At 45.9% G+C, this 144,179-nt stretch overlaps 3 protein-coding genes and 1 long non-coding RNA gene across 5 annotated transcripts; 2 read left to right on the top strand and 2 right to left on the bottom strand.

The window, feature by feature from the left end:
* Nucleotides 1-25,353: 25,353 nt before the first annotated feature.
* On the bottom strand, nucleotides 25,354-32,079 carry LOC148144702 (uncharacterized). Its single transcript, XR_015751586.1, has 2 exons — nucleotides 31,250-32,079; nucleotides 25,354-28,203 (listed from the first exon to the last, which is right to left on the bottom strand). It is a non-coding gene; the product is annotated as an uncharacterized LOC148144702 (long non-coding RNA).
* Nucleotides 32,080-35,505: 3,426 nt separating this feature from the next.
* LOC148144699 (uncharacterized) lies at nucleotides 35,506-143,326 on the top strand. Its single transcript, XM_087975435.1, has 6 exons — nucleotides 35,506-36,766; nucleotides 107,607-107,958; nucleotides 116,909-116,917; nucleotides 118,465-119,135; nucleotides 124,320-124,422; nucleotides 141,775-143,326. Exons 1-6 carry the CDS (start codon nucleotides 35,751-35,753, stop codon nucleotides 142,615-142,617), a joined length of 2,994 nt encoding a protein of 997 aa, XP_087831561.1. The 5' UTR covers nucleotides 35,506-35,750; the 3' UTR covers nucleotides 142,618-143,326.
* Nucleotides 76,991-80,747, bottom strand: LOC148144701 (uncharacterized). Its single transcript, XM_087975044.1, has 2 exons — nucleotides 79,927-80,747; nucleotides 76,991-79,842 (listed from the first exon to the last, which is right to left on the bottom strand). The coding sequence occupies exons 1-2, from the start codon at nucleotides 80,521-80,523 to the stop codon at nucleotides 79,609-79,611; spliced, it is 831 nt and encodes a 276-aa protein (XP_087831170.1). The 5' UTR covers nucleotides 80,524-80,747; the 3' UTR covers nucleotides 76,991-79,608.
* LOC148144700 (uncharacterized) lies at nucleotides 119,134-131,073 on the top strand. 2 transcript variants are annotated; one of them, XM_087975045.1, is made up of 4 exons: nucleotides 119,134-120,050; nucleotides 122,484-122,555; nucleotides 124,466-124,638; nucleotides 129,315-131,073. In XM_087975045.1, exon 4 carries the CDS (start codon nucleotides 129,720-129,722, stop codon nucleotides 130,461-130,463), a length of 744 nt encoding a protein of 247 aa, XP_087831171.1. In that variant the 5' UTR covers nucleotides 119,134-120,050; nucleotides 122,484-122,555; nucleotides 124,466-124,638; nucleotides 129,315-129,719; the 3' UTR covers nucleotides 130,464-131,073. The 2 variants fall into 2 exon arrangements, with proteins under 2 accessions (XP_087831171.1, XP_087831172.1); XM_087975046.1 differs by lacking the exons at nucleotides 119,134-120,050; nucleotides 122,484-122,555 and having other exon boundaries at nucleotides 123,780-124,638.
* Nucleotides 143,327-144,179: the final 853 nt, after the last annotated feature.

Here is a 144,179-nt window from a genome sequence, read left to right as displayed (position 1 = left end):
GCATCTACTGTCCTCACTTTCGCCTTCGCCAACCTTTGGGAAACCCTGGAGGACTGGAAAGAGTCTGGTCCTCCTGCCACTCAGAGTCTGGTCCTCCTGCCACTCAGAGTCTGGTCCTCCTGCGAGGATAAAGAACTGGTTGAGCAACAAGAGACAGACAGTCGTAGTTGAAGGGAGTTTCTTGAAATGGAGAAAGGTGACCAGTTCCACAGGGATCAGGGCTCTGGAAGAGAGCACTGCTGGTATGATTAGCACATTTGCAGATGACACAACGATTGGTGGAGTAGCGGAAAGCATAAGGGATTGTCAAAGAATACAGAAGAATATAGATAGACTAGAGAGTTAGGCAGAGAAGTGGCAGATGGAGTTCAATCCAGGCAAATATGAGGTGATGCATTTTGGCTAGTCTAATTCTAGAGCAAATTATACAGTGAACAGAAGAGCCTAGGGAAAAGTTGATGAGCAGAGAGATCTGGGAGTGCAGGTCCATTGTCCCCTGAAGGTTGCTGCACAGGTGGATAGAGTGGTCAAGAAGGCATATGATATGCTTTCCTTCATCAGACAGGGTGTTGAATATAAGAGCTGGCAGGTCATGTTAAAAGTTTAAACGATGTTGGTTCGACTGCTTTGAGAATATTGTGTACAGTTCTGGTCGCCACATTATCAAAATGATGTGGACAATTTGGAGAGGGTGCAGAGAAGGTTTATGAGGATGTTGCCTTGTATGGAAGGTGCTAGCTATGAAGAAAGGTTGAGTAGGTTAGGTTTGTTTTCATCAGAAAAAAGGAGATTGAGGAGGGACCTGATTGAGGTTTACAAAATGATGAACGATATAGACAGGGTAGATAGAGATGAGCTATCTTTCCCAGGATGAAAGATTCAATAACGAGAGGTGAAAAGTTTTTAAGGGTGGTGGGTGTCTGGAATGCATTGCCAGCAGAGGCAGGCACGGTAAATTCATTTAAAATGCACCTGGACAGATGCATGAGTAGGTGGGGAACAGAGTGATACAGATGCTTAGGAATTGGGCAACAGGTTTAGACAGACAGAAGATTTGGATTTGCTCAGGCTTGGACAGCTGAAGGGCATATTCCTGGACTATAAAATTTCTTTGTTCTATCTGTGAGCACAACACCCTCTTTTCTCACCCTCCCCTCCTTTTCTATTTGTCATCCTCGGGTTCAACTGTTGGTTTGTTGCAGCTGGAGGGAAAGCAAGTCAATCCAGAGGAGGGGACAGTCTCTGGAAAATGTTGGTCTCGATCTGTGTCTATTAAAGACATTGACAGGCTTTGTTTCCTCAACTTGACACATTTATTTGTCTCGTAAAAAGGATGGCCTCTTGATCTGCAGTCAGAAAAGATACAAGAATGTAGGTAAAAACTATGACTGCAGATGCTGGAAACCAGAGTCCAGATTAGAGTGGTGCTGGAAAAGCACAGCAGGTCAGGCAGCATCCGAGGAGCAGGAAAATCAACGTTATTCCTGATCAAGGGCTTTTGCCCAGAACGTCGATTTACCTGCTCCTCGGATGCTGCCTGACCTGCTTTGCTTTTCCAGCACCACTCTAACATAGATACAAGAATATTGGATCTACATGAGAAACGGCACTGGTCAGGGGTGAGATTCCCTCTGAGAGTTCTTTGTGAGAGCTTTTTGACTTGATTTATTGCCATATGTCCCACATTGAGTTGGTGGAGTTGTGGGTAGTGTGGAGGGCTGATCTAGTTTGCAATTAGACATTGACAAGATGCAGAACTGGGCTGATAAATGGCAGATGGAGTTCAACGTGGGAAAATGTGAAGTTATTCACTTTGGAACGTCGTATTTGAATGCAGAATACAGGGTTAAAGGCAAGATTCTTGGCAGTGTAGAGGAACAGAGAGATCTTGGGGTCCATGTCCACTGATCCCTCAAAGTTGCCATGCAGATTGATAGGGCTGTTATGAAGGCGTATGGTATGTTGGCTTTCATTAGCAGGAGGACTTCGTGTAAATGCTATGAGGCTATTCTGCAGCTCCGTAGAATCCTGTATAGACCACACTTGCAATATTGTGTTCAGTTCTGGTTGGCTCATTGTCGGAAAGATGTGGATGTTTAGAGAGGATGCAGAGGAGATTTACCAGGATGCTGACTGCACTGGAGGGCATGTCTTATGAAAAAAGGTTGAGGGAGCTAAAGCTTTTCTCATTGGAGCGAAAAAGGATGGAGGTGACTTGATAGAGGTGTACAAGATGTTGAGAGGCATAGATAGAGTGGATAGCCTTGGCAGAAATGCCCTTACAAGAGGGAATAAGTTTCAGGTTATTGGAGGAAGGTTCAGGGGAGATGTTAGAGAAAGTTCTTTACTCAGTGAATGGTGGGTGCATGGAATACACTGCCAGCGGTTATAGTACAATCAGATACATTAGGGACATTTAACCAACTCTTGTATAGGCACGTGGAAGTTAGTACAATGAAGGATATGTAGGTTAGTAGGATAAAGGGTCGGCACTACGTCGAGGGCCAAAGGGCCTATACTGTGTTGTATTGTTCTATGTACCTAAGTACAGTCAAAAGTTTTGATTTGTGAGCAGTACAGTTAGATCCTAGCAAACAAGGACATGCAGGTCATACTGTGCTTAGACAGAGCGAGGCATGTAGGATTATGGCTGCACAGAAGGTGCACAAAAGCAAGGTCAACATCAGATTTCAAATTCATGAGTTACATTCAACAGTCTAATAATGGCAGGGAAGAAGCTATTCTCAAACTTTTGGTTCGTATGTTCAAGCTTCTGTATCTTCTGCCTGACAGAAGAGGGTGTAGGAGATCATTCCTGGGTGCCAGGGCGGGGGTGGCTGCGGGAATAATGTTGGCAGCCTTTCCATGACAATGAGAAGTGAAGATGAATTCCATGGATGGAAGGTTAGCTTCCAGGATGGACTGTACTGTGCACACAACCTTCTGTAGTTTCTTCTGGTCCTGGGCAGAGCAGTTGCCGTTGCAGGCCGTGATGCACCCAGACACAATGCTTTCTATGGTGCATCTGTAAATGTTGGTGAGGATCCTTATGGACATGCTGAATTTTTAAGCCTCGTGTGGAAGAAAATGCATTGTTGTGCCTTCTTGACTGTTACATGGGTAGGTTTGGATATTCAGCCGCTCCTTTTTCATTCTTATTAACTCCTTCACTTGAAGTAGTCACACAGTCAGTTTCATACCTGGTGCTAATATGTTTTGAAGGATTTCTTCAGGAGGATGAAATATTACAAGCGGCAAAGATAGTGTACATAATATGAAGTCTTTAAACTTATAGAGTCATAGAGATGTATAGCATGGAAACAGACCCTTCGGTCCAACCCATCTATGCCGACCAAATATCCCAACCCAATCTAGCACCACCTGCTAGCACCAGGCCCATATCCCTCCAAACCCTTTCTATTCATATCGCCATCCAAAAGGCGCTTAAATGTTGCAATTGTACCTGCTTCCACCACTTCCTCTGGCAGCTCATTCCATACACGTACCACCCTCTGTGTGAAAAAGTTGCCCCTTAGGTCTCTTTTATATCTTTCCCCTCTCACCCTAAGCCTATGCCCTCTAGTTTTGGACTCCCCGACGGAGGATTGTTCCATTCCTGGTCGGGGTGGTGGTGCGGGGCGGCGAATGGGGATGAAAAGGATGCTGTCACTCATGGGGGTGGGGGTGGAGGTGAGGAAGAATCATCCCATGGACATGGGAAAAGGAGAATTGTACAGTCCAGACAGGGAGGGTTGTTTCATTCATGGCGGATGTGGGTAGGGGAGAACTTTACCATTGACAGTTGGAAGGATTGTGCCATTCGGAGACGGGAGAATTGCACCCTACATGGGTGAGGGAGGAAAGGATTGTACCATTGAGAGGGAAGGATTGCATCATTCATGGGGAGGGGTAGAAAGAATAGGATGATTGTACCATTTGGGATTGGGGGGGGGGGGTGAGGTGCAGAGGGGAAGGAGAGGATTGTACCATTCACGTCGGGGGATGTGGATTGTACCGTTCACAGAGAATTATTTATTTTTATTTTCCAGAATTTCCAGGATACAGGACATGTGCCAATTTCACTCACCACAAATCTCCTGAAACTGAGTGCTCTAAAAAAAATCCAACAGGAAGATTATCAGCAAAAAGGCCTGCTTTCAGTCATAGAGTGAGAAACATAGAGTCACACTGCACAGAAACAGACCTTTTGGATCAACTCATTCATGCTGACCAGATGTCCCAAACTGACCCAGTCCCAAGTTCCAGCATTTGGCCCAAATCCATCTACACCCAAACTAGTCATCCATTCACCTTTTAAATATTGTAATTGGACCAACCACCATTACTTCGTCTGGCAGCTCATCCCATACAAGCACCACCCTCTGTGTCCAAACATTGCCCTTTCGGTCCTTTTTTAATCTTTCGCCCTCTCACCTTCAACCTATGCCTTCTAGTTTTTGACTCCCTCATCCTGGGAAATAAGACCTTGGCTATTCGTCCTATCTGTGACGCTCATGATTTTAGAAACCTCTAATAACGTTACTACTCAGACTATGACGCTCCAGGTTTTAAAAAGCCCCAGCCTCTCCCTCCAACTCAAAACCACTAGTCCCAGCAACATCCCTGTAAATCTTACTGCTTCACCATTCAATCATGGCCGGTACGCTCCTCACCCCCATTTTCCTGCCTTCTCCCCATAACTCTTCAACCCATCACCAATTAAAAACCTATTTCACACCTCTTCAAATTTATTCACTGTCCCAGCTTCCAACACTTTGGGGGAGCGAATTCCACAGATTCACAACCCTTTGGGAGAAGTAGTTTCACGCAACACTGTTTTAAATTTGCTCTCCCTTGTCCTAGTCTGTGACCTCTCCTAGAATGCCCCACAAGAGGGTGTGTCCATTCCATGTCTACTTTATCCATACCTTTTATCATCTTGAATACTTCAATTTGATCTGCTCTCATTCTTCTAAATTCTCAAAAGTATCAGTCTAAACTGTTCAATTTCTCTTCATTCGACAACCTTTATGGGCGGCACGGTGCGCCAGAGACCCGGGTTCAATTCCCGCCTCAGGCGACTGACTGTGTGGAGTTTGCACGTTCTCCCTGTGTCTGCGTGGGTTTCCTCCCACAGTACAAAGATGTGCAGGGTCAGGTGAATTGGCCATAATAAATTGCCCGTAGTGTTAGGTTAGGGGTATGGGTGGGTTGCGCTTCGGCGGGTCGGTGTGGACTTGTTGGGCCGAAGGGCCTGTTTCCACACTGTAATGTAATCTAATCTATAAAAAAAGACCTCCTCATCTGTGGGATCAATCTAGTGGACCTCCTGTCAACTACATCTTTTCTGAAGTAAGGGTTTCAGAACTTGGCAAATCCTTCAGGTGTGGTTTCAGCAATACCATGTACAGTTGCAGCAACACTTCCTTAACCTTATATCCTATTCCTTTACCTGTAAAACCCAACATTCCATTCACTATCTTTATTATCTACTGTACCTGCATGCTAGTTTTCTGTGACTCATGAACGAGGATACCCAGATCCCTGTGCATCAGATCACGCCAAAGCCTCTCACCACTTAGATAATAGGTCTCCTTCCTGTTTTTGTGACCAAAATGCATGACCTCACACTTATCTACCAAACTCCATCTGCCAAATTTTGGCTCACTCTCCTAAACTATCTATATCTAGTAGATTAGATTAGATTACTTACAGTGTGGAAACAGGCCCTTCGGCCCAACAAGTCCACACCGACCCGCTGAAGCGTAACCCACCCATACCCCTACACCCACCCCTTACCTAACACTACGGGCAATTTAGCATAGCCAATTCACCTAACCTGCACATCTTTGGACTGTAGGAGGAAACCGGAGCACCCGGAGGAAACCCACGCAGACACTGGGAGAACGTGCAAACTCCACACAGTCAGTCGCCTGAGGCGGGAATTGAACCCGGGTCTTTGGCGCTGTGAGGCAGCAGTGCTAACCACCGTGCCGCCCACGGAAATAAGGTTCTTATTTCCTCAATGCAATTTACCATCCTGCCTATTTTGTGTCATCTGCAAATTAGGCTATAGTGCCTTTTATCCCTGTATGTAGATTGTAAATAGTTGGGCTCCAAGGACCCAACCCTGTGGCACATCAATAGTTACATCTTGCCATCCAGAATAAAAAAGCCATCGATTCAGACTGTCTGTCTCCTCCCCATCAGCTTGTCACCTATTCAAGCAGATAAATCAACCCTAATCCCATATGATCCCACCTGTGAATTGACCTTTTGAGTGGCACTTTCACAAATGCCTTCTGGAAGGCCAGATATATTACATCTACAGGATCCCCATTATCCAATTCACTTGTTATATCTTCGAAGAACTTAGTCAAACCTGATTTGCCCTTCATAAAACCATGCTGACTCTGATGGGTGGAGTTTTGAATTTCCAAACGTCCTGATATTGCTTCCTTTATAATTGATACGAATACCTTCCCAACATCAGATACTATACTAACTGGTCTGCAATTTCCTATATATTGCCTCCCTCCCTTTTTAAATACAGATGTTACATTAGCATTTTTCCAATCAACTGGAAACATAAGATCATAAGATATAGGAGCAGAAATCAGGCCATTCAGCCTATCAAGTCTGCTCCACCATTCAGCCATGGCCGGTAAGTTTCTCAACTCCATTCTCCCGCTTTCTCTCCGTAACCTTTGTTCACATTGTCAACCAAGAATCGACCTATCTCAGTCTTAAATACACTCAATTAGTCTTTCTCATGTCCAGGGAATTTTGGAATGTTGTAACTAATGTTTCTACTATTTCCGCCATTATTTCCTTTAGTACCCTAAAATGTAGGCCACCAGGCCCAGTGAACTTGTCTAGCCTTAATCCTCCTAGTGCACCTATCAACGTTGATTGTTTAAGTGCTACACTTTCTATGGCTTCTGCCTTGGCTGTTCCAATAGGACTGGTACTGCTGTCCTCCAAGGTGAAAACTGAGGAAAAGTATTAATTTAGAAGCTTGCCATTTCAGTATTCCCCCGATTAACTCACCGGTTTCATCTTCCAAGGGACCAACATTTACTCTGTTCCCTTTAGTATACGACTAGAAGCGTTTGCTTTTCTTTTTGATATTTTGTGCTAGGTTTCTTTGGTAATTTACTTTACCTACTATTATTAATTTTATTAGTATCCCATTGTTTATGTCTGAAAGTTTCCCAATGTTTCAGCTTTCCAGACGTCTGGAATACCATTTCTGTACAGGCTGAAAATTGAAAACATACTTTTGTTCAAACTGAACATAAACCCATCTATCAGGTGGCTGGGGGCGGGCAAACCTATCGCCCCGCTCCCATTGTTTTCAAATTCTTGGAAGACTCGTCCAATCACGTCCCTTCAGCTGGTGATGACATCACCCTTATTCTCACCACCCCCCAAAACGCGTCTCGGGTCCGGTGATCCTTCTTCAGAACAGGACCAGGTTTCAGGAACATCCCGGGGAGGTCGCCAGGCCCGAGCGCCAAGACCTGGCTCCTGCCCCCGGGGAGAGGAGACAGTGAGACAGGGTAGGATTGGGAACCGCGGGAGGAGGGAGACTGGGGAGTTTATAAACTCCTACGGGGAGGCCTCAGGCCGCGAATAAAAGCCCCACAAGTCAAGTATTTATTGGAGAAGGAGATCTCGGGTTGCCCGGGTAACCGGCCGCCATCTTTGTGAGGGTAAGGCGCATGTTGTCTTGGGGTGGGCGGCCATCTTGGTGAAGGCACCATTCGCGGTCATTTCCGGGAGAGAACTCCAACCTCGTGACAGCCTTTGTGTCAACTAGAATTTCCTCATTTCACTTTGAGAGACCTGGCGCTGAGGGTATATCTGCCCTTAACACAGGAAAAGGGAGTGAGAGAGAGAGATCCTGAATTTGAGTTGAATGTGATAACTTGTGGCGCTGGACAAGAAAGTGGTGATCGCAGTGACCTGGAGAGTATTGACGTGTTGATATTGTTGTCAGTTTGTAGACTGGAGAAAAGAGAAAACACCAGGAGTGGAAGAAAGACATGAGGAAGTGGATGTGAATTTCAATGCAGAAGGAGAGACAATGTGTAGGATTGAAATTTTTAATACTTCCAGCTAGTAGAGAAGAAAAGTGTTCTGTGGAAAGTAGAACTGTCCCCTGAGCTTTTAATCTTGTACTCAGTGACATCTTTTGTAGATTTAGTTTAGTGGATGTCGCAAGTTTCAGATGGGAAACTCAAGACAAACATCATAGTCATAGAGATGTACAGCACAGAAACAGACCATTCAATCCAACCCGTCCATGCCAACCAGATATTCCAACCTAATCTTGTCTCACTTGCCAGCACCCAGCCCATATATCTCCAAACCCTTCGTATTCATATACTTATCCAGATGCCTTTTAAGTGTTGCAATTTCACCAGCCACCACTACTTCCTCTGGAAGCTCATTCCATACATGCAACACCCTCTGTTCGAAACTGTTACCCCTTGGGACTCTTTTATATCTTTTCCCGCTCACTCTAAACGTATGCCTTCACCTCCGGGAAAAGACTTTATCTATTTATCCTATCCATGACCCTCATGATTTTATAAACTTCTATAAGGTCACTGCTCAGACTCCGATCTCCAAGAAAACAGCACCAGTCTGTTTGACTTCTCCCTGTGGCTTAAATCCTCCAACCCTAGCAACATCCTTCTGATAGTAAAGAGACTAGAATTGCATGCAATATTCCAAAAGTGGCCTAACCAATGTCCTGAACAGCTGCAAAATGACTTCCCAACTCCTGTACTCAATGCTCTGACCAATAAAGGAAAGAATACCAAATGCCACCTTCACTATCCTAAATACCTGTGACTTTACTTCCAAGGAGCTATGAACCTGCACTCCATGGTCTGGTTGTTCAGTAACACTCCCCAGGACCTTCCTGTTAAGTGTGTAAGCCCTGCTAAGATCAGCCCAAGGTTTGACAATTGGATGACTTATCTCAGTCCATACCCTGGAGTTCGGATTATCAGGTGCTGGGGCTTTGTAAACTTTTAATCCCATCAATTTCCCCAACAACTACTCAGTTCTGCTCTCGATGGACCATGTGTTCCCCAAAATTTTGGGGATGTTACTTGTGTCCTGCTTTGATGATACAAGCAACATGTGTGGTTAATTGGTCTGCCATCTCTTTGATCCACATGAGAACTTTGCCTGTTCTCATTTGTAATTATTTTCACTAATCCTTTTTTTTTTTGTCTTTACATACCCCATTTTCCCCTTTTTAATCAATCTTTTTGCTGAAACCAGAAGTGCTCCCAGTCTTCAGATCTGCTTTTCCTTGGCCAATTTGTACGCCATTTCTTTGGATCCAGTACGATCCATGATGTCCCTTGTTAGCCGTGGCTGGACCACCTTTTGTATTTTATTTTGCCAGACAGGAAGGGACAACTATTGCAGTTCCTCCAGGTGCTATTTAAATGTTTGTCTTTTTTTTTAATAATGTTCCCTCATTTGTTGTGGCCTGTTTGTGCCTTTGCCGTTGTAATTTTCTCGCTTTAGATTTAAGTCCCCAATCACAGAATCAACTCTGTTCCTCTCCACCTTAATGGAAAGTTCTCTCTCTGTTTTTCACTCTTCCGTAAGGGGCCTCTCTCAGCTACGTTGCAAATTATTTCCTTCTCGGTGAAGGAATTAGCATTTTGGAACTAAATTACCATTGCCCAATAGCCACTTTTGGAATGTTGCATGCAATTCTGGTCTCCCTCCTATTGGAAAGATGTTGTGAAACTTGAAAGGGTTCAGAAAAGATTTACAAGAATATTGCCAGGGTTGAGAGATTTGAGCTATAGGGAGAGGTTGAATAGGTTAGGGCTGTTTTCCTTGGAGTGTGAGAGGCTGAGGGGTGGCCTTATAGATGTTTATAAAATCATGAGGGGCATGGATAAGGTAAATAGACCATCTCTTTTCCTGGGGATAGGGGAGTCCGAAGTGAGAGGGTCATTGGTTCACCATTGGGGGATGTGGGGGGGGATGGTGGGTGGGGGTGTAGCGGGATTAAAAGGGAGCAGAAGGGCAACTTTTTCATTCAGAGGGTGGTGCATGAAAGGAATGAGCTGTCAGAGGAAGTGATGCAGGCTGGTACAATTACAATATTGAAAAGGCATCTGAATGAGGAAAACGAATAAGAAGGGCTTAAAGGGTTATCGGCTAAGGTGCTGGCAAATGGGACTAATTGATTTAGGATATATTTTCTGTACGGATGAGTTGGTCTGAAGGGTCTGTTTCTGTGCTGTATATCTCCATGACCCTGGCTTTCCAACAATGCTCGCCATGTCTATATGTTTAGTTTCTCTCGAGTGTTGGTGTTATTGCCTTGATGTCTCACCTCCTCCACACCCACCCTTTTTATTTTACTAGGGATGTTAACAATTTAATGTCTGGTTCTTCATCAAGAAGCTGCATTGCTGGTTCACCCTGAATTGACACACCCTTTTGTGTTTGCTTCCCAAAATCAGACCTGATCATTCTCAGCAGTACCATGGTGTTGTGAAATATATTAACTGTTGGATGGGGTTATCCAAATTCAGAGATGCCAGTTTTGACGTTTTTTGCTTTTTCTGTCTGAGATCCTGAATCAGCATCTTCAGGAGAATTAGTTCAAGCAGAGTGAGAACACAGGGAGTGGGAGAGTGGGATAGTGCTTTCAATTTTGTGGAATAACAAAAGCAAAAAATGTTCCTCAAAGTAGAATTGCATATTCTGAATTTCTACCCTGGACTGACAATGCTCTGACCTTGTGCTGTATAAAAAGCAGCTACTTTTTCTATGCCTTTTTGCTGGGAGGATCTGAAGCTGTAGTAAAGTTGGGTTGCAATAAAGATTACCTGAACTTCCCACCAGTCTCAGACTCATGGAAGCTTTGAGCTGCAACAGGTTTTTGTTTTAAAACTGCTCATTTCTTTCAGCCTCCTGCACTAAGTTTCCAATGTTGTGTATCAGTTGCAGCAGTGAATGAGTAGCCAGTATGGTTAGAAATTTTCCAGGAGTGCAGGTACTGCGTTATGTCGTCAGCATTGTAAGGTTTATAGACCGCACCAGGTGTGGGCTGTGTTCACTGGAAACAATGTGGAGGAGTCGATGTTGGACTGGGGTGGATACAGTTAAAAATCACACAAAACCAGGTTATAGTCTAACAGGTTTATTGGGAAGCACTAGCTTTTGGAGTGCTGCTCCTTCAGGTAGCTGTGGAGCAGGATCATAAGACACAGATTTTATAGAAAAGATCAGTGTCGTACAACCGGGCTATATTGAACAACCTTAGATTGCGGTTTAGTCTTTAATCTTTTAGAATGGGTTTTGGTTCATTAATATGTAAAGCCCAGAAGTACTTTGAAGTCAGGTTCTCGAGATGACTTAAGGTTTTATAAAAATCGGTGACATCCCAGCTCAGTACATGAACGGTGTGAGGTTAGAGTCTGAAGATTGTCTGTATCCCAATCAGACTGGTTCCATTTCCAAAGTAGGAAGTTTTAAAATATTACAATTTTAAAAATTATTAAAATATTGACTACCTACAGATTGTGCTTTTTGATCAAAATTGAATGTATCAGCAAATGCAAATTTATCCCATAGACGAGTGTGTGTGTGTGTGTCTGAGAGTTTGCAAAAGAGCGTTTGCCTGTGTGCATGTTTGGTAATGCAAGAGTGTGATGGAGTATAAGCTTGTGAAGGTGTGAATATTGGGTGGTGGGAGTGTGTCTCTGAGTGAGATCATGCGTATGAGAGAGGTAGAGATAAAAGCGAGGAGTGCATTTTGCTACAAAAACAAAGGGCAGGACTTGTACAGTTACTGGTAGGGCCCTGGATCATGTTGTAGAACAGAGACATGGGGCGTGGTTTAAGTACATAGTTCTTTGAAAGTTGCATCACTGGTAGACAGGGTGGTTAAGGCATTTAGCACACTTGCCTTCACTGTTCACACCATTGAATATTGGAGTTGGGATATCACGTTGAGGTTGTATAGGATATTGGTGAGGCAACTTTTAGAATGCTGAGTCCAGTTCTGTTCGCCCTGTTATAGGAAGAACACTGTTAGATAGGGTTTGGAAAAGATGTACCAGGACGTTGTCAGGACTGGATGGTTTGAGTTAGGAGAGCCAGGGACGTTTTTCACTGGAGCATAGGAGGTTGAGGGGTGACCTTATTGAAACTTGTAAAATCATGAGGGGTATAGGTACGGTAACTAGCAAAAATAGTGAGGAGCCACGGAGGAAAATAAATTGTGGGTCTACCCTTTTTTTTTATCTATTGGCATTTGGACCCTTAAAATTTGTCAGTAATAGCAGCATTTCCACAGAGCATACTGCACAGGCTCCTCGGTGTCAGCAAGAACGGCGCTTGTTATTTTTGTCAGCTTAAAAAATGCTCATGCTCCTAGTTTCCGCTGAAATGGGGCGCGACCTTTAGCCATTGGGGCATTCCTGGAGCACCAGAAGTTTGGTAGTCATCCTGCCAATCAGAACATCCCCTATTGTCTGAATGTGGAAGTTGTCCTGCACCTCTCTCTCTGAATGAAGATTAAGTTTCACCCCAGACTGCAACTTCCTTCCTCTGTCCACTTTTCTCATGCCCTTTTCTTCATTGTGGGCTTAAATTGCTGACTTGTAGCAAATGAAAGGAAACGGATTGAATCCAGGAAGGAGCAGACTCAGGAAATGTTGGTCCAGGACTGTCTGAATTGGCAAACACATGGCAAATCCAATACTTCAATGTGAAGTTATATCCTTTGCTGTGGGGGAAGAAAAAAAACAAAGAAGGGGCATTGTTTAAATGGTGATATTGGGATGTGGATGAAGGTGAGGACTGCAGGTGTTGAAGATCAGAGTCAAAAAGTGTGACACTGGAAAAGCACAGCAGGCCAGGCAGCTTCCAAGGAGCAGGAGAGTCGATTTTATGGGTACGAGACTTTCGTCAGGAATGATGTGTGGATGTACAAAGGGGCATCAGCATCCTTCTATGCCAGTCAATGCCAGTTGTCAGACAGGTGTAGTAAGCAATCAGCAAGGCAAGTGGTATATCAGCAAGAGGAATTGAGTTCAGAAGTGGGGATGTCTTTGTGCAGATAGGAGGTCATTAAATATATTCAAAGCTGAGTTTATCTGACTTTTGAACAACAAAGAAGTGGATGGTTGTGGGGAAAGGAAATAAAATGGTTTAAGACCAGTACAGAACAGTTAGAGTCAAACAGCACAGAAACAGACCCTTGAGTCCAATGAGTCCATGCTGACTATATTCACAAACTAAACTAGTCCCACCTGGTTTCATCCATATTCCTCCAAACTTTTCCTATTCATGTACTTATCAAAATGTCTTTTAAATGTTGTTACTCTACCTGCATCCACCATTTCTTCATTCCACACACAAACCACTCTCTTAAAAGAAAAAGGTTTTCCTCATGTCTTTTTAAAATCTTTCTCCACTCACCTTAATTTGCTCCTCATTTTGAAACGACACTTGCCATTCAACTCATGATTGCTATACCCCTCATGATTTTATAATCCTTTAAAAAGGTCACCTCTCAACCTCCTGTGCTCCAGTGAAAAATTCCCAACTTATCCACCGAGATGTAGGTAGATCCATATCCAGTTATGATCTGTTCGATGCTGGTGCAGGTTTGAAAGACCAAATGGCATACTCCTGCCCCCAATTCTGTGTCCAGGACAGTAAGAAACCGGAAGACAGGAGCAGAAATTAGGTCAGTCAGCCCATCAGGTCTGCTGTTACCATTCAAATGTGTCTGATAAGTTTGTTAACCCTATTCTCCCACTTTCTCCCAGGACCCCTCGATACTCCAGAATCTATTTGTCTCAGTCTTAAATATCCTCATTGACTTGGCCTCCACAGCCTTGTGTGTCAAGGAATTCCATAGATTCACTGCTCTCTGGCTGAAGATGTTTCTCCTTGAATCCGTTCTAAAAGGTCTTCTCTTTTCTTTAAGACTGTGCCCTCTGGACCCAGTCTCTCCTGCCATTGGAAACAGCTTCCCAACATCCACTCTGTCGAGGCCGTTCAGTATTCTGTATGTTTCAATTGGATCCCCTCTGAGTGTGGGCCTGTTAATCAGCATGAATCAGACCCTTTAGGATGAGATATAGCAGGGATTAGATTCAGCAAAGTGGGAATGGAGGGAGAGTGTGTGGATTGGAGATTTTCAGCTTGTCTGGAATAAGAGGAAATAAATATAAACTAGAATTGATCAGATGTGCTGAGGAATGGCAGATGGTGTTTAATTTCGAGAAATGTGTGGCTTGCATTTTGGTCAAGCAATCGATGCAGGACTGGCACAGTTAAGGGGAGTGTTGCAGAACAAAGAGACCATGGTATGCTTTCCTTTATTGATCAGATCATTGAGTATAGCAGTTGGGAGGTCCTTTTGCAGCTGTGCAGTTCATTTGGTTTGGCCACTTTTGGAATACTGCATTCAGTTCTGGTTTCCCTGCTGTAGGAAAGATGTTGTGAAACTTTGAAAGGGGTGGAAAAGATTTATAAGGCTGATGTCAGAGTTGGAGGGTTTGAGCTACAGGGAGAGGCTGAATACCTCCGGTATATTTTCCCTGGAGTATCAGAGGCTGAAGGCTGACTTCATAGAAGTTTATAAGGATAGGGTGAATACCCAAGGTCTTTTCCCCATGGTGGGGGGGGGGGGGGGGGTCTAGAACTAGAGGCGCTTAGGTTTAAGGTGAATGGAGAAAGGGACGTGAGGTGAAACTTTTTCACGAAGAGGTTGGCGGATGTTTGGAACCTGCTGCCAGAGGAAAAATGACACAATTTAAAAGACATCTGGGTACATGAATAGCATGGGTTTAGAGGGATATGGGCCAAATGCTGGCAAGTGGAACTACATTAATTTAGGATCTCTGGCCGGCATCTGTCTAGGTTAGGGTGGATTAGCCATATTAAATTGTTCCGTCAGGTTCAGGGATGTGCAGGTTAGGGTGGATTAGCCATGGTGTTAAGTGCATTAATAAGGGTTAAATGTAAAGCAATAGGGTTTGGGAAATGGGTGTGGGTGGGTTACCATTCGCAGGGTCGGTGTGGACTCCTTGGGCCGAATGACCTGCTTCCACACTCTGGGTATTCTCTGAAAGGAAGGAATTTTGCAAACTGCGTAGGGCAGTGCGGTCCAGGCGGCCGCCATCCGGAGCAAGCGCAGTGCGGCACTGGTGACGTCACAACACGGAAGTGGCCATGTCCGTTTCAGAGTGAAACTCACTTCCTCCCTCTAAGCAACTCTTCATCCTGGGGGGATCTGTTCACTTGTAGCAACTGGAGTGAACCCAGGGAGGGAGCAGATACTGCAAATTCAAGGTGAGGAGAGCCGGATGGAGGGTGGGAGGTGCTGTTTTCCCCAGCGTGCCAGAGACTGGGGGGCGGGTCAACCAGAAAGATTACTTATAAAATCGAGGGGCGGGGATAGAGTAAATAGACAAGGTGGTTTCCTTGGGATGGGGGAGTCCAGAACTGGAGGTTAATAAGTTTAGGCTGAGGACGGGGATGGGAGTGGTGAAGATTTAAGAGACCTAAGGGGTATTGTTTTCACGCAGAGGGTGGTGCGTGTATGGAATGAGGTGCCAGAGGAAGTGACGCAGACTGGTACAATTGTAACATTGAAAAGGCATTTGGATGGTATATGAATAGGAAGGGTTCAGATGGATATGGGCCAAGTGCTGGCAAATGTGACTACCTTAATTTAGAATGTCTGATCAGCACGGAAGAGTTTGCTCTAAGTATCTGTTTCTGTGCTATATATCTCTGTGAATCTGACTTTCCACAAACATTTGCCACGTCTTTGTTTGGTTTCTCTCTGGTGTTGGTCTTAATACCTTGATGCCTCACTTTCTCCCCCGTTCCTGGGTACGTTAACCATTTTGTGTCTGGCTGTTCCTCAAGAAGCTGCTTTGCAGGTTCACCCTGAATTGAGGCACTTTTTAAAAAAAATTCTTCCCAAAATCAGACCTGCTCACTCTCTCGGCACTATCCCAATATTGTGATAGATATTAACTCAGGTGGAGGTATCCAAAATTCAGAGGGATGTCAGTCCTGACGTTTTTGCTTTTCTGCCCTGTGAGATCCTGAATCAGCACCTTCAGGAGAATTAGAGTGGAGTGAGAACAGAGGGGGAGAGAGAGTGGGATAGTGCTTTCAATTTTGTGGAATAACAACAGAAAAGAATATTCCACAGAGTAGAAATTCAGAACACTCAATTCTACCCTGGACTGACATTGATGTTTGTGATCTCTTTTTAGAATATTGGAGATCTGAAGACGGAAGTTTCAAAATCAACAGATGAAGGGCTCGTGCCTGAAATATTGACTCTCCTGCTCCTCAGATGCTGCCTGACCTGTGCTTTTCCAGCGCTGCACTTTTCGACTCTGACTCTCCAGTGTCTGCAGTCCTCACTTTGACGTCAATGTCTGACAGTCACTCAGTCCATCTGGACCACAATGATTTTCAACTATGATTCTGTGAAAAGGAGCAAAGTATTTTCATTGTTGTTTCAGTACGTTTTCAGCAGCAGTGGGACTGGATGAGCCACTGTACTGTTGCAGTGGACTGTGGAGCCTGAAACAATAATACGGCTTGGAAAGAGGATATCACGGCGGGTAGAAGCTCTACACACATTTGTGTGCGGCTGAAGCTTCGGCCATGGAGAAACCCGGGGAATCCTGCCCTGTGGAGAAACTGTGGAGGTGTGGCGACTGCGGGAAAGGTTTCTGTGTCCCCTCTGCCTTGGAGACCCATCGGTGCATCCACACAGGCCTCCACCCTTCAGATCCACCAACAAGTCCACACGGGGGAGAGGCCCTTTAGCTGTCCTGAGTGCGGGAAGGGCTTCAGCCATTCCTCCAATCTGACACACTGGTGGGTCCACATGGGGAGAGGCCCTTCCCCTGCCCCGAGTGCAGGAAGGCCTTCAGCAATTCTTCCCATCTGCTGAGGCACTGGCGGATCCACAATGTTGAGAGGCCATTTGCCAGCCCCTAGTGTGGGTGGAGGTTTTTGTTGACCTGCAACTTGTGGGGGCACCAGTGCTCCCAACAATCGGATTACACCGGTGAAGCTGTTGTGGGTCACCCCCAGGACTGAAACTCCCGCCTGTTCTGGCAGTGGAGAGTCAGTGAGCTATTTTTGTTTCCTGCTGGACTTCCCTCCGTCCAACTTTGCTTCCAGTGGGAGCTGCAGCATGTTGAGCCCAGAAGCTACTCTTTTTTTTTTCTGTCCAGTTAAAGAATTGTTGGCTTTTTCTGGGAATGAGTCGCAGTCTGTAAGAAGTAGTTGAATGCATCGGGACAACCATTCACATTCAGCAGTGACTTTGAAATTAGATATACGGTTATGTGTGTGTGAACTACTCATCATCCAAAAATTGCACAAAAGCTTGGAAATCAATTGTTGGAAACTGGTTGAATTGGTAATTTCTTTATTTTCTTTTTTAATTTACCCCTTAAGTCTCTGTCTGAGATGGTGGGGGCATGATCATTGCTATTAATTAAATTATCTTGTTTAACTTTGCCTGAGTAAAGTTGCAGTATTTATAATTGTTAATTTTTATTTAAATTATAGTTTTGGTGTGCAAAATCTGTTCTTCAAGTCTGACTAGGAAGAGCTGAGAAATTCTGAGGGACATTGTGTGTTTTAATTTAATTGTGCTGTGAATCTGGTGATAATGACAATCGTTTGTATTGGCTTGCTTACCCTTGCCTTCACCCTAACTACTCACTGTAGTAGTGAGTTCCACAGTCTCACCACAATCTTGAAGTTTCTCATGAAATCCTCAGTACAGACTTGGAAAGGAAAATGTAGACGAGCAGAATATAAGGTGCTATCTGCAAAAAGCCAGGAAGAATTCGGCAAAGTAAAACTTTGACAATGAAGAAACAAATAAGGAACTTTGACAACAATGCAGAGATCATAAGTCAGTGTTCAAGGTAACAGTCATGACAAAAAAATGTACTCTATAGACATTGGATATTGTAATTAGGCAAATGTCGAGATGCTGTCGTTGGTTAAATCCAATAAGGTAAGACAAATAAAATAACCAGAACTACTAATCGTAATTGGATGTGGATTTCCCTACGGAGAAAGTGAGGACTGCAGATGCTGGAGTACCAGAGTTGAAAAATGTCATGCTGGAAAAACACAGCAGACCAGGCAGCATCCGAGGAGCAGGAGAAGGGCTTAAGCCCTTCCTGAAGAAGGGCTTATGCCTGAAACGTCGATTCTCCTGCTCCTTGGATGCTGCCTGGCCTGCTGTGTTTTTCCAGCACGACATTTATCGACTGTGGATTTCCCTAAGACAAGTGTATACTGTTGATTTGGTATAGGTAAGCTGCTCTTAAAAATAATTGAACAGTATATCAAACAGATGTACTTGATCATCTGGGGGGTTTGTTGCCAACTTATGGAAGTGGCTCTGCAGGCTTGAATAAAAGCAGTGTACAAAAAGTGTCCACGTATCATCTGGTAAGTTACAGGCTCCAGGCAGTTCTAGAATCCCGACCAGCGTGCAATAGGTCATTCAGCCCATCAAGTTGACACTGACCATCCATTCCAACTACCCTATTCTGGTAACCCTTCATTTCCCATGGCCAATCCACCCTAATCCGGATATCATTTGGACTGTGGGAGGAAGCCCACACAGACACAGGGAGAATGTGCAAACACCACACAAACAGTTGGCTGAGGGTGGAATCAAACCTGGGGCCCTGATGCTGTGAGGCAGCAGTGCTAACCATTGAGCCACCACCCTGTGCAGCTCTGAGGGAGTGAATTTCAAAGACTCGTAACCTTTGAGAGAAAAGCAAAACTTTTCCATCTTAAATGAGAGGCCACTTATTTGTTAACTGTGTCCACTCATTTCTAGTCTCTGCCACAAAGGGATTCATACATTCACATTAAGTCCTCTCAGGATGTTATACATCTCCATCAGATCATCTAATTCTTCGAAGCTCAAACTGATACAAGCCGAGCCCAATATCCCCTTGACCCCGATAAGCTAAGTAATGCAGCGACCCTTGACCTCACTGACATGACACAGGATGCCTTCAATCTAAGTTGACCTTTACCCTCTAACATCTTGACCCCAGGCCAGCATGTGGTCAGCTACAACTCAGTTCTGACGGGAACAGATGAACTGATCAGACAGCGGTAAGGTGGACACTACATCCCCAGAGAAACCTATTCGAGTGTGAAAGTTGTTCAGCTCCCATTCGGATTGTTGCAGGGACAATATCTCCTGTCATTTAAAAGTCTTTGATCCCAATAAAGTTCTGGTTCTGTTGCACGTTGTGTGTTTTATCGATCTGTGTTTCACTCGATTTTCTGTTCCTGCCATTCCCATTAGGAACTGTGAATTCAGTACCAGGTAATAGTCTCACTTCTGAATTATCATTGAGAATTGGTGTACAACATACCAAGTGTCAGTCAGAATGGAAGGAGCTGTACTCTTTATTTAACCCTCTGCTGTCTCTGTCCTGGGATTGTTTGAATGGGAACGTTAGAGGGAGTTTTACTCTGTATCTAACCCAATGATGTGTCTTTCTTGGCACTGTTTGTTTGGGACAGTGTCATGGTAGCTTCACTTTCAACTGAAAAGAGTAGAGGAGGCTGTATTCTGATTGTATTCCCATGCTGTCCCTGTCCTGGGAGTTTTAGATGGGACAGAGTGCTGATGGAGAGAGCTGTCCTATCTGTCATGAAGACCTCTGTAATTGCAGCGAATGCAGACTTGGCTGTGGGAGTGGAGGGTACTTTTACTTGAACACACCCGTCTTGGGCTTTGCTCTGCTGATCAAGACCATCTCAGACACCTTCATTCTCTTTTCCAACCAACCACAGGATGGTTAAGGATGGGTAAAAATGCTGGCATTGCCAGCGGTGCCTACACCCCAAGAACGAATAAATACTTTTTGTTTAAAAGTTACACTTATATTCCAAACCCTCTGATTACTTACATCTGAAAATTCATATTTGATTGCAATATCATTTTAAAACATAGGAATGTGGCAACCGTAGAAATATAACGAGCAACAAATTGAGCAGGTCACAGGTAATGAGCAGGATGGTAATTTGGACCAGAATGCTGAGTCAGCCTGACCCATGGCTGAGAGAGTTCACCCAGATGTTGCAGTTACAACTTCCCCAAAAATATGTCCCTGATGTAAGATCATTCAATGACTTGAAGAGCTAACTGTTTCTATCTCCATAGCTGCTGCCAGACTTGCTGAGTAATTCCAGCCCTTCTGCTTTACCCTTTTATGGGATTTGAGCTTCCCTAAGTCAGTGTAATGAAGAACTGCAGATACTGGAGATCTGAAATACACAAAGGCAGAAATTGCTGGAGAAACTCAGCAGGATTAGTAGCACGTATTGAGAAAGAATCAGAGTTAGCATTTTGAGTGCATTTTGACCCTTCTTCACAGCTGTTCTGGACTTAGGACAGGATATTGACTCAGTTTCTTTCTCACTCTCCACCAGTGTTGCCTGACTGGCTGGCTGAGTTTCTCCAGCAATTTCTGTTTTTGACTCTTTCACAACGTTGATGTTTGTTGCCCATCCTTAATTGCAAGGTGTCTTGCTTGTGCCATTTCAGAGAGCAGTTTAAGAGTCATCCACATTGCTGTGGGTCTGCAATCACATGTAAGCCAGACCAGGTAAAGATGGCAGTTTCCTTCCTGAAAGGACATGGTTTTTTATGACGATTGACATCAGTGCCATCGACACCATGCTGAGACTAACTTTGTGTTCCACATTTATTAGTTGGTTTATTCAAATTTCACCACTTGCTGTGATGGGATTTGATCCGATGTCCCTGGATTACTCACCCAGTGACATTACGACTACGCTGTTGTTTCCTGTACTTTACTATTTTGCGTTTACTGTTTCTGTCTTTGGCCTCTGATATTTGGGAAATGAACCTGTTTAAAGAGCTGCCCTGAACCTGCCCCTTTGACCAAGTCTTTCGTCACCTGTCGTTATCTGTGCTCCGGTATTGTAATTTTAGAAAATAATTCTTCTTATTTTCACATGAAGCACTTTGAGGCAGTTGACTATACCACAGATGTTATTTGAATGCAGCTTGTATCCCTATCTTAACATCTGGAACTAGGGAGTCATATGTTAAAAGTGTGAGGTTGCACATTTAAGACAGAAATGAGATTTCTTTTCTCTCTGAGGGTTGTGTGTCTTCCACAAAAGGCAGTGGATTCAGTATCTTTAAGGCAGAGATAGATAGGTTCTTGCTAACCAAGTGGGTGACAGATTGTCGGGGATGTGGAGGAATGTAGAGCTGAGGTTGTATTCAGATCAGCCATGATCATATTGAATGTTGCAGCAGGCTCGAAGGGCCGAGTGGCCTACTCCTGTCCCTTTGTCTGTGTCTCCCCTCTTATATCCTTGAACTGGGTCCTTCCTTTCCAATATTGCCTCTTGTAGACAGTTAATTGCTGTGTTTCTTATATCAATTTTGTTCCTTCTCGCTCAGTGTTGCTGAAAATCTTCTAACTAAAATAAAAGTTCCTGTTACTATCGCATCAAGGGAAGTGTTGGTTTGGATGTAACGTTGAAATAGCCATTCCCATCTTTTCCAGACTTCCACATTTAAAGCCCTCGAGTCTGGTTTCTGCCCCTGAAACAGTTCTTGTCAAGGTCATGTTTGACATTCTTTGCAATGGTGACAGAGGTAAACATTCCCTGGGTTCAAAACCTACTAAGACAGATGGTGGAATGTAAATTCAATATAAATCTGGAATGAAGAGTCTAATTACAAAACTGTTGTGTATTGTTGTAAAAATGGGCGGCACGGTGGCTCAGTGTTTAACCTTGGGCGACTGTGTGGAGTTTGCACATTCTCCCTGTGTCTGCGTGGGTTACCTCCAGGTGCTTCGGTTTCCTCCCACAGTCCAAAGATGTGCAGGTTAGGTGAATTAGCCATGGTAAATTGCCCATAATGTTAGGTGCATTAGTCAGAGGGAATTGGAGGAGAAAGTGAGGTCTGCAGATGCTGAAGATCAAAGTTGAAACTTTATTGCTGGAACAGCACAGCAGGTCAGGCAACATCCAGGGAACAGGAGATTCGACGTTTCGGGCACAGGCCCTTCTTCAGGAATGAGCAGAGAGTGTTCAGCAGGAGAAGATAAAAGGTAGGGAGGAGGGACTTGGAGGAGGGGCGTTGGAAATGTGATAGGTGGAAAGAGGTCAAGGTGAGGGTGATAGGTCGGAGTAGGATGGAGGCGGAGAGGTCAAGAAGAAGACTGCAGGTCAGGAAGGCGGTGCCGGGCTGGAGGGATTCGGCTGAGACAGGGAGGGGGGATGAAGAAACTGGTGAAGTCCAAGTTCATTTTCAGCAGGAGAAGATAAAAGGTAGGGATTTCAGCAGGAGAAGACCTCAAATTCACCTGGACAGTCTCGGACTCCTCCCTCCCCTTCCCAGACCTTTCTGTTTCTATCTCAGGCGACTGAATCAACACGGACATCTACTACAAACCAACCGACTCCCACAGCTACCTGGACTACACCTCCTCCCATCCTGCCCCCTGTAAAAACGCCATCCCATTCTCCCAATTCCTTCGTCTCCGCCGCATCTGCTCCCAGGAGGACCAGTTCAAAATACGTACAACACAGATGGCCTCCTTCTTCAAGGACCGCAATTTGCCCCCCGACGTGGTCGACGGTGCCCTCCACCGCATCTCCTCCACTTCCCGCTCCTCCGCCCTTGAGCCCCGCCCCTCCAACCGCCACCAGGACAGAACCCCACTGGTCCTCACCTACCACCCCACCAATCTCCATGTACAGCGCATCATCCGCCGTCACTTCCGCCACCTCCAAACAGACCCCAGCACCAAGGATATATTTCCCTCCCCTCCCCTATCAGCTTTCCGTAGAGACCACTCCCTCCGCGACTCCCTTGTCAGATCCACACCCCCCACCGACCCAACCTCCACTCCCGGCACCTTCCCTTGCAACCGCAGGAGGTGCAACACTTGCGCCCACACCTCCCCCCTCACTTCTCTCCAAGGCCCCAAAGGAAACTTCCATATCCGCCACAGATTCACTTGCACCTCCACCCACATCATCTACTGCATCCGCTGCAGCCGGTGTGGCCTCCTCTATATTGGGGAGACAGGCCGCCTACTTGCGGAGCGATTCAGAGAGCACCTCTGGGCCACCCGGACGAACCAACCCAACCACCCTGTAGCACAGCATTTCAACTCCCCCTCCCACTCCACCGAGGATATGCAGGTCATTGGACTCATCCACCGCCAAACCACAACAACGCGACAGTCGGAGGAGGAGCGTCTTATCTTCCGACTCGGAACTCTCCAACCACAGGGGATGAACTTAGACTTCACTAGTTTCTTCATCCCCCCTCCCCCCACCTTGTCTCAGCCGAATCCCTCCAGCCCGGCACCGCCTTCCTGACCTGCAGTCGTCTTCTTGACCTCTCCGCCTCCATCCTACACCGACCTATCACCCTCACCTTGACCTCTTTCCACCTATCACATTTCCAACGCCCCTCCTCCAAGTCCCTCCTCCCTACCTTTTATCTTCTCCTGCTGAACACTCTCTGCTCATTCCTGAAGAAGGGCCTATGCCCGAAACGTCGAATCTCCTGTTCCCTGGATGCTGCCTGACCTGCTGTGCTGTTCCAGCAATAAAGTTTCAACTCAGAGGGAATTGGGTTTGGTGGGTTACTTTTCGGAGGGTTGGTGTGGACTGGTTGGGCCGAAGGCCCGGTTTCCACACTGTAGAGAATCTGTAAGGAATCTAATCTAATCTTTTTTAAAAAAACTCATCTGGTTTTCCGCTGTCTGAACCTGGTCTGGCCTACATGTGATTCCAAACCCACTGTAAGCTGGTTGAGTCTTCATTGCCCTTATGGTCAATTGTTAAAACTCACCCTTTTTGACCAGGATGTTGCTGGAATGATTTATAGACTGGATAGGCTGGGATGTCTTTTCACTGGAGTGTAGGAGATAGAGGGGCCACCTTATGGAGGTTTATAAAGTCATGAGGGGCAAAGATAAGGTGAATAGCAAATGTCTTTTCTCTAAGGGTAGGGGAGTTCAAAACTAGGGCATATATTTTTAAAGTGAGAGGAAAAAGACTGAAAAAGGACTAGAGGGGCAACTGTTTTTACACAGGGAGGTTTGTGTGTGAAGTGAACTGTTAGAGGAAGTGCTGAATGTTTAAAAGTCATAGAGCCAAAGCGCTGAACAGCACAGAAACAGACCCAACTCTCCATGCTGACCAGATATCCCAACCCAATCTAGTTCCACCTGCCAGCACCCAGCTCATATCCCTCCAAACTCTTCCTATTCATGTACCCACCCAGATGGCTTTTAATGGTTGCAATTGTACTATCCTCCACCACTCCCTCTGGCAACTCAACACGTACCACCCTCTATGTGAAAAAGTTGCCCCTTCGGTCTCCTCTAAATATCACCCCCCACCCCCCCTTAACCCTAAACATATGCCCTATAGTTCTGGACTCCCCCAACCCATGGTGCGATCTGGGTACGACATCTGTTACCCCATTGATTTTCAGGGTTGATTTGGCTGATCTGGCTGGGTAGGTGGTTGTCCCTCTTCTCTCTCAGTTCCATGTGCGTCCCTCCTGAAGCTCAACGCTCGGTCGTGGAGGATGCCCCCCTAGAAGTGAATTGCTCCGCCGGACTAGGGTATATGATGTAGCTACACTCCCCTGCTTGGCCAAATCTCCATTTGGATAGGTACATGAATAGGAAAGGTTTGAAGGGATATGAGCCAAACACAGGCAGGGGGACTAGTTTAGTTTGGGAACAGGGTCAGCATGGACTAGTTGGACCGAAGGGTCTGTTTCCATGCTGTATGATTCTATGACCAAGATAGTGATCTTATGTTTTATGGTGCTCCTTAGGATTGTTTGTTCTAGGAAAGGTGATATTGTGTATAGATAGAAATGCTCCAAGCAGGCACCACCCCCTCACCTCAATCCAGAGTCCCAAGTAGTCCTTCCAGCTGAGACAGAGGTTAACCTGCACATTTTCCAACCTAATTTACAATATCAGATGCGCCGATGTGGTCCTTTTTACATCGGGGAGACAAAACATAAACTGAGGGAAAGTTCACCAACCATCTCAGCCGGGCCGACAGGACCTCCTAGATCCGCCAATTTTAATTCCCTTTCCAACATGACCATCCTCGGCCTCCTCTATTGCCATGACAAACCACACCTCAACTTCCGCTTGGGCAGCCTTCAGCCTGGAGGACTGTGAGAAACAAAAGCTCACTCACTTTAATAATTTCAGTCCGAGACAAATATCTGAATAACAGCTTCTTTTTTATTTATACACCTATAGGTGGATGCCTTGTCTAATCACCAGGTATGGTAATTACAGAATGCACACTATATCCAACAAACTCTCGAAATTTATACAGTTTGAATCCCCATATTTTTCCTTATTCCATTGTTTGTTCCCTGCTTCGCTTACGTCACTCATTTCCTTAAGACTGATCCCACAACTTCTGTTTATCCTGTTTTGTCCGTGACAAACTCTTATCTCTGACTCCCATAAGGGTGTTTGACGTCAGTCTATTATAGATTATTGATTAGGCATATCTTTTCTTCTATCAGCATCTATTTCCATCCAGAGGCCACTTTGACCTCTTTAATTAGGGTTTGTTCCTGTGTCTCTGTACAAGCGAGGAGAACAGATGTTTTCCTGTTTGCCCATATATCCACCATTGTTCTGTATTCATGTCTCATGCTCACATATCCTTTCTTTTTGCTGAATATGTATTTTCTCATTCCTATTCTGTATCAGAATTTATACTTGCAGAAATAACATTAATTCATTTATATCCCACAATTTCCCCTTTTTCTTTTCATTACTATCTGTTATCTTCTGCATTTTTGTCTCTTTTTTTTTTTTAAACATTGTTCCCAAAATTCGCAAGCATCATTTCAGAGATTTCATCCATCTTAGTCTCACTCATTTCCTTATTATTTAGTTGATAAAGTTCCTCTGTCTGATTCCCCTCAGGGGCATTCGTTTCATCAAGGCTGTTTCAATCAGCCTCTGGGTGAGCCCTCGTATACAGGGTACGATACAACAGCCAATGGCCACCAATACCCCGACTACTACTATCAGGGAAGTAAGGATAGAAACCACCACCCCCTTCCATTTTCCAAACCAGGATTCAAGCCACCCTGTGAGAGATGTGTCTACTCCTGAATTCTCAGCCAGTTCCTCTGCTAAGGTAGTCAATCCCCGTAAGGCCCGAGTAATTGAACCATCAGGCGCAGTGTTATTAGGAATAAAGGTACAACAGCTTCCTCCTAACATCACACATACACCCCCTTTCTCTGCTAAAATCATATCAAGGGCTATTCTATTTTCCCATGCCATCCTACTCGTCGCATCAAGCTGTTCTGATATTCCTTTAACCGCCTCTCTTGTATAATTTATAAATCGCTGTTGATTATAGAAAATGTAATTTATCCAATCTACATTTTTATTAATTGTTACCCACCAAAAGAGAGCTGACTCAAAGCCTGCTGCAATCTCGTTACGAGCCTTGAATTCAGGTACTCCCCTAGGGACTCCTACCGAATCAAGATAAATCCTGTCATCAAAAGAATTATCTAACAGTAATCTCTTACCCCTTCCCTTTTTCCCTACTATCTTTTCCTTCTCAAATGCCAGGGTAAATGGAATTGCCAATTGTACAATTGCGCATATCCCTTTCCAATCCGGAGGTAGGGTGGGTCTCAATATTTTTCCTCCACAGTACCACCACAGATCCGCTCGGGGAACCTTTAATGCCGAGTAGTTTCCTCCCTTCTCCGTTTCGGTAACATTCTTAATCTCTGTACACAATTTCAGCTCCCCCAAATCTCTCGACCGGCTTGTACCTCGCCTGTGCACACATGACGTGTGATTTCCAACTGCGGCGGAAAATGTGGGGGGAACTTTTGCATCTTTCTCCTCCAAGGGAGGGAACATCAGAGATAGGGAGGTACAATTCCTATCATTCCATGCAGTCTCATCCTGATACAGGGCTATCATACATTTCATGCCCTTCCTGTCTCGCTTCCACCCAAGCGGAAAGGGAACCACCTGGGCCACTGACCTACCGGAGGCACATGCATAGCAATTGCTTTTGTTCAGACTTTTTACAGTATACTTTACCCATTCAACCCAGGCATTTGCATCCCCGTACCCAGTCTCTATCTCGATGGTCTGTTTCAAATCCTTTACCTCTATAATTTTTACTACTGTAGGATCATTGGGAGGGGTGAAAGGTTGTATCTCATTACCCAGTAATTCTACCCATTTTTCCCTGTCCTATGCTAATTCGAAAACAACAGCCCACAAACTCCTTCCTATTTGCTTTCATTTCAATCCCAAATGTTTCATTTAATTGTACCTCATAAGTGCCACCTCCCAAAACCGCTCCGTGCCATGTGGTTTTTCTTATCGTTAAATATATGGGGTTACACTTTTTATCGGGACAATCGGTGCTGGTCGAAAGGGGGCCCGGTGTATTGTGACAAGACCATTATACCAGGTACCATCCCCAAGGCCATCCCCATAGGACTTAAGATGTATCTCTGAGTTGCGGTATTGTCTCTGATTAGCTACATTCCCACAATTTACTAAGCTACATATATCAGTGTCTATTACTTGTGGATTATCAGACTCAGGAACCATTAATAATACATATGAAAATGATATGTGACAAAATCCTAATACCAAGAGGGCTAGCATCATAACTCTAAGCATTCCCAGTATTCTGATCATTATGCTAGAACACAAAAAGGCTTAATATACAATCTTACAGAAATAATCCCGCGCTCGCGTCGCCACTGTATAGTCAATTACTCAAAGTCTCTTTAGTCTGAGTTTCAGCGGGTCTTGCGTTGATTCGGCTGTCCAGACTTCTTCCTCAACTGGAGGGTCCACTGGCCCTTTGATCCGAGTATAATGAGTCCAGCCTTTTTCCGCCGTCCTTATTGCCGTTTCGGTAGTCAAAAGAGCCTGGTACGGCCCTTCCCAGTCTGGCTGCAGCTTAGTCTCTGTCCATGATTTTATTAAGACCCAATCTCCTGGCCGGATGGGATGAACAGCAAATTCAAGGGGCGGAGTCTGTGCCAATAGACCCTGTTTTCTGAGGAAAGATAAAGAGGAGGACAAGCCCAGTATATACTTCTTTAAAAACAAATCTTTAGTTTCGGGAATTGGCAATTCTCCCTGTGTTCCCAGATAAGGTAATTCAAATAAGATTTCATAGGGGGATAGTCCCAAATCTGTCCTCCGCCAAGGGACAAGCCCAAAAGGCATCCTTTAAATCTATCACACTAAACCATTTGTGATCATGAGGGATCTTACTTAATAACATATAGGGGTTTGGCACTACTGGGTGCCTGACCTGCACTATCCGATTTAATGTTCTCAAATCTTGCACCAATCGATAAGTTCCATCAGATTTCCGTACTGGTAGAATTGGGGTATTATAAGGAGACATACATGGTTCCAACAGTCCATCTCTAATCAGTCCCTCAATTACTGGCTGCAGTCCCCGTTTACCTTCTATGGAAATAGGATATTGTCGTTCACAGACAACGTCCCCTTTCCGTTTTAAATTTATTAAAAGGGGAGGGATCTGTAGTTTTCCACGATTCCCTACTCTAGCCCATACTATAGGGTCTACCTCTCTCTCTGCATCCTCTGTCAATATAGCCAGTTGTACAACTAATTCTTTTTCCTGAATTCCAATCTCCAGTCCTAAAAGGATAATTAGGTCTCTCCCCAGTAAGTTACTTCCTATATCAGGGATATACAGCAGTTCCCCTGTGATCCTATCCTTAGAACCTTCTATCATCATAGGTTCAAATACTGGAACAGTAAATCCTTCCCCTTTCACCCCCGAAACAATAATTGACCGTGTAAACATTTCTACTTTCTTTGGTTTAAAATTCAACGATGACCGTGCTGCCCCGTATCTACTAGGGAGATTACCTCCTCCCTACACGGTCCCACCTTCAAGTTTATCAAGGGTTCCTGGTGGGCCCCCGAGGGCAGGAACCCCTGACACCCCTATTCTTCATCATAATTCATAAGCGGAATTGCCTTTTCTTCCCTTTGTAGATCAGGACACTCCCGCTTAAAATGCCCTATCTTTCCACAATAATAGCATCCTGCCTGTAGCGACTTCCATCTCTGCCCCTGTCGCTCAAACCCTCTATCAAATGTTCCCCCTTGTCCTCTCCCTCTCCCTCTCCCTCTCTGTCCTACATGCTGCCTCCTGCCACTCCGGTTGCTCACTATTGGTTCCATTCTCCTCTTAATTACCTCATCAACCGTAGCTACCATCATTTTCGCCTTCTGTTTTTGTCTCTCATCCTCCCTCTTTACAAACACTTTCTGTGCCTCTCTCAACAATTCATCTAATAATTTTTCGCTCCATCCTTCTATCTTCTGTATCTTTCTCTGTATGTCTGGCCATGCTTTTGTCACAAAATGTACTTTCAAAAGACCCTGTGCCACTGGGTCCTCAGGGTTCATTCCAGAGTATTTCCGCATTGAGTCCCTTAATCTTTGCAAGAAAGCTGAGGGAGTCTCATCTTTCTCCTGTCTAATTTCAAAGGCTTTAATCAAATTCTGTGACTTCGGAACAGGTCTTTCAATTCCCTCATTTCTTCTCTATGCTCTGGGTTTTGGTTTTCCCACTGGGGGTTTCTGAGGGGAAACTTCATCTCTCCCTGTCCAGCATCCCCATCTCCAATCGGGTGTTCCCTGTCCCATATTTTAATGGCAGTTCCTCGTACAAGTCCCCTTTCCTCCCCAGTAAATAATATATTCAAAATAGACATTAATTCAGCCCATGTATACAGACTGGGCCCCAAAAATTGAACAATTTGTTCAGACAACCCCACCGGATCCTCAACCAGGACCTCCATTTCCTTTTTAAATGTTCTGACCTCCCCACTGGTGAGGGGGGCACTTACAAACCCAATCTCTTTGTCCCCTATGGGCACCTCCCAAAGGGGATAAGTCATTACGTTTTTCCCCTTTTTCTTTTTTTTAAAGAAATATTGCAATATTTCTAGCTCCCCATAACTTCAAACACCAATTCATCAATTACTGCTTGACTAACCTTCAAAGCCTGTTCCTAACTTATAAATATATTTATATATATTTACGTTCATTTCTTCAGTATTTAATAGTTAAAATGCAAAATGCATACAGTTCCCAATTTTGCAATTCACTGTAATTACCCAGTTTTAGTCCTTTAATTTAGATCCAGAATTAGTTTTCTTAAATAGTCCTGACCAATCATTGCTCAATTACAATACTATAGGTCGTAAAATAATCAGAACTTGCCTTAAAAGAATTTGTCTACTCAAGTTTTTTTTTAAAAAAAAAACTTCTAATGCATGAACAATGGCTGAATCCAAGGTCACAGATATTAACCATAGAATTTTGCTTTTACTACAATCTAATGTTGAACTGAAACTTCAACTGTCCTCCATAAATCGCTTTTATGTAAAGATAAGAGATTAGTTAGAAACTGATAGTAAGGCAGTCATGATCTGTAAAAAGAACAGGAGTTATCATTCCTTTTTTTTTCATAATCACAATAGAATCCTTAACCTTAAAAGAAATCATGTTAAGTTTCCATAACAAAATCAGATTCAAAACAGTCCTGGAACTCAAGCTCCAGGGAATAAAACACAAACATTCAATCACCAACAAACAAATGTTCACTCAAACCAAATCACAAAGGGTTAAACTTCCTACCAGCTGTACAGCTCTTTACATTCTCTCTCTCTCTCTCTCTCTCTTTCGCACATTGACATATAAACTCAGATATTCACAAACCCAGTCTTCGTCCGATCTGTACTTTGGCCAGAAGACAGCGGGACGAAGAATGGAGTCCTTAGTCCATACAAAGCAACAATATTTAATCATCTTTCTCCCTTGCACAAGTATTATTTTGCCAATTTCCACAACATCCTGCCCAAAGGACTTTCCGGAGGAATGTTGTAAGGGACCCCGCCTCCATTTCCATTGCCTTTTCCTTACTTTGTTTCCCCGGAGGCTTTTTCCTAACCCAAAGCGCAAGCCATATTGAGTTCCTTCGTTAGTCCCTTATTAACTACTAAAACTCAATCCCGGCCACCAAGGCAATACTTAAAAGTCAATTTTCTTACCTTGGTCTGTGCACAGAGTTGCCTGGCCCCTTTTGTCACCGTATTTTCTATCGAGCTCCTATCACTGTCTGATTCAGATGTCTCTCTTATAGGATTCACATCAGTCACCCAAGGGAGCAGACCAAACCGGGACACGGGACCGCTCCTCAATGGGGAACGGGACGCGTCTTCCCAGTGTCCAAGGCCAGCCACTCCCCCCGGTGATGGAAGAAAATCCCGGACACGAGCCCCCAATTGTGAGAAACAAAAGCTCACTCACTTTAATAATTTCAGTCCGAGACAAATATCTGAATAACAGCTTCTTTTTTATTTATACACCTATAGGTGGATGCCTTGTCTAATCACCAGGTATGGTAATTACAGAATGCACACTATATCCAACAAACTCTCGAAATTTATACAGTTTGAATCCCCATATTTTTCCTTATTCCATTGTTTGTTCCCTGCTTCGCTTACGTCACTCATTTCCTTAAGACTGATCCCACAACTTCTGTTTATCCTGTTTTGTCCGTGACAAACTCTTATCTCTGACTCCCATAAGGGTGTTTGACGTCAGTCTATTATAGATTATTGATTAGGCATATCTTTTCTTCTATCAGCATCTATTTCCATCCAGAGGCCACTTTGACCTCTTTAATTAGGGTTTGTTCCTGTGTCTCTGTACAAGCGAGGAGAACAGATGTTTTCCTGTTTGCCCATATATCCACCATTGTTCTGTATTCATGTCTCATGCTCACATATCCTTTCTTTTTGCTGAATATGTATTTTCTCATTCCTATTCTGTATCAGAATTTATACTTGCAGAAATAACATTAATTCATTTATATCCCACAAGGACTCACCATTGAGTTCTCCAATTTCAAATACCGTCCCTCTCCTCCCCTCCCTCCGACCCCCAACCGGATTCGTCTCTCCAACTGGCCAACCACGTCAAACCCTCACCTGTCTACACCAATCCCCACTCCGCCACCCTGCCCCCACAACCCCCTTTATCTGTAGCTCCCCCGACACCCACCCCCAAACCTGAGGAAGAGTTACACCAGAAACGTCGACTTCTTCCCCTCCTGCTGCTGCCTGGCTCGCTGTGTTCTTTCAGCCTCCTGCCTGTCTACTTTGAGTCAGAAGCTGGAATGAAGTCGAGGTCGGTCCGAGTTTTGTTATCGGCAGATTCCGGGGCAGCGTTGTCGGAGACCGAGGTTGCGGGTGAGTACTGGGGCGGTCGCGATGGCCTGGATACCGACCCGGAACTCACATTGGACTGGAGAGGCCCGGTGCTGGATAGAGTCTCCACGGGGAGAAAGTGAGGGCTGCAGATGCTGGAGATCAGAGCTGAAAATGTGTTGCTGGAAAAGCGCAGCAGGTCGGGCAGCATCCAGGGAACAGGAGAATCGACGTTTCGGGGATGAGCCCTGAAGAAGCCACATTTTCAGCTCAAGTCTCCACGTGGGCGACACGGCAGTGTGGGGGGGGCCTGGGAGACGGTGGTAGCGTGGGGGCGGCGCCGTGGGGGCGGCGCCTGATATAGAAGGCAGCGTGGGGGCGGGGCCTGGAGGAGGAGGCGGCAACATGAAGGTGGCTGAAAATGTGTTCCTGGAAAAGCGCAGCAGGTCAGGCAGCATCCAAGGAGCAGGAGAACCAACCCTTTGGGCATGCGCCCTTTTTCAGCAATGAGGAAAGTGTGTCCAGCAGGCTAAGATAAAACGTAGGGACTTGGGGGAGGGGGGGTTGGAAATGCGATAGGTGGAAGGCGGTCAAGGTGAGGGTGATAGGCCGGAGTGGGGGTGGGGGCGGAGAGGTCAGGAAGAAGATTGCAGGTTAGGAAGGCGGTGCTGAGTTCGATGGATTTGACTGAGTCAAGGTGGGTGGACGGGAAATGAGGAAACTGGAGAAATCTGAGTTCATCCCTTGTGGTTGGAGGGTTCCTAGGCGGAAGATGAGGCGCTCTTCCTCCAACCGTCATGTTGCTATGGTCTGGCGATGGAGGAGTCCAAGGATCTGCATGTCCTTGGTGGAGTGGGAGGGGGAGTTGAAGTGTTGAGCCACGGGGTGGTTGGTCCGGGTGTCCCAGAGGTGTTCTCTGAAACGCTCCGCAAGTAGGCGGCCTGTCTCCCCAATATAGAGGAGGCCACATTGGGTGCAGCGGATGCAATAAATGATGTGTGTGGAAGTGCAGGTGAATTTGTGGCGGATATGGAAGGATGCCTTGGAGGGAAGTAAGGGGGGAGGTGTGGGCGCAAGTTTTGCATTTCTTGCGGTTGCAGGGGAAGGTGTCGGGAGTGGAGGTTGGGTTGGTGGGGTGTGTGGACCTGACGAGTGAGTCACGGAGGGAGTAGTCTTTTCGGAATGCTGAAAGGGGAGGGAAATATATCCCTGATGGTCTTTGAAGAAGACATGGAGGTGGCACCTGGTATGGAATACAGCGTGGGGGCGGGGCCTGGAGGAGGTGGCGACGGCACCTGGTATGGAATACAGCGTGGGGACGGGGTCTGGAGGAGGAGGCAACATTGAGGTGGCGCCTGGTATGGAATACAGCGTGGGGGTGAGGGTGTATGTGCAGGTTAGGTGCATTGGTCAGGGGGTAAATGTTGGGTAATATGTCTAGGTGAGTTACTCTTCCGGACTTGGTGTGGACTTGTTGGGCTGCAGGGCCTGTTTCCATACGGTACTGACTTTATGAGCTTCTTTTCTGCTAATCCTAGGGAAAAGACACCTTATCTATACTCTTACGATTTTCTAAACCTCTACAACGTCACCTCTCAACTTTCTAGGCTCCAGCGGAAAAACATCCTAGCCTATCCCGCCTCTCCTTATAATTCAAACCCTCCATTCCTGGTAATGTTCTGGTAAAGTAAGGAATAGGGAATTGTATCGAATCATGTAAATGTACTGTCTGAAAAAAATTGGTTGTGTTCTTGCCTGAGATGATGACAATATCTGATATAAGTAATTACAAATCCAATTATTTTGGTCACAAAATTGAACAATCATTGTGTAACAAAAGGATCTTTGCCCTGAGGCATTGGTGCTTCCAAGCTGACCATCAAAAGTTCAGTTTGTCCCTGCATTCTTTCCTGGTCGTGTTTTTGTGCATTTTGAAAATATTCCCAATCCTCTGAGCAAAGGAGTTGGGCAGTTATGTTGTGGATGTATAGGACATTGGTTAGGCCACTTTTGGAATATTGTGTGCAATTCTGGTCTCCCTCCTATCGGAAGGATGTTGTGAAACCTGAAAGGGTTCAGAAAATATTTACAAGAATGTTGCCAGGGTTTGAGCTGAATCGGCTGGGGTTGTTTACCCAAGGGTAAGGTTTACCCAAGGGAGGCTGAGGTGTGACCTTATACACATTTATAAAATCATGAGGGGCATAGATAGGGTATGATAGATGACAAGGTAGGGAATTGGGGGAGTCCAGAATTAGAGGATAATAGGGTTAGAGTGAGGAGGGGGGAGATTTAAAGGGGACCCATCGTGCAACTTTTTCATGCAGAAGGTGGTGCGTGCAAGGAATGAGCTGCCAGAGGAAGTGGTGGAGGCTGGTATGATTACAACATTTTAAAAGGCATCTGGATGGTTATATGAATAGGACGGGTTTAGAGGGATATGAGTCAAGTGCTATCAAATGGGACTAGATTAATTTAGGATATCTGGTCAGCATGGACGAGTTGGACCAAAGGACCTGTTTCTGTGCTGTATATCTCTATGACTCTGGCTTGCCACTAATATTTACTACGTCTGTATGTTCAGTTTTTCTCTGGTGTTGGTGCCAATGCCTTGATGTCTCATTTCTTCCTCACCACCTCCCCGGACATTAACCATTTTGTGTCTGGTTATTTCTCCAGAAGCTGTAGGTTCATCCTGAATTGACACTTTTTTGCTTCCCAAATCAGACCTGCTCACTCTCAGCAGTATCCCAACATCGTGAAAGATAATAACTTTCAGATGGAGGTATCCAAAACTCAAGAAAAAAAGAGAGAGAGAGAGATGGTGCTTTCAATTTTGTGGAAAAAGAAAAGAATGTTCTGCAGAGAGTAGAGTTGCTTGTTCTGAATTTCTACCCTGGACTGACAGTGATGATTTTTGTAATTTTTTTTAAGAGTATTTGAAGATCTGAAGACAGAAGTTTCAAAATCAACAGTTCGGGCTTATGCCCGAAACATCAACTCTACTGCTCCTCGGATGCTGCCTGACCTGCTGTGCTTTTTCAGCATCGCACTTTTCAACTCTGACTCTTCAGCATTTGCAGTCCTCACTTTCATGTCAATGACTGACAGTCACTCAATTCATCAGGACTGCAACAATTTTCGACTATGATTCTGTGAGAAGGAACCAAGCTTTTTCGTTCCTGTTTCAATACGTTTTCAGCATCAGTGGGACTAGATGAGAGACCCTATTATTGCATCGCTCTGAGTGTGGAGCCTGAAAAAGTTATACGGCCTTGGAAGAGGAATTCACGCCGAGGAAGAGCTGTACGTGCTTTTGTGTGCGGATGAAGCTTCGGTCATGGAGAAACCCAAGGAATCCCACCCTGTGGAGAAACGGTGCAAGTGTGACAACTGTGGGAAAGGCTTCCATTTCCCGTCTGACCTAGACACTCATCGGCGCAGTCACACCGGGGAGAGGCCGTTCTCCTGTCATGAGTGTGGAAAAGGCTTTAGCAATTCCTCCCACCTGCTGAGGCACCGGCAGGTCCACACAGGGGAGAGACCCTACAGCTGCCCCGACTGTGGGAAGACCTTTAGCAGTTCCTCCCACCTGCAAAGGCACCAGCTGGTCCACACAGCTGATAAGCCATTCACTTGCCCTGAGTGCAGGAAGGCCTTCAGCTATTCCTCTGCCCTCCTGACCCACCACCGGGTCCACACGGGGGAGAAACCCTTCAGCTGCCCTGAATGTGGGAAGACATTCAGCAATTCCTCCAACCAGCTGAGGCACCTGCGGGTCCACACGGGGGAGAAACCCTTCAGCTGCCCTGAATGCGGGAAGACATTCAGCAATTCCTCCGCCCGGCTGAGGCACCACCGGGTCCACACAGGGGAGAGGCCCTTCAGCTGCCCCGAGTGCGGGAAGGGCTTCAGCAATTCCTCTGCCCGGCTGATGCACCAGCGGATCCACACCGGGGAGAGGCCTTTCAGCTGCCCCGAGTGCGGGAATACCTTCAGTAATAGCTCCCACCTGCAGAGGCACCAGCGAGTCCACACTGGAGATAAGCCGTTTGCCTGCCCAGAGTGCGGGAAGACTTTCAGCAGTTCCTCCCACCTGAAGAGGCACCAGGGGGTCCACACAGGGGAGAAGCCCTTCACTTGCCCCAAGTGCAGGAAGACCTTCAAGGATACCTCTGCCTGGCTGAGGCACCAGCAGGTCCACACCGGGGAGAGGGCATTTTCCTGCGCCGAGTGTGGGAAGGGCTTTACCCAGACATCCCACCTACTGGCCCATCAGCGGGTCCACACGGGGGAGAGGCCCTTCCCCTGCCCCAAGTGCGGGAAAGCCTTCAGCAATTCCTCCAACCTGCTGAGGCACCAGCGGATCCACACTGGGGACAGGCTGTTGTCCTGTCCCTAGTGTGGGCAGAGGTTCTCATCATCCTGCAACTTGCGGAAGCACCAGTGCTCTCAACAATCTGATTCTGCCGGTGACACTGCTGTGGGTCACTCCCAGGACTGAACCCTTCCCATTCTGACAGTGAGTGCAGTGGGAGAGTCAGCATGCCCCCCCCCCCCACCCCCAACTTTGCTTCCAGTGGGCATTGCTGCTCATTGTGCCCGGGAGTGTTCTTTCTAGTTTTTTCTGCCCACATAAAGATTTGTTGGCTCTTTCTGGGAACGAGTCTACAATAAATAGCTAAATACTTTGGGGTGTCCATTCGTATTCAGCAGTGACTTTGAATTTAGATTTACAGTTACGTGCCTGTGAACAATCCATTGTCTAAGGATTGCACAAATGCTTGGCAATCCATTTTTGAATTGGTAATTTTAAAATTTTCTTTCTTCAGTCTCTGTTTCTGAGATGGTGGGGAAATGATCATTGCTATTAATTAGATTATCGTGTTTAACTTTGCCCTAGCAAAGTTTCAGTATTTATAATTGTTGGTTTGTGTTTAAATTATAATTTTGGTGTGCAAGATCTGTTCATCAAGTCTGGTTAGGAACAGTTGAGAAATTTTGAGGGACTTTGCATGTCTTAATTTCATTGTGTTGTGAATCTGGTGACAGTGACACTCATTTGTATTGGCTGGCTTACCCTTGGTTGTAATGCTTTTCATGCCAACCTGTTGCGATGGTAGTGAGTTCCACAGTCTCACCACATTCTGAGGTTTCTCATGAAATCCTCAGTATAGACCTGGAAAGGGAAAACGTTGACCAGAGCAGAAGATCGGGTGCTAACTGCAAAAAGCCAGGAACACATTCGACTAAAGTAAAACCTTGACAATGTATGGACAAATGAGGAACTTTGAGAGCAATAAGGAGGTCACAAGTCAAAAGACAAAAAGAAAAATACTGTGCGAACATTGGATTTTGTAATTCGGCAAGTGCCAAGATGCTGTAGTTGGTTGAATACAATAAGGTAAGGCAGATGAAATAACCAGAACCACTAATTGTAACTGGATAACGATAACCATAAAACAACTGTATACTATTGATTTGGTATATGTAAACTACTCTTAAAATAACACAACAGTATATAAAATGGATGTATTTTAATATTTGGGGAGTTTGTTGCCATCTTGTGGAAATGGCTCTGCAGGCTTGAATAAAAGCAGTGTAAGAAAAGTGTCCACGTGTCATCTGGTCAGTTACAGGCTCCAGGCGGTTCTAGAATCCTTAGTGTGCAAGCAGGCCATTCATCCCATCGAATCAGCAATGACTATCCCACCCAGACCCACTCTGCTATCCTATCCCCGGAACTGTGCATTTCCCATGGCCAATCCACCCTCACTTTCACATCTTGTGGGAGGAGGCCAGAGCACCAGAGGAAACCCAGGCAGACACAGGGGCAGAATGTGCAAACTCCACGCAGACAGTTGGTCCGAGGGTAGAACCACACTAGGGTCACTGATGCCGTGAGGCAGCAGTGCTAACCACTGTACCACCACTCCATGTTTCCCTAAAAAAGTGAATTTCAAAGATTCGGGAATCTTTGAGAGAAAAACAAAACTCTCTTATCTTAAATGAGAGGCTAGTGTCTGGCTAGAAATGAGTGGACATAACAATGTGAATGTAAAGTCCTCTTCAGATGTCATACACCTCCATCAGATCATCTGGTTCTTCTAAGCTTGAACTGATACAAGCCCAGTCTGACATTCCCTTGTCCCTGATTATTATAAGTTGAGTAAATCAGCAACACGCAACCTCACTAGCATGACACAAGATCCCCTCTATCCAAGTTGACCTTTACCCTCTAACCTCTTGACCCCAGGCCACCATGTGGTCAGCCACAACTCACTCTGAATGAGAACAGATGAACTGACCAGACAGCAGTGAGGTGGACTCTGCATCCCCAGAGAAACTGATGAGAGTGAGAAAATTGTCCAGCTCACATTTGGATTGTTGCAAGGACCGTGTCTCCTCTCATTTCAAAGTCTTTGATCCCAATAAAATTCTGGTTCTGTTGTGCATTGTGTGTGCTTTATCTATGTTTCACTAGGTGATTTTCTGGACCTGGTCATTTCCCATTAGGAAGTGTGAATTCAGTGCCAGATAATAGTCTCACTTCTGAATTATCCTTGAGGATTGGTGTAGAACATACCAAGTGTCAGTCAGAATGGAAGACGTTCTACTGTTTATTTAATCCTCTGCTGTCATTGTCCTGGGAGTGTTTAAATAGGAAAGCGTAGAGGGAGTTTTACTCTGTATCCAAGCCAATGCTGTGCCTGTCATGGCAGTATTTGTTTGGGACAGTGTCGCGGTAGCTTCACTTTCAATTTAAGAGTAGAGGAAGCTTTATTCCGATTGTAATCCCATGCTGTTCTCCCTCCTGGAAGAAGGAAGCTGAAGCACCCAGAGGAGATCCAAACAGACACCGGGGGAGAATGTGCAAACTCAGCCCAGACAGTCGTCCAAGGGTGGAATCAAACTCAGTTCCCTGATGCTGTGAGGTAGCGGTGCTAACCTCTGTTCTATCTCATTCTGCTCTCTAAAGAAGTGAATTTTAAAGACTCAGGAAGCCTTCAGAGAAAAACATAACTCTCCTCTCTTAAATGAGTGGCCACCTATTTGTTAACTGGTCCACTCATTTCTAGTCTCTGGCACAATGGCATTCATCCATTCACATTGTTAAGTCCTCACAGGATGTTATACATCTCCATCAGATCATCTGATTTTTATAAGCTCTAACTGATAACATCGCAACCCGACAACCCCTTGACTCTGATTATAAGTTGAGTAAATTCAGTTATGAACTGCTTTGAATGTATTTACTAAGTAAAGAAACCAAATATGGTGGTCTTCCCAATACCCACCGACAAATGGAGCAAAACACCCTGACTTTATATTCTACCCCCTTACCAGAAATGAGAACATTTCATTTAAGTTGGACAGGTTTTCCTGCATTAAACGCCAATCTTGCCTGGTCCCAACCTGTCAACCACACTTTACAGTTGTCTTATTCCCTGTTTGTACATGAGTTTGCTACCTAGGTTTGGTCCATCACCAAACTGAACACCTTTGCAGATACTTCCATCATCAAAGCTGTGAAAAGACATTGTGAAAAAAATGGAAGCCCTTGCACTGTGTTCCACTCATCACCCCTTGACAACCCGAAACATTTTGATGACTGTTGCCTGTTCACTCACCAATGCTCTATCCACGCTGTTAAATGACCTTATTTTGAATAATGACTTTCGATGTGGCATCATACCAAAAGACTTCTGGAATATCAGTACATCCATGGGTTCCTCTACTTCATAAGAACTAGGAGCAGGAGTCGGCCAACTGGCCCTTTGAGTCCACTTCAACATTCAGTAACATCATGGCTGATCTTTTCGTGGCCTCAGCTCCAAGTACCCACCCTCTCACCGTATCCCTTAATTCCTTCACTGCTCAAAACATTATTTATCTTAGCTTTAAAAACATTTACTGAAGTAGCCTCAACTACTTCACTGGGCAGGGAATTCCACAAGTTCACAGCCACTTCTGTGTGAAGAAAGTGCTGCTCAACTCAGTCCTAAATCGGCTCCCCCCTAATTCTGCGGCTCTGCCTTCTTATCCTGGTTTCACCTGCCAGTGGAAACATCCTCTCTAAGTCTGTCTTATCTATTCCTTTCATAATTTTACGTGTTTCTATAAAATTCCACCTTATTTGTCTAAATTCCAATAACATAATCCCAGCTTACTCAGTTTTTCCTCATAAGCCAATATCCTTACCTCTGGAATTAACCTAGTGAATCTCCTGTGCACACACTCCAGTGCCAGTACATCCTTTCTTAAATGAGGAGCATATTACTGCACACAGTACTCCAGGTGTAGCCTCACCAGCACCCGAAACAGCTGCAACATAACCTTCCTGCTTTTAAATTCAATCCCTTTAGTGATGAAAGACAAAATTCCATTTGCCTTCTTAAATACCTACTGTACCTGCAGACCAACCTTCTGTAATTCATGCACAAGGACGTCCAGGTCCCTCTGCCCAGCAGCATATTGCAATTATTTTAAGCATTCAAGTAATAATCCTTTTTACTGTTATGCCAACCAAAATGGATGACTTCACATTTATTAACATTTTACTCCAATTGCCAAACTTTTGTGCACTCACTTAACATATATCAGTACATCCATGGGTTCCTCTACTTCATAAGAACTAGGAGGGCATTGGATAGGTATATGGAGGATAGTGGGTTAGTATAGGTTAGGTGGGCTTGGATCGGCGCAACATCGAGGGCCAAAGGGCCTGTACTGCGCTGTATTCTTCTATATCAGGAAGCTAAGGCAATTCAGCATATCTGTAAAGACTCTTAGCGATGTTTATGGCTGCACCATTGAAAGCATTCTTTCTGGATGCATTGCGGCTTGGTACGGCAACTGCTGTGCCTACGACCGAAAGAAACTACATACAGTTGCAAACATAGCCCAGTCCATCACACAAGACAACCTTCCAACCATTGACTCCATGTGTACTTCCTGCTGCCTCAGGAACTCAGCCAACATCAAAGACCCCTCCGACCCTGGATTAGACCTTTGACTGGACACTTCAAATTTCAAATTTAATGTTGATGTCACTCTTTGTGCACCTTCTCTGCAGCCGTTGCATTGCATTCCTTGCTTTGTTCTATTACTCTGATGCACCTTGTGTGGTATAATCTGCACACAAAACAAAACCTTTCACTGTACTTAGGTACATGCGACAATAATAAAGCAATGCAAATCAAATTGAATGATCCACATTGCTTGTTACTTTCTTAAAATAGATTACCCAATGAGTGAGTCCCTTTCACAATCCTTTGTTAACTCTGCCTGATTGCAACAAGATTATAAATGTCACAATTTATTTTCCTTATTAACTGATTGCAGCATTTCTCCCTGTGACTAATGTTAAACCAAGCAGCCTCTACATTCATAGAGTCACAGAGATGTACAGCATGGAAACAGACCCTTCGGTCCAACCCGCCCATGCCGACCAGATATCCCAACCCAATCTAGTCCCACCTGCCAACACCCGGCCCATATCCCTCCAAACTCTACCTATTCATATACCCATCCAAATGCCTCTTAAATATTGCAATTGTACCAGCCTCCACCACTTCCTCTGGCAACTCATTCCATACCCGTACCACCCTCTGTGTGAAAAAGTTGCCCGTTCGGTCTCTTTTATATCTTTCTCCTCTCACTCTAAACCTATGCCCTCTAGTTCTGGACTCCCAACCCCAGGGAAAAGACTTTGCCTAATTACCCTAACCATGCCCCTCATAATTTTGTAAACCTCTATAAGGTCACCTCTCAGCCTCCAACATTCCAGGGAAAACAGTCCCAGCCTGCTCAGCCTTACCCTATATCTCAAATCCTCCAACCCTTACAACATCCTTGTAAATCTTTTCTGAACCCTTTCAAGTTTCACAACATCATTCCGATAGGAAGGAGACCAGAATTGCACGCAATATTCCAACAGTGGTCTAACCAATGTCCTGTACAGTCGCAATAAAGGAAAGCATACCAAACGCCTTTTTCACTATCCTATCTACCTGCGACTCAACTTTCAAGGAGCTATGAACCTGCACTCCAAGGTCTCTTTGTTCAGCAGCACTCTCTAGGACCTTACCATTAAGTGTATAAGTCATGCTAAGATTTGTTTTCCCAAAATGCAGCACCTCACACTAAATTAAACTCCATCTGCCACTTCTCAGCCCATTGGCCCATCTAGTCAAGATCCTATTGTTTAGGTCCCTAGTAGTTTTCTGACTCTGCTAAAATCAAACCCTCTTTGCTGTCCACTACACCTCCAATTTTGGTGTCATCTGCAAACTTACTAACTGTACCTCTTATGTTCACATCCATTTCATTTATGTAAAAGACAAAAAGTAGAGGACCCAGCACCAATCCTTGTGGCACTCCACTGGTCATAGGCCTCCAGTCTGAAAAACAACCCTCCACCACCACCCTCTGTCTTCTACCTTTGAGCCAGTTCTATATCCAAATGGCTAGTTCTCGCTGTATTCCTTGAGACCTAACCTTGCTAATCAGTCTCCCATGGGGAACCTTGTCGAATACCTTACTGAAGTCCATGTAGATCGCATCTACCGCTCCGCCCTCATCAATCCTTTGTTACTTCTGTAAAAAACTCAAGTTTGTGAGACATGATTTCCCAAGCACAAAGCCACGTTGACTATCCCTAATCAGTCCTTATCTTTCCAAATACACATATATCCTGTCTTTCAGGATTCCCTCCGACAACTTACCCACCACCGAGGTCAGGCTCACTGGTCTATGGCTCCCTGGCTTGTCCTTGCCACCCTTCCTAAACAGTGGCACCACGTTTGCCAACCTCCAGTATCCAGCACCTCACCTGTGACTCTCAATGATACAAATATCACAGCAAGAGACCCAGCAATCACTTCTTTAGCTTCCCACAGAGTTCTCGGGTACACCTGATTAGGTCCTGGGGATTTTTTATCCCTGCTTCCACGAAGAGAGAAATATCCTGCAGTCTGCAGTGGCCATTTTAGAACCTAGGATTAAAACTGAAGTTCCGGCATCTTCCTTTTTGAAGATGAGAGGATGACGTCTCATGTAGCTTTGCATGGATTGCAGAAAGACCATGTACATTACACGCAGTTAGATCACCTCACAATGTGGCATTCCACAACAAAGTCTGTTCCCTCACCTCAGTAGTCACAATGCAATATGTGGTCACTCAGTCGCCACAAGTCGTGTTCTAGTCATGTGGTGCATCAATGAGCCCAGGACCCAGTCTGTGTCTCAGCTTGAGATCTTGTAATGGTGCAAATAATGAGTGTTTTTAATAAACTTCAAGACATCTGCCTCCACAAGAACCCATATTACATGGTGATGGGACGATTCTGCCCCTTAAACAAGGTTATACTGTCCTTGGTTTTGTTCAAGAAGGGTTGTAAAAGCAGTGGTGTGGAAAAGGCTAACAGACACTGCCTGAATCAACAACCAGAGGAAGCCTTTAGAGATTTTTTAAACACAGTTGCACAATGAAAGGGGAGTGGCCAGTTCTCCCAGCTCAGTTTTTTTTTTCCCAGTTTGGTTTGGTTTTAGCAGAGTCAGAAAATTACTGGGGACCTAGACAAGCAGCTACAATGAAACTTGCTTTAATAGACATTATTTTGCCTGACTCCACTCTCTGAAATCTCTCTTACCTGTAAGAACCTGTGTTCAAATTTACCTTTTGCCAAGAGGTGTGTTCACAGGATGTTGCGAAATTGGAACAGCTTTGTTAAGTTGCAATAGTCAGTTGAGTTTTCATATAAGTTATTCTCAATTCTATTTTCTTTTGTTTGTGTTTCATCTGTAGTGTGCAAATAAATTGTTTTGTCTGAAACAGAGGTTTGACCAGCTGCATCAGTCCTGGAATATCCACTTCACTAAATAAATTTTGTGAAATTGCCTAAAAAAATAAATTAACAAGTTAGGGTGTGGCCTACATTCTTCACATTTTTTTGAGGGGTTCTTGTCTGATCCGTAAAGGTCTGTGTTGCAGGGAAGTATTCAGACCATATCCTACTCTGTGGTGTTTGAGCCAAGAAACCACATCAATGTGGCCATAATTGGCAGCTATTGGGTACTATAAGCTGATGGCAATGCTGGTGGGTAACAAGTTAGTGACAGCTGTTATGGACCAGACCAGACCCATGCCCAGCCCCTTCTAAAGATTTTGAGAAAGGACCCTAAACCCTCTCTTTCTTAATTTAATAGCAGATTTGAAATGTCATCTTCCAGAAGTGATGTGTTGTGAAGTTGGATAGAGTACAGAGGAAACTTAATTATCTGAATATTGGATTATCCGAAGAAGATCTCAAGGTCCCGATAGAAACATTACATCAAAGAGGTGTTTCAACATTGATTGCGCCTTTTGTTTATAATGATTAAAAATGCACTCAGCTTACTGAAATGCTGTCAACAATCCTGGATATCTATGGGAGCCCAGGCACCATCTCCCAATGACTGACTGCTTGGCTTCTCTCTCTCCCACACTTCCCTGAAGTTCTATACAGGCGAGTACCCTCAACTTCCCTTTCCCAGATAATCTCTCCAATATTATTGTTAGCGCGAATGAAATGATATTAGTCCGAGCCCAGAGTGCAGTTCAACAATCGGTAACGTTTATTGCTACAGTAACGCCGGCGGAGACCAACCGAGGTCCGAATCTCAGCCGCTCTCCTGTTCCTGCACGCTGCTACATATTATATACTTTTAGTTGTCAGGATGTGTGGAATTTGAGGATGAATAGGATGATAGTTCCCCATCATCACTGGAGTAGGTGTAAATAGAATGTTTCCTGCCATCCCAGGAGAGTTGCAGGGCACGCACAATATGGTGCTAATTGGTTTATGTAAAACGGGTCTGGGTATTATCTGCTTGTCTCTCTCTGTGAGGGCAGGGGCTAGCAGCCCCCTTTGTTCCCTTGGGGTGTTGGTGTGTATTGGTCTGTCCGTTCCTGTGTGGTGGATGCCTGTCCTTTGTGTCAGGGTGGGTCCGTATCAATGGGTATGGGTGTGTTTCAGTCAGTCTCTTGATGTGATTAGGAGATGGGTTTCCATATTAATTAATTCCGGAGTTTTGGTCTATGAGTCATGGGTAGTGTTAGTATAGTGTGGATTTTATCTGTCATCTGTCTCCCAACTCCCGGTCACGTGGGTGGACCGGCAGCTGCTGAGTTCTGTGGGTTTAAAGCTGCGACTGCTGTTTAAAACACAAAATGAATTCTTATAGTTTCCTGATGTAGGCATAGTCCCGTGGCAAAAGCAGGGCGGCTCTGATGCCCGCTTGCATTATCCTGTACAGGGCAAAGGTGGAACCTGTTGCGAATAAAAGTAGTGTGTGCACTATTTGAGACTTAACCCCCCCCAACCCCACCACCAACGGCAGCAGCATTCTTACTGTTGGTGTCCAGTCCGGCTGCTCCAGAGAGGGGATAGGGGGCCGGCGGGATACTCATGGGAGCTGATGGGGGCGGGAGAATGGGGGGGCGCCTGGGGCTTCAGAAATGCTGCAAGTCCCTTACACATAAAAGCGTGTGTCTGCTCAGAAACAAACCCTGAGACAGACAGAGGGAGCAAGGCAGGCAGAGCGAGGAAGAAGGAAACTTCAGAAAACTGAGCCCCACAGGACAGGCATTGAATCAATTAACTAAACAATCAGTTATCTGAATGAAATAGTGCCCGCCCATCTCGTTTGGATAATCGCGGTTCCTCTGTAATTGTAGGTTGGGTGGCAAGAATTTCGAATTTGGTGGTATGTGTAAAATTGCAAAATGGGGAAAGCATTGCGTGATCCCTTTAAAAGACCATGTGTTTTTTTCTGCAGATGTAGTTTACTTAAGTGTTGCATTTTGGGAAAGCCAAATCAGGGCAGGACTTATACACTTAATGGTAAGATCCTGGGGAGTATTGCTGAACAAAGATCTTGGGGCGCAGGTTCATAGTTCTTTGAAAATGGAGTTGTAGGTAGAATAGTGAAGGTGGTGTTTGGCACGCTCTCCTTTATTGGTCAGAGCATCGAGTATTGGACTTAGGAGGTCATGTTGCAACTGTACAGGACATTATACACACAGTATTCCAAAAGTGGTCTAACCAATCTCCTTGCTCTAGAAGGGATGTTGTAGATCTTTTCTGAACTGTTTCAAGATTCACAAGGAGGTTGCCAGGGTTTGAGCTACAGGGAGGGTCTGAATAGGCTGGGGCTGTTTTTCCTGGAACATTGGAGACTGAGGGGTGACCTTATAGAGGTTTATCAAATCATGTGGGACGTTGAAAGGATAAAGAGACAAGGTCTTTTCCCTGGGTTGGGAGAGTCCAGAACTAGAGGGCAAAGGCTTAGGGGGAGGTGGGGGAGGAAGCAGTTAGACTCCTAATTGCTTTTGGAAATAAAGGATTAAGAGGAGTGAATTCCTTTGGTATTTGTAATGATTTGGATTATTCACCTCACCCTAAGCTATTACCCTTTAGTTCTGGACTCCCGCTAACCCAGGGAAAAGACCTTGTCTATTTAACCAATCCATGCCTTACATGATTTTATAAATGTGTACAAATGCCTTCGGCACACTCGTGAAAACAGCACCAACCAATTAAGCTCAAACGCTCCAATTCTGGCAGCATCCTTTCATCTTTTTTCACAACATCCTTCCGATAGGAGGGTGACCAGAACTGCACACAATATTCCAAAAGCGGCCTAACCAGTCTCAATGTAACCTCCCATCTCCAATGCTCAGAAGATTGGGAAAGTTGTCTTTTGTGGGTTTTGAAAATTGAGAAAGAATGGAGGGACAACCCGAACTTATGAGTGTCAGCTTGGAAGCACCAATGTCTCGGGTCCAGGGTGGGAATGGGGGAAGGAAGCCGAAATGCAGGAGCCAAGACAGAGGAAGAACAGAGGATGTAAAACTATTGCAGCTGGCTTGAAGCTGCAATGTGGATTATTGCATGCGCTGTACTTGTACCCGATGCATTTATTTGCGGGAATCGCTATCATCCGTCCCTCCTCGCCCGGGTATTTAAGCCAGATACCCGAGTTTGCAGAGGCTGCTCCCTCCCTAGATTCACTCCAGTTGATTCCCCCTTCCCTCTCTCCCTCCCAGGATGAGGAGTTGCCCAGAGGAGGGTGTTTCACATTGAAACTGATAGGGCCACTTCCGTGTTGTGATGTCATAATGGGCGGAGCTAGTCCGACAGCGGAACCCGACAACAGATGGAAAGAACTGAAAAAGTGTTGCTGGAAAAGCGCAGCAGGTCAGGCAGCATCCGAGGAGCAGGAGAATCGACGTTTCGGGCAGGAGCCCTTCATCAGGGTAGGTTAGTATGGCCGATAAACACTAACCAGAACATCCTTGGGCATTAGCAGTAATTTAGCACGGCCGATCCACCCTAACCTGCACATCGCTGGACAGTGTGGGGAATTAAGCTCAGCCAAGGCCGGGGCTGCCACAACGGTGGAAGTCTTTCCCAGAAATAACAGATGATGGTGCCCTCACCAAGATGGCCGCCCGCGCTCCCCGCCCCAAAACATGTCTGACCCTCACAAAGATGGCGGCCGTTGCCCCGGCAACCCGCGAGGTCCTTCCCTAGTGAAGTAAACACTGGGCCTGTGAGGATTTTATTCGAGGCCTCAGGCCTCCCCCTAGGAGTTTATAAACGCCCCAGTCTCCCTCCTCCCGCGGTTCCCAATCCTACCCTGTCTCACTGTCTCCTCTACCCGGGGGCAGGAGCCAGGTCATGGCGCTCGGGCCTGGCGACCTCCCCGGGATGTTCCTGAAACCCGGTCCTGTTCTGAAGGAGGATCACCGGACCCGAAACGGCTCCTCGGATTTCTCCCCACACATGCAGCCAGGGATGCTCAGCTTTTCCAGCGGCTCCTGTTCTTGTTCCTTCAGCCGCCAGCGCCATTCCTCTCCCACAAACAGTAACACTGCCTTTGTCCCGCTGTAGGACCTACACTGCACATGCGCCAGCTCTCAAGGGGCGGGGTTCCGGTGCATGACGTCTTCACCGGAGGGGGCGTGGTTGGAGGAGACGATGGGGGCGGGGCGATCGTTTTGCCGGCCCCCAGCCACATGAAGGGGTTTGAAAAACGTTTTGACATTTTAAAAATCGTTTCAGCCTGCTCAGAAGTAGTATTCCAGACCTCTGGATGGGTGAAACATTGAACTTTCAAACATAAACAAAGGGATACTAAAAAGAATTAATTAAAATAGATGAGATAAATTACAAAAGAAACCTTGCACTAAAAATCAAAGAGAACAGCAAAAGCTTCTGTTGGTACGGTAAAGGGAACAGAGTCGCTAAGGTAAGTATTGATACCTTGGAAAATGAAAACGGTGAGTTAATGGGTGGAACACTGAAATGGCAGAGATGCTAAATTAATACTTGTCCTCAGTTTTCATGTTGGAGGACAACAGAACAATTCCTATTGAAATGGACAAGTCAGAGGCTATAGAAAGGGGAGAACTTAAACAACCAACATAGATAGGGAAAAGGTACACAGCAAACTATTAGGATTGAGGACAGACAGGTCCCCTGGGCCTGATGGCCTACATCCTCGGGTCCTGAAGGAAGTGGCAGCAGAGATAGTGAATTCATTAGTTACAATATTCTGAAGATCTCTGAACATGGAAAAGATTCACTGAGTTTATTTAAGACTGTTACTACTATTATAGGACAAGCCAAAACAGAGAACAGCCAGGGAATTCCTAAAGGCATGGCACTCATCCACAGATTCAATCAATAAACACATCAACCTGGACCCAATATACTGACCACTGCAACGGACAGCTGGAACTGACAACCGGAAGCGGCAGATTCAAACCACTACAAATGCTGGAGGAAAGATCACAGAAGCGCTTCACAGGAGGCTCCCAAGCACTGAGGATGTCACCTAGACAGGGGACGAAACATCTGCAACACAAATTCCCAGCTCGGCGAACAGAATCACAACAACGAGCACCTGAGCTACAAATCTTCTCACAGACTTTGAACACCTTTTGTGTTTATCCTATCCATGCCCCTCATTTTTTTATAAACCTTCATACAGTCACCCCTTACCCTCTGAAGTTCCAGGGAAAACAGTCCTGGACCATTAAGCCTCTCCCAAATTCTCCAACCCTGGAAACATCCATGTAAATCTTTTCTGAACCCTTTCAAGGGTTTGCGGAAAAAGCAGGAAAAGGGGGTGATGAGCAGTCTTGATTGAATGGCGGAGCAGACTTGATGGGCTAAATGACCTAATTCTGCTCTTATATTTGTGAACTTTTGAACTCTGGAGCAGCCAGGACTTGAACCCGATCTAGAGTTAGGGTCACTACCTCTGCGCTACAAGACATCCATAAAAATATCAAATCCTCCAGTCTCCTGAGTCACAGGTGGGGATACTAACCACTATACTACCGAGGATGCTGGACAGTTGCAAGATGGTGGAGATAGAGATGGAGAGTGGGTGGGTGTTTCAGGAACTATTATTGACATCATAGTCTGAATGGCCTCCTTATGTATTGTAACATTCTAAAACATTCTAAGCCAGCCAATGATCTGACCTGTGCCACACAAGCACAGTCCCCTGGGAAGTTACCAGAGGTATCTACGGGCTGTAGGAAGAGATCCAATTCCCTGCTTAATCTGGAATGTAATGCTCTCATGCATACCAGGGAGCGGTGATCCACTTGCTCCACATGTCATTCAAACCCAAATACATCATTGACTTCCTACTGGACAGAAAGGATTAAACTTCTCAGCAACAACTGCCTTAAAAAAAAATTCAATCTTTGCAGATGTAGCGAAAATCAGTTTTCCAAACTGTGGGCCAATATTACCGACCAGGTAACAATGGTTGCTGTGGGGCTCACAGTGATGACTGAGGAGCCGTCCTTTTAGATGCTCGGTTGTTTCTGTATTGTTTTATTAGATTAGATTCCCTACAGTGTAGAAACAGGCCCTTCAGCCCAACAAGTCCACACTGACTCTCTGAAGAGTAACCCATCCAGACCCATTGCCCTCTGACTAAGCCACCTAGCACAATGGGCATTTTAACATGGCCAATTCACCTGACCTGCACATCTTTGGACTGTGGGAGGAAACCGGAGCACCTGGAGGAAACCCTCGCAGACACGGGGAGAATGTGCAAACTCCACACAGACAGTCGCCCGAGGCTGGAATTGTTGATGGGCTTGGCCTCATGGACTGTTCTATGAAGCCAGATTTAAAAGAAGTTTTGAAAATCATGACGAAAATCATACCCAGAAAAGATAGTGAAAAACTGTTCACCATGGTAAAAGCATTGAGAATAAGAACGCAAATTTGAAGTTGATGACAAGAAAGAAAATGTGATGTGAGAAAGAAATTTCACACAGTAAGTAAATAGATCTGGAAGACATTGCATGGAGAAGTGGTTGAAGCAGGTTCAATTAAGGGCATTGGACAATTATTTGATGACAAGCAATGTACCAGTTTCCAAGGAAATGTCAGGAAAATGGCACAAGGTCAGAAAGCTCATTTAGAGAATTGCATGGACACAATGGGCTGAATGGCCTGCTTCTGTGATTTAGTATTTCAGTGGATCATAATTGCTTATCAGGTCTCCGTCAGTTATGAACATTAGGCTAACATCTGCTATTTTGTACGGTCAGTCAGGGAGGATCCGTCAGATTGATGTTGTATAATGATTCATGATTGGGGAACTGCAGGGATTGGGACTAGGACCCCAGGTATTCACAGTATATGTCAGTGATTTAGATGAGAAAACTAATTGGAATGTATCACAAATTGCAGATGACACAAAGCTGGGTGGAAGGGTGAGCTGTGAGGAGGATGCAGCGTTATTTGCACAGGCTGAGTGAGTGGGTAAATGTATGGCAGGTGCAGTTTAGTGTGGATAAATGTGAGGTTATCCACTTTGGTAGCAAAAATAGAAAAGCAGATTATTTCAATAACTGTAACCTGGGAGATGGGAATGTTCACCAAGTACTAATCCAAGATGGAGGACCGGAAAATTTGTGGCTGTAAGAGCTGCTCTTTTTTAAAGATATTTTCAGTGTTGGACGCGATTTCCTTGAATTCCAGGAGCAGCACTTACTGTTTTATATACTGTTGCATTGTTTTGGAACTTTGGAGTAAAAAAATCAAGTCAACAGCACTTTTAAAAGAGAGAAAGACAGCTAAAGGCAGCGAGCACATGGTCTGAAAGAGAGAGAGATAGAGAAAATCCTACACTGCTAGCTGACACAGCAGTGAATCTATGTAGTTACTGCCTTTGTTGTTTGAAATCATGTATCTCTGAACATTGGAGTGCGTCTAGGAAAAATTAACAAACACAAAATTCACAACTGGCCTTGGTGGAATCTGTGTGGGAGAGCTCACAGCACAGGAACAGATAAGTGCATAGTTTTTAATGTGTAGCCTTGCTGTAAGTCTGCGGTAGTGAATAGAGTGGGTTCTTTCTTGATTATTTGTTTTGAGATTTTAGAAGCTCACCAGCGGGTCCACAACAGGGAGCGGCCAATCACCTGCTCCGAATGCAGGAAGAAATTCATTGATTCTTCCAGCCTGCAGACGCACCAGCGGGTCCACACTGGAGACAGCCTGCTCACCTGCTGTCAGTGTGGGAAGGGCTTTACCCCCTCCTCCCACCTGTGCAGGCCATTGCAGGGTGATTGAAGGAATGACAGCCGAGTGCCATTATCGACTGAACTATCAACCCAGCTTTGGGGACTCCTGGGTTCGAATCACACTGTGGCAGATGGCAGAATTCGAATTCAGTCAGAAATCTGGAGTTCAGAATCTAATGATGAAACCATTTTCTGGGGAAAAAATATCCCATGAGATTCACTGATGTCAGAGTCTATCTGTATCCCAATTTTGAGTCAGACTGGTTCTATTTCCATCGTAGAATTTATAACATATTACATGGATAGACTGTCTGAAGATTGTGCGTTTTTTGAGCAAAATAGAATGTACTTGCAATTAAAATCCTGCAATTGCAAATTCACACCATAGACTGATGTGTGTGTCTGCATGAGAGAGTGTGTGTCTGTGTATGTGCGTGCTTGGTAAAGTGTGTGAGTAATGGAGTATAAGCCTGTGAGAGGGTGTGTGCATGTGTGTGTGTCTGAGTGCGAGCATGAGTGTGAGAGTGAGAGAGAGAGAGTGTATAGTGTAGTGGGGTCACCTGTAGTGTGACATGAACCCAAAATCCCAGTTGAGACCACCCTCATGGGGTTCCAAATTTGGCTATCAGCCTCTGCTCGGCCACCAGAAACGATTAAGCAGTTACACAACACACATTGGAGAGGGCAGGGTGGGCCTTGTCTTTCGATTTGCGGAAGTTGAGACGCTCTGGATACTGTGATCCAGGGCAAACACAGGCTGGTGGACCTTCGGCTCAGAAAGATGCATCTGGAAGCCGGGCTGCAGACACGTTGGGGGAAAAAGGGAAAGTTCTGGGAGATGGTCTTTCCTCTACGGACAAAGCCTTCTGACTGGGTCAGTGGACAGGGTCAGACAGAACGGGCAGCACGTGGCACAAGTCAGACAGAACGGGCAGCACGTGGCACAGTGGTTAGCACTGCTGCCTCACAGCACCAGAGACCCGGGTTCAATTCCCACCTCAGGCGACTGACTGTATGGAGTTTGCACATTCTCCCCGTGTCTGTGTGGGTTTCCTCCGGGTGCTCTGGTTTCCTCCCACAGTCTAAAGATGTGCAGGTCAGGTGTATTAGCCATGCTAAATTGCCCGTGGTGTTAGGTAAGGGGTAGATGTATGGGTGGGTTGCGCTTCGGCGGGGCAGTGTGGACTTGTTGGGCCGAAGGGCCTGTTTACACACTGTAAGTAATCTAATCTCATAAAGGGGATCTGAGAGAGGTCTGCACGAACGAGGAGCTAACTGGCTGTGTGGTTGGAGTACGAACAATGTTGAGGAGGGGGCAGTGGTGGTCAGGGAGAGAATAGTGGCAGGGATTGTCACCATTCTCTGCAGTTGGCAGCAGAAGACCAGATTGCATCAGTGTCTGCCTGGCGCCAGGATTTGGGAACCGGTGTGCTCAGGGCTGGAGAAATGGAAAAGGGAAGTTGCAGCGGGCGTGGTCTAACAATGTCAGGAGGAGAGAGCCGCTGCTGAAGGCTCATGAGAAGTCAGAAGCTACAAAGACAAAGCAGAACTTCAAAGCTCTGGGTGGCACGGTGGCTCAGTGGTTAGCACCACTGCCTCACAGTACCACGGACTTGGGTTCAATTCCACTCTCATGTAGCTCTCTGTGTGGACTTTGGCATGTTCTCACCTTTGTGTCTGCGTGGGTGAACTCTGGGTGCTCCAGTTTCCTCCGACAGTCTAACCATCTGAAGTTTAGGGTGGATTAGCTATGCTGAAGTGTCCAGGGATCTGCAACCTAGGGTGGGTTAACTATGGGGAACTGCAGGGAAAATGGGTGGGGATGCTGTTTGGAAGGTCGGTCTGAATTTTACGGGCCAAATGGCCCGTAGGGATTATATAAATCTACCGTCTTAGCCATGTGTCTATTGAGAAACGACTGCTCCCAAGTCTGCTGTGGATGGAGTGGGTTCCAGTTCATGGAACACTGACACCATTCCTGGGTAAGGTGGGATTTGAGCTGTTACTTCCCCAGCCCACTGTCCCCATGCATTCTCTCTCTCCTTACAGTCTGCACTCACCAAATCTCTGTGCCCAGCCATTCTCTCTCTCTCTCCCCCTCATTTTCTGCCCCCCATTCTCAGTCCCCAAGTCTTTCTCCTCCCCTCCACCCTCTGTCTCCTGTCCATTTTCTTGCTCTCTCCCCCTACCCTCTGCTCCCCTATCCATTCTCTCTCTCTCTCTCTCTCTCTCTCTCTCTCTCTCTCTCTCTCTCTCTCTCTCCCCCCCTCTTCCCCCCCACCCTCTGCACCCCTGTCCATTCTCTCTCCCTTCTACCTTCCCCCCATCTTTTCTCGTACCTCGAGCCCTCTTTGATTGCTGTATCAAGCCCTTCTCGGGAAAGAGAGAGAATGAATGGTGATGTCTCAACCTGGAAGACAGGGGTGCACAAGAAATGGCTGATCTTTAAAATTGAGAACAGCTGAAATTATATATTCAGAAACATTGTTAATGTCTAAAGGCATAAAGCTGCAGACATGTTTCTGAAACTTGCATTGAACTCGGCGGGTAGAGTCATAAAGCACAGAAACAGACTCTGCAGTCCAGCTCACCCATGCTGACTGGATATCCTAAATTAATCTCGTGACCCATTTGCCAGTATTTGACCCATATCTCTCTCAACCCTTCCAATACATATATCCAACCAGATGCCTTTTAAATGTTATAATGGTACCAGCTTCCAAAACTTCCTCTGGCAGCCCATTCCACAGACGTACCACCCTCTGTATGAAAAAAATACAAATCTATGCCTTCCTCACTCCCTCGTTTTATCTGTACTGATACCTTCGGGATCTCTGGACATGGACAGCAAGGTTCCTTTGTTCCTCAGCACTCTGTAGGGACCTTCTATTTATTGATTACTTTCTTCCATTATTACATTTCCCAGAATGCCTGGAGATTAAATTCCATCTCTCTGCCCCATTTACAAGCTGATTGGTATCAAAGTGTAGCCGGAGACCATCCTCCTCACTATCAATACCACCACCTTTCCAGAGTTTACTCCTAAACAGAGGGGGGGGGGCGGGGAGGAGCAGCACTGTCTCCGGCTGAGCAGTGGGAATTGTGTGTGTGTGTTGTGGGGGCTTGGAAACTTTGCAAGCTCCCTTTCCTTCGTTCTTTATTACCCCCAAATCCATGTGATTTGAGTTTTTATAACAGAAAACAGCACAGGGGAAACTTTGTCCTCCCCTCTAACGTCTGAGAGTAAAACACTTTACTTCCCCTCCCCTCCCTCCATGTGTAACACAGAGTTGTGGGATTGGCACCTGTTGTTATTTTGTGATCTATTCCAAATGAAATTTTATCTCTGCGCAGGCACAAGTGAACAGTCTGTTTTTGTGCTTTCTGCGAGATCAGGCTAGCAGCTTTTAAATCCTTATGTTAAGCAGCAGAAGCAAACAGCAATTGTATTTTGAGAGTGGTAATTCTAGCTCTGGTAATCCCGTTGGGTCAACAGAGAGAGAGGGAGAGGATGTCACATCTAAAGTGCATACAGAAGAGTTGTTACACTTGTTCAGTCAGTTGAGTTGGTTCTGCCCTCAGATGTGACTGGATGTTGCTTTTCATGGATCATAATTAAACTACAACGGAACACATTAAATTCAAGGAATTCAATTGAAAGGGCAGTTTGAGTGAATAAATGGAAAACTGCTTAAAGATTGGTTCCTGGTCTTTTACTTCACCAATTAGAAGTTGTTGGTTTGACAGCTCTCCTAATCATAGAATCCCTACAGTGTGGGAGCAGGCCATTTGGCCCATCGAGTCAACACTGACCCTCCAAACAGCATCCCATCCAGACTAACAAAAATGTGCACCGCATGTGTGCAGAGAAGAGGAGTGAGTGGGATGCTTTCACCACCACCATCTCCCTCCAAGACCCAAACATCCCCACAGCACCACCTGTCCATTCCTCCACCACCACAGTGCCTCCGGCCTTACCCCCTGCCAACCACAGTGCCACTGTCCATTCTCCCTGCCACCCACAGCACCCTGTCCATTCTCCCCCAGCAACTATGGCACGACCTGCCCATTCTCCCCTGTGGCACCCACAGCACCCCCATCCATTCTCCCCCGCCATTCATGGCTCCCCCCTCTCCATTCCCCCGTGCCACCCACGGCACCCCTGTCTATTCCCTCGCCACTCCCGGCACACCGTCCATTCTCTCTCTCTTTCTTTCTCTCACCCCCACCCTCTGCACACCTGTCCAGTCCCCCTTCCCATCTTCTGACTCCCCATGCCTTTTCTCTCTCCCCCAAATCCTCTGCTCTCCATCCCTCTGTTCCCCCATATATTCTCTTTCTCCACCCACGTTCTGCCCTCTGTCCATTCTCCTGCCATCCACTGACTCCCATCTATTCTCTCTCCCCTCACACTCTGCACTCCACTCTTTCTCTCTCCCACAATGCTCTGTACCCCATTCTCTCTTGTCCCCCTCCACCATTTATTGCTGCCCCATTCTCTCACCTTGCCCCCTACTCTTTGCCCTGCAGGTCTTTCTCTCCCCCCCACACCCCCACCCACTAACCTCTGCCCCCCAATCTTTCCCTAGACCCCACCCTCTGTTCCTGTCCATTTTCTGTTTCTCTACACACCACCCTCTGCCCTCTCATCCATTCTCTCTCTTTTCTCCCCATCCTTTCTCATGCCTCAAGCCCTCTTTGATCACTGTATCAAGGCCTTTTCAGAAGAGAGAGAGAATAGATGGTGATGACTCAACTGGGAGTCAGGACGGGTGACAAATGGCTGATCTTTAAAACTGAGAATAGCTAAAATGATACATTCAGAAACATCATTAAAGTCTGAAAGCATGTTCAATTTTTAAGAGCTGCTAAAATCTTCTGAAACTTGCATTGAAATAAGCGCAGTTAGGCCACAGCTCAGGACAGGCTGTAAGGGGTGAATGGCCTATTCTTAGTCTCATGAAATTGGTTCTGCCTATGTCAAAATAGAGTTATAGATTTGTATAGCACAGAAACAAACTAAATTAATCTCGTGACCCATTTGCCAGCATTTGGCCCATTTCCCTCTGAATCCTTCCTATTCATAGCCCTATGAGAATGCATTTTAAATATTGTAACTGTACCAGCATCCACCACTTCATTGCATACACATACCACCCTTTGTGCAAAAAGGTTGGCCCTTAAGATCCTCAGAAATCTTTCCCCTCTCATCCTCAACCTATGCCATCCAGTTCTGGGCTCCCCTCCCCCCCCAAACATGCGGAAAAGACATACAAAAGTTGATCAGCCAGACAAAATGCAAAAGCAATAAAATGTCGAGCCACGGGGGAACAAAATTGTTGCTCTACCTTTGTTTTCCTATTTGCATTTGGACACTTAAAATCTGTCCGTAAAACTAGCATCCATACAAGAGTTTCTTGCTGATATTTGCCGGTGTCAGCAACGCAGTGCGCATGCTCATCGCTGCCCAAACGAAAGGCGCGCGACCCTGTTTTTGATGGACCAATCGGAAGCCCTGGAGGACCAGAAGGAGATTGGTCTTCCTGCCAATCAGAGCCACCGCATTGTCTGAATGCGGAAGTTGGACCACGAGCTTCTGAAGATGCTGCTCGTGCTCCTCTCTTTGGAATGTAGATTGAGCTTCACCCCAGACTCCAACCTCCTTTCTCCGTCCAACATCTGTGAGTATGGTAGTCTCTTTTCTCACCCACTTTTTCCATTTCACTTTTTTTCAATTTGGGGTTCGGTTGTTGGCTTGCGGCAACTGAAAGGAAAAGGAGTGAATCCAGGCAGAGACATACACTGGAAAAATTGGTCCAGGTCTGTGTCTCAATTGGCAAAATACATCGGCAGGAGACTGCAAGAACACACTAAGCCAGGCAGCTTAAGGGGGTGGACAAGTCGATGTTTTGGGTGTAAACCTTCTTCGTGGCGGAGTGGGCGGTGGGAGAGAGTGTAGGGGGAACTGTAGATGGGGCATTAAAATGGGTGGTGACTGGGAGGACCGGTCAGTCTCTGCTTACCCGGCTGCGATGCTCGGCGAACCGTTCCTCAAGTTTACTCTTGGTCTCCCCGATGTAGAGAAGTCCACAGTTGACAAACACATGGCAAATACAGTACCACAATGTGAAGTTATAGCATTTGCTGCCAAAAAAAAGCAGAAAGGAGGTGCATTATTGAAATGGTGATATATTGGGATGTGGATAAAGTGAGACCTGGAGATCAGAGTCGAAAAATGTGGTGCTGGAAAAACACAGCAGGTCAGACAGCAATGGAGGAGCAGGAGAGTCACCGTTTTTGGGCATGGGTCTTTCATCAGAAATGGACGTACAAAGGGGCCTCAGCGTCCTTCTACACCAATCACTGCCAGTTGTCAGACAGGAGCAACAAGCAATCAGCAAGGCAATGGGACATTAGCAAGAAAAATTGAGTTCAGAAGTTAACCAACCTCTGGACCTCTGGCACCTCTCCTGTGATTGATTTACAGATATCTCAGCAAGGGGCCCAGCAATCACTTCCCTAGATTCCCACAGAGTTTAGGGGCACCTGATAAGGTCCTAGGTATTTATCCACCTTTGTGTTTCGAGACATCCAGCACCACCACCTCTGTAATATGGACATTTTTCAAGATGTCACCACCTACAGTCTATATCTTCCATAACCTTTTCCACAGTAAATACTGATGCAAAATACTCATTTAGTATCTCCCCCATTTTCTGCGGTTCCACACACAATCCGCCTTGCTGATCTTTGAGGTGCCCCATTCTCTCCCTAGTTATCCTCTTGTCCTTAATGTATTTGTAAAAACCCTTTTGATTCTCCTTCACCCTATTTTCCAAAGTTATCTCATGTCCCATTTTTGCCCTCCTGATTTCCCTCTTAAGTATACTTGTTTATACTTTGTACCTTTATACTCTTCTAAGAATTCACTCGATCTATCCTGTCTATACCTGACATATGCTTCCTTCATTTTTTGAATCAAACCCTCAATTTCTCTAGTCATCCAGCATTCCCTACACCTATCAGACTTTGCTTTCACCCCAACAGGAATATACCATCTCTGGTCTCCTCATTATCTCATTTCTGAAGGCTTCCCATTTTCCAGCCGTCCCTTTACCTGCTAACATCTGCCCCAATTAGCTTTTGAAAGTTCTTGCCTAATACTGTCAGAATTAGGCTTCCTCCAATTTAGAACTTCAACTTTTAGATCTGGTCTATCCTTTTGCCCTCCTGATTTCCCTCTTAAGTATACTTGTTTATACTTTGTACCTTTATACTCTTCTAAGAGTATCCTTTTCCATCACTATTTTAAAACCTACAGAATTATGGTTGCTGACCCAAAGTGCTCCCCCACTGATACCTCTGTCACCTGCCTGCCTTATTTCCCAAGAGTAAGTCAAGTTTTCTAGTAGGTACATCCACATACTGAATCAGAAATTTTCTTGTACACACTTAAATTCCTCTCCAACGAAATCCTTAAACCTATGGCAGTCCTGGTCTATGTTTGGACAGTTAAATCCCCTACCATAACCATATAAGGGGAAATAAGGGTCTAAAACTGGGCACAATACTCCAGGTCCGGCCTCAGCAATGCCATTTATAGTTGCAGCAACATTGCCTTACCTTTTGTATTCTATTCCTTTAGCTATCAAAGCAAACATTGCATTCACTTTCTTTCTGATCTCCTGTACCTGCATGCTAGTTTTCTGTGACTCATTAATGAGGATACCCAGATCCCTCTGCACCAGAGCACCCCAAAGTCTTTCCCCATTTAGACAGTAGGTCACCTCCTTTTTTTTTTGACCAAAATGCATGACCTCACACTTATCCACCTTAAACTCCATCTGCCACATTTGGGCCCACTCTCCTAACCTATCTATATCCATTTGTAAGGTTCTTATTTCCTCATTGCAATTTACCGTCCCACCTATTTTTGTGTCATTCACAAATCTGGCAAAAGAGCCTTTTATCCCTGTATCCAAGTCACTAATGTGGATTGTAAATAGCTGAGGTCCAAGGACCCAACCCTGTGGCACCTCACTAGTTACATCTTGCCATCCAGAAAAAAAGCCATAGATTCAGACTGACTGTCTTCTGCCGATCAGCCAGTCACCTATTGAAGCTGATAAATTACCCCTAATCCCATATGATCCCACCTGTGAATTAACCTTTTGTGTGGCACTTCAGCAAATGCCTTCTGAAAGGCCAGATATATTACATCTACAGGATCACCATTATCCACTTTGCTTGTTACATCTTTGAAGAACTTAGTCAAATCTGATTTGCCCTTCATAAAACCATGCTGACTCTGATGGATGGAGTTTTGACTTTCAAAACGTTCTGATATTGCTTCCTTGATAATTGATTCTAACAACAGGTGTTAAACTAACTGGTCTGCAATTTCCCACATATTGCCTCCCTCCCTTTTTGAATACAGGTGTTACATTAGCATTTTTTAAATCCATTGGAACCATAAGACCATAAGATATAGGAGTAGAAATGAGGCCATTCAGCCCATCGAGTCTGCTCCACCATGGTTGACTGGTTTCTCAACCCCATTCTCCCACTTTCTCCCCATAACCTTTGATCACCTTGACAATCAACAACCTACCTATCTCAGTCTTAAATAAACTCAACGAATCTTTCTCACGTCGAGAAAACTTTGGAATGTGATAACTAATGAATCCACCATCTCCACCACACTTCCTAATGTATTTTTAAGAAGCTATGAACCTAGACTCCAAGGTCTTTTTGTTAAGCAATACTCCCAAAGACCTTATCATTATGTGTTGAAGTCCTGCTAAGATCAGCCTAAATTCGACAACTGCATGATGCATCTCGGGCCATAGTCTGGGGTGTGGATTACCAGGTGCTGGGGATTTGTAAACTTTTAATCCCATCAATTTCTCCAACACCATTTCCCTACGACTACTCAGTTCTGCTCTCAATGGACCATGTGTTCCCCAACATTTTGGGGACGTTACTTGTGCCCTCCTTTTGTGATTATATCAGCAACATATGTGGTTAATTGGTCTGCCATCTTTGTTCCACATGAGAACTTTGCCGGTTTCTAATTGTAATTGTTTTCACCAATCCTTTTATTTTCCCTCTTCACATACCCCATTTTCCCCTTTTTAATCAATCCTTTTGTTGAAACCTGAACTGCTCCCAGTCTTCAGATTAGCTGCTTTTTTTTAGCTAATTTGTATGCCACTTCTTTGGATCCAGTCCTGCCCATAATATCCCTTGTTCGCTGTGGCTGGGCCACCTTTTGTGTTTTATTTTTCAGACAGGATGGAACAACTATTGCAGTTACTCCAGGTGCTATCTAAATGTTTGCCATTTCTTTCAATAATGTTCCCTCATTTTTTGCTGCCTTTTTGTGCCTGTAATTTCCTTGCTTTAGATTTAAGTCCCCAGTCTCAGTATCAACTCTGTTGCTCTCCATCGTAATGGAAAGTTCTCACTCAGTTCTTCACTCTTCCGCAAGGGACCTCTCACAGCTACATTGCTAATTATTCCCTTCTCATGAAGGAATTAACATTTTGGAATTAAATTGCCATTGGCCAACAGAACCATTGCAATTATTGGGAGATTGTGTGCAATTCGGGTCTCCCTCCTATTGGAAAGATGTTGTGAAGCTGAAAAGGGTTCAGAAAAGATTTACAATGATGTAGCCAGGGGGTGTGAGTGATAGCGAGAGGCCAAACAGACTGGGGCTATTTCCCCTTGTGCACCAGAGGCTGAGAGGTGACCTTATAGACGTTTATAAAATCATGAGAGGCATGGATAGGGTAAATAGATAAGGCCTTTTCCTTGGGATGGGAGAGTCTAGAGCTAGAGGGTAACAGGTTCAGGGTGAGGGCTGTGGGATGGGGGTGCAGATTTAAAAGGGACCTCGGGCATCTTTTTCATTCAGAGGGTGGTGCTTGCAACGAATGAGCTACCAGAGAAAGTGGTGGAAGCTGGTACAATTACAGCATTTAAAAGGCATCTAGATGGGTATATGAATTGGAAGGGTACAGAGGAATAGAAGCCAGGTGCCAGCAAACAGGGCGATATTAATTTGGGATATCTGGTCGGCATGGACAAGTTGGACTGAGAGTTTCTGTCCTGTATATCTCTGACTCTGGCTTTCCACTAGACACTTGCCACATCTGTATGTTCAGTCTTTCTCTGGTGTCGGTGTCAAAGCCTTAATATCTCATTCCACTCCCACTTCCCAGGGATGTTAACCATTTTGTGTGTGTTTTTTTTCTCAAGAAGCTGTATTGCAAGTTCAACCTGAATTTACACTTGTTTTACTCCCCAGAATCAGACCTGCTCACTCTCGGCAATATCCCAGTGTTGTTGTGAAAGATATTAACTTTCAGGTGGAGTTATCCAAAATTCAGTGATGTCAGTCCTGACGTTTTTGCTTTTCTGCCCCTGTAAGATGCTGAATCAGCACCTTCAGGGGAATTAGTTAGAGCAGAGTGAGAACAGAAGGGGAGAGAGAGAGTGGGATGGTGCTTTCAAATTTATGAAATAACAAAAGAAAAGAATGTTCAACGGCAAGTAAAATTCCTTGTTCTGAATTTCTACCCTGGACTGACAGTGACGACTTTTGTAATCTCTTTTAACAGAGTATTTGAAGATCTGAAGACAGAAGTTTCAACATCAGCAGATGAAGGGCTTATGCCTGAAACAGACTTTGCTGCTCCTCAGATGCTGCCTGACCTGCTGTGTTTTGCCAGTGCCGCACTTTCCGACTCTGACCATCCAGTGTCTTCAATCATCACTTTGATGTCAATGTCTGACAGTCATTCAATCCATTGAGACCGCAACTATTTTCAACTATGGATCTATGAGAATGAGCAAAGCTTTTGGTTCCTGCTTGAGTGCGTTTTCAGTATCAGTGGGACTGGATGAGAGACCCTACTGTTGCAGCGCACTGAGTGTACAGCCTGAAACAGATATACGGGCCTGGAAAATGGAATTCACAGCAGGAAGGGCCTGTACACAACTTTGTGTGCAGCTGAAGCTTTAGCCATGAAGAAACCCGAGGAATCCTGCCCTGTGGAGAAACCGTGGAAGTGTGGCAACTGCAGAAAAGGCTTTTGTTTCCTGTCTGTGTTGGAGACTCATCGGCGCAGTCACACCGGGGAGAGGCCGTTCTCCTGCCCTGAGTGTGAGAAGGGCTTCGTCAATTCCTCCAACCTACTGACCCACCAGCGGGTCCACACGGGGGAGAGGCCGTTCACCTGCCCCGAGTGCAGAAAGGGCTTTACCCAGGCCTCTGCCCTGCTGAGGCACCAGTGGGTCCACACAGGAGAGGCCCTTCAGTTGCCCCATGTGTAGGAAGGGCTTTATCTGGGCTTCCAACCTACTGACCCACCAGCGGGTCCACACAGGGGAGAGGCCCTTCCCCTGCACCAAGTGCGGGAAGGTCTTCAGCCATTCCTCAGACAGGCTAAAACACAAGCGAGTCCACACTGGGGAGAGAACCCACACCTTCAGAGTGTGGGAAGGCCTTCAGTGATTCCTTCAACCTGCTGAGACACCGGTGGGTCTACACCGGGGAGAGGCCGTTCAACTGCTCTCACTTTGGGAAGTGCTTCTTCCGCTCCTCCCACCTGCAGAGGCACCAGAGAGTTCATGTGCCATCGCAAGGGGATTGAAGGAGTGATGACAGAGTACCGTTATTGACTGGATTATCAACCCAGTTCTTGAGACTCCCGGGTTCGAATCCCGCTGAGTCAGATGGCGGAATTGGAATTTGGTCAGAAATCTGGGTTCAGAATCTAATGACGAAACTGTTTTCATGGGTGGGGGGAGCTGGAGAAAACCCCCATCTGATTCACTCATGTCCTTTTTAGGGAAGGAAACTGCCGTTGTGGGAAAGGATTCACTCCGTCAGGGCAGGAGAACGGCCTCTCCCCGGTGTGACTGCGCCGATGAGTCTCCAACACAGGCGGCAAACAGAAGCCTTTCCCGCAGTTGCCACACTTCCACGGTTTCACCACAGGGCGGGATTCCTCGGGTTTCTTCATGGCTAAAGCTTCAGCTGCACACAAAATTGAGTCCAGGCCCTCCCTGCTGTGAATTCCTCTTTCCAGGCCCGTATATCTGTTTCAGGCTCCACACTCAGTGTGCTGCAACAGTAGGGTCTCTCATCCAGTCCCACTGATACTGAAAACCAGCTGCATCCTTTACCCGGTCTGGCCTTTGTGTGACTCCAGACCCACAGAAGTGTGGTTGACTCTACACTGCCACCCCCAGCAAATGAGTGGGGAGAAATGTACTTGGATACAGAGTGTGGGTTGAAATTGCTGAGTGAGGCAATACAGGTTAAGGCTGTACCAAGGATCCAATTACAAAGGGACAGCTTGGTGCTGACCAATAGTAAAGAAAGTGGGGGGTGGGAGGAGTGTGAGCACTTGGGCCTTGAGCTGTTTAAAAGAAAAAGCTACATTATCAACACCTTTTTGCTGGGGGGATCTGCAGTTGTAACAAAGTTGGGTCGCAGTAAAGGTTACCTGAATTTACTGAAGGGTTCAGACTCTCATTGAATTGATTTATTGTCACGTGCGCCGTGATACAGTGAAAAGCTTTGTCTTGTGAGCAGTACAGGCAGATCAGAGTTAAGCAGCAAAGATATGTAAATAATAAATAAACAGCTGCAAAAACAAAAACACAGGTCCAGGTGAATGTTAAGAGTTTGAGAGTCCATTCAGTATTCTAACGACAGTGTGGTAGGAACTGTTTCAAAACCGGCTGGTGCATGTGTTCAGGTTTCTGTACTATCCACCCCGATGGTAGAGGTTGAAGAAAAACATTGCCAGGCTGTGATGGGTCTTTGAGAATGCTGGCGGCCTTTCCTTGACAGTGGGCCTGATAGATGGATTATATAGATGGGAGGTTGACCTTTGTGATTGTCTGGGCTAAGTTCACCACTGTGTAATTGTCTCTGATTTTGAATGGTACAGTTGAAAGCTTTGACCTCCAAGAGGTTTTTGTGCTAAAGCTGCTCATTTCTTTCAGCCTCCTGCACTAAGTTTCCAATGTCATGTATCAGATAGAGCAGTGAATGACTAGCTCATATCATTTGAAATTGTCAATTTTTCAGGAGTGCGGTTACTGCGTCATTTCATCGGCATCGTAATGTTCACAGACAGCACCGGGAGGTATGGGCTATCTCCACTAGAAATTATGTGGAGGAGCCAGTGTTGGATTGGGGTAGACAAAGTTAAAAACACAACACCAATTATAGTCCAATAGATTTAGTTGGAAGCACTAGCTTTCATACCGCTGCTCTTCATCGGGTAGCTGTAGAACAGGATCATAAGACACAATTTATAGCAAAAGATCACAGTGATGGGACTGATGGGAGAAATTGAACAAACCTAGAATGATAGTAAGTCTTTCATCTTTTAGAATGGGTTGCAGGTTTCAGTTCATTCATATATAAACCCCAGGACTACTTTTAAGTCCCCATTCTCAAATGTTTTATAAAGGTTTTATAAAAATAGGTGACATCTCAGCTCATATAATGCATAAAAGGTGTGAGGTTCAAGTCTGTCTGTATCCCACTCTTGCCTGAATCAGACTGGTTCTATTTCCAAAGTAGGAATTTATAAAATATTATATGGATTAACTGCCTGCAGATTGTGCACTTTTTGAGCAAAATTGAATGTATCTGCAAATGCAAATTCACCCCATAGACTATTATCTGTGTGTGAGTGCATGTGTTTGCGTGTGTGCATGCTTGGTAAAGTGTGAGTGTGATTGGAGTTTAAGTCTGTAAGAGGGTGAGTATTTTGGTTGGGGTGAGTGGTGCATATGTGTGTGTGTTTGAGAGACAGCATGTTTATGACAGAGTTGTGGATAAAAGCGAGGGGTTGCATTTTGCTAAAACAAGGGCAGGACTTGTACAGGTAATGGTAGGGCACTGGGTCGTGTTGTAGAACAGAGAGACATGGTGGCTTTCAGGTACATTGTTCTTGAAAGGTGCATTGCTGGGACACAGGATGGTTAAGAAGGCATTGAGCAGCATTGCCTTCATTGTTCACACCGTTGAGATAGGATTTGGGACATCATGTTGAGGATGTCCAGGATATTGGTGAAGCCACTTTGAGTACTGAGTACAGTTCGGGTCGCCCTGTAATAGGAAGAATACTATTGGAGGGGGTTTGGAAAACATTTTCCAGGATGTTGCCAGGACTGGAGGGATTGAGTTATAAGGAGAGACTGGGACTTTTTTCAGTGGAGTGCAGGAGGTTGAGGGGTGACCTTATTGAGACTCAGAAAATCATGAGTGGTGTCGGTAAGACAAATAGCAAAAATAGCGACGAGCGTGTACGGTTATGTCAAGCTACAGGAGAACACAATTGTGGCTCTACTCTTTTTTCCCTATTAGCATTTGACCAATTAAAATCTGTCAGTAACAGCAGCATCTCCAGAGCATACTGCACATGCTCCTCGGTGTCAGCAAGGTCTGTGCGGGTTAGCTGGTGTCAGCAAAAACTGCATGCTCATCTCTGTCCCCAGAAACGGCTCGCGACCTTCATGGACCAATGGAGAGCATTGGCGGACTGGAAGGAAACTTATCCTTCTGCCAATCAGAACCCCTCTACTGTCTGAATGTGGAAGGTGGGCCATGTCCTTCTGAAGCTGCTGCTGTTCCTCTCTCTCTAAATGAAGATTGAGCTTCACCCCAGACTAACTTCCTTCCTTTGTCCAACATCTGAGAGTATGGCACTCTTTTTTCACCCTCTTTTTCCATTTATTTTTCATTCGGGGCTTCAGTTGTTGACTTGCACCAACTGAAATGGAAGAGAGTGAATCGGGTGGGGGGGGGGGGGGGGGCGAGGGGCAGACTCTGGAAATGTTGCTGAAATGACTCCTGCAGATGCTGAAGATCAGAGTAGAGAGTGTGGTGTTGGAAAAGCACAACAGGTCAGGCAGCATCAAGGGAGGGTATGAAGGAATGGAGACTTTCAGGTTCTGCAGAATGAGAGAAAAAGAGTTCACTATAAATTAGAATTGATCAGATAGGCCAATGGGAGATGGAGTTTAATTTAGAGAAATACATTTTGGTCAAGCAATCCAGGCAGGACTGACTGGGGAGTGTTGCAGAATAAAAAGACCTTGGAGAGCAGGTTCATACTTCATTGAAAATGGAGTCTCGGGTTGACAGAATAGTGAAGGCAGTGTTTGGTATGCTTTCTGTTATTGGTCACAGCATTGAGTATGGGAGGTCACGTTGTGGCTGTGCTGGACATTGGTTAAGCCACATTTGGAATGCTACATCCATTTCTTGTCTCCTTTCTATCGGAAAGAAGTTGTGAAACTTTGAAAAGGATCAGAAAAGATTTACAAGGCTGTTGCCAGAGTTGGAGGGTTTCAGCTACAAGGAGAGGCTGAGTAAGCCAGGGATATTTTCTCTGGAGGGTCAGAGGCTGAGGATAAATAGACAAGGTCGTTTCCCTGGAGTCAGTGGCGGGGGGAGGGGGGACTAGAGACATAGGTTTTCAGTGAGAGGGGAAAGATATGAGTTCTGAGGGGCATTTTTTCCACGCAGAGTGTGGTGCATTTAAGGAGTAAGCTGCCAGAGAAAGTGGTGGACACTCGTACAATTGCAACATTTAAAAGGCATCTGGATGGGTTTATGAATAGGAAGGGTTTGGAGGGATATGGGTCAGGTGCTGGCAAGTGGGACTAGATTGGGTTAGGATATCTGCTCCACATGGACAGGTTCGAGTGAAGGGTCTGTTTCTATGCTGTACATCTATGACTCTGTCTATTTGATTACAGATGCTGCTCCTCTTTCTGAATGAAGATTGAGCTTCACCCCAGACTGCAACTTTCTTCCTCTGTCCAACATCTGTGAGTACAATACTCTCTTTTCTCACCCACTTTTTCAATTTATTTTTTCATTCTGGGGTTCAATTGTTGACTTGCAGCAACTGAATGGAAAGGGAGTGAATCCAGGGAGGGAACAGACTCTGGAACAGTTGGTCCAGGTCTGTGTCTCTATTGACAATATAGACATTCAGGAGGCTGGAAGAACACAGCAAGCCAGGCAGCATCAGGTGGTGGAGAGGTCGACGTTTCAGGTGTAATCCTTCTTCCGGATGCGGGATGGGTGTAGAACAAGATGCAGATAAAGGAGTGCTGGGGTCAAGGTGTTGAAGTGGGGATTGGTGAACAGAGGGTACAACCTGATGGTCGATTGGAGAAAGGAATCTGGTTGGTGGCAGGGAAGAATGAATGGGAGGGGCAGAGGCCGTGAAGGGAGTTGGGGATGGGAGGGGAGAAATTAGACAACTCCAGGTGGAAGATGAGGTGTTGTTCCTCCAATTTGTGGATTGGATCGTTGTGGTAATGAAGGAGGCCAAAGCTGGTCATGTCAGAAAGGGAGAGGGAACAGGAATTAAAATAGGTGGTGACTGGGACATCTGGTCAGCCTCTGCAGACCCTCTTGCCCTTCCTTGTTTTAGCAAAATGCAACCTCTGGCTTTTATCCACACCTCTCTTATGCACATACTCTCTGACACATACACATATTCTCTGACACATGCACACATCCCCAATACTCACCCTCGCACAGGCTGATACTCCATAACACTCACTTCACCAAGCAAGCACGCATGCAAAAACACACTCACGCACAAACTCACATGGAGACACCTGTGCTGCCCTGCATAGTTTGCAGAAATCTCTTCTCTCCAGAGAATCCCCACAGTGTGGAAGCAGGTTACTCGACCCAACAAGTCCACCTGACCCTCCAGAAAGTAACCCACCTACCTCCATTTCTCTACATTCACCCCTGACTGATGCACCTAACCTGGACATCCCTGGGCACTATGGGTAATTTGAGTATGGCCAATCCATCCTAACCTGGACAAAGTTAAAAATCACATAATATATTGGGTGTGGGCGTTTGCACTCCCTTTTTGATTTTCTTAAAAACCTCCTCCTCTGCTTTTGGTGGCACTTCAGTCCCACGCTCCTGATCTTCGGGCACCCGGTACGGAGGAGGGAGGGCAGGTCTGAAGACCTCCTCGTGGGTCTGCTCCTGGGCCTGGCCAAACTGGCCATCAACAGGTCCAGGCAGCGGGCCGTGGTGGGGGTCGTTAGGGCCGACTGCCTGCCCCTCTTCCGCGGTTACGTTAGAGCCCGGTTGTTCTTGGAAAAGGAGCACGCGGTGTCCACCAACACCCTGGAGTTGTTCAGGGAGAGGTGGGCGCATTATTTCCCCCTCTAACTCTGTTTTGATTTAGTCCCTACCCTCCCCTTCACTGTTTTGATCACACAGCGCTGCCCTTTGATGTGAAGGGCAGTGCTTGTCACTGGCCACTTGGGTGTTTTCCTATCTTCCTGGTGGTGGAAATTGAATAAAGATTCATTCACTTTGTGTCTCTCACTGTGTCTCACACCTGCACACACACACCATGGGTGGTAGGGAAAAAAAAAGCACTACCGCGGTTAGGCGGCAGTGGGGGGTTTAAAAAAAACGGAGTAAGAAAAAATAAACAGGAGTAAAAAAAAAATCACATAACACCAAACTATTTGGAAGCACTGGCTTTCGGCACGAAACTCTTTCATCAGGTGGTTGTGGAGAATAAGATCATAAGGGACAGAATTTATGGAAAAACATTGCAGTGTCCTGCCACTGAAATTATTGTTTGAATAAACCTGGATTGTTAAGTCTTCCATCTTTTCAAATGGGTTGCAGGCATCATTAATATGTAAATGTAAATCTCCAACTTCCTGTAAGGCACTTCTCAACATAACTTAAGGTTTTGTAACAAAGATGACATCTCAGCTCAGACAAAGCATTAAATGTATGAGGTCAGAGTCCAAACCTTGTTCTATTTCCAAAGTCAAATTTACAAAATATTATATGTATTGACTGTCTGCAGATTGTGCATCTTTAAGCAAAATAGAATGTATCTGCAAATAAAAATTCACCCCCATGGACTTGTGTGTACGCGCGCGTGAGAGAGAGAAAGTCTACTTCCGTGCTGTACGTGTCTATCTCTATTTGATAAGATGCTTCATTTCTGGTGTAAATATTGTAAATCATAGCTGGGTACTAACAGTTCGATGTAAGGGTGAGAGGATCCTCAAGTTGGGCACAATCAGAATCCTGGGAGAGTCCTACTTCTGGTTTGCTTCCGAATGAACAGACATTAAGCACGAGCACCTATTTATTTCTCATGTTGTTTCATTTTTCTTGTTTGATTCTCTGCTATGACTCCACTTTTGTGTCTGGTTGGTTGGGAGACTGGGAGATTGTGCATTGGGCTTTGATTGACTGACTGAATATTTTATTGTTCCAGAAGGTGTAAAAAGAGGGGGTGGGCGTCAAAGCTTCAGCAGAAATCCAGTAGAGCTAAGAACAGACTGACATCTTATTCTCTGGGAACAGGGAGATCAGAGGACAGAGAAATGAGGACCTGAAATCAGAGCAGATACCAGACTACCCTGTGGTCAGTGCTTTGATTAGCAGTGGCAACCCTCTACCTTTACCTAGCTTCCCATTTGACTACCCCCTCGATATTCAGGATCCAATCCTTGTCATCCTGAAGCCATGTTTCTGTAAGGAGTCTCAGATCATAATTATTCTCGTCAATGTGTGCAGACAATTCATTTACTTTTGTTACAGTGCAGCACACATGCAGAAACACCACTTTTTGTTTCCATTTTTGTGATCTTCAGAATCCAGTTTTGATTGCTGGTATATTTACTCTCCTTTTCCCTTTCTATCATTCTCTGATGTTCATTTCCCACATCACTACATTGCTCACCAGCCTTGATTTGGATTGACCAGGCAAAATTGCTCATCATGTCCAGGGATGTGCAGGTTAGGTGGGATAGCCATGGGAAATGCAGGGTTATTGTTTCATAGTAATAGAAGCAGGAATAGGCCATTTGGTCCATCCAGCCTGCTCCGCCATTCATTAAAATATTGGTAAAACTGTCTATCGTCTCAGATCCTCCTCCCTGCATTATCCAAACTATCCTTAATTAACCTACCTGCAAAAACCTAACCAACTGTGTCTTCAATATACTTAATGAGGCTGTCGCTACTGCTTCCTTGGGCAGAGAATTCCATAGATTGACTACTATCCAGGAAAAATAGTTCCTCCTCATCTCTGTCCGAAATCCAGTCCTCCAAATTATGTGGCTTAGTCTCATCCACCAGCAGAAATATCTGGATAGGGTAGGGTTTCATCCCTACAGTGCAGTGAATTCCCACTTTCCACCAAAGTCCCATACATAACTGAATATTAATCTACCTACATCTAGGTGGATAGGCTGGGACTTTTCTCACTGGAGCACAGGAGGTTGAGAGGTAACCTTAGAGATTTATAAAATCATGAGGGGGGTAGATGAGTTGAATGGTAGGTGTCATTCCCCACGGGCGGGGATTTTAAGATTCGAGAGCAAACTTTGAAGGTGAGAGGAGAAAGATTTTAAAAAGACTTCAGGGGCAGCATTTTTTTTTAAAAAGATTGGTTTGTGTGTGGAATGAACATCCCAACACAGTGGTGGATGCAGGTACAGTAACAACATTTAAAAGACATTTGGATAAGTACATGAATAGGAAAGGTTCAGAGGGATATGGGCCAAACACAGGCAGGTGTGACTAGTTCAGTTTGAGAACACAGTCAGCATGGATTAGTCGGACTGAAGGGTCTGTTTCTATGCTGTATGACTCTAACTGTTCTGTACTGGACTTAAAAGCCATTTTCTCATCTTCTCCCATAAACATCCTCCTCTTGTTCAAAAATCAAATGAACTCCGCCTTGAATATATTCAATGATCCCCTAACTGCAGACAGGCATCCCCACTTCTGAACTCATTTCCACTTGCTAATATGCCACTTGCATTGCTCGCTGCACCTGACAACTGGCATTGACTGTTGTAGAAGGACGCTGAGGCCCCTTTGTACATCCACACGTCATTCCTGATGAAGGGCCCGTGCCTGAAGTGTCAACTCTCCTGCTCATCGAATGTTGACTGAGCATTTCCAGCACCACACTTTGACTCTGATCTCCAGCATCTGCTGTCCTCACTTTCTCCATATCCCAATATGTCACCATTTAAACAATGCATCTCTTTTCTGCTTTTTTTTTTAAACACAGCAAAGGCTCTAACTTCACATTGGGGTACTGTATTTGCCATGTGTTTGCCAATTGTGGTCTTCGGGAGACAGAGGGTAAACGTGGGGAACGGTTCGACGAGCGTCACAGCTGGGTCTGCATAGGCCGACCGGACCTCCCAATCACCACCCATTTTAATTCCCCTTCCCACTCCCTTTCTGACATGACCATCTTAGGCCGCCTCCATTGCCACAACAAACCAAACTACAAATTGGAGGAACACCACAACATCTTCCACCTGGGCAGCCTACAGCCTGGAGGACTCGACATTGAGTTCTCCAATTTCAAATAACCTCCTTTCCCACTCCTCAAATCCCTTCCCAGGGTCCTCCCCATCCCTCCCTGCCCCCAACCAGATTCCTTCCTCCCAGTGACCAACCAGTTTGTAGCCTCTACTTGTCTCCACCTATCCCCAATTCACCACCCTGCTCCCAGCACACCCTTGTTCTGCAGCTCTTCCAACACCCACCCCCAGTCCTGAACAAGGGTGACACCCAAAGCAAGGAACATGCGCAATGCTTGTTGACACAGAGGAACGTATGCAATATGCTCAGTGGTGATGCTGGCATTATTGACAGATTTTGAAGTGTCCAAATGCCAATAGGAGGAAAAAAAAGGTAGAACCACAACTTTTTTCCCCATCTGGCTCGATATTTTGTGGCTTTTCCGTCTTGTCTGGCTGCTCAACTTTCTTATGTCTTTTCCCTAGTGTAGGGGGTGAAGGTCTGCACTAGAGGGCCTAGGTTCAGGGTGAGAGCAGAAAGATATGAAAGGTATTTAAGGGGCAACGTTTCCATGCAGAGGGTGGTGCGTGAATGGAATGAGCTGCCAGAGGAAGTGGTGGAGGCTGCTACAATTAAAGCACTTAAAAGGTCTCTGGATGGATATACGTATAGGAAGGGCTTAGAGGCAGATGAGCCAAGTGCTGGCAAGTGGGACCGGATTAATTTAGAATATCTGGTTGGCATGGACGGGTTGGACCGAAGGGTCTGTTTCCGTGCTGTACATCTCTACCATTCTAAATAATAAAATGTATACTTTGACAAATTACAAACTATATCCATGTTAATAAGGCTCAGTACACCACACACTTCACTAACCATTCTCAACAGGTCCGGCCCCTTCAATGACTGAGGAACATCCGCCTCCAGAATGGTCACCGGCTCCTGCCTGCTGTACAGCCGGACGGTGTGGCCGTGACACAGCAGCTGCGCCAGGAAGGCGGCGGTGCCCAGTGACGGGTGTCTGCCCCGGGCCGCGCGATTTTCCGAACGGCCGCCCTCCCGCCGCTTCCCCGCTTGAGCGACTTCTCCTCCCAACCGCCTTCGCTCCCACGTGATGTCTGCTTGGGTATGGGCGGAGCCGGGGAGCGTCAACATCACCAAGCAACAGCCATCTCGCGCTACAACTGCTTCCTGAAGCGGGAAATCTGCATTTTAAAAGGGACATGGACATTTAACGGGCTATTTCTGCAAATAGATTGAAATGGACAAAATTACATTCAAAGGGATATCTTAATATGCAAAATGACGCAGTCATATCTAAATTAATCTACATTTCGAAGAGACGTTGCCCTATTTATAAGTAGAAATGATGCTTTAAGAGACAGTCAGATCTAAAGGGTTAAAGATACATTATCGAGGGACAAGATTGCGCTTAGAGGAACATAACACATTTAAAGGGCATAACTACATTTGAAGGGGCATTTTTATATTTAAAAAGACACATTGAAATCTCAATTAAAAGTACATGGTAATATTTAGAAAGCGTGACCATGTTCGAAATAGTGCAGCCACTTTATAAGAAAAGGGATTTGGGCTGGGGCGCGGGGGAGAAGGGGCGGGGGGGTAAGATTTAATTAAGAAAATAAGCAAGTTATTACGATTTGGAATGATCTTGAAGGGATGATGGCAGCAGTAAGTGGCAAACGTTAATACAAAATTCTTGAAAAGAAAATGATTCCAGATATATGCGGATGCAGGAAAATAATTCAACAAAAGAGCCATTACAAATTTATGGAGCAAACAATATCTTTTTGAGAGATATAAATGGGAGCATCAATTTTTAAGTAGGAATTCCAATTTTTGTTCTCCTCCCAAAAATCTGTCTTGTCAGGGTGCAGTGTAAGCCAGTACAATTTGTTATGCCACAGTAGGCCTTGCAACTCAACCTCATTGTGTCTTCACCCAATATTCACATCTGTGTGCTGGGTCGTCAAGCTTTCAAGGGAAAGAAGGGATGATGGAAAATACTGGCTCTGCCAGTGCTGCTCACATTTCATGAACAAATAAAACAGATCATGGTGCTGCCATCACTGCAGGTGTCAGAATTAAATGATCAGAAAAATTCTGAACTCACTACAAACAGTTTGTGCACAATGCGTTATTTCTACTTATTCTTATTATTTTGATTGCGATTTAGTCTGTACCAAATTAAGAGCAGCCTTGGTTTATGTTTCATTGGCAATTCTACATGTTGACTTTCTATTATCACAATCTCTTTGACATTCTTATATGTATTTAAATTAATCTTCAGATTGTTCACAACTGAATGACATTACCAGACCGAAAATTCAGAGCTTAGAAAACGTTTTGGCATTTGATGAAGTTATTTGGGCAATAGCAATAGCAAATGAAATATCAAAGAAATACAAAGTTATGAGGAGGGATACATATCTTGTTTAACCAAATGCAATGGCAGTGCAGAGAATTTCAGAAATGCGCAATAAATATTCACAGTGTACCCCTTATTCAACTCATTCAAGAATTTCAAATTGTGTTTGAGGCAATTCAATGGCAAATGGCAACATTTGTTTGTTAATACACTCACCATAAATTGTGAATATGATTTTGATAAAAATAATCTATGTTTAATCCCAAATGGAGCAATTAAGTGCAAAGTTACTTTCAACCATTTAATAAAACACTGCAAATTTTATTTCATATGAAAATACAATCATTTTATAAAATCTTTACAAAGGAAATATATTAAACAAAATAGCTTTCCTGGGTGTCAATATTGACAACAGTTATGCAGCTATTATTTGGCAATCGACCAACTAATTGAAATAATTTCAGAATAAATTAGCTGTTTCATTATTATTCATTGAGATATTTTAATTAAAATGTCACAAAGGAAATCTTTAACACAAAGCAAAGTTAGATAAAATACAAAAGTATCTTACAGAATTCACTTCAACAGATATGATTTGAATCACAAAAAGATGATGCTCAATGTACGAAATGATGGACAATCACTGGTAATGATGGAAAAATATTGTAAAGAATGTATATATCTCAATTATATCTTAAATGAATATTTACTCTGCCTTGGACAACAACTGAAAAGTTGTTTTGAAAAATTAAAAAATACAATAGCAAAGCTTGAGAAAATCCTCCAAATCTTGAATAAAAGTTTTTTTCAGGAAATCCTTTAGAGATTTCAGGCTTCTCCAGCTTCAATTAGCTGAAGAAGAAAAAAATGCATCTGGTTGGAGACATGAATAGAAAAGAATCAGAGGGCTATGCACCAAATGCTGGCAAATGGGTCACGAGATTAATTTAGGATATTTGGTTGTCTGGACTGAAGGGTTTGCTTCTGTGCTCTACAACTCTATTTCTACATAGTCAGAATCAATTTCACAAAACTAGGATTAGGCCATTCATCCTTTACAGCCTGTCTTGGGCTGTGGCCTAACTACACATGTTTCAATGCAAGTTTCAGAAAGATTTCAGCAGCTCTTTTCAAAAAGTGAACATGCTTTTAGACTTTAACAATGTTTCTGAATATATCAATGTAACTATTCTCAATGTTAAAGATCAGCCATTTCAGAATGTCATTTAAATGTAGAGCTTTTTTAACAATAGGTGTGAATTCTGTGTGTCCCAATATCGAGTCAGACTGACATTGTTGTTAGAACATAGAACATAGAAGAATACAACGCAGTACAGGCCCTTTGTCCCTCGATGTTGCGCCGATCCAAGCCCACCTAACCTATACTAAACCACTATCCTCCATATACCTATCCAATGCCCGCTTAAATGCCCATAAAGAGGGAGAGTCCACCACTGCTACTGGCAGGGCATTCCATGAACTTACGACTCGCTGAGTGAAGAACCTACCCCTAACTTCAGTCCTATATCTACCCCCCCTTAATTTAAAGCTATGCCCCCTTGTAATACCCAACTCCATACGCGGGAAAAGGTTCACACTGTCAACCCTATCTAACCCCCTAATCATCTTGTACACCTCAATCAAGTCACCCCTAAACCTTCTTTTCTCTAATGAAAACAGCCCCAAGTGTCTCAGTCTTTCCTCATACGATCTTCCTTCCATACCAGGCAACATCCTGGTAAACCTCCTCTGCACCCGTTCCAGTGCCTCCACATCCTTCCTGTAGTATGGCGACCAAAACTGCACACAATATTCCAGATGCGGCCGCACCAGAGTCTTATACAACTGCATCATGACCTCAGGACTCCGGAACTCAATTCCTCTACCAATAAAAGCCAGTACGCCATATGCCTTCCTCACCGCACTATTTACCTGGGTGGCAACTTTCAGAGATCTGTGTACATGGACACCAAGATCCCTCTGCTCATCCACACTACCAAGTATCCGACCATTAGCCCAGTACCCCATCTTTTTGTTATTCTTCCCAAAGTGAATCACCTCACACTTAGCTACATTGAATTCCATTTGCCACCTTTCTGCCCAGCTCTGCAGCTTCTCTATATCCTGCTGTAACCTGCCACATCCTTCCTCACTGTCAACAACTCCTCCGACTTTCGTATCAGAAAAGTCGACTTTTGTTCCAAAAGCTCTGCATTTAAATGACATTCTTGAAGGTAATTTGAAACAAGTTCTGGGATTAACATACCAAAGAACAGAAGCCCATTCTAAAATATGAAAGATTTAATCTAAAATTGTTTAGTGAAGGACATCTCCATGACCGTGGACTCCTTTGGCTATAAATTCTGTGATCATGATCTTACTGTCCACAACCACCTGATGAAAGAGCAGCACTCTGAAATGGAGTGATCAGTAAAAATGTCTCATTTGGATCACCCAAGGTTAGAAATGGAAGCATCTCTCTCCAAGGTTACAGTTTGATTTGCCCTTTCAACGTTCTTGAAATTTAAGGTGTTCCATTGTAGGGTTCAATTCTGATCCATTAAAATCAGTTTCCAGTCTCATCGGAGTGCAGAACCAACTCAACTGACGGAACAAACAAAACAAATTTTCGGTTTGCTTTTTAGATGTGACATCTTTTCTCCCTCCCTCTCTGGTGACCCAACAGGACTACCAGAGCTGGAAGTACCACTCTCGAAATACGATTGCTAACCGACAGTTTTCTTGTGCTGCTGAACATAAGGATTTAAAAGCTGCTAGCCTGATCTCGCAGAAAGCACAAAAACAGACTGTTCACCCATGCCTGAGCAGAGGAGAAATTTCAGGAGGAACAGATCACAAAATAACAACTGTTATCAGTCCCACAACATGTGTTTCCTTGGACAAAGTTAAAAATCTCACAACACCAGGTTATAAACCAACAGATTTATTGAAACACTAACGATTGGAGCACCGCTCTTTTATCAGGTTGGTTGTGGAGAATGAGATCATGATCATGGCATTTATAGCCAAAGGAGTCCAGTACCATGGAGGTGTGATGTTTTAAACAATTTTAGATTAAAGCTTTCATCTTTTAGAATGGGTTTCTGCTCTTTGGCATGTTAATTCCAGAACTTGTTTTTAAATTACCTTCTCAAGAAAGTCATTCAAATGCACAGCTTTTCTAACAATAGGTGTGAATTCTGTCTGGGTCCCAGTGTTGAGTCAGATGGACATTTTTCTTAGAAATGTTGTGCATTTAAATTACATTCTTGAGAAGGTAGTTTTTAGATTAGGGTGTAGGTTAGGCTGGATTGGCCATGCTAAAGTACCCTTATTGTTCAGGATATGCAAGGTAGGGTGGATTAGCTATGAGAAATATGAAGTAAGGGGGTGGGTCTGGGTGGCAATGGTGCTAAATGCCTTCTTAACCATCCAGTCTACCAGTTCTTTGCAGGTTGCATAACTATGTATCTGAACCATCCCAGCTCTCTGTTTTAACTGTACAAGTCCTGTCCTTCCTCGTTTTAGTAAACTGCAATCCCTTGCTTTTATTCATACCTCTCTCATATACGCACACCCTAACATGCTCACACACTCTCAGACTTATACTCCATCACACTCACTTTACCAAGCATGCACACACTCTTACATGCACTCTCACACACAAACTCACATGCACACACACACAACTCTATGGAGTGAATTTGTATTGGCAGAATTATATTTGCAGATACTTTCAATTTTGCTCACAAAGCACACAATCTACAGGCAGTCAATCCATGTAATATTTTATATATTCCTACTTTAAAAACAGAACTAGTCTGAATCAAGATTGGGATACTGACAGACTCGAACCTCACAACTTTAATGTATTGTGAGAGCTGAGAGGTCACTTTTTAAAAAAAATATAAAACCTTAAGTCATCTCAAGAACATGACTGAGATGTTGTTCTTGGATTTACATATTAATGAACCGAAACCTGCAACCCATTCTAAAAGGCATCAGTTGCATGACACTATGAATTTTGCGAGAAGATTTGTGTCTTATGATCCTGCTCCACAGCTACCTGTGAAAGGACCGGCGCTCCGAAAACTCGTGCTTCCGAATAAATCTGTTGGACTATAACCTGGTCTTGTGTGATTTTTAACTTTATTCACCCCAGTCCAATACTGGCACCGCCACATCGTTTCTAGTGAACACAGCCCATACCTCCGAGTGCTGCCAGTAACCTTTACAATGTCAATGAAACAACACAGTACCTGCACTCCTGAAAAATTTACAATTTCTAATGATACTAGCTACCCATTCACTGCTTCACTCGATACACAACATTGAAAACTTAGTGCAGGAGGCTGAAAGAAATGAACAGCTTTAAAACAAAAAACCTTTTGGAGCTCAAAGCTTTCAATGAGAGTCTGAGCCCGCAGTAAGTTCAGTAACCTTTATGCGACCCAACTTTGTTAAAGCTTCAGATCCCCCCAGCAAAAAGGTGTAGAAAAAGTAGCTGCTTTTTAAACAGCTCAAAGTCAAACTGCGCATAATCATCACTCCCCACCCCTCCACCCATCCCACCTCACTTTCTTTACTGTTGGTCATCACCAAGTTGTCCTTTGTAATTGGATCCTTGGTACAGCCGTAACCTGGAGGAAGTATTGCCTCACTCAGCAATTTCACCCCACCCTAAAAACGGTTTCATCATCAGATTCTGAACTCCAGATTTCTGACCGAATTCCAATTCCGTGATCTGCTGCGGCTGGATTCAAACTCAGCAGTCCCCGGGACTGGGTTGATAGTCCAATCCCTAATGGCACTCGGTTGTTGCTCCTTCAATCACCCTGCGATGGCACATGAACTCGTTGGTGCCTCCGCAGGTGGGAGGAGCGGGTGAAGGCCTTCCCACACTCTGTGCAGCCGAAGGGCTTCTCCCCAGTGTGGATCCGCTGGTGGGTCTGGAGATTGGAGGAATCGCTGAACCCCTTCCTGCACTCAGGGCAGCTGAAGGGCCACTCCCCTGTGTGAACCCTCTGGTGTCTCAGCAGGATGGAGGAATTGCTGAAGGCCTTCCCGCACTCGGTGCAGGGGAATAGCCTCTCCCCCATATGGATCCGCCGGTGGGTCAGCAGAGTGGCGGAATTGCTGAAGGCCTTCCTGCACTCGGGGCAGCTGAAGGGCTTCTCCCCAGTGTGGAGACGCTGGTGCTTGCACAAGTTGCTCACCTGACTAAATCTCTTCCCGCACTTGGGGCAGATGAACGGCCTCTCCCCCGTGTGGACCTGCTGGTGAGTCAGCAGGTGGGAGGAATTGCTGAAGGCCTTCCCACACTCGGGGCAGCTGTAGGGCCTCTCCCCCGTGTGGACCCGCCAGTGGATCAGCAGGTCAGAGGAATGTCTGAACGCCCTCTTGCACTCGGAGCAAGAAAATGGTCTCTCACCAGTTTGGAGTCGCCTGTGTGTCTGGAGGTTGAAGGAATTGCTGAAGGCCTTCCCGCACTCGGGACACGGGAATGGCCTCTCCCCTGTGTGGACCCGCTGGTGAGTCCGCAGGACAGAGGCCTGGGTAAAGCCCTTCCCACACTCAGGGCAGCTGAAGGGCCTCTCTCTGGTGTGACTGCGCCGATGAGTTTCCAGGGCACATGGGACATAGAAGCCTTTCCCGCAGTCACCACACTTCCATGGTTTCTCCACAGGACGGGATTCCTCAGGTTTCTCCATGGCCAAAGCTTCAGCCGCACACAAACGCATGTAGAGTCCCTTCGCACCATGATTTCCTCTTAACAGGCGGTATAGCTGTTACACGCTCCACACTCAGTGCACTGCAACAGTAGGTCTCTCATCCAGTCCCACTGATACTGGAAATGTACTCGAACAGGAACCAAAGAGCTTTGCTCCTTCTCACAGAATCGCAGTCAAAAATCGTTGTGGTCCTGATGGATTGAGTGACCGTCAGACATTGACACCAAAGTGAGGACTGCTGACTCTGGAGGGTCACTGTCAAAAAGCACGGCACTTAAAAATTCACAGCACACCAAGTAGATCTGAGGAGCAGGAGAGTTGACATTACAGTTGATTTTGAAACTTCTGTCTTCAGATCTTCAAACGCTGTAAAAAGAGAATATAAAAGTCATTACTGTCACTTCAGGGTAGAAATTCAGAACAAGCAATTCTGCTTTCTGGAGAACATTCTTTTCTTTTATTATTCCACAAAATTGAAAGTGCCGTCCCATTCTCTCTCTCCCCTTCTGTTCTCACTCCAATCTAACTAATTCTCCTGAAGGTGCTGATTCAGGATCTTACAGGAGCAGAAAAGCAAAAACGTCAAGACTTATCTCTCTGAAACTCCACCTGAAAGTTAATAGCTTTCACGTCATTGGCATAATGCTGAGAGTAAGCAGGTCTGATTTGGAAAGCAAAATAAAGTGTGCCAATTCAGGATGAACCTGCAATGCAGCTTCTGGATGAACAACCTCAAGAAATGGTTAATGTCCCCGGGAAGGGGAGCATAATGAGACACCAAGATATTAACACCGACACCAGAGAGAGAAACCGAACATACAGATGTGGCAAACGTTAGTGGAAAGCCAGAGTCATAGAGATATACACACAGAAACAGACACAGGCACTTCAGTCAAACTCTTCTTTGCTGACTAGGTATCCTAAATTAATCGAGTCACATTTGCCAGCACGTGTTCCCTGGCCTCTGATCCGTTCGTATTGATACACCCGTCCAAATGCCTTTTAAATGCTGTAATTGTACCAGCCTCCACTACTTTCTCTGGCAGGTCATTCCGTGCACACATTCACACCCGCCCAAACCTCGGGAAATAGTTGCCTCCTTAGGTCTCTTTTAAATCTCCACGGCCCCTCCCCCGCCGCCCTCACCCTAAACCAATCACCCTCTCGTTCTGGACTCCCCCCATCCCAAGGAAAAGACCATGTCTATTTACCCTATTCATGCTCCTTTTGATTTTATAAAAGTCTATAATGTTACCCCTAAGATTCTGGCGCGGGCTGGGGAAACAGCCCCACCCTATCCTTCTGTCCCTCCTCACCCGGGCAACTAAGACACATACCTGAGTCTGCGCCCTCCCTGGATTCACTCCAGTTGCTACCAGTGAACAGATTTTCTCCCTCTTAGATTGAAGCGTTGCCCAGTGAAAGGGTTTTACTCTGAACCGAGCAGAGCCACTTCCGCGTTGTGACGTCATCGATGGGTCGAGGCGGCGGAGGGAGAGACAGGACGGGGAGGGGCGAAGATCGGGGTCAGGGGCGGGGCGACTGGGTGGAGCGAGAGACGGGTACAGAGACGGAGCGCGGCCGGGACAGTGGGAGGAGCAAGTGTCGAGTGACGGTCTACGAGCCGGGACGTGACGAGTCGAAGGGGCGAGGCGAACGACGGCTCCGCACTGCGCCTGCTCCGGATTGACAGCCTGCACTGCCCTGCACAGTTTGCAAAAATCCTTTCCCTTCAGAGAATCCGCACAATGTAGAAGCAGGTCACCCGGCCCAATGAGACCACCCCGACCCTCCGAAGGGTAACCCACCCACATCCATTCCCCTTCCCCTCCTGTCCGATATTTACCCCCCGAATAGACCTCACCTGCCCATACCTGGGCACTATGGGTAATTTAACATGGCGAATCCACCCTAATCTGCACATCCCTGGACCATGTAGGGCAATTTAGCATGGCCAATCCACCCTCACCCTTCACAGATTAACTACTCTCCGGGATAAACAGCTCCTCCTCATCTCTACCTTAAATCTACTCCCCCTAATTTTATGGCCGAGTCTCATCCCCCAGCACGGACTACTAGACAGGGCAGGGAGCTGGTGGGCGTGGGTCGGGATGGCATGCTCTTCAGAGGGGTTGAATGGCCTACTTCCACACTGTAGAGATTGAATGATTTACTGCAGTCGTGTTTGCCCCGGATCACAGCGCGCAGAACCTCCCACCTTCCATCAAATCAAAAGACAAGTCCCACCCTGCCCTCTCGTATGTGTATTATTTGTCTGCTTAATCGTTTCCAGTGAATACGGCCTAAACCCCGCTGCTGTCAGTAAACTTTAAAATGCTCAGGAAACAATGAGGTATTGAAAACCGTAAGGTTTCTAATGATAACAGTGACTGATTCACTCCTTCTGATGTACAGCAGTGGAAATACAATGCTGGAGGCTGAAAGAAATGAGCAGTTTAAAACAAGAACCCACCTAACCCTTCACTCAGCTCCCCACTCAGCACACTGTACTTACTGCCGGTAAACCTTAAAGCACTTCATCCCCACAGTGCAATGAATTCCCACTTTCCATAAAATTCTGGATGTACTCATTCACTCAGTTGCTGTCCCACAAATTAAAGATTTCATTGTAACTTGTTCTGTGCAATGAACCAGAATTGATCAGGGACCTCGAAGTGAAGGAGCCATTGGGAAGTAGTGACCGTAATACAATAAGCTTCAATCTGCAATTTGAGAAGGAGAAGGTACAATCAGAAGTGACAATATTTCTGTTGAATAAAGGGAACTATGGAGCTATGAGGGAGGAGCTGGCCAAAGTTCAATGGTGCAATACCTTAGCAATTTGAGAAGGAGAAGGTACAATCAGAAGTGACAATATTTCTGTTGAATAAAGGGAACTATGGAGCTATGAGGGAGGAGCTGGCCAAAGTTCAATGGTGCAATACCTTAGCAGGGATGACATTGGAGGAACAATGGCAGATATTTCTATGTATAATGCAGAAGATGCAGGATCAGTTCATTCCAAAAAGGAAGACAGATCCTAGGAGGAGGCATGGGTGGCTGACGAGGGAAGTTAAGAAACATATAAAGTTAAAAGAGAAAAAGTATAACATAGCAAAGATAAGTGGGAAAATGGAGGACTGGGAAGCTTTTAAAGAACAACAGAGGAAAACTAAGAAGGAAATACACAGAGAAAAAATGAGGTACCAAGGTAAACGCGCCAAAAACATAAAGGAGGATAGTAAAAGCTTTTTTAGGTATGTGCAAGGCAAAAAAATCGTTAAGACTAAAATCGGGCCCTTGAAGACAGAAACAGGGGAATATATTACGGGGAACAAAAAAATGTCAGAAGAATTGAATTGGTACTTCAGATCTGTGTTCACTGGGGAAGACATAAGCAGTCTCCCTGAGGTAACAGTGGCTGAAGGACCTGAACTTAAGGGAATTTATATTTGTCATAATTTGGTGTTGGAGAGACTGTTAGGTCTGCAGGTTGATAAGTCCCCGGGGCCTGATGGTCTACATCCCAGGGTACTGAAGGAGGTGGCTCGAGAAATCGTGGATGCGTTGGTGATTATTTTCCAGAGTTCGATAGATTCGGGATCAGTTCCTGCGGATTGGAGGGTGGCTAATGTTGTACCACTTTTTAAGAAAGGTGGGAGAGAGAAAGCAGTAAATTATAGACCAGTTAGTCTGACCTCAGTGGTGGAAAAGATGCTGGAGTCTATTATAAAGGATGAAATTACGACACATCTGGATAGTAGTAACAGGATAGGTCAGAGTCAGCATGGATTTATGAAGGGGAAATCATGCTTGACTAATCTTCTGGATTTTTTTGAGGATGTAACTCTGAAGATGGACGAGGGAGATCCAGTAGATGTAGTGTACCTGGACTTCCTAAAAGCTTTTGATAAAGTCCCACATAGGAGGTTAGTGAGCAAAATTAGGGCGCATGGTATTGGGGGCAAAGTACTAACTTGGATTGAAAGTTGCTTGGCTGATAGGAAACAAAGAGTAGTGATAAACAGCTCCATTTCGGAATGGCAGGCAGTGACCAGTGGGGTACCGCAGGGATCAGTGCTGGGACCGCAGCTTTTTACAATATATATTAATGATATAGAAGATGGTATTAGTGATAATGTTAGCAAATTTGCTGATGATCCAAAGCTGGGTGGCAGGATGAAATGTGAGGAGGATGTTCGGAGACTACAGGGTGACCTGAACAGCTGAGGTGAGTGGTCAGATGCAGTTTAATGTGGATAAATGTATGGTTATCCACTTTGGTGGCAAGAACAGGAAGGAAGATTACTACCTAAATGGAATCAACTTAGGTAAAGGGGCAGTACAAAGAGATCTGGGTGTTCTTGTACACCAGTCAATGAAGGTAAGCATGCAGGTACAGCAGGTCGTGAAGAAGGCTAATAGCATGCTGGCCTTCATAACAAAAGGGATTGAGTATAGAAGCAAAGAGATTCTTCTGCAGCTGTACAGGTCCCTGGTGAGACCACACCTGGAGTATTGTGTGCAGTTCTGGTCTCCAAATTTGAAGAAAGACATTCTGGCTATTGAGGGAGTGTAGCGTAGGTTCACGAGGTCAATTCCTGGAATGGCGGGACTACCTTACGCTGTAAGACTGGAGCGACTGGGCTTGTATACCCTTAAGTTTAGCATTGAGACTTATAAGATTATTAAAGGATTGGACACTCTGGAGGCAGGAAACATGTTTCCGCTGATGGGTGAGTGCCGAACCAGTGGACACAGCTTAAAAATATGGGGTAGACCATTTAGGGCAGAGATGAGGAGAAACTTCTTCACCCAGAGAGTGGTGGCTGTGTGGAATGCTCTGCCCCAGAGGGCAGTGGAGGCCCAGTCTCTGGATTCATTTAAGAAAGAGTTGGATAGAGCTCTCAAGGATAGTGGAATCAAGGGTTATGGAGACAAGGCAGGAACAGGATACTGATTAAGGATGATCAGCCATGATCATATTGAATGGTGGTGCAGGCTCGAAGGGCAGAATGGCCTACTCCTGCACCTATAATCTATTGCTCCCAGTAAGGGCAAAACATCTTTGAAAGCTGCTCTGACTCTTCTGCTTTCAGCAAAGCTGATTAGAGTTATAAAGCATGGAAACAGACCCTTCGGCCCAGCTTGTCATGCCAAACAAATATCCTAAATTAACCTAGTCGCATTTGGCCCATATCCCTCTAAATCCTTCCTACTCATGTACCTGTCCAGATGCCTTTTAAATATTGTCATTATCTGGTAGTTTGTTACACACATGCACCATCCTCTGCATGAAAACCTTGCCGGTCACGTCCCTTTTAAATCATTCCCCTCTCACCTCAAACATATGCCCTCTAGTTTTGGACTCCCCTACCCTGGGAAAAATTGCCTTGGTATTTACCCTATTCATGCCCCTCATAAACATCTATAAGATCACCCTCATAGCCTCCAATTCTCCAGGGAAAATATCCCTGGCTTCTTCAGCCTCTCACTGTAGGTCACAAGCATGCAACAGCCTTGTAAATCTTCTCCAACCACTTCCAAAGTTTCACAACCTCGTTGCTATAGCAGGGAGACCAGAACTGAACACAGTATTCCAAAAGTGGCCTAAACAATGTCTTATACAGCTGCAAAATGCAACACCTCTCATTTCTATAAATTAAACTCCATCTGCCACTCCTTGGCCCACCTGAACAATTCTAATTTATAATGAACTCTCTTTCCTCTCTTATTCCCGAGAAGCTGAAAATCTCCATCCCACATACTCTCTTTCCATTTGCCGAATTTAATCCCTGTTGTACCTCATCCTGAAGGTTCTGCTTCATGCTGACGAACAGGCCCACACTCAGGAGAGATCTAATTGAAACACACAGAATACTGAATGGCCTGGACATAGTGGACGTTGGGAAGATGTTCCCGTTGGTAGGAGAGACTCGGACCCGAGGGCACAGCCTCAGAGTAAAAAGAAGGCCTTTTAGAACATAGATAAACATAAAACACTTCAGCCAGATAGTGGTGAATCTATGGAATTCATTGCCACTGAAGGTTGCAGAGGCTAGGTCACTGAGTATATTTAAGACTGAGACACACGTTCTTGAGTACCAAGGGGATTGAGGGTTATGGAGAGAAAGCAAGAGAATGGGATTGAGAAACCTATGAGCCACAATTGAATGGTATGAGCAGACTTGATGGCCTGAATGGCCTACTTTCTGCTCCTATGTCTTATAGTCTCTTGCTGTCCTGGACACAGTAAGAGAACTGGGAACAGAAGTCAGCCATTTGGTCTTTGGAGCCTGCACCAGCATTGAACAGATCACAACTGGATATGAATATAACTACACCTAAGTGGATAGGCTGGGACTTTTTCACTGGAGCACAGCAGGTTGCGAGGTGACCTTATAGAGGTTTATAAAATCATGGTTTCAAGGTTAGGGAGCAAAGTTTGATGGTGACTGGATAAAGATTTTAAAAAGACATGAGGGGCACTAGTTTTTAAAAAAAAACACAGAGCGTGGTTTGTGTGTGGAATAAATGTGCAGAGGAAGGATGCAGGTACCGTAACAACGTTTCAAAGAAATTTGGCCAAGTACATGAATAGGAAATGTTTGGAGGGATATGGGCCAAACACAGGCAGCTGGGACTAATTTAGTTTGAGAACATAGTCAGCATGGACTAGTTGGACTGAAACTGTTCTAAAACCATTTCCTTGCCTTCCCCCATGAACATCCACTTCTTTGTTGTTCAAAAATCAGACGAACTCAGCCCTGAATACATTCAATGACCCCCTAACTGCAGGAAGACATCCCCACTTCTGAACTCAATTCGTCTTGTTAACATAGCACTTGCCTTGCTGATTGCTTGCTGCACCTGACAACTGGTACTGACTGGTGTGGAATGACGCTGAGCCCCCTTTGTACATTTACACATCATTCCTGATGAAGGCCTCATGCCCAAAACGTCAACTCTCCTACTCCTTGGATGCTGCCTGACCTGCTGTGCTTTTCCAGCACCTTCAGTCCTCACTTTTCGACTCTGATCTCCAGCATCTGCAGTCCTCACTTGCTCCACATCCCAATACATTACCATTTAAACAATACACCTCCTTTCTGCTTTTTTTTCACAGCAGAGGCTATAATTTTACATTGTGGTACTGCATTTGCCATGTGTTTGCCAATTGTGGACTTCTCTACATCGGGGAGACTTGGGGAACAGTTCACCGAGCATCGAACCTGGGCCCGCAGAGGCTGACTGGACCTCCCGGTCACCAGCCATTTTAATTCCCCTTCCCACTCCCTTTCTGACATAACCATCTTTGGCCTCCTCCCTTACCACAATGAATCAAACTGCAAATTGGAGGAACAACATCCCATCTTCCGCCCGGGCTGGGTAGAGTTGGGAGGACTCAACATTGGGGAACTCAATTTCAAATAAGCTCCCTATCTTTCTAGCTCCTCCGCCTCCCTACCACCAACCAGATTCCCTCCTCTCATTGATGGGGGCTAGAGGGTGGGGCTGGGGAGAACAGAAAGAGAAAGGACGGGGGCTGTGGAGAATAGAGAGAGAATGGACCGGGTCTGGGTGGAGCTGTGGAGAACAGAGAGAGAGAATGGACGGGGAACAGAGGGTGAGGGAGAGGAGAAGGACTTGGGGGGGGGGGGGGGAGAGAAAAGCCCGCGGGGCTGAGCGTGGGGGACCCAGAGAATGGGGGGAAGGGTCTGAGAGGAGGAATGTGGGGGTAGAGTGTTAGGGGGGGGGGGGCAGAAGAGAGAATGGTGTGGGGGGCAGAATGTGAGGAGAGTCAGAGAATGGATGGGGGCAGAGGGTGGATGGAGAGAGAGAATGAGTGGCAAGGAGAGGGTGGGGGCGGTGGAAGAATGGGCAGCAGAGAATTGGTGGAGAGAGAGAGAATAGACAGGGAACAGAGAGAGATGGAGAGTGGAGGGTGAGGGGAGAGAGAGAGGATGGATGGGTGGGCAGAGGGTGGGGAGAGGGAAATGGACATGGGGCACTGTGGGTGGCAGGGTGGGAATGAACAGGAGGCGCTGTGGATGGACAGGGGGTGCTGAGGGTGGTGGGAACAGAGAGGAGGTGCTGTGGGTAGCAAGAAGGGAATAAGTGACCTCAAGGACAATTTTTTTATGCAGAGGGTGGTGTGTGTGTGCGTGTGTGGAACAAGTTGCCAGGGAAGTAGTGGAGATGGGTACAATTACAATATTTAAAAGGCATCTGGGAGGGATATGGGCCAAAGGCTGGAACTTGGGACTGGGTCAGCTTGGGACATCTGGTCAGCATGGATGAGTTGAACCAAAGGATCTGTTTCCGTGCAGTGTGTCTCCAGATGTCTATAACTCTGTGATTGAAACCAGACCTTTTTACTAACAATCTTCCTGCTGGACATTTGTAGCGCACCCAGTTTCAGGAGATTTGTGGTGGGTACAAGTGGCACATGTCTCCTATCATGGGAATTCTTGAAAATATAAAGGGGCTGTTAAAAGTACTTCAACTTTGGGAACACTGGGTCTTGTGGAAGCAGGGCATTTGACAAACCTTTTCAGAGAAACTTTCTCTAACTGGTGGACCAAAGACAGTTTTCCCACGGAATATTACACAGATATTAAGAATGTTACCTTCTGTAAAACATTTTCCTGAAAAATGCAGAAGAATTCAACTTGCTAACGTGAAACAAATGTTGGAGAGAAAGGAAACTGCCAAGATCAAAAGGCTGATGAATGTCAACATTTATCAGATTGTTTCGAGAACAGAAAAACCTGTACTGGAGACACCCTGAGGAGGGTTGTCTCATACCTATTGCTTCAATTAGTTTTATATGTCTTAATTGTTAAGTCATACCTAGCACATGGAAAGATGGCTATGATTTGTGGAGGTCAGTCATCTCGACTTCAGGACAACTCTGCAGGAGTTCATAGGCTGAACCATCTTCATCAATGACCTTCCTCCATCATCAGTTCAGAAGTGGAGATGTCGCAATAATTGCAGATGTTCAGCACTATAAACAACTCCCCACAAACTGAAGCAGTTCAGTTTGAAATGTTACAAGATCTTAACCATATCCAATGGGCTGATGAGTGGCAAGTAACATGAATGCCATGCAAATGTCACAGAATGACTCATCCCCAAAAGAGATAATCTGACCACTGACCTGTGATATCAACAATGTTACTGTCACTAAATACCCCACGATCAACATTTTTGGGGTTTACCATTGAACAGAAACTCAACTAGATGAACCATATATACACAGTGGCTACAAGAGCAGGTCAGAGACCAGAAATACTGTAGTGAGTAACTCACCTCCTGACTCTTCAAAACCTGTTCCAACTTCTACAAGCCACAAGTCAGCAGTGTAATGGAATTCTCCCCACTAGCTTGGATGGGGTTGCAGCTTCAACTGTATTTGAAACACTTCATACCATCCAGGTCAATGTTGCCTGCTTGATTGGTACCATATACACTGTTCAGAAGCAGTAGTGTGTAGTATCTACAAGATTCACTGCAAAAAATTACCAAAGCGCCTTACAAATTGCCTTTCAAACTAACAACCACTTCCATCTAGAAGGACCAGGAAAACAGATACATGGGAACACAACCTCTTGCAAGTACCCCTCCAAGCCACTCACCATCTTCACTTGGAAATGTTCCTTCAGTGTCACTGGTCCAAATCCTGGAATTCCTTCCCTCAACACGTTGTGGGTCACCGTACAGGATGTGGACTGCAACAGTTCAAGGCAGCTCACCACCACATTCTCAAGGAGAACCAAATGCTGGCCAGCCAGTGACACCCATGTACCAGAAGTAGATTTCAATAAATTATTGAAACAGAGTGTTGGAATCTGCAAACTAAAGAAAATCAACGTTAAGAAGGGTCAGATGGAGTGGATTGATTCGGTGCTTATTTTAGAGCAGATAAAAAGCGATTATACTGACACTGAATTGGAACTAGAGTTTAGAGTTAAACACCTGTCGTGTTCCACTCAATATATAAATCTAAAATCGATGAATGATTTACCCCTGACGTGTACTTCATTAAGGAGGAGAAAGTGAGGACTGCAGATGCTGGAGATCAGAGCTGAAAATGTGTTGCTGGAAAAGCGCAGCAGGTCAGGCAGCATCGAAGGAGCAGGAGAATCAACGTTTTGGGCATGAGCCCTTCTTCATTAACTTCATTAACACGTGAATAGGACAGTTAAGAAGGCATATGGGATACTGGATTTCATGACATTAATGGCGTCTTCAATTCCCACGATCCCATGCGATCGAGAAACCTCTCTATAAGACCATGGCTGTGCGCATGCGTGCGGTGAGGCAAAGTTACTGAGTGCGGGAGAGGAATGGCGCCGGCGGCTGAAGGAACAAGAACAGGAGCCGCTGGAAAAGCTGAGCAGGTCCGGCAGCTCGTGTCGGGAGAAATCGAGGAGGCGTTTCGGGTCCGGGGATCCTTCTTCAGAACAGGACCAGGTTTCAGAAACATCCCGGGGAGAGGAGACAGTGAGACAGGGTAGGATTGGGACCCGCGGGAGGAGGGAGACTGGGGAGTTTATAAACTCCGAGGGGGAGGCCTGAGGCCGTGAATAAAACCTCCCCAGGCCCACTTCACCACCGAAGGAGCTCTCGTGTTGCCCGGGCAACAGGGCGCCATCTTTGTAAGGATAAGGCGCATGTTGACTTGGGGCGGGGAGCGCGGGCGGCCATCTTGGTGAGGGCCCCATCAGCTGTCATTTCCGGGAGAGAAGTGACAGTTGATGTCATTCAACTAGAATTTCCTCATTTCACTCTGAGAGACCTGGCCCTGAGCTTGGTCTGTGTGGCCTTAAAACAGGAAAAGGGAGTGAGAGAGAGAGAGAGAGATCTAGAATGACACGAAGGCGGACTCTGAATTTGAGGTGAATGAATCTGATCGTTTGTGGTGCTGGAACAGAAACTGCGAACTTCCAAGACCGCACTGACCAGGAGAGCATTGATGTGTTGATGTTATTTTCAGTTTGTAGACAGGAGAAAAGAGAACGCCAGGAGTGGAAGAAAGACGTGATGAAGATGGATTTGAAATTCAATGCAGGAGGAGGGATAACTTGAGCCAGCACCCAGCCCATATCCCTCCGAACCCTTCCTATTCATATACCCATCCAGATGCCTTTTAAATGTTGCAATTGCACTAGCCTCCTCCACTTCCTCCAGCAGCTCATTCCATACACTTACCACTCTCTGCATGAAAAAGTTGCCGCTTACATCTCCTTTAAATCTTTCCCCTCTCACTCTAAACCTGTGTTCTAGAGTTATCAACTACCCCACCCCAGGGAGAAGGCTTTGTCTATTTATTCTATCCGTGCACCTCATTATTTTATAAATATTTATAAGGTCACCCCTCAGCGTCCGACTCTCCACGGAAAACCGCCAGCATGTTTAACTTCTTCCTTTAGCTCAAATCCCTCAACCCTAGCATGGGATGTTACCTGTGTTTTGTGATGATAGAAGCAACATATGTGGTTGATAGGTCTGCCATCTCTTTGTTCCACATGAGAACTTTGTCTGTTCTCATTGTTATTGTTTTCTCTAATTTTTTTGTCCCTCTTCACATACCCCATTTTCCCCTTTTGACCAATCCTTTTGTTGAAACCTGAACTGCTCCCAGTCTTCAGATCTGCTACTTTATTTTGAGCCAATTTGTACGCCACTCCTTTGGATCTAGTCCTATCCATCATGTCCCTTGTTAGCCGTGGCTGTGCCACCTTCTGTGTTTTATTTTATCAGACAGGAATGGACAACTGTTGCAGTTCCTCCAGGTGCTCTTTAAATGTTTGTCATTTCTTTCAATAATGTTCCCTCATTTGTTGTGGCCTGTTTGTGCCTCTGCCATTGTAATTTCCTTGCTTTAGATTTAAGTCCCCAGTCACAGAATCACCTCTGTTCCTCTCCATTTTAATGGAAAGTTCTCTCACTCAGTTCTTCATTCTTCCGCAAGAGGCCTCTTACAGCTACATTGCCAATTATTCCCTTCTCATGAAGAAATTAATACTTTGGAATTAAATTGCCATTGTTCAGTAGAACCATAGCCACTTTTGGAATGTTGTGTGCTGTTCTGGTCTCCCTCCGATCAGAAGGATGTTGTGAAACTTGAAAGGGTTCAGAAAAGATTTACAAGGATGTTGCCAGGGTTGGAGCGTTTGAGTGATAGGGAGAGGCCAAGCAGACTGAGGCTGCTTCCCCTAGCGCGCTGGAGGCTGAAGTTGATAAAATCATGAGAGGCATGGATAGGATAAATAGTCAAGGTCTTTTCCTTGAGATGGGATACTCCAGAATGTAAGGGTAATAGGTTCAGGGTGGGCAGGTGGGGTGGGGAAGGGAAGGTTTAAAAGGGAAGTAAGGGGCAACTTTTTCATTCAGAGGGCAGTGTGTGTAAGGAATGAGCTGCCAGAGGAAGTGGTGGAGGCTGGTGCAATCACAACATTTAAAAGGTATCTGGATGGGTGTATGAATAGGAAGGGGTTAAAGGAAAATGGGCCAAGTGCTGGCAAACGGGCCTAGATTGTTTCTGGATACCTGATCGGCATGTTAACTTTCTCTCTGGTGTCGGTTTCAATACCTTGATGTCTCCTTTTCTCCCCCTTCCTGGGGATGTTAACCATTTCGTGTCTCATTGTTCGTCAAGAAGCTGCATTGCAGGTTCACCCTGAATTGACACAGTATTGGTTTCCCAAAATCAGACCTGTTCAGTCTCAGCAGTATTCCAATGTTGGGAAAGATATTAACTTTCAGGTGGAGTTATCCAAAATTCAGAGAGATGTCAGTCTTGACATTTTTGCTTTTCTGCCCCTGTAAGATCCTGAATCAGCACTATCAGGAGAATTAGCACAGAGTGAGAACAGAGGGGGAGAGAAGAGAGAGAGTGGGATGATGCTTTCAATTTTGTGGAGTAAAAAACGAAAAGAACGTTCTGCAGAAAGTAGAGTTGCTTGTTCTGAATTTCTATCCTGCCCTGACAGTGATGATTTTTGTAATCTCTTTTCACAGATTATTTGAAGATCTGAATTTGGAAGTTTCAAAATCAACAGATGAAGGGCTTATGCTTGAAACATCGACTCTCCTGCTCCTCGGACGCTGCCTGACCTGCTGTGCTTTTCCAGCGCCGCACTTTTCGACACTGAGTGTCCAGTGTCTGCAGTCCTTACTTTGATGTCAATGTCTGACAGTCACTCAATCCATTGGGAACGCAACAACTTTCGACTGTGATTCTGTGAGAAGGAGCAAAGCTTTTTAGTCCCTGTTTCTATGTTTTCAGAATCAGTGGGACTGAATGAGAGACCGTACTGTTGCAGTGCACTGAGTGTGGAGCCAGAAATAGTTATACAGGCTGGAAAGAGGGATTCACGGCAGGGAGGGGCTCTACACATTTTTGTGCGTAGTTTTGGCCATGGAAAAACCTGAACGATCCCGCCCCGTAGAGAAACCATGTAAGTGTGGTGACTGTGGGAAAAGTTTCCATTTCCCGTCTGCGCTGGAGACTCATCGGCGCACTCACACCGGAGAGAGGCCGTTCCCCTGCACAGAGTGCGGTAAGGCCTTCAGCAATTCCTCTGACCTGCTGAAGCACCAACGAGTCCACACGGGGGAGAGACCCTTCTCAAATGCAGGAAGGGCTTTACCCAGGCCTCCAGTCTGCTGACCCACCGGCAGGTCCACACCAGGGAGAGGCCGTTCCTTTGCACCGAGTGCAGGAAGGCCTTCAGCAATTCCTCAGCCCTGCTGAGGCATCAGCGGGGCCATACTGGGGAGAGGCCCTTCAGCTGCCCTGAGTGTGGGAAGGTATTCAGCAATTCCTCCACCCTGCTGAGGCACCAGCGAGTCCACACAGGGGAGAGGCCCTTCAGCTGCCCCAAATGCGGGAAGGGCTCTACCCATGCCTCCACCTTGCTGACCCACCGGCGGGTCCACACCGGGGAGAGGCCCTTCACCTGCCCCCGAGTGCGGGAAAGCCTTCAGCAATTCATCCGACAGACTGAAGCACCAGCGGGTCCATACTGGGGAGAGACCCTTCAGCTGCCCTGAGTGTGGGAAGGGCTTTACACAGGCCTCCACCCTGCTGGCCCACCAGCGGGTCCACACTGGGGAGTGGCCATTCACCTGCTCTCAGTATGGGAAGGGATTCACCCGCTCTTCCCACCTGCAGAGGCACCAGCGAGTTCACGTGCCATGGCAGGGGGATTGAAGGAGCAATGGCAGAGTCCCATTATCGACTGGACCCCTGGGTTTGAATCCCGTTGTGGCAGATGGCGGAATTGGAATTCGGTCAGAAGTCTGGAGTTCGGAATCTAACGCTGAAACTATTTTTGGGCGTGAGATCCCCCATCTGAATCACTCATGCCCTTTTTAGGAAAGGATTCACTCAGTTGTCCCAGCTGCATCCTTTATCCGGATGGCCTACATGTGACTCCAGACCTAGAGCAGTGTGGTTGATTCCCCACCTGCAGAAATGAACAGGGAGAAACTCGCTTGGCTACAGGGTCTGGGTTGAAATTGCTGAGTGAGGCAATACTTCCTATGGGTTAAGGCTGTACCAAGGATCCAATTACAAAGGGACAACTTGGTGCTGACGAATAGTAAAGAAAGTGGGGGGTGGGGAGACTGTGTACTCTTTGACCTTGAGCTGTTTTTAAAAAAATAAGCTCCTTTTTCTACGCCTTTTTGCTGGGGAGATCTGAAGCTGTAATAAAGTTGGGTCTTGATAAAGGTTACCTGAACTTACTGCCGGGCTCAGACTTTCATTGAAAGCTTTGAGCTCCAATACGTTTTTGTTTTAAAGCTGTTCATTTCTTTCAGCCTCCTGCGCCAAGTTTCCAATGTCATGTATCAGATGGAGCAGTGAATGAGTAGCTAGTATCATTAAAAAATTTAAATTTTTCATGAGTGCAGGTACTGCGTCATTTCATCAGCATTGTAAGGTTTACTGGCAGTACCAGGAGGTGTGGGCTGCCTTCACTAGAAATGATGTGGAGGAGCCAGAGATGGACTGGGTTGGATCAAGTTATAAAATCACACATCAGGTTATAGTGGTTTATTTGGAACCACTAGCTTTCGGAGCGCTGCTCCTTCATCAGGAAGCTGTGGAACAGGATCATAAGGCAGAATTTATAGCAAAAGATCACAGTATAGTGCAACTGATCGGATATATTGAACAAACCTAGATTGTTGTGAAGTCTTTTGTCTTTTAGAATACGTTGCAAGTTTTAGTTCATTAATGTGTAAATCCCAGAAAATCTTTGAAGTCAGATTCTCGAGATGACTTAAGGTTTTATATAAATAGGATTCATCTCAGTTCAGACAATAATGAAATGTGTGAGGTTTGAGTCTGTCTGTATCCCAATCTTGAATCAGACTGGTTCTATTTCCAAAGTAGGAATTTACAAATATTACATGTATCAACTGCCTGCAGGTTGTGCTTTTTGATCAAAATTGAATGTATCTGCAAGTGCAAATTCACCCCATAGACCTGTGTGTACATGAGAGAGTGTGTGTGCATGAGAGAGTTTGTGTCTGTTTGCGTGAGTGCATGCTTGAAGCGTGAGTGTGATGGAGGAGAAGCCTGTGAGAGGGTGTGAGTGTCTCAGAGAGAGCATGTGTATGAGAGAGGTACGGATAAAAGAGAGGGGTTGCATTTTGCTATAACAAGGAAGGGCAGGATTTGTATAGTTAATGATAGGGCCCTGGGTTGCGTTGTAGAACAGAGACATGGTGGTTTCAGGTACATTGTTCTATGAAAGTTGCATCATTGGTAGACAGGGTGGTTAAGAGGCGTTCAGTACACTTGCCTTCATTGTTCATAGCGTTGTGAAAAGGAGTTGGGACATCATGTTGGTAAGACCACTTTCAGAGTACTGAGTACAGTTCTGGTCGCCCTGTTATAGCATGTCGGAGAAATTTGCCCAATAAGTTAGAGATCACAAAGCACAGTTCAAAGTGAAATTGACAAACACTTTATTACAAGCAATGTCACTGGAAGAGAAACTGACTAGGCTGACACAGAACTGACAGTCTGTGCAGGTAGATCAGAATTTCTCTGCTAAGAGCTGAGGATGAGACCAGTTTTTATAATAATGCTGTACAATAAGGATGATTAAGAAATGGGGAATATACAATGTATCTGGAAATAGAGTAATCTAGTTACAAGGATGATAATTGGAAAACCGTTATCAGATGAATGACCTTCACACAGTGTAACATCCTGACTATCGATGGTTCCATTCCTCTTCACAGGTAGGTGTTAACTTCTCCTCTGAAGTGGTGAGGTGCTTCCATTTCTTGTTCCGGAAGCAAGTCCTTGCTGGTGCCTCTCTGTCTGACCTGCTCTTTGTGTGGCTTTGGTATTTTTGGGTTGTGAAACTGCCCTTGGGGCTTTGAGATACCTGTGGTGCTCTGTCATTGTTAGTGAGGTTGAAGTGTATTCCTTTGTCCTTGTGTGCTGTCAGGTTTGGTTTGTGAGCCTGCATGGGCATTCTGGGTGTTTTAGGTACAGTTTGGCCAATTTTGCTTTTGTGGGCCTATTGTGGGTTGGCAGAGTGGCAGATCTTTTTCCACAACTTGCCCCCCGTTTTCTTTTTGTTTTGCTTAGGGGAGGGATGAGAAGGGGCAATGTAGCCGGAGCCAGGGGGATTGTCGGGTGGGGGTTTCGGTCTCAGACAGATAGCTCTCAGTGTCCGAGTCTGGTCCAGGAGAGGCTATTTTAGGGACAGGGATGTTCTCCCAGTGGATCTGTGCTAGCTGAGTGGTAAGGGGGACAGAGGGTAACAGAATTGTACATAGGTGTGAACAGCACAGTCGGATAGCCATGGCTAGCACTCTAAGCCTGGCAATGATAGGGATGAGGGCTATCAGTCCCTGCAGTCAGGCTCTGCATGTACCCTCTTTCACAGCGAGGAGGTAGTCCAGGGCCATCGTGTTCTGCAGAGTCACAGTACAGATGGCAACAGCCTCCACATTCAGCTGGGCGAATGCATCTGCTGTGGAGTTTGCCACCACCTGTACTGTGACAGCGAGTTTGTGGGCTTCTACCTGTAACTGTAAGGTTGCACAGTGGGGTGACATCAGGTAGAGAGCTGCTTCAATGGCAGCGAGGCCTCGTCTGCTGCGTGGCATGGGCTTTGGGAAGGAAGGGAACTGGAAGTGATAAATGAATGGTACCGCATACCCAACGTTGTAGCTCCCAGTCCAGGACAACAGCAGCCAGGGGTAGGCTTTGTGGCCAAAGATAAAATAGGTGCCGTTGTCAGTCTGGAGGTGGAGTGTCTGGGTCCCTGTGCAGCTGGTGAGGAAGGTGGTATTCTGGGTGATCCTGTTGAGGACCTGTCGGTTTAAAATGCTGCCTTCTGCAGTGGATCGGCGTGCTGCGGGAGTTAGGAGCAGGGAGTCAGTGCACCGGCTCCAGTCAGCCTCCCATCCAGATGGCTGTGTGTGTTTCAAACAGATGGATCCTGCAGGTGGCCCGTGTGTGTTAGTGTCAGCAATGGTCAGGGCTGGGGGCTCATGGAAGAGGTTGTAGGCCGGGTAAAACCACCCTTTATATTTCTCCAGGTGGTAACCCGCAGACCTCCAGTGGGCTGGGCTGTTGTCCCCATATTTGGTCATTGCTGGTGGTATTTTGAGTTTGGTAACTTCAGGGGACATGTCTGGTTCCAGGCATCATTCCGCCATGTCAGAGATATTTAAGGGGATTGAGGCTAAGGAAATGCCCCCTGTGAGAGTGGGCAGGGAGCTAGTGCAGACCCAGCAGTGAGTCTGATTAAATCGCTGGGCATACCCATGGGCCATTTTCAGGAAGGTGTTGGCCTGCAAATCACAGTGGGTTATGAAATGTGCTGCCCCTTGGCCCTGTTTACCAGCAAGCCACAGTGTGATGATCAGACACATCAGATGGTGATGGCTGCCGCGAGTAGCTGGATTCATCCTCGGTGTTCAGAGTGGTGCCTTCCTCTCTGTGGTCCCTGTTCAGAGGTTGTGGAGCCCTCTTGCAGCGGGTGGCATGTGTCCATTCGGGCCATCCTTCCGGTTTCACAGCAGTCCGGGTTGTCATCAGGATCAGGTACAGACCTTTTCACCGAGGGGAGAGAGAATCTTTTTCTAGTGATTTTATCATGACATAGTCCCCAGGTCAGAACGGATGAATGGGCACTGATTGGGGTGTGGGCAACGCAGCCCTGACCTGGTTGTGTGAACACTAATGCTCCTGCTAAGGGCCTGGGCATACCCTAGTGGGGCCTCTTGTATCAGAAGCAGGGCTGTGTCTGTGGTGAGTGTCAGGGGTCTGGTGGCAGTGGGCATAGGCTGCCCCATAAGTACTTGAAAAGAGGTGAGCACAGCTGTTCAGTTTGGCTGCGCATGTGTAGCATAGAGGGCAAGTGGCAAGGTGTCTGACCAGGTCAGTCCTGTTTTCTGGGTGGTTTTAGTCAGTGTGGTCTTCAGGATGCCATTCATCCCCTCGACCATGCCTGACGACGGGTTGGTTGGGGATGGGTTGTCGCTGTGGTATCCCTCGTGCCTTGCTAATGCTGGTCACAATCTAAGCCGTGAGGGAGTCCCTTTCTCCGTCGCTATGCTGCTGGGAACTCCAAATCTGGGGATGACATCCTTTAGGAGGCATTTTACTACAATACATGCATCATCCTTTCTTGTGGGAAATGCTTCCACCCATTTGGAGAACATGTCTCTGATGACCAGGATGTACTTGTAACCCTGTTTTTGCGGCATGTGTGTGAAGTCGATCTGTAAGAGGCTGAAAGGCCCCTCAGGAACTGGCAGGTACTTGGCAACTGGCTTCCCTGCATTGTTCTGCAGGCAGATGAGGCACTGTGACAGCAAGACTTGGGCAGCGGCAGTGAATCCTGGTGCATACCAGGACTGCGTTACAGTGTGTATCATGCCCCTCTTGCCTGTATGGCCAATTCTGTGGGCTGCTAGGGCCAGTGTGTGTAGGTGGGCACTTGGGCAAATGATGCGGCCATCAGGGTGTATTAGCAGGTTGAGGGAAGGAGATTGTGTGGTCCCAATGCAGGCCCAACTGTCCTTTTCCTGCTGTGGAGCAGTTTCTTGGGTAGCTTGCACAGCCTCCATGGGGTCAGGGAATACTGGGGCCTGCGCTATTCTGGGAGCCTGCAGGATGTAGATGGTGGGGTGCAGTGCAACTTCCGGGCTGTTGCGTCAGCTGAGGCATTCCCGAGGGTGACCGGGTCGGTGGCAGAGGTATGAGCGCGGCATTTGATAATTGCTAGGGCTGAGTGTAACAATGCTGCTTCCAGGAGATTAGAAATCAGCGTAGCATGTTGTAGTGGCCTCCCTGCTGACGTGATGAAGCCTCTCTGTTTCCAGAATGTGCCAAAATCGTGGATGACTCCGAAGGCATATGTGGAGTCAGGATAAATGTTTGCTGTGTGTCCTTTAGCAATGACACAAGCCCGAGTGAGTGCAAACAGCTCTGCAGCTTATGCAGATGTGCCATTTGGCAGTGCAGCTGACTCTAGAACTGTGAAAGGAGTGCAGAGGGCATATCCTGCCAGTGTGCAGTGGTCTGAGGGCCTGAAGAATGAGCCATCTGTATAGAGTATGAGGTCAGAGTTGTCTCGAGGTGTTCAGAGAGGTCAGGGCACGGGGCGACGACCTGCTGGACAAGCTCTAAACAGTCATGGTTATCCGTAATGGTGGTCAGAGTGAGTGGGAGCAGGGTGGTGGGGTTCAGGGCAGGGGTACGTTGTAGGGACAGGATGGCTTTGGATAGTAAAGCAAACTCGTAGCCAATTCTCTGGGTGGCAATGAAATGTTGCTGATGGAAATGGAGTAATCTAGTTAAAATGATGCTAATCGGAAAACAGTTATCAAAGGAATGTCCTAATTCTCTACACAAAGCAACCTTCTGACCGTATCAATGGATCAGGAGCTTCCATTCCTCTCGCAGGTAGGTGCTAATGTCTCCTCTGAAGCGGTGAGGTGCTTCCATTGTCCTGTCCTGGGAGCAATGCTCTTGCTGGTGCCTCTCTGTCTGACCTGTCCTTTGTGTGGTTTTGGTATTGCTGGGTTGTGACACTGCCCTCAGGGCTTTGGGATAGCTGTGGTACTCTGTCATTGTTAGTGGGTGCTTGAGGTGTACAGGTATTCCCTTGTCTGCAAGTGCTGTCTAGTTTTGCTTGTCAGCCTGCTTGGTCCCTGCTAAGACATTTTGGGTGTTTTGGTACAGTTTGGCCAATTTTGCTTTTGTGGGCCTATTGTGGGTTGCCAGGGTGGCAGATCTTTTCCCACATACAATTACCAGGAATACTTGGAATCCGAGAAGGATTCAAGTAAATCCTCGAGAGATGTTGCATCCCTTGGACTATTCCCAGAAAGTGAATGAACTATCAAGACTCTTGTAAAGATTCGTGGGAACTCTTGCAGGGATGTAAAGGGAACTAGATTTACAATTTAAGGCCATACATCCCATTCTGCTAAGTTACTCCAGTTAATTGGTAATTTTTATTTGTTTAAAAATGTGAAAACTTAATGAAGAGTTCTTCCAGTTAATCACTAGATATTCAAATTTCTCTTCAGAATTCAAGATCATAACAAAACTGGGTGTCATTGTGGGATGTTGAATCTGTAGTATGTGCTTGGTAAAATTTGGATGAGCAATATTTCAAAGTGAATTTTATCGTGTTAAGTACTAAGATTTTCTGGAGAGGAAAGATTTGCCGTTGTGTGTTTTGCAACACTTAATCAAGGTCAGCTCAATAGAATACGCAGACAAGTTGATGCTAGAGTTGCGAGCTGCGGCAAAATATCAGAAATAATGCAGGCAGTAGCACGGCAATTAGGGTTAGAAAGTTAGCTAAAAGAATTATAAAAACAAGTTGGAAAGTTTTGTCAGCTTTTCTTAAAAAAAAAAGTTAACAAAATAAGTGTTGGTTCTGCAGAAAATGAGTTTGGGGATTCAGTAACGGAGGATAAAGAGATGGCATATGAATTGAAAAGAGTTTGAATCTGACTTCACTAGAGTGGATACAAGTAACACCCTGGAATTAGCTGTAAATCAGGAATTGAAAGGGAGGGAGGAACTGAAGAAAATTACAATCGCCAAGGAACTAGTACTGAGTAAACTGTTGGAACTACGAGCTGATAAGTCCCGGATATTTGAAGGAATTCATCCTCGACTCTTAAAGAAAAATTAGCGAGTGAAATAGTTTATGTAAAGGTTTTATTTTTCCAAACCTCATTAGTTTCAGGGATGGTTTTAGATTGGAAAATCCTTTCTTCAAAAAGGGAGACCGAGAACAGGAAACTGTAGACCATTTAGCTGAACATATGGGGAAAATGTTCAAAGCTATTATCAAAGATATTATGACAGGGCACTTGTATAAGTTCAAGGTAATCAGGCAGCGTGAATGTGTTTTTGTCAATGGGAAATAATGTTGTAATAATTTTTTGAAGAACGGCCTCTCCGTACTGCGACTGAGCTGATGAATCTCCAGTGCCCACAGGGAATGGAATCCCTTCCCTCAGTCCCCACATTTCCACAACTTCTCCGCAGTTCTGGTGACTTTTTGGCTCTGCGTTTCCGATGAACAATTGAAAGTGTGATCACACTCAGGAAACGTGTACAGTCACTCCCTCCTGCTAATAGTGTAATGTTTCTTCAGTCTGTGTAACTGGTTAAAGCGCTGCCCATAGTCAGCTCACGGGGAGACTCTCTCAACAAGGGGAAAAGACACACAAAGATGAAGCAGCGAGACAAAATGCAAAAGCAATAAAATGTCGAACCACGGGGATAAAATATTGTGGCTCTACCCCTTTCTTTTTCTATTGGCATTTGGACACTTAAATTCTGCCAGTCACACCACCATCAAGATAGAGCATGCAGCGCATGTTTGCCGGTGTCAGCAACGCCATGCGCATGCTCGCCGGGTGTCAGCAAAAGACTGGGCATGCTCATCGCAGTCGGCACAAAAAAGGCGCGCGATCTTCTTTTGATTGACCAATAGGGAGTACTGGAGGACCGGAAGGAGTCTAGTCCTCCTGCCAATCAGAGCCACCCCATTGTCTGAATGCGGAAGTTGGACCCTGAGTTTCTGAAGCTGCTGCTACTGCTCCTGTTTCTCAATGAAGATTGAGCTTCACGCCAGACTGCAATCTCCTTCCTCTGTCCAACATCTGTAAGTACGGCACTCTCTTTTCTCACCACCTTTTCCATTTCTTTTTTTCATTCTGGGGTTCAGTTGTTGACTTGCAGCAACTGAAAGGAAAGGGAGTGAATCGGGGTGGGGACAGACTCTGGAAACGTTGCTCCAAGTCTGTGTCGCAATTGGCAAAATAGACAGAAGGCTGGAAGAAAAGAACAAGCCAGGTAGCATCAGGAGGTGGAGAAGTCGACGTTTCAGGTTTAACCCTTCTTCAGGATTGGGGATGGGTGCAGATAAAGGGTGTCTTGGGGGCAGGGTGGTGAAGTGGAGATAGTTGAAGGGTCTGACCTGGTTGGTGAATGGGAGGAATAAATCTGGTTAGTGACAGGGAGGAGTGGAAATGAGGGGGAGCGGCTGAGAAGGGAGTCCGGGGGGTGGGGGGGGGGAATGGGAAGTGAGGTTATTTGAGACTGGAGAACTCAATGTTGAGTCCTCTGGGCTATAGGCTGCCCAGGCGGAAGATGAAGTGTTCCTCCTCCAATTTGTTGTTTGGTTCATTGTGGCAATGAGATAAGGCCTAAGATAGTCTTTTCAGAAAGGGAGTGGGAAGGGGAATTAAAGTGGGTATTGACTGGGAGGTCCAGTCAACCTCTGTGGACCTGCCTGCAATGCTCAGCAAACCTTTCCCAAGTTTATGCTCAGTCTCCCCAATGTAGAGAAGACCACAATTGGAAAACATGTGAGAAAGAGTACAACAAAGTGAAGTTGTGAAAAGAGCAGAAAGGAAGTGTATTATTTAAATGGTGATATACTGAGATGTGGAGAAAGTGCGATCTGCAGATACTGGTGATTAGAGTCAGTAAGTGTGGCGCTGAAAAAGCACAGCAGGTCAGACAGCATCTGAGGGGCAGGACAGTCGATGTTTCGGGCACAAGGGAATAGGGAATAATATGTGGATGTAGAAAGGGGGCTCAGTGTCTCTCTACACCAGTCACTGCCAGTTGTTAGACAGGTGCAGCAAGCAATCAGCAAAGCAAGTGGTATATTAACAAGAGGAATTGTGTTCAGAATTGTGGATGTCTTCCTGCAGTTAGGGGTCATTGAATATATTCAAGGCTGAGTTCATCTGAGTTTTGAGCAACAATAAAGTGGATGTTTATGGGGGAAAGCAAGAAAATGTTTTTAAGACAAGTACAGAACAGTTACAGAGTCATACAGCACAGAAACAGACCATTCAGTCCAACTAGTCCACGCTGAATATATTCACAAACTAATCTAGTCCCACCTGCCAGTGGTTGGCCAATATCCCTCCGAACCTTTCCTACTCATGTAATTAACCAAATGTCTTTTGAAAGTAACGTCACTTCCTCTGGACATTCATTCCACACATGAACTACTGTATTTAAAAAAAAAGCTGCCTCAAGTCTTTTCAAAACCTTTCTCCTCTCCTTTCAAATTTGCTGCCTAATCCTGAAACCCCCACCTGAGGGAAATGACACCTGCCATTCACCTCATGTATACTTCTCATGATTTTATAAACCTCTATAAGGTCACTTCTCAACCTCCTGTGCTCCAGTGAAGAAAGTCCCAGCCTATCCACCGATAGGAAGATTCATATCCAGTTATGGTCTGTTCAATACTGGTTCAGGCTCCAAAGACCAAATGGCCAACTCCTGCTCCCAATTCTCACGCTCTGTGTCCCCATGTCGTTTCGTGGCTAGTTGATGTTCATGTATGCAGATTGTCAGCTGTCTTCCTGTTTGTCCTATATAGTGTTTTGTGCAGTCCTTGCAAGGTATTTTGTACACTACCTTAGTTTTGCTCATGTTGGGTATCGGGTCCTTCGTTCTGGTGACTTGTTGTCTGAGCGTGGCTGTTGGTTTGTGTTACGTTATGAGTCCTAGGGGTCGCAGTAGTCTGGCAGTCAGTTCCTAGATGCTCCTGATGTATGGTAGTGTGGCTAGTCCTTTTGGTTGTGGTATATCCTCGTTCCGTGGTCTTTTTCTTAGGCATCTGTTGATGAAGTTGAACGGGTATCCGTTTTTGGCGAATACCTTGTATAGGTGTTCCACTTCTTCTTTTTGCAGTTCTGGTGTACTGCAGTGTGTTGTGGCCCTTTTGAATAGTGTCCTGATGCAGCTTCGTTTGTGTGTGTTGGGGTGGTTACTTTCATCGTTTAGGACTTGGTCTGTGTGTGTGGCTTTCCTGTATACCCTTGTAGTGAATTCTCCGTTCGGTGTTCTCTGTACCACGACCAGCTATCCTTAGTAGCCACACACGCAGACAACAAGCAACATGAATTCAACTGGGACAACACTACTATCATAGGGCAAGCCAGACAGAGAACAGCCAGGGAATTCCTAGAGGCATGGCATTCATCCACAAACTCCATCAACAAACACATCGACCTGGACCCAATATACCAACCACTACAGCGGACAGCTGAAACTGACAACTGGAAGCGGCAGGGACAGACCACTATAAACACTGGAGGAAACATCAAAGAAGCGCTTCGCAGGAGGCTCCCAAGCACTGATGATGTCGCCTAGCCAGGGGACGAAACGTTTGCAACAAAAACTTCCAGCTCGGCGAACACAACCACAACAACGAGCACCCGAGCTACAAATCTTCGCACAAACTTTGAAGGTTTATAACTGGCATGGATAGGGTGAATATCCAAGGTCTTTTCCCCAAAACTAGAGGGCATATGTTTGAGGTGAGAGGGGAATGATTTAAAAGGGCCCTGAGGGGCAACTTTTTCATGCAGAGGGTTGTGCATGTATGGAATGAGCTGCCAGAGGAAGTGGTGAGGCTGGTACAATTATCTTTAAAATGCATCTGGCTGGGTACATGAATAGGAATGGTTTAGAACCATAAGAGCCACATGCTGGCAAATGGGACTAGATTAATTTTGGATATCTATTTGGCACAGACGAGTTTGACCAAAGGGTCTGTTTCCGTGCTGTATGACTAATTGTCTTCGGTGAAAGCAGTTCATGCAGGCAATCAATCCAGATAATATTTTATAAATTCCTGCTTTGGAAATAGAAACAGTCTGAGTCAAGACTGAGATACAGGCAAACTCTGACCTCATACCTTTAGTGCATTGTCTGAGCTGAGATGCCACCTTTTGTTGTAAAGCCTTATGTTATCTTGAGAGGGTGCCTTACAGGAAGTTCTGGGATTTACATATTAATGATACCTGCAATCCATTCTAAAAGATGAAAGACTTAACAATCCAGATTTGTTCAATATATCATTTCCGTGGCAGGCCACAAATGTCTTTCCATAAATTCTGTGCCTTATGGTCTTATTCTCCACAACCACCTGATGAAGGAGCAGTGCTCCAAATGCTGGTCCTTCCAAATAAACCTGTTGGACTATAACCCGGGTTTGTGTGATTTTTAACTTTGCCCAGGTTAGGGTCGATTGACCGTGCTAAATTATGCATAGTGCCCAGGGATGTGCAGGTGAGGGTGGATTGGCCGTGTTAAAGTACCCATCGTGCCCAAGGAGGTGCAGGTTTGTGTGGGTTAGCCATGCTAACTTACACATAGTGTCCAGGGATGTGCAAGGTAGGGTGGATTGGCCAAGGGATATGGGCCAAGTGCTGACAAATGGGACTAAATTGATTTACAATATCTGGTCAGCATAGACGAATTGGACCAAAAGGTCTGTTGGGAAGAAAGTGAGGACTGCAGATGCTGGAGATCAGAGCTGAACATGTGTTGCTGGAAAAGCGCAGCAGGTCAGGCAGCACCCAGGGAACAGGAGAATCGACGTTTCGGGCATAACCATCCTCGATTCCTGAAGAAGGGCTTATGCCCGAAACGTCGATTCTCCTGTTCCCTGGATGCTGCCTGTCCTGCTGCGCTTTTCCAGCAACACATTTTCAGCCCAAAAAGTCTGTTACTGTGCGGTATATCTTAATGACTCTGGCTTTCTACTAACGTTTGCCACGTCTCTTCTGTTCAGTTTCTCTCTGGTGTCTGTGTTAATACCTTGATGTGTCTGGTTATTCCTCCAGATGCATTCCCGATTCATCCTGAATTGACACATTTTGTTTTGTTTCCCAAAATCAGACCTGCTCACACTCAGCAGTATCCCAATGTTGTGAAAGATGTTAACTTTCAGGTGGAGTTATCCAATATGTAAGTCTTGACGTTTTTGCTGTTCTGATCCTGAATCAGCACCTTCAGGAGAATTACTTAGAGCGGAGTGAGAACAGAGAGGGGGAGAGGGGGGGAAGAGAGAGAGAGAGAGAGAGAGAGAAGGATGTTGCTTTCAATTTTGTGGAATAACAAAAGAAAAGAATGCTGCACAGAGAGTAGAATAGCTTGTTCTGAATTTCTATCCTGCATTGACAGCGATGACTTTTGTAATCTCTTTTTCCAGAGTATTTGAAGATCCGAAGACAGAAGTTTCAAAATGAACAGATGAAGGCCTTATGCCTGAAATGCTGACTCTCCTGCTCCTTGGATGCTGCCTGACCTGCTGTGCTTTTCCAGCGCCACACTGTTCAACACTGACTCTCCCCTGTCTGCGGTCCTCAATATCTGACAGTCACTCAATCGATTGGGACAGCCTCGATTTTTTATTACAATTCTGTGAGAAGGAGCAAAGCTTTTTGGTTCCTATTTCAGTACATTTTCATTATCAGTGGGACTGGATGAGAGACCCTACTGTTGCTGCGCACTGAGTGTGGAGCGTGAAACTGTTATACAGCCTGGAAAGAGGAATTCACAGCAGTGAGGGGCAGTACATGCATTTGCTTGTGGCCGAAGCTTCGGACATGGAGAAACCGTGGAGGTGTGGTAACTGTGGGAAAGGCTTCCGTACTCCGTCTGACCTGGAGATTCATCGGCGCATCCACACCGGGGAGAGGCCGTTCTCCTGTCCCAAGTGCGGGAAGGGCTTTACCCAGGTCTCTGCCCTGCTTAGGCACCAGCGGATCCACACGGGGGAGAGGCCCTTCAGCTGTCCCGAGTGCGGGAAGGCCTTCAGCCGTTCCTCCAATTTGCTGGCCCACCAGCAGGTCCACACGGGGGAGAGGCCCTTCTGCTGTCCCGAGTGTGGGAAGGCCTTCAGCTATTCCTACTCCCTGCTGAGACACCAGCGGGTCCATACTGGGGAGAAGCCCTTCTGCTGTCCCGAGTGCGGGAAGGCCTTCAGCGATTCCTCCTCCCTGCTGACCCACCGGCGAGTCCATACGGGGGAGAGGCCCTTCAGCTGCCCTGAGTGTGGGAAGGCTTTCACCCGCTCCTCCCACCTCCGGAGCCACCAACGACTTCACGTGCCATCGCAGGGGGACTGACAAAGCGACTGCCGAGTGCCGTGATCGACTGGACTATTAACCCAGTTCTGGGATCTGTTGGGCTTGAATACCACCGCGGCAGATGGTGGAATTGGAATACGGTCAGAATCTAACGATGAAACCATTTTCTGTCGGGGGGGGGTAGAAAACCCCAATCTGATTCACGCCCTTTTTAGGGAAGGAAACTGCCGTTGTGGGAAAGGATTCACTCGGTCGTCCCAGCTGCATCCTTTACCTGGTCCGGCCTACACGTGACTCCAGACCCACAGCAGTCTGTTTCACTCCACACTGCCTCCGTTCCCGGCCCCACGGGTTAAGGCTGTACCAAGGATCCAATTACAAAGGGACAACTCTGTGCTGACCAATACTAAAGAAAGTGAGGTGGGGTGCGGGGGAGTGTGTGCGCTTTGACCTTGAGCTGTTTAAAAAGCCGCTACTTTCTCTACATCTTTTTGCTGGTGGGGGGATCTGAAGCTGTAACAAAGTTGGGTCACAATAAAGATTACCTGAACTTACTGCTGGGCTCAGACTCTCATTGAAAGCTTTGAGCTCCAGATGGTTTTTTGTTTTAAAGCTGCGCATTTCTTCCAGCCTCCTGCACCAAGTTTCTAATGTCGTGAATCAGATGGAGCAGTGAATGAGTAGCTAGTATCATTAGAAATTGTAAGTTTTTAAGGAGTACAGGTACTGCATCGTTTCATCAACATTGTAAAGGTTACTGGCAGCACTGGGAGGTGTGGGCTGTGTTCACTCAACTCTTATCTTTAAAATTGAGAATAGCTAAAATGATATATTCAGAAAAATCATCGAAGTCTAAACGCATTTCAATTTTTTAAAAGAGCTGCTGAAATCTTTCTGAAACTTGCACTGGAATATGTGCAGTTAGGCCACAGCTCAGGACAGGCTGTAAGGTGTGAATGACCTATTCCCCATTTTGTGAAATTGGTTTCAACTATGTAGACATAGTCATAGAGTTGTAGAGCCTGAAACAAGCCCTTCAGTCCATTCCTTAAATGATTCTAGTGACACATTTGCCGGCATTTGGCCTATGTTCATCTGTACCCTTCCTATTCGTATCCCCATCTAGATGCCTTTTAAATGTTGTAATTGTACCAGCCTCCACCACTTCTGGCAATTCATTCCATACACGCACCACCCTCTGCGTGAAAATGTTGCCCCTCAGGTCCCTTTCCCCACTCACCTTCAACCTATGCCCCTTTAGTACTAGATCTTGGGGAAAGACCTTGGGTATTCACCCTATCCATGCCCCTTACAAATGTCTATAATTTTAAGGAGGAGAGAATGAGGACTGCAGATGCTAGACATCATTTTCCACCCCCCCCCCCCCCCCCCAACTTTATCCCAGTCCCATGCCTTCAACTCAGCACGCCATCTTGACCTGTCCATCAACTTTTCAATCTATCAGCTCCACCCACTTCTCCAACCTATCCATCGCCAAACCGTTACTACCTGATGCCTGGAGGAGGAACACCTCATACTCTGCCTTGCGACCCTGCAACCACACAGGACAAATGTGGATTTCAACAGTTTCCTCACCTCCCCCACTTTATCCCAGTCCCAAGCCTCCAACTTGGCGCTGCCCCTTCTGACCTGTCCATCATTTTTTCCTATCTATCTGCACCATAACCCCCTCCGAACTATCATCTTGCCACCCCCCAACCCCCACCTCTCACAAACACACACACACACACACCCCAACCTTCATCTACCTATGGCATTCTCAGCTACCTTCTCTCCCAACCCCACCCTCTTCCCATTTATCTCTAAGCAGCCCCGACCCACAAGCCTCGGTCCTGATGAAGGGCTTATGCCCAAAACGTCAGTTCTCCTGCTCCTTAGCTGCTGCCTGACCTGCTATAGTTTTCCAGCACCACACTCTCGGCATAATTTTAAGGTAATTGGAGGAAGGTTTCTGGGAGATGTCAGAGTAGGTTCTCTACTCAGACAGTGGTGGCTGTGTGAAATGCACTGTCAACAGTGGTAGTAGAGTCAGATACATTAGGGACATTTAATCGACTCTTGGATAAGCACATGAAAGTTAGTACAATAAATGGTATGTAGGTCAGTCTGATCTTAGAGTAGGATAAAGGACCGGTACTGCATCGAGTGCCGAAGGGCCTGTACTGTGCTATGTACCTAATTAGAGTTAAAAATGTTGTTTTATCAGCAGTCCAGTCAGATCTGAGCAAACAAGGACATGCAGGTCATACTGCGCTTAGACAGAGTGAGGCGTACAGGGTTACAGCTGCACAGGAGGTGCGCAGAAGCAAGGTCAAATTGGAGAGCTCCATTCAGCAGTCGAATAATGGCAGGGAAGAAGCTATTCTTGAACCTGTTGGTACATGTGTTCAAGCTTCTGTATCTTCTGCCTGACAGAAGATGGTGCAAGAGATCATTCCCGGGGTGGGAGGGGTCTTTGAGGTTGGTAGCCTTTCCATGACAATGAGAAGTGTAGATGGATCTCATGGGTGGGAGGTTGGCTTCTATGATGGACTGTGCTGGGCACACCACCTTCTGTAGTTTCTTCCAGTCCTGGGCAGCGCAGTTGCCGTAGCAGGACGTGATGCACCCAGATTCAATGCTTTCTGTGGTGCATCTGTAAATGTTGGTGAGTGTCATTATGGACATGCCGAATTTCTTGAGCATCTTGAGGAAGAAAAAGTGTTGTTGTGACTTATTGATCGTTGCATGGGTAGGTTTAGATATTTAGCCACTCCTTTCTCATTCTTACTAACTCCTTTTACTTGATGCAGTCACACAGTCAGTTTCAGACCTTGTGCCAATCTCTTTTGAAGGTCTTCTTCAGAAGAATAAAATATTATAAGGGGCAAAGGTAGTGTACATACATAATATGAAATCTTTAAACTTGAATTCATTTTAAAGAGCAGAACAACGTATTTATGGTAAAAATGGGTAAACTTAACAGGTTTTATGGAGGGTGAGAGTGGGAAGTATGTGGAGGTGCATGGTAAAACAGGACCGAGTCTGCATGGCTTTGACAACAGGAGGTCATGTCTGACAAATCTATTAGGATTCTTTGAGCAGGTAATGAGTAAGTTAGACAAAGGGAGAGCCAGTGGACGTGAGTGATTTGGATTTCCAGAAGGCCTTTGTCAAGCGGCCGTGCAGGAGGCTGCTAAGTAAGATAAGTGTCCCTGGTGTAGGAGCAAGGTACTGGCACGGATAGAGGATTGGCTGACTGGCAGAAGGCAGAGAGTTGGCATAAAGCGGTCTTTGTAGTTCCAAAGGGGTCCATGCTGAGAATGCTTGGACAGGCCAGGAGAATGGTCAGAGAAGGGGCAGATGGAATACAATGTGGTAAAGTCTGAGGTTATGCACTTTGGTGGGAAGACCAGAAACAGAGACTGTTCTCAAAATGGGAAAGGCTTCGGAAATGTGAAACAGAAAGGGATTGGGGAATCCCAACTCAGGGGGAGGATTGTACCATTCATTCCGGGTGGTGTAGAAAGGATCGTACCATTGAGACTTTGGAGGATTGTACCCTTAATGGCTGTGGGGGAGTAAAGGATTATACCATTCAGAGGGGAACGATTGCATCATTCGAAGGTGGAGGGGTGTGGAGGAGGAAAAGGGGAGGGGAGGATTGTACCATTCACATCACGGGGTGTGGATTGTACCATTCAGAGAGAATTATTTATTTTTATTTTTCAGAATTTCCAGGATACAGGACATATGCCAATTTTCCCCACCAGAAATCGACTGAAACTGGGTGCACTAAAAAAATCCAGCAAGAAGATTATCAGTAAAAAGGTCTCGTTTCGGTCATAGCAGTTATAGACTCAGAGTCACACCGCACAGAAACAGACACTTCAGTTCAACTCATCCATGCCGACCAGATGTTCCAATCTGGCCCAGTCCCAAGTTCCAGCATTTTCTCCATATTCCTCTAAATCCGAACTATTCATCTAGACACATTTTAAATGTTGTAATTGTACCCACCTCCACCACTACCTCTGGCTGCTCATTCCATACACGCGCTACCTTCTGTGTGAAAACGTTGCCCCTTAGTTCCTTTTTAAATCTGTCCCCCTCTCATCTTAAACTTAAACCTTCTAGTGTTGGACTCCTCCATCTTGGGGGAAAAGACCTTGGCTATTCACCCTATCCATGATTTTCATGATTTTATAAACCTCTCAGGTCACCCCTCAGCCGCCTCCACTCCAGGGAGAACAGCCTCAGCCTAGTCAACTTCTCCCTATCGCTCAAACCCTCCAACCCTGGGAACATCCTTGTAAATCTTTTCTGAACCCTTTCAAGTTTCACAACATCCTTCCAAGAAGAAGGATGCCGGAATTGTACACTTATTCCAAAAGTGGCCTAAACATTCTCCTGTACAGCCACAACATGACCTCTCAAATCCTATACTCAATACTCTGACCAATAAAGGAAGGTATACCAAACACCACCTTCACTATCCTGTCTACCTGCAACTCCACTTTCAAGGAACTGTGAACCTGCACTCCAAGGTCTCTTTGTTCAACAACACTCCCTAGAACCTTACCATTGAGTGTAGATGTGCTGCTCTGATTTGTTTTTCCAAAATGCAGCACCTCACATTCATCTAAATTAAACTCCATCTGCCACTCTTCAGCCCATTGGCACATCTGATCAAGATCCCATTGTAATCTGAGGTAACCTTCCTCATTGTTCACTACCACTCCAATTTTGGTGTCATCAGCAAACCTACTAACTATACATCTATGTTCACATCCAAGTCATTTGCATAAAAAATACAGAAAGGTGTGGACCTAGCACCGATCCTTGTGGCACTCCAGTGGTCATAAGCCTCCAGTCTGAAAAACAACTCTCCACCACCACCTTCTACCTTTGAGCCAGTTCTGTATCCAAATAGCTAGTTCTCTCTGTATTCCATAAGATCTAACCTTGCGAACCAGTCTCCCTTGGGGAACCTTGTCAAACACCTTACTGAAGTCCATATAGATCACGTCCATTGCTATGCCCTCATCAATCTTCTTTGTTACTTCTTGAAAGCACGCAATCAAGTTTGTGAGACATGATTTCCCATGCTGAAAATGTGTTGCTGGAAAAGCGCAGCAGGTCAGGCAGCATCCAGGGAACAGGAGAATCGACGTTTCGGGCATAAGCCCTTCTTCTCCTGTTCCCTGGATGCTGCCTGACCTGCTGCGCTTTTCCAGCAACACATTTTCAGCTCTGATCTCCAGCATCTGCAGATCTCACTTTCTCCTCAATGATTTCCCATGTACAAAGCCATGCCGACTATCCGTAATCAGTCCTTGCCTTTCCAAATATGTGTAAATCCTGTCTCTCAGGATTCACTCCAACAACCTGCCCACCACTAATGTCAGGTTCTCTGGCTTTTCCTTATCATCTTTCTTAAATAGTGGTACCATGTTAACCAACCTCCAGTTTTCTGGCACCTCTCCTGTGACTATCAATGATACAAATATTTCAGCAAGGGGCCCCACAATCACTTCCCGTAGCCTCCCACAGAGTTCTCGGGTACACCTGACCAGGTCCTGGAGATTTATCCACCTTCGTGTTTCAAGACATCCAGGACCACCACCTCTGTAATATGGACATTTTTAAAGATGTTATAATCTATTTCCCTACATTATATATTTTTCATGTCCTTCTCCAGAGTAAACATTGATGCAAAATACTTGTTTAGTATCTCCCCCCATCTCCTGTAGTTCCACACATTGGCTGCCTTGCTCATCTTTGATGTGCCCTATTCTCTCCCCAGTGACCCTTTTGTAAAAACCCTTTGGATTCTCCTTAACCCTATTTGCCAAAGTTATCTCATGTCCAGTTTTGCCCTACTGATTTCCCTTTTAAGTATATTCCTACTACCTTTACACTCTTCTAAGGATTCACTCTATCTATCCTGTCTATACCTGACATGTGCTTCCTTCTTTTTCTTTACCAAACACTCAATTTCTCCAGTCATCCAACATTCCCTACACCTACCAGACATTCCTTTCACCCTAACAGGAATATACTGTCTCTGGACTCTCGTTATCTCATTTCTGAAGGCTTCCCATTTTCCAGCCATCTCTTTACCTGCAAACATCTGCCCCCAAACAGCTTTTGAAAGTTCTTGCCTATTACTGTGAAAATGAGACATTCTCCAATCCTTTTCCATCACTATTTTAAAATTAATAGAATTATGGTTGCTGGCCCCAAAGTGCACCCCCACTGACACCTCAGTCAGCTGTCCTGCCTTATTTCCCAAGAGTAGGTCAAGTTTTGCACCTTCTCCATAGGTATATCCACATACTAAATCAGAAATCTTTCTTGAACACGCTTAACAAATTCCTCTCCATCGAAACCCTTCAACCTATAGCAGTCCTGGTCTAAGGTTGGAAAGTTAAATCACCTACCATAACCATATAAGGGGAAATGAGTTTAAAACTGGGCACAATCCTCTTGGTGCAGTGTCAGCAATGCTATGTTTGGTTGCAGCAACACTTCCTTCCCTTTATGTTCTATTCCTTTAGCGATAAAAGCGAATGCTGCATTCATTTTCTTTATTATCTACTGTACCTGCATGCTAGTTTTCTGTGACTCATTAATGAGGATACCCAGATATCTCTGCACCAGATCATCCCAAATCCTCTCTTAGATAATAGGTTGCTTTGCTGTTTTTGTTTTTGACCAAAATGCATGACCTCACATTTATCCACCTAAAACTCCATCTGCCACATTTTGGACCACTCTCCTAACCTGTCCAGATCCATTTGTAAGGTTCATATATCCTCATTGCAATTTACCATCACACCTATTTATGTGTCATCCACAAATTTGGATGACACATAAATTTATACGTGTATCCAAGTCACTAATGTAGATTGTAAATAGCTGGGGTCCAAGGACCCAACCCTGTGGCACCTGACTAGTTACATCTTGCCATCCAGAAAAAAAAGCCATCAATTCGGACTGTCTGTCTTCTGTCCATCAGTTAGTCACCTATCCAAGCTGATAAATCAGCCCATATCGCATATGATCTAACCTTGCAATTTAACGCTTTGAGTGGCACTTTAGCAAATGCCTTCTGAAAAGCCAGATACATTACATCTACAGGATCCCTATTATCCACTTGTTACATCGATGAAGAACTTAGTCAAATCTGATTTGCCCATCATAAAACCATGCTGACTCTGATGGATAGAGTTTTGACTTTTCAAACATCCTGATATTGCTTCTTTGATAATTGACTCTAACACCTTCCCAACAATAGTTGTTAAACTAACTAGTCTGCAATTTCCCACATATTGCCTGCCTCCCTTTCTGAATACAGACATTACATTAGCATTTTTCCAATCCACTGGAACCATAAGATCCTAAGATATAGGAGCAGAAACTAAGCCATTCAATCATGGCTGAAACGTTTCTCAACTCCATTCTCCCGCTTTCTCCCCATAACCTTTGATCACCTTGACAATCAAGAACCTACCTATCTCTCTATTAAATAAACACAATGAATCTTTCTCATGTCCAGGGAATTTTGGAATATTGTAACTAATGAATCCACAATCTCCACTGGCACTTCCTTTAGTACCCGAGGATGTAGGCCATCAGGCCCAGGGGATTTGTTTGCCCTCAATCCTAACAGTGTACCTATCGACGTTGATTGTTTAAGTTCTACCTTTTCTATAGCCTTTGACTTGCTCTTTCCAATACGAATGGTACTGCTGTCCTCTAACGTGAAAACTGAGGAAAAGTATTGATTTAGCAGCTCTGTCATTTCAGTGTTCCCCTTATTAACTCACCTTCTTCACCTTCCAGGAACCAACATTAGCGACACTGTTCCCTTTGGCAGACCAACAGAAGCTTTTGATAATTTATGCTATGTTTCTTTCGTAATTTATCTTACCTATTTCTATTCATTTTGAAAATCCCTTTGTTTGTGTCTGGAAGTTTCCCGATGTTTCAGCTTTCCAAAGGTCTGGAGTAACATTCCTGAACAGGCTGGGGGCGGGGAAAACCAACCCCCCTTGTCCCCTATTGGTTGGAGGGCGCCCCCAACCACGCCCCCTCAGTTGGTGACGACATTGTCGGGACCACGCCCCCTGTGTGTAGGCGCATGTGCAGTGTGGGTCCCGCGACCGGACAAAGACAGTGTGACTGAGTGTGGGAGAGGAATGGCGCCGGCGGCTGAAGGAACAAGAACAGGAGCCGCTGGAAAAGCTGAGCAGGTCCGGCAGCTGGTGTCGGGAGGAATGTGAGGAGGTGTTTCGGGTCCAGGGATCCTCCAGAACAGGACCAGGTTTCAGGAACATCCCGGGGAGGTCGCCAGGCCCGAGCGCCAAGACCTGGCTCCTGCCCCCGGGGAGAGGAGACAGTGAGACAGGGTAGGATTGGGACCCGCGGGAGGAGGGAGACTGGGGAGTTTATAAACTCCTAGGGGGAGGCCTCAGGCCTCCAATAGAAGCCCCACAGGCCCAGTGTTTACTTCACCGGCGAAGGAGCTCTCGGGTTGCCCGGGCAACCGGCCGCCAGCTTTGTGAGGGTCAGGCGCCTGTTGACTTGGGACGGGGTTGTTGGATTGTTGTATAATATTGATCTCCTCTGTACTTTTAATCTTGAAGATTGTAAAAATGTACATTGGCTTCAATTTATGAATTCTAAGTACAGAAGCAAAATATAAACATCTCCTTACATGCATCCCAACATGTGCATAGGAACCAAGACTGCCTCAAGATTTACTGAGGTGCTGAATCAATAGCTCTTTCCCTTTTGATTAATGAAGGTGGTGCCCAGCAGACTCCTTTACACAGCCTGTTCTGTCAGCCTTTATGGGAAAGATATGATAGCAAAACCGAGACACCCGTGTAGCCAAGTAATCTGAAGTCACACTTTGGTGCTTTAATCGCCTCAAACGCATGCCATTCAGAATAATGTCAAGGCTATAGGGGTACCAGGCTCCCCAAGATAGCCAGGATGGATAACAAAGAGAAGAGCTGAAGTGTTATCCTTATCAAGCCTGTAATGTCTTCACAAATCTCTAACAAGTTAGACTACTAATTTTGACCAGAATAAATATTACTGGAAGCTTCTCCACCAAATTTAAACTAGATTGGGTTGGGATATCTGGTCGGCATGGACGGGTTGGACCGAAGGGTCTGTTTCCATGCTGTACATCTCTGTGACTCTATAATTGCTGAGATTAACTTTACAACCTTTCTTAAACCAGGCTGCAATGTTTGCAATTCTCCAGTCTTCTGACACCTCCTCCAAGTCCCTTCCTTCAAGATTGTTGGATGCATTTCATCAGTGCCTTGTCAAACTTTAAGTACCAAATGCTAATCGAAGACATCTTTCATGTTAATTTTGAACTCTTGGGAGGTCATGTTGCGGCTGTACAGAACATTGGTTAGGACACTGTTGGAATATTACGTGCAATTCTGGTCTCCTTCCAATGAAAATATGTTGTGTAACTTGAAAGGGTTCAGAAACGATTTACAAGGATGTCGCCAGTGTTGGAGGATTTGAGCTATAGGGAGAGGCTGAACAGACTGGAGCTGTTTTCCCTGGAGTATTGGAGCCTGAGGGATAACCTTATAGAGGTTTACAAATTTATGAGGGGCATGTATAGGATAAATAGACAGTCTTTTCCCTGGGTTCAGGTCTGTTTCCATGCTGTACATCTCTATGACTCTATGTTGGTTGCATCTGTAAGATCCTGAATCAGCACCTTGAGGAGAATTAGAGTGGAGTGAGAACAGAGAGGGAGAGAGAGTGGGATGGTGCGTTCAATTTTGTGGAATAACAAAAGAAAAGTATAATCTGCAGAAGGTAGAATGGCTTGTTCAGAATTGTTACACTGCACTAAGTGTAATAACTTTTGTAATCTCTTTTTACAGAGTATTTGAAGATCTGAAGACGGAAATTTCAAAATCGCCTTATGCCCAAAGCATTGACTCTTCTGCTCCTTGGATGCTGCCTGACCTACAGTGCTTTTCCAGCGTCATACTTTTGAAGTCTTGACTCTCCAGCATCTGCAGTCCTCACTTTCACATCAATGTCTGACAGTGACACTGGGACATCGGGACTGCAACGATTTTTGACTGTGATTCTGTGAGAAGGAGCAAAGCGTTTGCTACCGGCTTGAATACATTTTCTGAATCAGTGGGACTGGATGAGAGACCCTACGTTGCAGCGAAATTAGTATGGAGCCTGAAACAGTTATACGGCCTGGAAAGAGGAATTCACGGCAGGGTGGGGCTGTACCCACATTTGTGTGCGGCTGAAGCTTTGGCCATGGAGAAACCCGAGGAATCCCGCCTTGTGAAGAAACCGTGGAAGTGTGGCGACTGTGGGAAAGGCTTCTGTGCCCCGTCTGCTCTGGAGACTCACCGGCGCAGTCACACTGGGGAGAGGCCCTTCAGCTGCTCCGAGTGCAGGAAGGGCTTTACCCAGGCATGTGCCCTGCTGACCCACAGGCGAGTCCACACGGGGGAGAGGCCTTTCAGCTGCCACGAGTGTGGGAAGGTCTTCAGCAATTCCTTCGCCCTGCTGAGGCACCAGCGAATCCACAAGGGGGAGAGGCCACTCTCCTGCCCCGAGTGCGGGAAGGCCTTCAGTGATTCCTCCCACCTGCTGACCCACCGGCGGGTCCACACAGGGGAGAGGCCCTTCAGCTGCTCCGAGTGCAGGAAGGCCTTTACCCACGTCTCTTCCCTGCTGATCCACCAGCGGCTCCACACAGGGGAGCGGCCCTTCAGCTGCCCAGAGTGCGGTAAAGGCTTCAGCGATTCCTCCACCCTGCAGACCCACCAGCGGGTCCACACAGGGGAGAGGCCCTTCAGCTGCTGTGAATGCGGGAAGTGCTTTACCCAGGCCTCTGCCCGGCTGAGACACCAGCAGTCCCACACCGGGGAGAGGCCCTTCAGGTGCCCCGAGTGCGGGAAGGGCTTTGCCCGGGCCTCCAACCTCCAGACCCACCAGCGGACCCACACGGGGGAGAGGCCCTTTAGTTGTCCCGAGTGCGGGAAGTGCTTTACCCAGGCCATCACACTTCAGAAACACCAGCAGGTCCACATAGGGGAGAGGCCCTTCAGTTGCCCCAGGTGCAGTAAGGTGTTAACCTGCTCCTCCCACCTGCAGAGGCACCAGCAAGTTCACGTGCCATAGCAGGGGCATTGAAGGAGTGACGGCTGAGTGCTATTATCGACTGGAGTATTAACCCAGTTCCAGGGCCTCCCGGGTTCGAATCCTGCTGTGGCAGATGGTGAAATTGGAATTCAGTCAGTCATCTGGAGTTCCAAGTCTAATGATGAAGCCATTTTCCGGGGGGAGGGGGAAGAAAACCCCCATCTGATTCACTCACGTCATTTTTCAGGAAGGAAACTGCTGTTGTGGGAAAGAATTCACTCAGTCGTCCCAGCTGCATCCTTTACCCTGTCTGGCCTATGGTTGACTCTACACTGCCTTCCACCGCCCCACCCATTCCCTCCTCCTTCTCCCCCCCCATCCCCTCCTCCTCCTCCCCCTCCCCCCACCCACCCATCCTCCCCTCCTCCTCCCCCCCTCCTCCCCCCATCCCCTCCTCCTCCCCCATCCCCTCCTCCTCCCCCATCCCCTCCTCCTCCCCCATCCCCTCCTCCTCCCCCACTACCCCCTCCTCCCCCACTCCGTTCTCTTCCCCACTGGGCCCCTCCCTCTCCCCAGCAAATGAACAGGGAGAAACCTACTTGGATATAGAGTATACGTTGAAATTGCTGAATGAGGCAATACTTCCTACAGGTTAAGAAAGGGAGTGTGTGCCCTTTGACCTTGAGCTGTTTTTAAATAAAAAGCTACTTTTTCCACGCCTTTTTGCTGGGGGGAATCTGAAGCTGTAACAAAGTTGGGTCACAATAAAGGGTTACCTGAACTTACCGCCAGGCTCAGACTCTCATTGAAGGTTTTGAGCTTCAAATGGTTTTTGTTTTAAACCTGTTGATTTCTTTCAGCCTCCTGCACTAAGTTTCCAATGTCGTGTATCAGATGGAGCAGTGAATGAGTAGCTAGTATCGTTGGAAATTGCAAATATTTCAGGAGTGCAGGTACTGTTTCGTTTTATCGGCATTGTAAAGTTTACTGGCAGCACCAGGAGGTGTGGGCTGTGTTAATTAGAAATGATGTGGAGTTGCTGGTGTTGGACTGAGGTGGATAAAGTTAAAATCTACACAACTCCAGGTTATAGTCCCAACAGATTTATTTGGAAGTGCTAGCTTTTGGAGCGCTGCTCCTTCATTGGGTAGCTGTTGAGCAGGATCATAAGACATAGAATTTATGGCCAAACATTACAGTGTCATGCAGTTGATAAGATTTCCTGAACCAGTCCAGTTGCAGTTCAGTCTTTCATCTTTTAGAATGGGTTGCAGGTTTCGGTTCATTAACATGTATATCCCAGAACTACTTTTAAATCACATTCTCCCGATGACTTAAGATTTTATAAAATTAGGTGACATCTCAGCTCAGACAATGCAAGAAAGGTGTGAGGTTCAAGTCTGTCTGTATCCCAGTCCTGAGTCACACATGTTCTATTTCCAAAGTAGGAATTTATAAAATATTACATAGATTGACTGCCTGCAGATTGTGTTTTGCTCAAATAGCACAATGTATCTGCAAATGCAAATTCACTGCATAGGTTTGTGTGTGTGTGTGTGCGCATGAGAGAGACAGTGTGTGTGTTTGCATGTGCATGCTTGATAAAGTGTGTTGATGCAATGGAGTATAAGCCTGTGAGAAGGTGTGTGCATGGATTTGAGTGTGGGAGGTGTATGTGTGTGAGAGAGGGTCTGCGTGACTGGGTGTGTATGTGTGGGAGTGAGAGATAGTATTAAGTGTCGTGAAGGTCCCGGTTGAGACCGTCCTCATGGGTTCCAAAGTTGCCTATCGGCCTCTGCTTGGCCAGTAGAAACAATTAATCAGTTACTTGGTGGCTCGGTGGTTAGCAGTGCTGTCTCGCAGCACCAGGGATCCGGGTTCGATTCCCACCTTGGGCAACTGTCTATATGGAGTTGGCGCATTCTCCCCAATGCTTGCACGGGTTTCCTCTGGGTGCTCCAGTTTCCTCCCACAATCCAAAAGGTGTGCAGGTCAGGTGAATTGGCCATGCTAAATTCCACATAGTGTTGGGTGCATTAGTCAGGGGTAAATATAGGGAGGGGAATGGGTCTGGGTGGATTACTCTTTGGAAGGTCAGTGTGGACATTTTGGGCCAAAGGGCCAGTTTCCATACTGTAGGGAATCAAATCTAATCTACACATATACACATTGGAGCGGGCAGGGTGAGACTTGTCTTTCACTTTGCAGAAGGTGAGAGGTTCTGGATGCTGTGATTCAGGGTAAACACACGCTGGAAAACCTTTGGCTCAGAGAGATGGAGTTGGAAGCCAGGCTGCAGACATGTCACGGGGAAAGTTAACCGGACACTTTATTTCAGAAGATGGTCATTCCCCTCTGGACAGAGCCTTCTGATTAGGTCATTCCACAGGGTCAGAAGGGTGAGAGTGTGAATCACACAGGTAAAGGGGATCTGAGATTGAGCAGCAGGGGGAGGAGCTAACTGGCTGAGTGGTGGGAGGGGGGGCGCTGGGGGTAAGGGGCAGAATATTGACAGGTGATTGTCGTCTTTCTCTGCAGTTAGCAGCAGGAGGCCAGATGGCATCAGTGTCTGTCTGGCACCAGGTTCAGGAACCGACGTGCTCAGGACAGGAGAAGTGGGAAAGGGAGGCTGCAGTGGGTGTGGTCCACAAATCTCAGGAGGGGAGAGCTTCTGCTGAGGGCGCATGAGAAGTCAGAAGCTATGAAAACAAAGCAGAACATCAAAGCTCTGGGTGGCATGGTGGCTCAGTGGTTAGTACTGCTGCCTCACAGTACTGGGTTTGATTCCAGCCTCAGGTGACTTTGGTACATTGTCCCCCTTGTGTCTACGTGGGTTTCCTTCAGGTGCTCCAGTTTCCTCCCACAGTCCAAAGATCTGCAGTTTAGGGTGGATCAGCTGTGCTGAAGTGTCCGTCCAGGGATATGCATTTTCGGGTGCGAATGGTATGGTAAGTGGGTTGGTCTGGTGGGATGCTGTTTGGAAGGTCAGTGTGAGGTGAATGGGCTGAATAGCCTGCAGGGATTCTGTGATTCTACTGCTTTAGCCATTTGTATATTGAGAAATGATTACTGTGGTCCTGGGAAAGGTGGGATTTGTAGTGTCACTGTCCTCTGTCCATTCTCTTTCTGTCCCCCTGTCCATTTTCTCTCTCTTGACACCCACCCTCAGCTCCTCCCCCGCAACCATTCTCTTTCCCCACCACCTATTATTTCTCATGCCTCCATCCCTCTTTGATCGCTGTATCAAGCCCTTCTAAGAAGAGAGAGACAGATGGTGATGACTCTACCTGGGAGATGGGGGTGCACAAGAAATGGCTGATCTTTAACATTGAGAATAGCTTCTCAGAAACAACATTAAAGCATGTTCAATTCTATTTAAAAAAAAGCTGCAGGCATCCTTCTGAAACTTGCGTTGAAACATGTGCAGTCTGGCCACAGTTGAGGACAGGCTGTAAGGGGTGAGTTGCCCATTCTAATATTGTCAAATTGGTTCAGACTATGAAGAAATAGAGTCATGGAGCATGGAATGAAACAGTTTGGTCTGTGCCGACCAGATATCCTAAATTAATCTACTCCTATTTGCCAACACTTGGCCCAAACCCTTTAAACCTTCCTATTCGTACACCCATCCAGATGCCTTTTAAAAGTTGTAATTGTAACAGCCTCCACTCCGGTAGCTCATTCAATACATTTGCCATCCTCTGCGTGAAACAAGTTACCCCTCAGGTCCCTTTTAAACCTTTCCCCAATCACCCAAAACTAATGTCCTCGAGTTCTGGCATTTCTTGAGATAAATTAAATGTCTCACGTTTTTTCTCATCAATACACAGTCTCCCACTACTGTCCTTGATCGGACCTACCCTCGTTCTCGTCATTCTCATGTTTCTCACATACGCTTAAAATGCCTTTGGGTTATCCTTGATCCTATCCGCCAAAGATTTTTCATGCCTTCTCTTTGCTCTCCTAATCCCTTTCTTCAGGTCCCTTCTGGCTATCCTGTATCCCTCCACTGCTCTGTCTGAACCCTGTTTCCTCAACCTTATGTAAGCCTCCTTCTTCCTCTTTACAAGACATTCAACCTCCCTCGTCAACCAAGGTTCCCTCACACGACCATCTCTTTCCTGCCTGACAGGTACATACATATCAAGGACACGTCGTATCTGTTCCTTGGAAAAGTTCCACATTTCCACGACATCCTTCCCTGACAGCCTATGCTCCCAACTTATGCTCCTCAGATCCTGTCTTACAGCATCATAATTACCCTTCCCCCAATTGTAAAACCTACCCTGTTGCACGCACCTATCTCTCTCCATAACCAAGGTGAAAGTCACAGAATTGTGGTCACCATCACCAAAATGTTCACCCACTAACAAGCCCATCACTTGTCCCGGTTCATTACCGAGTACCAAATCCAATATGGTCTCCCCTCTGGTCGGACAATCTACATACTAGTTAGAAAAGCTTCCTGGACACACTGCGCAAACACTGCCCCATCCAATCTATTTGATCTGAAGAGCTCCCAATCAATATTTGGGAAGTTGAAATCGCCCATGACTACTACCCTGTGGCTTCTGCACCTTTCCAAAATCTGTTTCTCCACATCTCTGCTGCTATTGGGGGGCCTATAGTAAACACCCAACAAGGTGACTGCACCTTTCCTATTTCTGACTTCAGCCCATACTACCTCCAAAGGCAGATCCCCCTCGAACTGCCTTTCTGCAGCCGTTATACCATTTCTAATTAGCAATGCCACCCCCCCTCCTTTTTTACCACCCTCCCTAATCTTACTGAAACATCTGCAACCAGGAACCCCCAATAATCATTCCTGTCCCTCTTCTATCCACGTTTCCGTGATGGCCACAACATCGTAGTCCCAGGTACCGATCCACGCCTTAAGTTCACCCACCTTATTTCTGATACTCCTTGCGCTGAAGTATACGCATTTGAACCCATCTCTGTGTCCGCAAGTATTCCCTGTCTGTGCTACCTTCTTCACAGCCTCCCTACATTCTTGGACATCCTGACAAACAGCTAGCCGACTTGCTGGACTACAAGTCCGGATCCCACCCCCCTGCCAAATTAGTTTAAAACCCCCCGAAGAGTGCTAGCAAACCTACCCCCCAGGATATTGGTGCCCTTCTGGTTCAGGTGCAACCCATCCTGCTTGTACAGGTCCCACCTTCCCCAGAATGCAGTCGAATTGGACACTTCAAATCTGTCAGTAACGTAAGCATCTCTGAAGAGCATAATGCGCATGCTCCTCGGTGTCAGCAAGCACTGCGCATGTCCGCTGGTGTCAGCAAAAGACCGAGCATGCTCCTGGTTGTACACACAAACGACTCATGACCTACTTTTGATGTACCAATAGGGAACTAGGGAGGACCGGAAGGTGTCTTGTCCTCCTGCCAATCAGAGCACCGCTATTGCCTGAATGCGGAAGTTGGATAATGAGCTTCTGAAGTTGCTGCTGCTGCTCCTGTCTCTCTGAATGAAGATTGAGCTTTACCCCAAACTGCAACTTTCTTCCTCTGTCCAACAACTGTGAGTACAGCACTCTCTTTTCTCGCCATCTATTCCACTTTTTTTTTCATTCTGGCGTTCAATTGTTGACTTGCAACAACTGAAAGGAAAGGGAGTGAATTCAGGGAGGGGACAGAGTGTAGAAATATTGGTCGAGAGTGTGGTGCTGGAAAAGCATAGCAGGTCAGGCAGCGTCCGAGGAGCAAGAAAATCGACGTTTTTCTGCTCCTCAGATGCTGCCTGACCTGCGTGCTTTTCCAGCACCACACTCTCGACTCTAATCTCCGGCATCTGCAGTACTCACTTTTTTTGTCTAGAAATGTTGGTCCAGATTTATAGAAGAATACAGCGCAGTACAGGCCCTTCGGACCTCGATGTTGCGCCGATCCAAGCCCACCTAACCTACACTAGCCCACTATCCTCCATATGCCTATCCAATGCCCGCTTAAATGCCCATAATGAGGGAGAGTCCACCACTGCTACTGGCAGGGCATTCCACGAACTCACGACTCGCTGAGGAAAGAACCTACCCCTAACATCTGTCCTATACCTACCCCCTCTTAATTTAAAGCTATGCCCCCTTGTAATAGCTGACTCCATACGTGGCAAAAGATTCTCACTGTCGACCCTATCTAAACCCCTAATCATCTTGTATACCTCTATCAAGTCACCCCAAACCTTCTTTTCTCCAATGAAAACAACCCCAAGTGCCTCAGCCTTTCCTCATACGATCTTTCTACCATACCAGGCAACATCCTGGTAAACCGCCTCTGCACCCGTTCCAGTGCCTCCACATCCTTCCTATAGTATGGCGACCAAAACTGCACACAATACTCCAGATGCGGCCGCACCAGAGTCTTATACAACTGCAACATGACCTCAGTACTCCGGAACTCAATTCCTCGACCAATAAAAGCTAGTACGCCATTTGCCTTCTTCACCGCACTATTTACCTGGGTGGCAACTTTCAAAGATTTGTGTCTCAATTGGCAAACACATGGCAAATGCATTACCACAATGTGATAATATAGCCTTTGCTGTGAGAAAGCAGAAAGGAGGTGCATTGTTTTAATGGTGACATGTTGGGATATGGAGAAAGTGAGGAGTGCAGATGCTGGAGATCAGAGTTGACAAGTGTGACTCTGGAAAAGAACAGCGGGTCAGACAGCATCCGAGGACCAGGAGAGTTGATGTTTTGAACACGAGCCGTTCATCAGGAACGTTATGTGGATGTACAGAGGTTTCAGTGTCTTTCTACACCAGTCAATACCCGTTGTCAGACAGGTGCACTAAGCAGTCAGCAGGGCAAGTGGTGTATTAGCAAGAGGAATTGAGTTCAGAAGTGGGGTGAGGCATTCCTGCGTTAGGGAGTCATTGAATATATTCAAGGCTGAGTTCATCTGATTTTTGAACAACAATGAATTGGATGGTTATGAGGGAACAGAAAAAATGGTTTTAAGAACAGTTACAGAATCATACAGCACAGAAACAGATACTTGATTTCATGCTGACTACATTCATAAACTAAACTAGTCCTACCTTGGCCTATATATCTCTGAACCTTTCCTATTCATGAGAGCAGAAATTAAGCCATTCAGCCCACTGGATCTGCGGCTGATAAGTGTCTCAGCCCCATTCTCCTGTTTTCTCCCTGTAACCCTCAATCCCCTTGATACTCAAGAACTGCTTCAGGAAGTGTTAACTATCCTCAGTTACCTGGCCTCCACAGCCTTCTGTGGCAATGAATTCCATCAGTTCACCACTCTCTGGCTAAAGAAATTTCTCCTAATCTCGGTTCTGAAAGGTCTTCCCTTTACTCTAAGGCTGTGCCCTCGGCTGCTAGTCTCTCCTTCCAATGGAAACATCTTCCCAACATCAACTCGTCCAGGCCATTGAGTATTCTGTTTGTTTCAGTTAGATTCCCCTGAGTGTGACCCTGTTAATCAGCATGAACCAGACCCTTCAGGATGAGGTACAGCAGGGATTAGGTTCAATAAAGTGAGAATGGAGGGAGTGTGTGGGATGGAGATTTTGTACTTCCAGGGAATAAGAATTACAGAGAGTTTGCTATAAATTAGAATTGATTGGATGGGGCAATGGGCCAGGGAGTGGCAGATGGAGATTAATTTAGGGAAAAGTGATGTTTGCATTATGGTAAGGCAATCCAGGCAGGACAGTTAAGGGAGTGTTTCAGAACAAAGAGACCTTGGAGTGCAGGTTCATTGTTCCTTGAAAGTGCAGTCTCAGGTAGCCAGAACAGTGAAGAAGGCATTTTGTATGCTTTCCTTTATTAGTCAGAGCATTGAGTATCGGAGTTGGGAGGTCATGTTGTGGCTGTCCAGGACATTGGTTAGGCCACTTTTAAAATACTGCATTCAGTTCTGGTCTCCCTGCTACAGGAAAGATGGTGTGAAACTTTGAAAGGGGTCAGAAAAGACTTGAAAGGCTGTTGCCAGAGTTGGAGGGTTTGATCTACAGAGAGAGGCTGAATCGGTCAGGAATACTTTCCTGGAGCATTGGATGTTCAGGGGTGACCTTATAAATATTTATAAGGGGCATGGATAGGGTGAATGCAAAACTAGAGAGCAAATGTTTGCGGGGAGAGGGGAATGATCTAAAAGGGAGATGAAGGGCAACTTGTTTCACGCAGAAGGTGGTGCATATATTGAATGAGCTGTCATAGGAAGGGGTGGAGCCTGATACAATTACAGCATTTAAAAGGCATCTGGATGGGTACAAGAATAGGAAGCATTTAGAGGGATATGGGCCAAATGCTGGTAAATGGGACTAGATTAAGTTAGGATATCTGGGCGGCACATATGAGTTGGACTGAAGGGTCTATTTCTGTGCTGTATGACTGTCTGGGTCTTTGGTGAAACCAGAAGTGTCATTGTGAAGACTGGACTTTCAGAGCAGCCTTCAAATATGTTTTGTCCTTACTGGGAGCAGAAGAAGTTACAATGAAATCTTTCATTTATGAGACAGCACCTGAGTCAGTGAGTACATCTGAGATTTTGGTGGAAAGTGGGATTTCATTGCACTGTGGGGATGAAACCCTACCCTATCCAGTCATTTCTGCTGGGAGGTGAGACCAGACCTCAAGATTAGTTGGAGTAGATTTAGGATAGAGATGAGGAGGAACTGCTTTTCCCAGAGAATCGTGAATCTATGTAATTCTCTGCCCAGGGATTTACATATTAATGATATCTGCAATCCATTGTAAAAGATGAAAGACTTAACGATCCAGGTTTGTTCAATATATATTTCAATGCCAGGACACTAATGCTTTTCCAGAAATTGTGTCTTATGATCTTACACTCCACAACCACCTGATGAAGGAGCAGCGCTCCAAATGCTAGTGCTTCCAAATAAACCCATTGGACGATAACCTGGTGTTGTGTGATTTTTAACTTTGTCCAGGTAAGGTTTGATTGGCAAGGTCAAATTACCCATAGTGCTCAGGGATGTGCAGGTTAGGGTGGATTGGCGATGCTAAATTACCCACAGTGCCCAGGGATGTGCAGGTTAGATGTAATAGTCAAGGGGTAAATGTAGAGCAATAGGAGTAGGGAAATGGGTGTGGTGAGGTTGCCATTCGGAGGTTGGTGTGGACTTGTTAGAACAGTGAGGGTTCTGTGAAGAGAAGGGATTTTTGTAAACTGTTCAGGAAGGGGAGGAGGGGGGAAGCAGTGGGTGGAGTGTGGGGGGAGGAAATTTGTTCACTTGTAGCAACTGGAGTGAACCCAGGGAGGGAGCAGACTCTGCAAACTCAGATATGTGTCTTAATTACCCAGGGAAGGAGGGTTGGAAGGATAGGGTGTTGCTGTTTTCCCTAGTGCATCAGAGTGTGAGGGGTAACCTGATAGACTTTTTTAAAATCATGAGGGGCATGGATTGAGTAAATAGACGAGGTCTTTTCCTTGGGATGGGGAGTCCAGAACTCGAGGGTAATAGATTTAAGGTGAGGGCAGGGGGAGGGAGACTGCAAAGAGACCTAAGGGGCAACATTTTCACGCAGAGGATGGTGCATGTATGGAATGAGCTGCCAAAGGAAGTGGTGAAGGCTGGTACAATGACAACATTTAAAAGTCATCAGCATGAATGTATGAAAAGGAAAGGTTCAAAGGGATATGGGCAAAGCGCTGGGACGAGATTAATTTTGGATATCTGGTTGGGCACAGAGGAATTTGACTGAAGTGTCTGTTTCTGTGCTGTGCATCTCGATGACTCTGGCTTTCCACAAATGTTTGTCATGTCTATGTTCAGTTTCTCTCTGGTGGCGGTGTCAATGCCTTGATGTCTCATTTTTGCTTTCCCCCCACTTCCTGGGAATGTTAACCATTTTGTCTGGTTGTTCTTCAAGAAGCTGCATTGCAGATTTACCCTGAATTGACATTTTTTTGCTTCCCAAAATCCGACATGCTCACTCTCAGCAATATCCCAGTGTTGTGAAAGATATTAAATTTCAGGTGGAGTTATCCAAAACTCAGAGATGTCAGTTTTGACGTCTTTGCTTTTCTGCCCCTATAAGATCCTGAATCAACATCTTCAGGAGAATGAGTTAGAGCGGAGGGCGGGGGGAGGAGAGAGTGTGGGATAGTGCTTTCAATTTTGTGGAATAACAACACAAACAAATTGCTTGTTCTGAATTTTTATTCTGGACTGACAGTAATGAATTTTGTAATCTCTTTTGACAGAGTATTTGAAGATCTGAAGACGGAAGTTTAAAAATCAACAGATGAAGAACTTATGCCCAAAATGTCGAGTCTCCTGCTCCTCAGGTGCTGCCTGACTTGCTGTGCTTTTCCAGTGCTGCACTTTTCGATACTGACTCTCCAGTGTCTGCAGTCCTCACTTTGACGTCAATGTCTGACAGTCACTCAATCCATCAGGACCACAACCATTTTTGACTGATTCTGTGAGAAGGAGCAAAACGTTTTGGTTCATGTTTCAGTCCGTTCTCTGCATCAGTGGGACTGGACGAGAGACCCTACTGTTGGAGTGCACGGAGTGTGGAGCCTGAAACAGTTATAAGGCCTGGGAAGAGGAATTCACGGAGGGGAGGAGCTCTACATGTGTTGTGTGCAGCTGAAGCTTTGGCCATGGAGAAACCCGAGGAATCCTGCCCCGTGGAGAAACCGTGGAAGTGTGGCGACTGTGGGAAAGGCTTCCATTTCCCATCTACTCTGGCGATTCATCGTCGCAGTCACACCGGGGAAAGGCCATTCCCCTGCACAGAGTGTGGGAAGGCCTTCAGCAATTCCTCCGACTTAGTGAGGCACCGGCGGGTCCACACCAGGGAGAGGCCCTTCAGCTGCCCCGAGTGCGGGAAGGCCTTCAGGAATTCCTCCGACCTGGTGAGGCACCGGCGTGTCCACACCAGGGAGAGGCCCTTCAGCTGCTCCGAGTGTGGGAAGGCCTTCAGCAATTGCTCTGACCTGTTGAGGCACCAGTGGGTCCACACGGGGGAGCGGCCCTTCAGGTGCTCCGCATGTGGGAAGGGCTTTAGCCAGACCTCCACCCTGTTGGCCCACCGTCATGTCCACACTGGGGAGAGGCTGTTCCTCTGCACCGAATGCGGGAAGGGCTTCAGCAATTCCTTCGCCCTGCTGACCCACCAGCGGGTCCACACACGGGAGAGGCCATTCCCCTGCACAGAGTGCAGGAAGGCCTTCAACAGTTCCTCCGACAGGCTGAAGCACCAGCGGGTCCACACGGGGGAGAGGCCCTTCAGCTGCCCAGAGTGCGAGAAGGGCTTTATCCAGGCCTCTGACCTGCTGAGGCACCAGCGGGGTCCACACAGGGGAGAGGCCGTTCACCTGCTATCAGTGCGGGAAGAGCTTTAGCCGCTCCTCCCACCTGCAGAGACACCAGAGAGTTCACATGCCATCGCAGGGGGTTTAAAACAGCAACGGCTGAGTGCCTTTATTGACTGGACTATCAACCCAGTTCCGGGAGCTGCCAAGGCACATGGCGGAATTGGAATTTGGTTAGAAATCGAGTTCAGAATCTAACAACGAAACAATTGTCAGGGAGGGGAGGGGGAACCCCCATCTGATTCACTCTCAACCTTTTAAGGGAAGGAAACTGCTGATGTGGGAACGGATTCACTCACTCGTCCCAGTGCATCCTTTACCTGGACTGGCTTACACGTAACTTCAGACCCACAGCAGTCTGGTTGACTATTCTGCACTCCTTCCCCCCCCCCCCCCCCCAACTCCAGCCGATGAGGGGGGAGAAACCTACTTGGAGACAAGGTATGGGTTTAAATTGGTGTATGAGGTAATACTTCTTCTAGTTTATGGCTATACCAAGGATTCAATTACAAAAGGGCAACTCTGTGCTGACAAATAGTAAAGAAAGTGGGGGTGAGGGGCGGGGGGAGAAGTGTGTGCGCTTTGACCTTGAGCTGTTTTTTAAAAAAAAAGATACTTTTTCTACACCTTTTTGCTGGGGGGATCCGAAGCTGTAACAAGGTTGGGTCGCAATAAAGGTTACCTGAACTTACTGCCGGGCTCAGACTCTCATTGAAAGCTTTGAGCTCCAAGAGGTTTTTGTTTAAAAGCTGCTCATTTCTTTCAGCTTCCTGCGCTAAATTTCCAATGTCATGTATCAGATGGAGCAGTGAATGAGTAGCTAGTATCATTAGAAATTGTAATTTTTTTAGGAATGCAGGCACTGCAATGTTTAATCAGCAGTGTAAAGTTTCCTGGCGGAAGTGTTCACCAGAAACGTTGTGGAGGTGTCAGTGTTGGACTGGTGTGCACAAAGTTAAAATCTCACAACACCTGGTTATTGTCCAACAGGTTTATTTGGAAGCACTAGCTTTCAAAGCACTGCTCCTTCATCAGGTAGCTGTGGAGCAGGATCAGAAGACACAGATTTTATAGCAAAAGATCACAGTGTCATGCAACTGATAGGATATATTGAACAAACCTTGATTGCTGTTAAGTCTTCCATCGTTTAGAATGGTTTGCAGGTTTCTGTTCATTAATATGTAAATTCCAGAAGCACTTTTAATTCATGTTCTCAAGATGACTTAAGGTTTTATAAAAATAGGTAACATCTCAGCTCAGACAATGCATGAAAGGTGAGAGGTTCGGTCTGTCTGTATCCCAAACTTGAATCAGACTGGTTCTATTTCCAAAGTATGAGTTGATAAAATATTACATGGATTGATTGCTTTCATTAACTGCCTGCCGATTTTTCCACAAAAAGCACACGTTGAATCTATCTGCAAATATAATACTGCAAACGCAAATTCATCCCATGGACATGTATGTATGTGCGTGCATGAGAGAGTAGTGTGAGTGTGTGTGTGTGTTTTTGTATGATGGAGTATGAGCCTGTGAGAGGGTGTGTGCATTGGTGGATTTGTGTGTGTCTGAGAGAGACCATGTGTATGAGAGAGGGTCTGTGTGAGGGTGAGAGTGTGTAGGGTGGAGTGGGGTCACCCAAGGTTATCCTCATGGGTTATGAACTTGGCCATCAACCTCTGCTCAGCCACTGAAAACAGTTAAGCAGTGACATAACACACATTGGAGAGGATAGAGTGGCACTTGTCTCACAGAAGGTGGGAGGCTCTGGATGCTATCATCCAGGGTAAACACACGCTGGAGGACCTTCGGCTCAGATAGATTCAGCTGGAAGCCAGGCTGCAGACACGGTGGTGGTGGTGGGTGGGGGGGATCTTAACCGGACACTTTATTCTGGAAGACAGTCATTCCCCTCAGGACAGCCTTCTGATTGGGTCAGGGATTGTCTCCGTTCTCTGCAGTTGCCAGCTGGAGGCCAGATTACATTGGTGTCTGCCTGGTGCCAGGATTCAGGAACCGATAAGAAGAGGGAGAGAGAATGGATGGTGGTGACTCTACCTGGGAAATGGCTTATTTTTAAAATTAAGAATAGCTAAAATGATATATTCAGAAACATTATTAAAGCATGTTCAATTTCATTAAAAAAGCTGCAGACATCTTTTGAAACTCACATTGAAATATGTGCAGTTAGGCCACAGCTGAGGACAGGCTGTAATGGGTGAATGGCCTATTCCTAGTCTTGTGAAATTGGCTCAGACTATGTCAAAAAAGAATTATAGAATTGTAGAGCACAGAAACAAAGCCTTCAGTTCCGACCAACCAGATATCCTAAATTAACCTAGTCTCATTTGCCAGCACTTTGCCCATATCCCTGTAAACCTTCCTATTCATGTCCCTATCCAGATACCGTATAAATGTTGTAATTGTATCACTTCCTCTGGCAGCTCATTCAATTTACGCACCACTCTCTGCGTGAAACAAGTTGCCCCATAGGACACTTTTAAGTTTTCCCCCCCCCCCCTAAACTACTTCTACTTCTGGACCTCCCCACCCCAGGGGAAATACCTTGTGTATTTACATTATCTATGCCCCTCATGATTTTATAGACCTCTATAAGGTTACCCCCCTCAGCTTCCAATACTCCAGGGAAAACAGTCCCAGCCTTTTCAGCCTCTCCCTGTAGCTCCAAACCTAACAACATCCTTACAAGTCGTTTCTCAACCCTTACAAGTTTCACAACATTCTTCCCACTGAGTGATCCAATAGGCTGTGAACAATCTACTTTTGTTGTGGTGTAAGAGAGGGCAATTCTTAAGGCCAGTTAACTTTCACACTGTTTTTCTCTCAAATTTTCCCCACTTACCCTAAACCTATGCCCTCTCGTTTAGGACCCCGACCCTGGGGAAAAGATATACAAAAGTTGAGCAGCCAAACAAATGCAAAAGGACTAAGAAGTCGAGCCACAGATGGGGGAAAGTAAGAGGCTCCAGCCTTTTTTCTCCTATTGGCATTTGGACACTTCAAATCTGTCAGTAATACCACCTCCCAGGGTCTCCAGCGGCTCTGTGGCAGCAAGCACTGCGCATGCTCCTCGGAGCCAGCAAAAAAACTGCGCCAGCTGCTCGCTGTCCGCGCACGCGGCTCGCGCCCTTCTTTTGATGGACCAATAGGAAGCACTGGAGGACCGGAAAGAGACTGGTCCTCCTGCCAATCAGAGCGCCCCTATTGTCTGAATGCGGTAGTTGGAGCATGAGTTTCGGAAGTTGCTGTTGTTGCTCCTCTCTCTCTGAATAAAGATTGAACTTCACCCCATACTGCAACCTCCTTCCTCTGTCCAACATCTGTGAGTACGGCACTCTCTTTTCTAAATTCTGAGCTTCAGTTGTTGACTTGCCGCAACTGAAAGGAAATGGGGTGAATCGGGGGGTTGGGGGAACAGACTCTGCAAGCGTTGGTTCAGGTCTGTGTCCTCATTGGCAAACGCATTACCACAATGTGATGATTTTGCCTTTGCTGTGGAAGAAAATGCAGAAAAAAGGTCCATTGTTTAAATGGTGATATAGTGGGATGTGGACAAAGTGAGCACTGTACATGCTGGAGATTAGAGTCGAAAAGTGTGGTGCTGGAAAAGCACAGCAGGTCAGGCAGTATCCGATAACCAGGATTGTTGGTGATTTGGACACGTGCCCTTCGTCAGGAATGATGTGTGGATGTACAAAGGGGCCTCAACATCCTTCCACACCAGTCACTGCCAGTTGTCAGACTGGCAATCACCAAGGCAAGTGGTATATTACCAAGAGTTCAGAAGTTGGGATTGCTTTCTGCGATCAGGCAGCCATTGAATATATTCAAGCCTGCGTTCATCTGATTTCTGAACAACAAAAAAGTGGATGGTGATGGGGGAAGGCAAAAATAATAGTTTTAAGACCAGTACAGAACAGTTACAGAGTCATACAGCACAGAAACAGACACTTCAGTCCAACTAGTCCATGCTGAATATATTCACAAACTAAACTAGTCTCATGTAGTTTGGCCCATATCCCTCTGAACCTTTCCTACTCATGTACTTATCCAAATGTCTTTTAAATGTTGTTACTGTACCTATATTCACCACTTCCTTAGGACATTGATTTCACACACAAACTACTCTCTTTCAAAAAAAGGTGTTCCTCATGTCTTTTTAAAATCTTTCTCCTCTCTCTTTAAATGTTTGCTCCCTAATCTTGAAACCCCGATCTGAAGGAAACAGCACCAGCCACTCACCTCATTGACAACCCTCTTGGTTTTATAAACTTCTCAACTTCCTGTGCTCCTGTGAAAAAGGTCCCAGCCTATGCTTAGATGTAGGTATATTCATATCCAGTTATGATCTGTTCAGTGCTGGTGCATGCTCAAAAGACCAAATGGCCTACTCCTGCTCCCAATTCTCTCACACTGTGTCCAAGACAGCAAGAGACCATAAAACCTAGGAGCAGAAATTAGGCCATTCAGCCCATCAAGTCTGCTCATACCACACAACCGTGGTTGATAAGTTTCTCAACATCATTCTCCCACTTCCTCCCCGTAACCCTTGATCCCCTTGATACTCAAGAAACTATCTATCTCAGTTTTAAATACCCTCAGTGACCTAGCCTCCACAGCCTCATGTTGCAATAAATTCCACAGATTCACCACTCTCTGGCTGAAAAGTTTCTCCTTTATCTCCCTTCTAAAAGGTCTTCCCTTTTCTAGTCTCTGGTCTCTCCCACCAATGGAAACATCTTCCCAATGCCCACTTTGTTTAGGCCTTTCAATGTTCTGTATGTTTCAATTATATCTCCCCTGAGTGAGAGTGTGGGCCTGTGTTATGGACTAAGCCAGACCACTCAAAACATTCTTAAGCAGGCAGCCCCAGACCTTAACTTTGCAATTTGATTTGGTAAGTGCACAGTGAAAATTACCTGGAGTAAGTTAGCTCGGTTGACTACTAGATTTTAAAACAGACAAAAATTTATTCACAAAATTACACAATGAAACACAAAGATCAGAATAAATAACCCCTACAGAACTCAGCCTATCCAACTAGACTCAGTTATGCTGTTCTGAATATGCACAACAGTCCCAATAAGCCAACTCCCTTTGAAAACCAGTATAAATGGAACACATGCTTATAGGTTGAAGTTGAGAGGCGGAAAAGAGAGAGAGTTTCCACAGAGCTCCCTGTTGAACTGTCAACCAGTTCAACACTGAACTAAAACTGCTCAGCTTACTCCCCTTTCTTTATACAGGTCACTTCTAAAACATGACCAATTTGGCCTGAAGTCACACCTGTTTACATAAAAACAAAAGGCCTTTCAAAATCCGTTTCATCCACATTCAAACCAGACTGATCAGAACTCGGCCGGTTTATTACCTCTCTGAAAAAGTCATGGACAGAGTCTCCTTGAGCCAGGGAAAAGCTTTTAGTCAAAAAAGGAACTAGCTTTGTGCCACCTGTTAATCAGCATGAACCAGACCCTTCAGGATGAGGTACAGCAGGGATTAGGTTCAGCAAAGTGAGAATGGAGGGAGAGTGTGTGAGATGGAGATTTTCAGCTTCCAGGGAATAAGAGAGGAAAAAGAGTTTGCTGTAAAGTAGAATTGATCGGATGGGCCAATGGACCGAGGAGTGGCAGATGGAGTTTAATTTAGAGAAATATGAGGTGTTGCATTTTGGTCAAGCAATCCAGGCAGGACTGGCACATTTAAGGGGAGTGTCACAGAACAGAGATCTTGGAGTGCAGGTTCATGGTTCCTTGAAAGTGAGTTTTAGGAGGTCATGGAGTGGCTGTACAGGACATTGGTTAGGCCACTTTTAGAATACTGTCTTCAGTTCTGGGCTCGCTGCTACAGGAAAGATGTTGTGAAACCTTGAAAGGGTTCAGAAAGGTTTTTCAAGGCTGTTGCCAGAGTTGGAGAGTTTAAGACACAGAAAGAGGTTAAATAGGCCGGTGAAAATTTTCCGTGGAGCACTGGAGGTTGAGGGGTGACCTTATAGATGTTTATAAGGGGCAGGATAGGATGAGTACCCAGGGTAGGGGAGTCCAAAACTAGACGGCATATGTTTGAGGTGAGAGGGAATGATTTAAAAGGGACCAGAGGAGCAACGTTTTCAAAGAGGGTGATGGAGTCTGATACAATTACGACAAAATTTCAAAGGCATCTGGATGGGAATATGAAGTGGAAAAGTTTAGGGGGATATGGGCCAAATGCTGGCAAATGATTTAGATTAATTTAGGATTTCTTGTTGGCACAGATGAGTTGGGTTGAAGGGTCTGTTTCTGTGCTTATGACTCTAATCATCTTCGGTGAAAGCAGATGTGTGGTTGTGAAGACTGGACTTTCAGAGCAGCTTTCAAAGATGTTTTGCCTTGTCTGGGAACAGAAGAAGTTGCAATTAAATCTTTTATTTGTGAGACAGCAACTGAATGAGTGAATACATCTGGGAAAGTGAGAATTCATTGAACTGTGGGGATGAAGCCCTACCCTTTCCAGTCATTTCTGCTGGTAGATGAGACTCGGACTCAATAGGGGGAATAGATTTAGGACAGAGATGAGGAGGAACTGCTTTTCCTGGAGAGTAGTGAATCTATGGAATTTTCTGCCAAAGAATCGGGAGAGGCAGCTTCATTAAGTATATTCAAGACACAGTTGGATGGGTTTTTGCAATGGTAGGGGAATTAAGGGTAGTTGGGACAATGGAGGTAGGAGTAGCTGAGACGATGGATAGGTCAGTCATGAGCTTAATGAATGGCTGAGGAGGCTCGATGAGCCAATGGCCTACTCCTGCTCTATTACTATGAAACTATAACCCTGCATTTCTCATGGCTAACCCACCAAACCTGCACATCCCTGGACACTTTGGGAAATTTAGCCTGGCCAATCCAAATCAAGGCTGGTGAGCAATGTCGTGATGTGGAAATGAACATCAGAGAATGCTAGAAAGGGACAAGGAGAGTAAATATACCAGCAATCAAAACTGGATTCTACAGATCACAAAAATGGAAACTAAAAAGGGTGTGTCTGAATGTGTGCTGCATTGTAACAAAAGCGAATGAATTGACTGCACACATTGAAGAGAATAATTATGATGTGTGACTCCTAATGGAGACATGGCTTCAGAATGACAAGGATTGGATCCTGAAAATTGAGGGGGGTAGTCAAATGGAAAGCAAGACAATGCGAGAGGTGCTAATGAAAGCACTGATCACAGGGTAATCTGGTGTCAGCTCCGATTTCAGGTCCTGGTTTCTCTGTCCTCTGTTGATTTTCCTGTTCCAACAGAGTAAAATGTGGGTCTGCTCTCAGCTCTGCTGGATTTCTGCTGAAGCTTTGACCCCACCCCCACCCCTTTACACCTTCTGGAACAATAAAACATTGTGAATTGAGACCCAACCCACAATCTCCCAGTCTCTCAAACCAATCAGACACAAGAGTGTAGTCATAGCATGGAATCAAACAAGAAAAATGAAACAAAGTTAAATATATAGGTGCTTGTGCTTAATTAGATTGGATTCCTATAGTATGGAAACAAGCCCTTCCACCCAAAAAGTCCACACTGACCCTCCGAAGAGTAACCCACCCAGACCCATTCCCCTATATTTACCCCTATCTAATGCACCTAACATTATGGGCAATTTAGCATGACGAATTCACCTGACCTGCGCAACTTTGGACTGTGGGAGGAAACAGGAGCACTCGGTGGAAACCCACTCAGACCCGGGGAGAATGTGCAAACTCCACACAGAATCAAATCCAGGTCCCTCGTGCTGTGAGGTAGCAGTACTCACCACTCAGCCACTATGCTACCCCCAAATGTTTGTTCATTAGGAAGTAAACCAGAAATAGAGATTTCCCGGGATTCTTATACTGCCCTACTTGAGGAATACTCTCTCCCTTACATCTAACTATTAGTATCCAGCTATGATTTACAACAATATTTACACCAACGTAAATAAAGCATTTGTTATCGTACAGACATAGAGATATACAGCACGGAAAAAGAATTTTTCTCTCCCTCATGCATGCATGCACACACATAACTGACAGGAAGTTCTAGGATTTACATATTATTGATACCTGCAACCCATTCTAAACGATGAAAGACTTAATCCAGGTCTGTTCAATATATCATTTCAGTGGCAGGGCACTGTAATGTTTTTCCATGAATTCTGTGCCTTATGATCTTATTCTCCACAATCACCTGATGAAGGAGCAGCGCTGTTAACACCAGTCCTTCCAAATCAACCTGTTGGGTGTTTGATTTTTAACTTTGTCCAGGTTAGGTTGGATTGGCCAAGCTAAATTACCCGTAGTACTCAGGGATGTGCACGTTAGGTGCATTAGTCAGGGCAATAGGGGAATGGGTGTAGGTGGGTTACCCTTCGGAGGATCGGTATGGACTCCTTGGGCCGAGTGGCTGTTTCAAAAAATTCTCAAGGTCAGGTTCGTAGGAGAGTAGTCTGACACAGAACAAACGACCAAGAGGCGAGTCTGCTAGAATATAAGTGTTTTATTCCCCGCAGCGTCGCCACAACCAGGTCTCGTACTTACAACGGGTCTGGCTTATACTCACTCTACATGTTACCGGAACTGGGAGCCGTCAGTTCTCATAGAGCAGTTGCCAACAACCCACGCTCGGCGGTTAGACGTAACCCCGGAGCAGACTCACCGAACTGGAGACTTTTCCAGCTGATATACTCTTTTCCAGATATAAACATTCATGTGAACAGCAGAGCAAGGCTAAAAAACACATTCCATTCTGGTTACAAACAGATAAGAAGATTCACACGGGGAGGTGTGTAATAAGATTCACACGGGACGAAGCAACACCTCCATTCCGGTTAGATTCACACATGTATTGGGACATAATTTTTAACCGTTTCACCACATTCCACTGCTTGGCCCAATACATGTGTTACATTATGATTCACACATGTATTGGGACATAATTTTACACCACATTCCACTGCTTGGCCCAATACATGTGTTACATTATGCTTAATTCAGTTCAATTCGTTTCAGTTAATTTCAGTTCAGTCAATTCAGTGTAGTTCAATTCAGCTCAGTTCAGGTCTGTTCAGTTCAATTCAATTGTGTTCAATTCAGTTCCGTCCATTTCAATTCAATTTAGCTCAGTTCCATTTTGTTCCGTTCAATTTGATTCACTTCAGTTCCACTCAGTTCAGTTCAGTTCAATCCCATTCAATTCTGTTAACTCCGCTTCAGCTTTTTGGACATGCCCACCTCCTCCGCTGTACCCCAGGCAAGGGGTTCTTCGGCAGGACTGGGATCCTCTCAAGGGTGGACAGCAGCGACCCTGGGGTTCCTCCGGTCGTCCCCCACCATTTCTCAAACAAACTGCCACGTCATGCCACGGTCCATGCCATCCCGGGACGGTCGGGACCTCCACAGTTTGTTCTTCTGGTTTCTTAGTCTTTTTCCAAAACATTGTTCTGTATCAAAATCTCTCCTCAATTGCGATTGACCCTGCTCGCAGCGCCAAATGTTTCAAAAAATTCTCAAGGTCAGGTTCGTAGGAGAGTAGTCTGACACAGAACAAACGACCAAGAGGCGAGTCTGCTAGAATATAAGTGTTTTATTCCCCGCAGCGTCGCCACAACCAGGTCTCGTACTTACAACGGGTCTGGCTTATACTCACTCTACATGTTACCGGAACTGGGAGCCGTCAGTTCTCGTAGAGCAGTTGCCAACAACCCACGCTCGGCGGTTAGACGTAACCCCGGAGCAGACTCACCGAACTGGAGACTTTTCCAGCTGATATACTCTTTTCCAGATATAAACATTCATGTGAACAGCAGAGCAAGGCTAAAAAACACATTCCATTCTGGTTACATACAGATAAGAAGATTCACACGGGGAGGTGTGTAATAAGATTCACACGGGACTAAGCAACACCTCCATTCCGGTTAGATTCACACATGTATTGGGACATAATTTTTAACCGTTTCACCACAGTGGCCTGCTTCCACACTCTGGGAATTCTCTGAAAGGAAGGGATTACCCAATTGCAAACTGCAGGGCAGCGCAGGCGCAGTGGGCGGAGCTGTTGTCGGCCTTTCCCCGCCCCCTCGCATCATCTATGACGCCATAACGCGGAAGTGGCCCTGTCCGTTTCAGAGTGAAACTCCCTCCCTCTGGACAACTCTTCTTCCTGGGAGGGAGTGGGGGTAAAATCTGTTCAGTTCGAGCAACTGGAGTGATTCCAGGGAGGGGGCAGACTCTGCAAACTCAGGAATGTGTCTTAATTACCCAGGTGAGGAGGGATGGGATGGGGCTGTTTTCCCTTCCGCGCCAGAGACTTAGGGGTGACCTTATAGACTTTTTATAAACGCATGAGGGGCATGGATAGTGTAAATATACCAGGTCTTTACCTTGGGATGGGGGAGTCCAGAACCAGAAGATAATAGGTTTAAGGTGGGGAGAAGATTTAAAAGGGACCTAAGGGGCAACGTTTTCATGCAGAATGTCATGTGTGTAAGGAATGAGCTGCCAGAGGAAATGGTGGATGCTGGCATCTGGATGGGTGTTTGAATAGGAAGGGTTCCGAGGGATATGGGCCAAGTACTGACAAATGGGACTAGATTGATTTTGGGTATCTGGTTGGCACGGAAGAGATTGACCAAAGGGTCTGTTTCTGTGCTGTGTATCTCTATGACTCTGGCTTTCTACTAATATATGTACAGTTTCTCTCTGGTGTCGGTGTTAATGCTTTGATGTCTCCTTTCCCCCCACTTCCCAGAGACGTTAATGTGAGAACCGAGAGAGAGAGAGAGTGAGATGGTGCTTTCAATTTTGTGGAATAACTAAAAAAAAGAAAGTAGAAATGCTTGTTCTGAATTTCTACCCTGGACTGACACTGATGACTTTTTTAATCTCTTTTTACAGAGTATTTGGCGATCTGAGGACGGAAGTTTCAAAATTAACAGATGAAGGGCTTATGCCTGAAACGTCGACGCTCCTGCTCCTCAGATGCTGTCTGACCAGCTGTGCTTTTCCAGCACTGACTGTCCAGTAACTACAGTCCTCACTTTGTTTTCAATGACTGACTGCAACAATGTTTGACTGTGATTCTGTGAGAAGGAGCAAAGCTTTTTGGTTCCTGTTTGAGTACATTTTCAGCATCGGTGGGTCTGGGTGAGTGACCCTACTGTTGGCAGCGCACTGAGTGTGGAGCCAGAAACAGTTGTACAGCCTGGAAAGAGGAATTCACGGTGAGGAGGGGCTCTACACGCATTTGTGTACAGCTGAAGCTTCGGCCATGGAGAAACCTGAGGAATCCCACCCCGTGGAGGAATCGTAGAAGTGTGGCGACTGCGGGAAAGGCTTCTGTGCTCCATCTGCCCTGGAGATTCATTGGCGCAGTCACACCGGAGAGAGGCCATTCATCTGCCCCAGGTGTGGGAAGGCCTTCAGCAATTCCTCCGCCCTACTGAGGCACCGATGGGTCCACACCGGGGAGAGGCCCTTCAGCTGCCCCGATTGCGGGAAGGACTTCAGCTATTCTTCTGACCTGCAGACCCACCGACGGGTCCACACGGGTGAGAGGCCGTACTCCTGCACTGTGTGTGGGAAGGCCTTCAGCACCTCCTCCACCCGACTGACCCACTGGCGGGTCCACACTGGGGAGAGGCCATTCCCTTGTTCCGAGTGCAGGAAGGGATTCACTCAGGAGGGCAAGTTGCGGACGCACCAGCGGGTCCACACTGGGGAGAAGCCTTTCAGCTGCCCCGAGTGTGGGAAGGCTTTCAGCGATTCCTCCACCCTGCTGAAGCACCAGCGAGTCCACACGGGGGAGAAGCCCTTCATCTGTCCCAAGTGCGGGAAGGCCTTCAGCGATTCCTCCACCCGACTGAAACACCAGCGGGTCCACACGGGGGAGAGGCCCTTCAGCTGTCCCGAATGTGGGAAGGCCTTTAGCAATTCCTCTGACCTGCTGAAGCACCAGCGTGTCCACACGGGGGAGAGGCCATTCCCCTGTCCCGAATGTGGGAAGGCCTTCAGCGATTCCTCCGCTCTGGTGAAGCATCGGCGGGTCCACACTGGGGAGAGGCCCTTCAGCTGTCCCGAATGTGGGAAGGGCTTTACCCGGGCAGCTACCCTGCGGAGGCACCAAGGAGTTCACGTGCCATCGCAGGGGGATTGAAGGAGCGACTGTCGAGTACCATTATGGACTGGGCTACCAACCCAGTTCTGGAACTCCCAGGTTTGAATCCCACCGCAGCAGATAGCGGATTTGGAATTCGGTCAGAAATCTGGAGGTCAGAATCTAACAATGAAACCATCGGGTGGGGTGGGGGGGAAGCCCCATTCTGATTCAGTCACGTCCTTTTTAGAGAAGGAAACTGCTGTTGTGGCAAAGGATTCACTCAGTCATCGCAGCTGCATCCTTTACCTGGTCTAGCCTACACGTGGCTGCAGACCGACAGCAGTGTGGTTGAGTCCACCTGCTTCGCCCCACTTCTTTCCCTCCCGGCACATGGGCGGGGAGAAACTTACTTGGAGACAAGGTCTGGGTTGAAATCGCTGAGTGAAGCAATACTTCCTCCGGGTTAAGGCTGTACCAAGGATCCAATTACAAAGGGACAAGTCAGTGGTGACCAATAGTAAAGAAAGTGGGGTGGGGGGCTGTGCTTTGACCTTGAGCTGTTAAAAAGCAGCTACTTTTTCAACACCTTTTTGCTGAGGTGATCTGGAGCTGTCACAAAGTTGGGTCACAATAAAGGTAACCTGAACTTACTGCTGGGCTCAGACTTTGAAAGCTTTGAGCTCCAACAGGTTTTTGTTTTAAAGCTGCTCATTTCTTTCAGCCTCCTGCACTAAGTTTCCAATGTCGTGTGTCAGATGGAGCAGTGAATGAGAAGCTGGTATCGTTAGAAATTGTAAATTTTTCAGGAGTGTAGAGTGCGTCGTTTCATCGGCATTGTAAAGTTTACTGGCAGCACCAAGGTGTGCGCTGTATTCGCGAGATATGATGTGGAGATGCCAGCATTGGACTGGGGTGGATAAAGTTAAAAATCACACAACACCAGGTTATAGTCCAACTGGTTTCTTTGGAAGCACTAACTTTCGGAGCGCTGCTCCTTCATCAGGTAGCTGTGGAGCAGGATCATAAGACACATATTTTATTGCAAAAATCACAGTGTCATGCAACTAATAGGATATATTGAACAAACCTAGAGTGCTGTTAAGCCATTCATCTTTTAGAATGGGTTGCAGGTTTTAGTTCGTTAATACGTAAATCCCAGGACTACTTTTAAGTCATAGTCTTGAGATGACTTATGGTTTTTTTTTAAAAAGTGATATCTTAGCTCAGACAATGCATTACAGGTGTGAGCTTCGAGTCTATCAGTATCCCAATCTTGAATCAGACTGGTTCTATTTCCAAAATAGGAATTTATAAGATTCTGTGCTTTTTGAGCAAAATTGAATGTATCTGCAAATATAATTCTGCCAAATTCACCCCATAGCGTTGTGCATATGTGTGCATGAGAGTGTGATTGTGTGCATGTCAGTTTGTGCATGCGAGTGTGCGTAAGACTGTGTGAACATTTGGTAGAGTGTGAGTGTGATGGAGTATAAGCCTGAGAGAGTGTTCGAGGGGGTGGGGTGTGTGTACATGTATGTGACTGAGAGAGGGAGCGTGTGTATGAGAGAGGTATGAATAAAAGCGAGCAGTTGCGTTTTGCTAAAACAAGGAAGGGCAGG

This window comes from Chiloscyllium plagiosum, unplaced genomic scaffold (genome assembly GCF_037043375.1).
Source record: "Chiloscyllium plagiosum isolate Xiang-an unplaced genomic scaffold, Cpla_swu_hap1 HiC_scaffold_27, whole genome shotgun sequence".
In the NCBI taxonomy this organism is placed as follows: domain Eukaryota; kingdom Metazoa; phylum Chordata; class Chondrichthyes; order Orectolobiformes; family Hemiscylliidae; genus Chiloscyllium; species Chiloscyllium plagiosum.
Note: the sequence above shows the minus strand (reverse complement) of the source record. Positions and strands in the feature narration are given on the sequence as shown.

What these genes read in the sequence shown, in the direction of transcription:
- LOC148144699 (XM_087975435.1), top strand. Translation starts at nt 35,751, where the DNA reads ATGGAGAAACCCAAGGAATCCCACCCTGTGGAGAAACGGTGCAAGTGT. An exon ending in AATTCCTCCAACCTGCTGAG is followed by an intron (nt 36,767 to 107,606) that starts GCACCAGCGGAT and finishes TGCCCTGCTTAG; the next exon opens with GCACCAGCGGATCCACACGG. An exon ending in GACCGAGCATGCTCCTGGTT is followed by an intron (nt 124,423 to 141,774) that starts GTACACACAAAC and finishes GAGGAATCGTAG; the next exon opens with AAGTGTGGCGACTGCGGGAA.
- LOC148144701 (XM_087975044.1), bottom strand. Translation starts at nt 80,523, where the DNA reads ATGCGTTTGTGTGCGGCTGAAGCTTTGGCCATGGAGAAACCTGAGGAA. An exon ending in GCTGCCCCGAGTGCAGGAAG is followed by an intron (nt 79,843 to 79,926) that starts GCCTTCAGCAAT and finishes GAGTGCGGGAAG; the next exon opens with GCCTTCAGCAATTCCTCCAT.
- LOC148144700 (XM_087975045.1), top strand. Translation starts at nt 129,720, where the DNA reads ATGGAGAAACCCGAGGAATCCTGCCCCGTGGAGAAACCGTGGAAGTGT.